Source organism: Bufo bufo, chromosome 5, assembly GCF_905171765.1.
Source record: "Bufo bufo chromosome 5, aBufBuf1.1, whole genome shotgun sequence".
NCBI classification, from domain to species: domain Eukaryota; kingdom Metazoa; phylum Chordata; class Amphibia; order Anura; family Bufonidae; genus Bufo; species Bufo bufo.
The window spans coordinates 369,064,288-369,170,292 of NC_053393.1; the positions used below are offsets into that span (position 1 = coordinate 369,064,288).

Sequence of the window (106,005 nt, forward strand, 5' to 3'; positions counted from 1 at the left end):
ACTTGATTGAGCTATTGAAGTTTGTTCTCAAACATAACTTCTTTACGTTTAACGGCTCCTTCTACCTGCAGCTCCAGGGCACAGCTACGGGGGTGGCTTGTGCGCCCTCATATGCTAATCTGTTCCTGGGGCTATGAGAGAGGGAGCTGTTCATGTTAGATCATAATGTGTCGATGGACCGGGTCATTTTTTTGGGCCCGGTACATCGACAAATTTTTTTTGATCTGGCATGGCACTTTACAATCTTTGGAATACTTTATGTTGGAACTCAATACCAATCCATACAATATTAAGTTGAGGTTTAAAGCAGATTTGAAGAGAATTGAATTTCTTGATGTGGTGATTAAACGGGATGATTTTGGATTATTGCAGACGGATGTCTACAGAAAAGAAACATCGGTTAATGCACTTCTGCATGCGTCTTCCTCCCATCCTCTACAAACGATCAGAGGTATACCTACTGGCCAGTTTATTAGGATAAAAAGGATCTGTTCAACAACTGAAGATTTTGAATGCCAGGCGAACATTCTGAGGAGACGTTTTTTGGAAAGAGGTTATAGTAAAAAATCTATCAAGAAAGCCTACAATCGAGCAAAATATACACCACGTAAATACCTAATGTATCCACGCCCAAACAAATCTACCGACAATACGGTAAGATATATTACCAACTACCATTCACAATGGCAACATATGCGAAAAACCTTGGAAAGGTTCTGGCAAATTTTAAAAGCAGATCCAACTTTGGACAACATTTTACCATCATATCCATCTATAGTGGCCAGATGTGCCAAAAAGTTTGGGTGACCACCTGGTTAAATCTTATTATTCTCCCACAAAACCAGGGGGAATCTTTGGCTCGAAAGGACCAGAGTGGGGCTGTATTCCCTGTGGGAAATGTATTGCATGCCCCAACATCTTGAGAGCAACCCACTTTACTGATTCGACACAGTCCAAGACATACCATATTACCCACCATATTTCCTGTACGACTACAGCCGTTGTGTACTATGCTACCTGTCCCTGCCCTAAGATTTACATCGGTCTAACGACCAGAGAATTGAAAGTGCGTTTGAGGGAACACGTACGAGATATTGATAAATCTAAAGGTGCTGAGGATTCAATATCTTTAAAACCCATTCCTAAACATTTTAAATTACATCATGATAGCAATTCCTCTTTATTGAAGGTTCGAGGAATTGACCATGTGGATCTTGGCATGCGCGGCGGTAACACCTCAAAACGCCTTGCTCAATGTGAAAGCAAATGGATATGGACATTGAACCCAATGCAGCCACAAGGCCTCAATGATGTTCTGACTTTCGCTTCTTTTCTATAATTTTATACACATTTTTTAATTCTTTTTTTGTATTTGTTGAGTGGTTCTCCCTATTTTTGTTATTAATTTGTTATTAATTTCATTTATCTATTTTATTTTATTTCAGTTTTCATTCCCACCGCTCTTGGACATCCTGTTGGACTATCTGAATGAAATGCCACTGGAGCACTTCACTATGCTATTTGACATTTTTTTGTTTTATTTTAGTTGTGTTATGCACGGTATGTGCATGCACTTCAACATACACATACCACTTATTGCATTTCATTGTGTTTTGTGCAAATAATAAGTGAGTGGGAACATTTCTCCAAGTGGTGAAGACGGCCACACAAAGGCCATCTACTGTCTGGAACTGTTGTCCATTTTTGTAAACTTCCCTTGCCATCCATCCCCAAAGATTCTCAATTGGATTTAGATCAGGGGAATACGCAGGATGGGCCAAAAGAGTGATGTTATTCTCCTGGAAGAAGTCTCTTGTCCTGCGGGCATTGTGTACTGTAGCGTTGTCCTGTTGAAAAACCCGGTCATTACCACACAGACGAGGGCCCTCAGTCATGAGGAATGCTCTCTGCAACATCTGGACATAGCCAGCGGCCGTTTTGCGCCCCTGCACTTCCTGAAGCTCCATTGTTCCACTGAAGGAAAAAGCACCCTAGACCATTATGGCGCCCCCTCCACTGTGGCGCGTAGAAAACATCTCAGGTGGGATCTGCTTGTCATGCCAGTAAGGTTGGAAACCATCAGGACCATCAAGGTAAAAAAAATTCTCATCAGAGAATAAAACTTTCTTCCACCTTTGAATGTCCCATTTTTGGTGCTCTCTTGCAAAGTCCAAACTAGCAGTTCTGTGGCGTTCAAGGAGATGAGGTCTTTGAAGACGTTTTTTGTTTCTGAAGCCCTTTAGTCTCAGATGCCGTCTGATGGTTATGGGGCTGCAGTCAGCACCAGTAAGGGCCTTCATTTGGGTCGAGGATCGGCCAGTGTCTTGACGGACAGCCAACTGGATCCTCCGGCTCAGTGCTGATGACATTTTTTTGGGTCTTCCACTTGACTTTTTTGTTCCATAACCCTCAGGATCATTTAAGAAATTCCAAATGACTGTCTTACTGCGTCCCACCTCAGCAGAGATGGCGCGCTGTGAGAGACCCTGCTTATGCAGTTCAACAACCCGACCACGTTCAAAAAGGGAGAGTTTTTTGCCTTTGCCATCACAACGTGTGACTACCTGACAGAAAATGACAATGAATCCACATCTTTGCACAGATTTGGCCTTTTAAAGGCATGTGGTCCTAAACCTTTGATCAGCCGAAAAACAGCCTGTTTCAGTTTATTCGTTGTTTTCATTAAATTGAATGCTCAAAAAATGTTTTGTCTCACTCCCATTTCTTCTTGTTGCATGTTGAAGCTCTACTTGGAACCTTGTTAAGATCCAGCCATGCTAAATATGATTTTTTGCCATTTTTCAAGTGGTCTTAAACTTTTGATCAGGACTGTATGTTATTTGATAGTTTTTGCACCTGATTTTAGTCGCACGTGCACGATATGTATATGTACTATACGTATACACACTATTAATTTTAGTGATTTTTACATTAAAAATAACCTCTCATCCACCTCACCGCAGTTCACACTATGCGTTTCTTCTCTTTAACTTTACAGGTTTCCTCACTTCACCCTCACACTTCACCATTCACACATGTGACTTCCTCCCTCTTTCTTTGACAGCACCTACTGTACCACCCATTATTGTTTATTCAGTGCACTGCTATATTTGGCATTCTTATTCCCCCTCTGGATTATGTTTTGTTTTGTTATGCACTGGCTGGGGTGCACCGCGGGTCACATGACTGGCCATCATGTGGCCGGGCGGTGTCTCCGTCCACATGACGTAGTGTTGTTATCTCTCCAAGCAAGGGGAGGTGTGTGCGCTAACCCACGTGACTGGCCATCACGTGGTGCGGCGCCCGGCCTTTCCTTCTTTCCAAGCAACGGGAAGTGTATGCACCGACCCGCGTGACTGGCCATCACATGATGCGGCGCTCGGCTTCTCCTGTTTATGACGGGCATATGGGGACGGACATTTGCCCTCGTGACTGGCCATCACGTGGTGCGGCGTTCGGCCCCTCCTCTATGCCCTATATCTATAAACTATTGTCACGACCATGGTTATGGTCGTGACTCCTTATCCGCATGCAGTTGCCTGCGGTTTTGGTTTTGTTGTCAACCACATGGTGAGGGCTGCTTGTATGTTGCCTCACGTGTGGTTGCCACTGGCAACATGTTTGTATTTGGCAGCATAGCAGCCTGAGCTGTTGCTAGGCAGCTTGCTGTCAGGTGCATGCGGGTACACCTGGCAACCTGTCTTTATAGGTGTGCCTTTTATACATGTGGTGGCAGTGTCCCGGCCTCCTGGCTGGTTCCCAGGACATGGTTGCCACGCATGTCGTTGCCGGCGGTAACAGCTGCACTTTAATTGTTGTTTGTACACTTCCCCTTTAAGTGGCAGTCTTCCCTTGCCTGGTATAGGAAGGGTTAACTCCCTTCTTTGTGTGTGAACACTGGGTGTGTCTGTGTGTGGGTGTGGCCACTTGGGGCTATTTAGCTCCGGCTGGATTCCGGTACTCTGAGGGGTACTTCAGCCATGGTTAGCTGGAGTCATCCTCCTGGTTATATACCATCTGCCAGTGAGGGCCACCCTTGTGGTCATAAGTTTATGCATGATGTTATGAAGATGTTTCTGTGGTCTCTTTGTTTATTGCAGCTATGGTTTCCTGTGTGATGTGTGGTGTGTGCTGTGTCCGTTTGTGTTGTAGTGGACAGCAGCACTTGTACATGGGATCCAGGCTGTGTGTCTGTGGCAGGTAGGTGTTGTACTTGTTTCATTTACCTGCCATTGCCATATGCTGTTTATGTTCCCCTTCCTTTGCAGTCTGGCCAGTGAGACTCCTGTTCGTCCGTGTCTTGGAGGAACAGGTCGTCTTACCCTGCTCCTAGTCCAGGGCCACCCTGAGGGCTAGTAGGGATTATAGGTTCCAGAGTATGACCCCTCCCACCATCAGGGTTGGCTCATACGGCTAGGAGACAGGGTCAGAATTAGGGACGTATTAGGAGGTGACCTGCTCCCTGATTCCTGTCCTGGACTAGCAGCGACCAGCATCTTCTGTGGGTTTTTCCCATCCTCAGCCGTGACAGTATGAATAAACAAAGAGACCACAGAAATATCTTCATAACATCATACATAAACTTATGACCACAAGGGTGGCCCTCACTGGCAGATGGAATATAACCAGGAGGATGACTCCAGCTAACCATGGCTGAAGTACCCCTCGGAATACTGGCATCCAGAGATGTATTCTTTGTTTTAGGTTACTTATGCTATTATTAATTCAATATTGCATACTCAAAAATATTAATACACTGTGCACACCAGTATTCCTTTTATATACGTGAGATCCTCACTATTGCATTAGTTCTTTTCCAACAGGTTTACATTGATCTTTGATGTCTGGAATTGTGAAGTATGGTATACTTTGATATTCTATCCAATTAAAAAGGTTGTCCTTCAATAACAAATATGGGTCTACAAAAGAGAAGCTGGTACAGCACTTGGCTATCTCCGATATCTATAGAGTTTAATGGAGTGGCAGCATATATATGAGATTTGGGAGAAATGAATAACAAATTGACATAGCAATCATTTCTGGTAATAAGCTGGAAACCTAATTACAACAACGCCCTGAATGTGTACAGTACACTCATCTCTTATTTATAACATATAAGTACACTTCTCATTAAGTTCAGTCAGAGTAGCTATCTTAAAGAATGATCAGATTCAGCAGACTGACATTGGGGTAAAATCTGCAGCATGCTGTGATTTTTGTGTGGAATTTTTCTACTACATGTGGAAAGCGTTTTGAAAATACTATCCACTTGTATTGTACTGTAAACTGTTGAGGATTTATGCATAGTAAATCTGCAGCCTTTGAACATGGCATTATGTTTAACCCCCTAACAGTTTTGCTGGAGCTCTGCCAGTGCTTTGGGAAAAAAAAGGACCTAGCAATTCAGTCCAAACAGAGCTTAGACAGCAGGGTGAGGGAGGAGGCCTGCTTTTAAACCTTTATATCCTGGGCTCTGCAGAAAATATATGGGTCTTATTTGAAAGCTGGTAATCTAATCTTTAATAAAGACCAGAATCACAGCATCAGGAGATACAGCTTTTTTTAATCGGGTAGGGAGTGACAGCAGCTGAAAGTGAAAGTAGGTTTCAGCGGCTTTCACTCCTGACCCAATTCCTAAAGGCTATATCTCCTGATGTAGAGGGGATAACGCTGTAATTCTGAGTTGAGTTTTAAAGTTTTGGCAGCTTTCAAAGACCATGCCCACCTCTCTTGCTTCTATAGAGCCCAAAATATGTTCTCTGATATCAGCCAGCTTGGAGGAGGAGAAGATGGCAGTGGGAGAGCTGAAAGACTGCAGTATAGGAGAGAAAAAATATCCTCTTATGGTAACAATTATCACTAGAAAGGAGTCTAATATATTAACAAAGTATGAAGCAGACTTCGGATTCCTGTTTTAAAATGTTTTTAAAGTTGTAGAATCAAAGGCCAAAGTTATTCACCGAAGTCCTAGTTTTTATTCTGCAAGTACAGGTGAAACTCAAAAAATTTGAATATCGTGCAAAAGTCCATTTATTTCAGTAATGCAAATTAAAAGGAATTGCATTAATGCAGCTTAAAGTTAGAATTTTGTGAAAAGGTTCAATATTCTAGGCTCAAAGTGTCACACTCTAGTCAGCTAATTAATCCATACCCCCCTGAGCAAAGGGTACCTGAGATTGTGACTTTGGGGTTTTAGAAGCTGTAAGCCAAAATCATCCAAATTATAACAAATAAAGGCTTGAAATATCTCGCCTTGCCTGTAATGAGTCTAGCTCATATGTTAGTTTCACCTTTTAAGTTGCATTACTGAAATAAATGAACTTTGCACAATATTCAAATTTTTCGAGTTTCACCTGTACACTCCTCAACATTGAAATTGCAACACCAAGAAGGAAAAGTCATGGAATTATGGAAATTACATGATTGTTAGACATGATAATGATATGCAAATTATAAAAAATGGAAACAAAATATTCAAAACATCTCGATATATTTAGTATTGAGTATAAGCATCATGTACAGAAATACACACTTACATGCCTTGACATGCTATCAATGAGGTTATTAATAGTTGTCTGACAAATCTTCTGCCATGCTGAATGTACTTGAGCATGCCAATCATTAAGATCTGCAAAATCGCTATATTTCCCTTATGGTGTTAGGATGTGGTGTTTTATTCAATAACTCAAACAAATGTCCAATAGGACTAACTTACACCTATTATCCTACACCTCCTAGATCCTAAAACATAACTTTTAATAGTTGATCTTTAATATCATCTATAATAATTTATTAAAATGATCAGCGGTCACTCAGTCTTATATTATACTAGTACTAGCCTCCTGCCTATAATATCTATCTGGAGTGAGACTGGTTGGCTTAACTGGCTGCGCGCTGCCAGTATTGGTATAAGCACAATGTGATATATCTTCCTATATAAATAGGCTAGGTGACCTCACTGCTTAAAACTAAATGTCCACACTGCCCCCCGACATGTTTCGCCGTGCTCCGGCGTCTTCAGGGGTTTGGGCAGAGTGTGACTCTGCCCAAACCCCTGAAGACGCCGGAGCACGGCGAAACATGTCGGGGGGCAGTGTGGACATTTAGTTTTAAGCAGTGAGGTCACCTAGCCTATTTATATAGGAAGATATATCACATTGTGCTTATACCAATACTGGCAGCGCGCAGCCAGTTAAGCCAACCAGTCTCACTCCAGATAGATATTATAGGCAGGAGGCTAGTACTAGTATAATATAAGACTGAGTGACCGCTGATCATTTTAATAAATTATTATAGATGATATTAAAGATCAACTATTAAAAGTTATGTTTTAGGATCTAGGAGGTGTAGGATAATAGGTGTAAGTTAGTCCTATTGGACATTTGTTTGAGTTAATCATTAAGATCCACTGCTGGCAGCTGCCTTTGCAATAGTCAACCAATGACACCCCTAGATGTCCTCAATGGGGGACAAATCAAAAGATGCTGCAGTTCAAGGTAGCACATTCTGGCCATGCAGGCTGCTCACAGTAGCATGAGCCTGAGTCTGGGACTCTTTGGTGTAATGCTCTCACTATTTCCACGACCAAATCAAAGTAACGCTGAGCTGTTAGTGTGCCTGAAATGAGGACTAGAGTGGTCTGGCTATTTTTTAAATTATACATCCCACAACATAATCCTCGGAGTAGGACTGGTATGAAGATCCATAGTGAAGGCCTCTTCATGGCATTGCTGACGTGGTCTCCAGACCAATCTCCAACTATCAGTGCATCCAAGACAAAAGGGGGACTCATCGTTGAGGAGGACAGACCTCTATTGCCGTCTTGCTGTGCACCATGATAGCCATTGAAAGTGGTTGCATGAGGTCAGTGGAACACTTGTAGCTGGACATCTGGCTCATAGCCCAGTGTTGTGTAAATGTCTTCTGATGGTTTGTGTAGACACTGTGCTGCCTAAGGGCTCTTTCACATGAGCGAGTTTTCCGTCCTGATGCAATGCAGACTGGACACATAGCATCCGGACTGAATCCTGACCCACTCATTTCAATAGGCCTGTGTATAGGAGTGTCGTTCTTCACACATCTTTGCATTCAGAAAAAACACAGCATGTTCTATATTGTGACTCCATAGACGTGAATGTGGCTTGTGTGAAAAACGGATTGCATCCGGATGCAATGTGTTTTTCACTGATGCTTGCTAGAAGTACATTGTTCTTCAGTTTTTCTTCACGCGCGTGAAAACTGATTGCATCTGCGTGGAAAAAACTGAAACACTGAACGCAATCGCAGACAAAGCTGATTGAACTTGCGTGCAAAACCATATATTCTTTCATGAACAGATCCTGACACAATCCATATCGCTCGTGTGAAAGAGTCCTTAGGCTTTGAATATGATGTCTAATTTCCCTTGCAGTACAGAATGGATCACTACGCACCATTTTTCTAATCAGCTTATCTGTCCATGCTGAGGCTCACCTCTGGGCACCTCTTGTTGTCACTCCAGTTTGTTGTTGTTCTTGCAATCACTGGGACACGCAACAGTATACAGTGATGACATCTCTGCCTAGGTGCATAGCCATCTGCCGGAGTGATAAACCAAGGTCTCTCAGTTCTGTCTATCTCAGTTTGCAACAAGTGCTGATAACTGACACATTGACGAACAGGAGGCATAGCACAATCATCCCACACAACTTGATCCAATTTTTGAGGTTTCATGTGGCTAAAATATTTTGTTTGTTTCTATTTGGCTTTTTTGCCCCTCTCAGATGCCACAGATTGGAGCTAGGTGCTTTAAAAATTGATCATCTGCAGATTTTACCTATTTCCTCAATTTGCATAACTCTATGGCTTGTCCCTCTAGGTGATGCAAGTTCAACGTTGAGGAGTGTATTATAACATAATAAAAACTATATACATTTGGCATCATCGTATGGACCCACAGAATAAAGTTACCATGTTATTTATACCATATAGTGAGTGCTGTAAAAATAAATTCCACAAAATAATATTACATTTCCTGTTTTTTTTAATCCTCCCAAAAATAATAAAATAAGTTATTTAATATACTATATGTACCACAAAATAGTTCCTAAAGAAACTACAACTCAGTCTGCAAAATTCAAGATCTCATATAGCTAAATTGAAGAAAACAGGTGGAGGGGGCAATGTTACTGATCTTTAAAGAGCCTCCTTCAGCATTATCAGCCTTATTAAAACAAGCAATCTGCCTGTTAGGGCTGATCTTGCTGATAAAAATGATACCTTCATTATGACTACCTATGGCCCTGTTGCTTAGAAAAATGAATTTTTATTCATACATAAATGATCTAACTGGAGCACCAAGAAGCTGGCCAGAACCCACAGAGCACCACTTTGATACACCCTTAAGCTCCAGTCCCTCTCCTCTTCCCCTGGATTGACAGGGCTAGACATCTCATCTAGCCCAGTCTTCTTGTGCCTGCTGCCCTCCAAGCGCCGAGACATGTCATCTTATGTCTCAGCACTTGCTTAGCGTATCTCCTGCTGCACTCCAAGCAAACTTTAAATGGGCCAAGATCTGTCATTTCGTGCCTGTGCTGTGTCTCCCGAGTGGGGGATTTTAAAGCCAGGCATCCTCACTGCTCCGATGCCTGGCCCTAAAATCTCCCACTCGGGAGACACAGCGCAGACACTGGGAGAGGGAGTGGCAACATGGAGAGGTGAAGCGATGCTCCAAGGGGTCAGCCCCTCGGTGCTCCGGGCACCTAATAATAATTTCTCTACATCGGTAATACTGATTGCAGAGAGAAAGGACTCATTTTAATCATCATGATCAACCCTACCATACAGTATGCCTGATTAAATAGGGTTGATCAGGGTGAAAGATGCGCTTTAACCCCTTAAGGACACATGACGTACCGGTACGGCATGTTTCCCGAGTCCTTAAGGACACATGACGTACCGGTACGTCATGTGTTGTTCCGATCACTGCGCGGGGGGGGTCGGCGATCGCAACAAACCGCAGGTCAATTCAGACCTGCGGTTTGCTGCGCTTTCTGCAGTTTCTGATCCCCACGGTCCCTGACCGTGGGGATCAGAAACATTAATATGCCTAAAATAAGATTTTTCACCCCCCCTGCACCCCTGAATAATTTTGTGCCGGCGGGTGGTGCAGGGGGGGGTTGCAGGCGGTGCGGCAGGCGGGATCGCGATCCCCCGCCCACCTCCTCTTGAAAATTCATTGGTGTCCAGTGGTTATACCAGAGTGTCAGCACATTGCTGACACTTTGGTATAAACGGCTGACATCTGTGCAGATGTCAGCCGTTTAACCCTTTCCATACCGTGGTCCGTACGGACCGCTGTATGGAAAAGGTTAACAGTCAGGGTCAGGGAGCTCCCTCCCTCTCCCATCGGGGGGCTGCTGTGCCTTTGCAGCCCCCAGACAGGATGGTGTGACAGAGGGAGGGAGCCCCCCTCCTTACCCTTCTGCTCAGTTGTGGCAGACGGGGAAGGTTCCCATGGCATCCTGCTGTCCATGGTGCTGAACAGATCTGTGCTAAAGGCATAGATCTGTTCAGACAAAGTGTAAGTAAAATACAGTACAATACACTATATAGTGTACTGTACTGTATTATACAGACATCAGACCCACTGGATCTTCAAGAACCAAGTGGGTCTGGGTCAAAAAAATGTAAAAACCGGAATTAGACTTACCGGTAATTCAGTTTCCATGAAATCACCATGACGGCCACAAGGAGATTGACCCATGACCTCTGTGGGGGCAGGAAACAGAGAAGAGGTTAAATTGCCCCCTCCCACCACCACACCTCAGTGTTCCAAAGATATCAAGTGCCAGAAGTGTATTAGTATTTCCCAGTATTACATCATACCAGAAAAATACCGGTGAAAGAACTTCAAACAAAAGAAAGGGAGGGAATATATGGGCCGTCATGGTGATTTCATGGAAACTGAAATACCGGTAAGTCTAATTCCGGTTTTCCCATATCATCACCATGACGGCCACAAGGAGAGTTATAAAATTATTTTTTATGGGTGGGGGCAACCGCTTGAAGAACCTTCCGACCAAAGGAGAGGCCAAAGGTTCCAGATAAATCTAAACGGTAATGCTTCACAAATGTGTGAATACTAGACCAGGAGGCGGCCCTGCATATATCATCCAGGGAGGCCCCTGCTCTTTCAGCGAAAGTAGTGGAGACAGCTCTGGTAGAATGTGCCCTAATATTGGAAGGAGGATCCAAATTTTGATTCTTATAGCATAGGGTAATAGTGTCCTTTATCCATCTTGCAATGGAGGATTTTGAGACCCTGGATCCCTTATTTTTTCCAGAAAATTGGACAAGTAGGCTGTCAGACTTCCTGAAGTCCTTAGTGGCTTCTAAGTATCTAAGGACTGTACGCCTAACATCAAGGGAATGAAATTTCTCCTCTTCCTGATCCTTAGGATTGTTGAAAAAGGATAGAAGGAAGCTCTCTTGGCCTCTGTTGCGGTCTGAGGCTACCTTTGGCAGGGAACCTGGGTCTAATTTAAGCACAATCTTATCATCAGTGATGGCAAGGTATGGTTCCCGAATAGAGAGGGCTTGGATCTCTCCTAATCTTTTAGCAGAGGTGATTGCTATAAGAAAAGCGGTCTTGAATGAAAGTAATTTAATTGAACAGTTCTCCAACGGCTCTTGTCCGACAGGCCTTGAGATTTTAAGAGGGAGACCTCAGGATTTAAGCCGTGAGCTTCAGGAACTCCGGATGAGGATGAAGCAAAGGACCCTGGTATAGGATGTCCCTTCTGAGTGGGAGTCTCACTGGTTCGTCTATTGCCAGTTTTAGGAGCGGAGCGAACCAACTCCTTTTTGGCCAGAACGGGGTGATCAATATTACTGTGGTTCTTCCTTCCAGAATCTTCTGAATGACCCTCGGGATGAGAGGCAATGGAGGGAATGCGTACACTAGATCCCAACACCATCTTAGAGAGAAGGCATCTATTCTCCAGGGATGATCTCCCGCATTTAGGGAGCAGAATGTTTGTACCTTCGTATTCCTTTTTGATGCAAACAGGTCTATTGTAGGAAGCCCCCATTTCTGGGTTAGCATATTGAAGACCTCTAGATTCAGAGCCCACTCTGTATGATCTATTACCTGTCTGCTTAAAAAGTCAGCTTCTAGATTTTGGGATCCCTTCAGGTGCATTGCTGAGATGGATCTTAGCTCTTTCTCTGCAAAGGAGAAAATTTCCTCTGAGATGTTCTGGAGTCTCCTTGATCGAGTACCTCCCTGGTGTTTCAAGTAGGAGACCACGGTCGTGTTGTCTGATAGGATATTCACGTGCTGTTTCCTTATCAGCTGTTTGGCTGAAAGTAGAGCTTCCCTTACCGCATACAGCTCCCTGAAGTTTGAAGATTGGACAGCTATGAGATGCTTCCAAGTTCCCTGGAAATAAGCTCTGTCGATTTTTGCTCCCCATCCAGATCTGCTGGCATCCGTGAAGATCGTAATTGAAGGCGATTTTATCCATGGAACCCCCTGGGAAAGATTCTTCTCCTTTGTCCACCATGAGAGAGATATCTTTACTGACCCTGGAATCCAAAGCTTGGAGTCCAGAGAGCCCTTCTTCTTGTTCCAGTGGGACAATAGCCAGTTCTGTATTACTCGACAGTGAGCCTGCGCCCACTTGACAGAAGGTATACAGGAGGTTAGGAGGCCGAGAAGGCTCATTGCTTCCCTCATTGAGCATTTCTTCCGGTGTTGGAAGTGTCTCCCCTTGTTTACCAGGGACTGGATCTTGATCTGTGGTAGGAAGGTCGACTGTGTTAGGGAGTCTAGTGTAACCCCTAGGAACCTCACCTTCGTGGATGGTACTAACATTGACTTGGGTTCGTTCACTATCCAACAGGCGGGATAAAAATATTTCCAAGTCCGACAGTAGGAGCTCTTTTGAGTCTGCTATAATAAAAAAGTCGTCCAGGTACGGCACTATATTTAACCCTTCCTGTCTGAGTGGGGCTATCATTTCTCTCACCAGTTTGGTGAACAGCCTTGGTGCGGCTGAAATCCCGAAGGGTAACGCTAGGAATTGGAAGTGGAGAATCCGATTGGAAGGGTCTAGGATCACAAACCTTAGGTATTTCTGGTGATCTGGGTGAATGGGGACATGCAGATAAGCGTCTTTCAGCTTTATTAAAGGTACTATGGATTTCAGAGACTTCATCTTGAACTTCCTGTAAAGAATAAACTTGTTCAGTTGCTTCAGGTTTATAATAGTCCGAAAGTCTCCTTCCTTCTTTCTTACTAAAAATAGGGTTGAATAGTACCCTCGACCTCTTTGAGACGTGGGAACTGGGATTACTGCTTCCTTCTTCACCAGGTCCTGGACCCCCTGGAAAATATTCATGTTGGAGGATCTGGCAGGCATCCTTGTGACGGCAAATCTTGGAGGGGGGAGAGAGGTGAATTCGATCTTGTAACCTTGCCGAATGATATCCAAGGCCCAGGGATTTTTTGATGTTAGTGCCCATGGACCTAGGAAATCTTTCAGTCTCCCCCCTACAATGGCGTCATTGTTTATCTTCAAATTTAGATTGGGGCTTAAGAAGGAAACCTCTTCCTCTACCCCCCTTGGGATAGGCCCAGCGGCCTGACCTGCCTTTCCCCCGAACAGCCTTATTCTGTCCACCGTATGACCGAAAGGACTGGTTCCTTCTAAAGGACTTTTCCTCAGGGAATCCTTTTTTCTTATCAGCCGCTTTCTCAAGTATCTTGTCCAGGACCGGCCCGAATACATACTCTCCTGAAAAGGGGATAGATACTAACTTCTGTTTAGAAATTCTATCACCCGACCATGACTTCATCCATAAAGCCCGACGAGCCGCATTGGAAAGTCCAGCCTCCTTAGCACAGAATCTAATAGATTCAGCCGAGGCGTCTGCCAGGAATCCTGTAGCTGACTTAAGTAGCGGGATGGACTGCAGGATTTCTTCCCTAGAAGTCTTACTACTTAGGTGGTCTTCAAGCTCTCCTAACCATAAGTATATAGACCTAACAACAGATGTTGCTGCAATGTTGGTCTTAATGTTATACATTGAGGCCTCCCAAGATTTTCTCAAAAGAGCATCTGCCTTTCGCTCCATAGCATCTCTCAATTGAGCGGCATCCTCAAACGGCAGGGCAGTTTTTTTGTTGACTTTCGCCACCTGCACGTCTATCTTAGGGGTCTCGTCGAACAATTTAGACTGAGAAGGGTCGAACAATAGTCGATTTTTAAATTCCTTGGATACTCAAAGTAGTTTTTCTGGTTCTGACCACTCTTCCAAGATCATCTCTCTTATGTATTCGTTTATGGGGAAGACCTTGGATTTCTTCACCCTGAGTCCCCCGAACATTTCATCCTGAATAGATAAGGACCTAGGGGCTTCTTCAATCCCCATTGTCGCTCTGACTGCTTTTAATAAGTCACCCATTTCTTCTGAGGAAAAATAAAATTTCGTATTACTTTCATGGATTTCTCCTTCAGAGAGAGAGAGAGAGAGAGAGAGAGAGAGATCATCTTCCCACTGCATGGAAGTGGAAGCTTTGTCGTCAGCGTCATCAGATCCTGAGGTAATGATCTTAGGACGCGGACGCTTGCGAGAGGGCTCGCCCTGGGAATCTGATGGAGCAGCTCTGGCGGCCCTAATTTCTTACTGGACCACAGATCTGATATTATCCATAAAAGAGGATTGTTCCTGCTGGATCACATCAGAAATACATTCCTTACAAAGCTTCTTTCCATATTCCTCAGGCAATCTTTTAGCACAAGAGATGCAGCGAGGAGGTTTTTAACCTTTTTTTGAGCCTCTTTAGCCTGAAAAATATGGAATAAGGGCATCAGAAGATATGCCTAGCAGGAAGTTCAGTACTATAAATAAGCGGACCCCCAGAGGGATACTTACAGGAGGCAGCATCAGGCTCCATAACAGTTTTCAATTCGGGACCTGACATATTCTGGAAGTAGAACCGCATACACAGTACTTACAGACCTCAGATCAGCGTTCCATGGCCGTCCCGCCTTTTATTCAAACTGCTCTGCCTTCTGCGCTTTACTTCCGGGTTGCGTCACATGACCTGAACCCGGAAGTGACCTCACCGACGTCGGCGTGTGTACACGCCGGCCGCTACCGGCCCGACCCACTGGGGAGGAGGAGGAGGAAATTTGCGGCCCGGGAGCAGGCTCCAGACCAGCCAGAGCGAGCCCTCCTGATACCCCCCAGCCCAGCATAGGCACGCGGCCGCCGGCGGACTGGGGGAGCTCCGATGAGCTTCAGGTAACCAGGAGACCGTCCTCGGACCCTCCTGGAGAAGGGAAAAAAAAAAAAAAGGATGTAGCCGATTTCCCATCTTCATCTCCCTGACCGCGCAGGGAGACTCTTCTCTGACCCTGGCCACAGTGGGGACAGGAACACTGAGGTGTGGTGGTGGGAGGGGGCAATTTAACCTCTTCTCTGTTTCCTGCCCCCACAGAGGTCATGGATCAATCTCCTTGTGGCCGTCATGGTGATGATATGGGAAAAAAAAGTAAAGGAAAAAAAAAATACACTACACATATTAGGTATCGCCGCGTCCGTAACGACCTGATCTATAAAACGGTCATGTTACTTTCCCCGCACGATGAACGCCATAAAAATAAAAAAATAAAAACTATGAGGAAATTTAAATTTTGCCCACCTTACTTCCCAAAAAAGGTAATAAAAGTGATCAAAAAAGTCGCATGTACGCCAAAATAGTACCAATCAAACAGTCATCTCATTCCGCAAAAATCATACCCTACCTAAGATAATCGCCCAAAAACTGAAAAAACTATGGCTCTTAAACTATGGAAACACTAAAACATGATTTTTTTTTGTTTAAAAAATTAAATCATTGTGTAAAACTTACATAAATAAAACAAAAGTATACATATTATTTGGTATCGCCGCGTCCGTATCGATCGGCTCTATAAAAATATCACATGACCTAACCCCTCAGGTGACCACCGTAAAAAATAAAAACGGTGTAAAAAAAGCCATTTTTTGTCATCTTACGTCACAAAAAGTGTAATAGCAAGCGATCAAAAAGTCATATGCACCCTAAAATAGTGCCAATCAAACCGTCATCTCATCCCACAAAAAATGAGACCCTACCTAAGATAATCGCCCAAAAACTGAAAAAACTATGGCTCTCAGACTATGGAGACACTAAAACATGTTTTTTTTTTTTTTTTTTTTATGAAATCATTGTGTAAAACATACATAAATAAAAAAATTGTATACATATTATTAGGTATCGCCACGTCCGTGACAACCTGCTCTATAAGAATACCACACGATCTAACCTGTCAGATGAATGTTGTAAATAACAAAAAAAAAAAACTGTGCCAAAAAAGCTATTTCTTGTTACCTTGCCTCACAAAAAGTGTAATATAGAGCAACCAAAAACCATATGTACCCTAAACTAGTACCAACAAAACTGCCACCCTATCCCGTAGTTTCTAAAATGGGGTCACTTTTTTGGAGTTTCTACTCTAGGGGTGCATCAGGGGCTCTTCAAATGGGACATGGTGTCAAAAAAACCAGTCCAGCAAAATCTGCCTTCCAAAAACCGTATGGCATTCCTTTCCCTCTGCGCACTGCCGTGTGCCCGTACAGCAGTTTACGACCACATATGGGGTGTTTCTGTAAACTACAGAATCAGAGCCATAAATATTGAGTTTTGTTTGGCTGTTAACCCTTGCTTTGTAACTGGAATAAAAATATTAAAATGGAAAATCTGTCAAAAAAGTGAAATTTTGAAATTGTATCTCTATTTTCTATTAAATCTTGTGCAACACCTAAAGGGTTAACAAAGTTTGTAAAATCAGTTTTGAATACCTTGAGGGGTGTAGTTCCTTAGATGGGGTCACTTTTATGGAGTTTCTACTCTAGGGGTGCATCAGGGGAGCTTCAAATGGGACATGGTGTCAAAAAAACCAGTCCAGCAAAATCTGCCTTCCAAAAACCATACGGCGCACCTTTCCCTCTACGCCCTACTGTGTGCCAGTACAGTAGTTTATGGCCACATATGGGGTGTTTTTGCAAACTACAGAATCGAGGCAATAAATATAGCATTTTGTTTGGCTGTTAACCCTTGCTTTGTTACTGGAAAAAATTTATAAAAATTGAAAATTTGCCCAAAAATCTAAATTCTGAAATTTTATCACCATTTGCCATTAACTCTTGTGGAACACCTAAAGGGTTAACAACGTTTGTAAAATCAGTTTTGAATACCTGGAGGGGTGTAGTTTCTAGAATGGGGTAATTTTTGGGTGGTTTCTATTATGTAAGCCTCACAAAGTGACTTCAGACCTGAACTGGTCCCTAAAAAGTGGGTTTTTGAAAATTTCTGAAAAATTTCAAGATCTGCTTCTAAACTTCTAAGCCTTGTAACATCCCCCAAAAATAAAATATAATTCCCAAATTGATCCAAACATGAAGTAGACATATGGGGAATGTAAAGTAATAACTATTTTTGTAGGTATTACTATGTATTATAGAAGTAGAGAAATTGAAACTTGGAAATTTGCAATTCTTTACAAATTTTTGGTAAATTTGGTATTTTTTTATAAATAAAAATGAATTTTTTTTACTTCATTTTACCAGTGTCATGAAATACAATATGTGACGAAAAAAAACAATCTTAGAATGGCCTGGATAAGTCAAAGTGTTTTAAAGTTATCAGCACTTAAAGTGACACTGGTCAGATTTGCAAAAAATGGCCGGGTCCTTAAGGTGAAATAAGGCTGTGTCCTTAAGGGGTTAAATAAATGTACCCATATATCAATAGAAAAAAGCAAAAAAACTTTGTAATAAGAGTGGTTCTGGGACAATCATTGTAAGTTATAAATACTGCACCTCTATGTAATGTAATGGAAAACTAGACGTTGGTTCCGAAGCCCCCGAAATGTATTCTAAAAATAAGGAAAAAAATTAAAGAGCAGTGTAAACATAGCGTGAGTGATGGTAAAGTAGGCTGGAAGACCAAGAATTCAAGGATTTACTCCATCAGCACATCAAATGCCCAGGAGGTGGGTTCCCTGAAGTGCAGGGCTCTGGGCTTTCTGCATTGAATGCTTCTCCAAACCTTCCCCTCTGTCTATGACTCTAGCAGTCTCCTATTTGGATGCTGTATCTCTCACTCACAGCACAGGGGAAGGGCTGAGGAATGTTCAGTGCAGAAAGCCAAGGCATTGCACTTGAGGGGACCACCCCCTGGCACTTGTGATTGATGCCTATATAGTGCTGTAAACAAAGTGGCCAAAACCGACAAACTCCTTTTATGAAGAACAAAACTAGATAATAATGAATACTGATAAGCAAGTCAGAAAACATTTTTTTCAATTTCATCTTTTTCTCCTATAAGTTACCTCTTAGAGATTTACCTTGAGCAAAAGGGAGAAAGAAAGGGAAGAAAACCACCAAACAACAGTTCATCTTTAGCAAAGGACCAAACACATTTTAATCATTAGTGGTGATATTTTATTGTTATTTACTCTTTTTATGTAAAAAAAAATAGGGTTGGTTTCCGTAAATTACAAACATTGTAACAAAAGCTGCTTGGAAGCGGATTCTTTGCTTGTGTAACGTAAGTCTTCTGTGCAGACAAGAACAATATCTATCAGGTTTAGGCTTATGGGCAGGTTAATGTAATGTTAAGTGGGTAGAATAGCTATTTAGAGAACTTTTTCTTGTACTTCTGAAAACATCTTTACAGCCCAATCACACAGATCTGCTGGCATCCTGTTAAAAAAAAATAAAAAATACACAAAGTTATGACTTTTTGCATATATTTGGTGCAATTCTAGATGCAACTTTTTAAACTACTGTATGCAATCTCCATCAAAATTAAGAGTAAATTGTGACCCAGTCGGGGAGATTTATCAAAACTGGCAACCAATCAGATCCTACCTTTTATTTCTCAAAACAGCTCTGAAAAATGAAAGGTGGAATCTGATGGGTTGCTCTGGGCAACTAAGTCAGTTTTCCTTGATACCCGTTTTGATAAATCTCCCCCACTGTGTCTAAATTGATCTAAACAATGAGGCAAATATACTAATATATGCACCTAGACCTGGTCTTAAAATGCACCAAAGTTTGGCACATAATAATATAATGCATCACATTGTAGACCTATTTATGGAGCAAATGAGCCCAAAAATAATCCAATGCGCCTACAGTGCCTGTGTGACCGCTGTAGCATCTCAGCAGGAGACCACTACAGCTATCACTCAGAGCAGCGGGAAGGCGACATTTTTTGGTCACCTTGCACCAAAAAAGTATAATATTGAACAATCAAAAAATCATATGTACCCAAAAATAGTAAAAGAAAAAAGACTATTCTCACAAAGAATTGGGTACTACACAAGACGTTCGGCAGAAAAACAAAAAAATATATGGCTTTCAAAAACGCTTTATTATGTAAAACAAAATATTGAGGTTTGTTTAGCTGTTAACACTTGTGTTGCAGGAAATATTTATTAAAATGGAAAATCTGCAACAAAAAAAAAGTTAAATTATAAAATTGAATCTCCATTTTCCTTTAATTCTTGTGTAACACCTTAAGGGTTAACAGTGTTTATAAAATCAGTTTTGAAAAACTTGAGGGTGTAGTTTCTAAAATGGGGTCATTTATAGGTTGTTTCTATTATGTAAGCCCCACAAAGTGATTTCATAACTGAACTGGTCCTTAAAAAAAGTGGGTTTTGGAAATTCTTCTAAAATTCTAAGCCCTGTTGCGTCCTAAAAAAATAAAACGACATTTAAAAAAATTATGCAAACATAAATTAGACATATGGGAAATGTAAAGTAATAACTATTTTATGAGGTATCACTTTCTGCCTTAAAAGCAGAGAAATTCTAATTTCATCAACTGCGAATTTTTCCAACTTTTTTGTAAATGTAGTTTTTTTCACACATTGACTCAAATTTATCATCAACATGAAGTACAATGCGACATGAGAAAACAATCTCAGAATGGCTTGGATAAGTAAAATCATTCCAGAGTTATTATCACATAAAGTGACACGTCAGATTTGCAAAAATTGGCCTGGGATTTAAGTTGAAAAGTGGCTCGGTGCTGAAGGGGTTAAAGTTATAGCAGGGAGGTGTTTTTAAATAGAAGGGGAGAATGTGAGAAAAGGGGGGCACAATCTGAAATTAGTTCAGTGGAAGATCAGATGTAATGTCACAAAGTATTATTCTAATGGAGGAGTAGTAGATGCTTGGTGCAAACTTTCTTCAGAAGTGGCAGGAGATGCTAAAGTTAATGAATGTGAAGTAATAAACGGGCAGACTAGATGGGCCATGTGGTCTTTTCTCGCATCAAGTTTCAAAAATAAAAACAACATCTAAAAGATGACTGGAGGGAATTTACCAATAGACTGATGAAACTTGCAGACAGCAAAAATGGCACAAATTGTACAAAAGTGGAGCATGTTCTATCATATACAGGTGAAACTTAGAATATCGTGCAAAGTTCATTTATTTCAGTAATGCAACTTAAAAGGTGAAACTAACATATGAGATAGACTCATTACATGCAAAGTGAGATATTTCAAGCCTTTGTTATAATCTGAATGATTATGGCTTACAGCTTATGAAACCCCAAAGTCACAATCTCAGGTACCCTTTGCTCAGGGGGTATGGATTAATTAGCTGACTAGAGTGTGACTCTTTGATCCTAGAATATTGAACCTTTTCACAAAATTCTAATTTTAAGCTGCATTAATGCAATTCCTTTTCCTTTGCATTAGGCCTCATGCACACGACCGTGGTGTGTTTTGCGGTCCTCAATCGCACATCCGCAAAACACGGATGGCGTCCGTGCGCGTTCCGCAATTTGAGAAACGGCATGGACAGCTTTCAATATAAATGCAAAGCGCAGACAAGAATAGGACATGTTATATATTTTTAGCGGGGCCACGGAACGGAGCAATGGATGCGGACAGCACACGGAGTGCCGTCCGCATCTTTTGCAGCCCCATTGAAGTGAATGGGTCCGCATCCGAGCCGCCAAAACGGCGGCTCGGATGCGGACCAAAACAACGGCCGTGTGCATGAGGCCTTACTGAAATCAAGGGACTTTTGCACGATATTCTAATTTTTCGAGTTTTGCCTGTATTTGCTGCAACTCTATAGGCACATTGTGGATGTGGTACATACGTTATACAGTGAGGAAGAAAAGTATTTCAACACCCTGCGATTTTGCAAGTTCTCCCACTTAGAAATCATGGAGGGGTCTGAAATTCACATTGTGGGTGCATTCCCACTCTTAAAGACAGAATAAATAAAAAAAATTAAGGAAATCACATTGTTTGATTTTTAAAGAATTTATTTGTCTTGCACTGCTGAACATAAGTATTTGAACACCTGAGAAAATCAGTGTTAATATTTGGTACAGAAGCCTTTGTTTGCAATTACAGAGATCAAATGTTTCCTGTAGTTCTTGACCAGGTTTGCACACACTGCAACAGGGATTTTGGTCCACTTCTTCACACAGATCTCCTCTAGATCTGTCAGGTTTCGGGGCTGTTGCTGAGCAACACTGAGTTCCAGCTCCCTCCAAAGATGTTCTATTGGATTTAGGTCTGGATATGCTTCTTACGGAGCGACTCCTTGGTTATCCTGGCTGTGTGCTTCGGGTCGTTGTCATGTTGGAAGACCCAGCCACAACTCATCTTCAATGCTCTGACTGAGGGAAGGAGGTTGTTGCTCAAAATCTCACAATAAATGGCCCCATTCATCCTCTCCTTAATACAGTGCAGTCGTCCTGTCCCCTTCGCAGAAAAGCACCCCCAAAGCATGATGTTACCACCCCCATGCTTCACAGTAGGGATGGTGTTCTTGTGATGCAACTCATCCTTCTTTTTCCTCCAAACACGACGAGTGAAGTTTAGACCAAAAAGTTCTACTTTAGTCTCATCTGACCACATGACTTTCTCCCATGCCTCCTCTGGATCATCCAGATGGTCATTGGCAAACTTCAGACGGGCCTGGACATGTGATGACTTGAGCAGGGGAACCTTCCGTGCAATGCATGATTTGAAACCATGATGGCGTAGTGTTCTACCGACAGTGACCTTTGAAACGATGGTCCCAGCCCTCTTCATGTCATTGACCAGCTCCTCCCTTGTAGTTCTGGGCTGATTTCTCACCTTTCTTATCAGTGATACCCCACGAGGTGAGATCTTGCATGGAACCCCAGTCTGAGGGAAACTGACAGTCGTCTTTAGCCTCTTCCATTTTCTAACAATTGCTCCAACAGTTGATCTATTTTCACCAAGCTGCTTGGCAATTGCCCCGTAGCCCTTTCCAGCCTTGTGGAGGTCCACAATTTTGTCTCTGGTGTCTTTTGACAGCTCTTTGGTCTTGCCCATGGTAGTAGTTAGCGTCTGACTGTGGGTTGGACAGGTGTCTTTAAAGAGCTCAGACAGGTGCTACTAATTAAGATTAATGAGTGGAGTAGAGGTGGACTTTTTAAAGGCACAGTAACAGGTCTTTGAGAGCCAGAATTCTTGCTGTTTCTCAGGTGTTCAAATACTTACCGTATTTTTCGCTTTATAAGACGCACTTTTTCCCGCCCAAAAGTGGGAGGAAAATGGCAGTGCGTCTTTTAAAGCGAACACTGCCATGTTTACTTTGGTGACGCTGATACATCGCAAGCCACGATGTATCAGAGGGGTGGGAGGAGGGGACGGAGGCTGGCAACACTCGCGGCGGGGCCCGATGCAGTCACTGTACTGTAATACATCGGGCCCCGCTCACGGCAATTTTCACATGTACAGTCTATAAACTTCAAGCAGTATCTCTGCTTTAAACTAGGGCAATTCTCTGTAGTAGTACAAGTCACTATGAAAGCGGCAGGCAGGGGGCGGCAGCGTAACCTCGCGATGCTCACTCATTCACACTCCTCCCACTTCCTTCATGAATGAAGTGGGAGGAGCGTGAATGAGTGAGCATCGCAAGGTTACGCTGCCGCCCTGCCTGCCGCTTTCATAGTGAGTTGTACTACTACAGAGAATTGCCCTAGTTTAAAGCAGAGATACTGCTTGAAGATTATAGACTTTACATATGAAAAATGCTTCATTACAATCTGCTTTCTTCTATAACAGTACTCACTATGAAAGCAGCGGTCCAGCCGGCGCGTGACATCACTCACTCGGTCATGCTCCTCCCACTTCATTAATGAAGCTGGCAGGAGCGTGACTGACTGACTGAGTGACGTCACGTACTGGCCGGACTGCTGCTTTTATAGTGAGTACTGGTATAGAAGAAAGCAGAGCCATTAAAAGATTTTACATATAAAGTCTACTGTGTGCCCTGTGGTGTAATGGGGGTCACTATTCGCACAGGGACAATATACTGTGACACATATGATACTGTGACCAGCATAAGATCATCTTATGCTGGTCACAGTATCATATATGTCACAGTATATTGTCCCTGTGTGAATAGTGACCCCCATTACATAAGGTGCTATATATGATGCTACATCCCCCGTAGTAGTGTATCATCCACACATCCCCCTCATAACAGTGCGTCATCCACAGATCCCCATAACTAGGGGTGCACCGAAATTCCGGCGGCCGAAAATATCGGCCGAAAATGGGCCTAATCCATTTCGGCCGATATTGGTACATATCGGCAGAAAATATGGGGTTTGGGATTTGTGGGATTTGTCACCCGCGCCGGGCGGGCGGTTTACTTTAAGTCACTGCATCTTTATTTTACCTTACAATCGTGACGCTCCAGTTACAACTCTGCAGGCAGAGCGGAGGGCGACGTAACGTCACTTACTCACGTGACGCGCCTGCTCCGCCTCCTTCATTCATAAAGTGGGCGGAGCAGGTGCGTCACGTGAGTAAGTGACGTTACGCCGCCCTCCGCTCTGCCTGCAGAGTTGTTACTGGAGCGTCACGATTGTAAGGTAAAATAAAGATGCAGTGACTTAAAGTAAACCGCCCGCCCGGCGCGGGTGACAAATCCCACAAATCCCAAACCCCATATTTTCTGACGATTGTAAGGTAAAATAAAGATGCAGTGAGTGATTAGTCTGCTGTGAGCAGCAGGGCCGGGGCTGTTATGGGTAGGGGGATCGGTCTATGGCACTGCTATGGGGAGGGGGGATCTGTGCACTGTTATGGGGAAAGGGATCTGTGCACTGTTATGCCCATAACAGTGCACATATCCCCCCCTCCATAACAGCGCTATCCACAGATGAATTTCATTCATGAAAAATAATTATTAATAAAATCATTAAAAAAAAGTATTTTAAAAGTATTTGGGCAAAAAGGCAGTTTCGGTTTTCGGTCAAGGGCATCCTGAATTTTCGGTTTCGGACCAGAATTTTCATTTCGGTGCACCCCTACCCATAACAGTGCGTCATCCACAGGTCCCCCCATAACAGTGTCATCCCCAGGTCCCCCCATAACAGTGCGTCATCCACAGTTCCCCCATAACAGTGCGTCATCCACAGACCACCATTAGTTCTAAACCCACCAAAAGCACACCTTTTGGTTCAATTATTTTTTTCTTATTTTCCTCCTCAAAAATCTCGGTGCGTCTTATCATCAGATGCGTCTTATAAAGCGAAAAATACAGTATGTTCAGCAGTGCAAGACAAATACATTCTTTAAAAATCATACAATGTGATTTCCTGATTTATTTATTTTTATTCTGTCTCTCAGAGTGGGAATGCACCTACAATGTGAATTTCAGACCCCTCCATGATTTCTAAGTGGGAGAACGTGCAAAATCGCAGGGTGTTCAAATACTTCTGGTCCTCACTGTATACCAATAGCTTCTGCCTAAAAATAGTGCACGACTATAATGAAATACGCCTCTTTCTCTCAACACTTTGAAACTGACAAGCTAGGTGTTATATAGCGTCAGAACACATAATTAATTTTTGTCACATTTTACTAAATCTCCTGCACTGTGTAAACACCACATTAGTGATACAAATGTACAAAACATTATTTTTATGGGTCCATTAAAAATAATTTTGTATCCTACTATAATTTTTTATTTTTTTAACATGATGAATATATAGATTTAGTACCTTAAAAACATATTCATGACATAAAGGCAATAGTAAAAAAATAAAAAATAAAAGACATAACTGAAAAATAGCTGAAGCGTTGTGTGAACAGAATCTAAACGCTACTGATTGGTTGATCTGGTTTAGGGTATGTTCACATCTCTGGCATCCAGTAGGCTGTTCCCACAGAGAACTCTGTATCCAGCATAGCCAGATAGTGCCGAATAGGATCCCAACACTTTCTGCGTGCAACGTTTTTTGTGTGGCCAAAAGCCGGCATTTCCTGGGAAGAGGTCGGATCCCATTATAGTCAATGGGGTCCGGTGGTACGCAGCACTATCTGGCTATGCTGGATCTGGAGTTCTGGATGGTGCAGATGTGAATTTACCTTAACATGTATGGGTAATATCTTTGAATCGTTAATCCAAACCAAATCACAACATCTTTATTCTGGCATCGGACAAGATATTATGATAATCTGCCACTGAATTTTGAAAAGATTGAACTGACTATAACCAATTAGGAGACTTTAACAAAGAAAAAAAGCAATTTCAAAAGTAAGTACATTACAGTTTGCAATTTGGATCCTGCTGGGGGTCATTTTTAAAGGTTTGATTATTATTTATTTTGAGGAAACATCCTGGTTACCCTCACAAATATTTTTATATGTTTTCTATAACGGTCTGATAATCCAGAATATATTATAATTAGGCATGAGCAAACTTGGGTTTTAAGTTCGGTGTACAAGGTTCGGGTTAGAAGTTATGGTCCGTGGTAGTGGAATCTAGAGCGGAATTCTTAGATAACCCGAACCTTGTACGCCGAACTGGAAAACACAAGTCCGCTCAATACTAAATATAATCTAGCAAAAATGAAAGGGGTTGGGTTGTTCAAAAGTAATTAAGCCCTTAATGACCAATGATGTACTGTTAGTTAGTTAATATACTTGTGGTGACACCGGCATCTAAACAGGTGTCACGGACAGCTGAGCTGTTCGGGCACCCGGCAGTGAACCATTCAGTGTGGTGCCTGCCTTTGGATCACTTTAAATGGTCAGTCGGATTTGACTGACCAATCGCAGCATTGAGCAGCAGGCTCAAGTCCTACAGCGCAGCTCCGATCTTCTCAGTGAGTGTTGATATCAGGGCTGCGCTGTTAGGAAGTCCATGTAGCCCCTATCCCCCTCAAGTCAGGATGGCTCTTCCAAGCATCTCTGTTCCAGCGCTGACCGCCTGGTCCCTGTTGTTTTCAGTCCCCTGTGGACCGGAAGTGTGACGTCCTGTCCTTTGTCCTGTGCGATAATGCAGTCATTCACTTGTCCCCAAGTGACACATGACTACTGAGGACAGTGAAGTATGATGACGGACCGAGCATCACACTTCTGGTCCACAGGGGACCAGAAGAAAAGTTAGGGGTCGAACAACTCCTTTATGTGGGCAGAAAATCACCAGCAGAATACGATAAATTGCTTTTATGGAGAAGCTGCTACTGCTGATTTGAAGTGGAGACATGTAGCGTTGCATCCAATTATCAAAAGCAGCAAGATATTTTTCTGGTTAGATTTTAAGAAGAGAAAAATAATTCCCCACTGGGTCTGCTTATTATCCTGCCATATGCATGAGTGGTGGAACATTATGGTGACGTCTGTGTTCTTGATGCTTAACTGTTATGTGGTTATAGCAGGTGGTGTCACCTGTTTTTATATGGTACATGTGTCTCAAGCTTATATTGTAGATTTATACATTATTCACACATAACTTACTGTATAGCGTTCACACAGGCACAGAGCTCTTCAGAAGGAGGCTTGTACTTATACTGAAAGGGCGTTCCATCACGGTGGGCCTGTGAAAAAGGAATACAATCATTACCCACCGTATATTTGCTAATATTACAATATAACTTTTTTTTTTTTGTTAGCTCCACAAGGTGGTGGCTCCTTATTACTTATATATTTATGAAGGCAAAAGTTCCCTTTTCATGTTTCAATGTATAACTAATCGCAGTGAGCTTAATTCAGGTTTTTGCCATTGAAATGCTGTTAGAATGTCAAAGTGCTAAAACTGAGCAGGAGTGAGGAAGTCAAATTCCCTGTGGCTGCTTTTTCTGCCACTTCCATCAGAATCGGTTTGGCTAAAAGGTATATTTTAGAAACCTGTTGTAAATAAGGTGAAAATTTCACTCTGATTACTATTTCAGATAGATTGACAGCGGTATGTCCACTAGGGATGATGGTTGGTACCTTGGAACTGAACCCGAGTTTGGGAAATGTTTTTTTACTGTACAAATAAAATTTATGAAGTTATTGCGCGAAGTCTCGTGAGAAAGTTTTATGCAAATCGACTTCAGGTGTTTCATCTGAAGTCGATTTTCTCATCCCTAATGTCCACACGTTCAGGTTTTTTGAGGTAGTGTTTTAGGTCAAAACCAGTTGCATCTTCATACTTGCTCTCCGTTCATGAGGTATACCTGATTTTGGCTTCAAGAAACCTGAACGTGTGGCCATACAAGAGTTTTCAAGGGGTTTTATTATTTTGCTCACTTATATAGCGCTGACATATTCTGCGGCACTTTACAGACATTATTATCATTTGATGTCCCCATGGAGTTCACAATCTAAGGTCCCTATCAGTATGTCTTTGGAGTGTGGGAGGGAACAGGAGTACCCGGAGGAAACCCATGCAAATTTGAACCTAAGACCCCAGTGCTGTAAGGCTGCAGTGCTAACCACTGAGCCACCATACGGCCCCCGCTGTCCACAATACAAACTTATCACCTATCTGTAAAAGCCCTGGAGGTCCATGCTGATAAATATGTATTTGCAAATCCTGCTATAAGGCATGACGTTTCTGTGAACTGAAAGCCAGTACATGAAAGATTCATTATTAACATTAGAAACCCTTTGATGACCTGGTTAGAAAACATCAATGTACAGTCGTGGCCAAAAGTTTTGAGAATGACACAAATATTCGTTTTCACAAAGTTTGCTTTGTTTCAGTTGTTTCTGTGATGTAGTGAAATATAATTACACGCACTTCATACGTTTTAAAGGCTTTTATCGACAATTACATGACATTTATGCAAAGAGTCAGTATTTGCAGTGTTGGCCCTTCTTTTTCAGGACCTCTGCAATTCGACTGGGCATGCTCTCAATCAACTTCTGGGCCAATTCCTGACTGATAGCAACCCATTCTTTCATAATCACTTCTTGGAGTTTGTCAGAATTAGTGGGTTTTTGTTTGTCCACCCACCTCTTGAGGATTGACCACAAATTCTCAATGGGATTAAGATCTGGGGAGTTTCCAGGCCATGGACCCAAAATGTCAACGTTTTGGTCCCCGAGCCACTTAGTTATCACTTTTTCCTTATGTCACGGTGCTCCATCGTGCTGGAAAATGCATTGTTCTTCACCAAACTGTTGTTGGATTATTGGAAGAAGTTGCTGTTGGAGGGTGTTTTGGTACCATTCTTTATTCATGGCTGTGTTTTTGGGCAAAATTGTGAGTGAGCCCACTCCCTTGGATGAGAAGCAACCCCACACATGAATGGTCTCAGGATGCTTTACTGTTGGCATGACACAGGACTGATGGTAGCGCTCACCTTTTCTTCTCCGGACAAGCCTTTTTCCAGATGCCCCAAACAATCGGAAAGAGGCTTCATCGGAGAATATGACTTTGCCCCAGTCCTCAGCATTCCATTCACCATACTTTCTGCAGAAGATCAATCTGTCCCTGATAGTTTTTTTTGGAGAGAAGTGGCTCTTTACTGCCCTTCTTGACACCAGACCATATTCCAAAAGTCTTCGCCTCACTGTGCGTGCAGATGCGCTCACACCTGCCTGCTGCCATTCCTGAGCAAGCTCTGCACTGGTGGCACTCCGATCCCGCAGCTGAATCCTCTTTAGGAGACGATCCTGGCACTTGCTGGACTTTCTTGGACGCCCTGAAGCCTTCTTAACAAGAATTTAACCTCTTTCCTTGAAGTTCTTGATGATCCTATAAATTGTTGATTGAGGTGCAATCTTAGTAGCCACAATATCCTTGCCTGTGAAGCCATTTTTATGCAACGCAATGATGGCTGCACGCGTTTCTTTGCAGGTCACCATGGTTAACAATGGAAGAACAATGATTTCAAGCATCACCCTCCTTTTAACATGTCAAGTCTGCCATTTTAACCCAATCAGCCTGACATAATGATCTCCAGCCTTGTGCTCGTCAACATTCTCACCTGTGTTAACAATACGATTACTGAAATGATCTCAGCAGGTCCTTTAATGACAGCAATGAAATGCTGTGGAAAGTATTTTTTGGGATTAAGTTTATTTTCATGGCAAAGAAGGACTATGCAATTCATCTGATCACTCTTCATAACATTCTGGAGTATATGCAATTTGCTATTATAAAAACTTAAGCAGCAACTTTTCCAATTTCCAATATTTATGTAATTCTCAAAACTTTTGGCCACGACTGTAGATCATTCAAGATAAAAGTTACCGAATACAAGATCTAGAAAGAAATGTCTAGTGGGAGAGACAGACCTGCTTAGACTAGATTTAAAGAAGGCAGTCATCCAAGTAAAAAAAAAAAAAAAGTGCTACCCAGTCCTGGATGCAGACACACAAGGTCCCAAAGGCTTGTATATGACTTAACACTTTCTTAAAAGGGGTTGTCTCATCTTAGACATTGGTGGCATATCAATGTCAGCTAACTGCGGGTCCCACTATTGGGACCCACAGATACCTCCGAAAGTGAAGTAGAGCGAACTGCCACACTTGCACGGGTGCTATCCATTATTCTATGGGAGTTCCAAAAATAGTCGCGCAAGCTTCGAAGTCCCATAGAATTTAATGGAGAGTGCACCGTGCAAGTGTGGCCATTGCTCCATTTACTTCAAGTACCGCATCAGTCACTAAAACCATTGTAAGTCAATGGGTGCTGTATCCGGTTATTTTATGTCCAAAAAAAACCTGGATCCATCATCATTGACTTGCATGGTTTTTGGTGCTGGATCAAGCATATTCAGTTTCTCATGCTGCACACAAAAACGCTGCTTGCAGCGGTTTTATGTCCAGCATGGGAACACAACAAACTGGAACGGAATGCATTCTGGTGTACTATGTTATAGTTTGTTCAGTTTTTTGCCCATTGACCATGAATGGGGACAAAACTCAAGAGTTTTCCTCCGGTTTTGAGATCCTCTGCCGGATCTCAAAACCGGAAGGGAAAATGCAGATGTGAAAGTAGCCTAAGATGAGACAACCCCTTTAAGTCTCAACCTATAAATGCATTTTTGAGGTGTAACCATACCCTTCTGTTGAAACCCAGAAAACATGTTTATAGTATGAAAGGTTCTTCTGATTGCATACAAACAATATACAATGCATCACTTTGTCAGATCGTGCCATATGGTATACAGACTTTTAAAGGGGTATTTCCATCTGAGACAATGGGGGCATATTGCTAGGATATGCCCCAACTGTCTAATAGGTGCGGGTCCCACCTCTGGGACCCGCACAGACACCGAGAACAGAGCGGGGAAGGAGGTGGCCACCACCAAGCGCTCTCCCCTTAGTAGTAAATGGGAGCGCACCGCACTAGCGATATGCCCCCATTGTCTGAGATGGGAAAACCCCTTTAAGGTATCTTAAAGGCTAAGCTTTATGGGCAATATTTGAAAATGCCTGTCAAGATATTAATTAAGATAATACTAATTAAAGGGATTATACTTGTAGCTGCGGACACATCTTATACCTACCTCATGTAACGCATAACATTTGTTACAAAAAAGTTATCCGATGCCAGACAAACCCATTTATTTCACATCTGACCATCTTATACAATATACAGTTCCTTTGGAATTACCTCTGTGTTAATGATTTCTCCAAGAGCTAATTGGCAAAAGGTGTTTGAGTTAAGAAGATGAAATTGGAAGTGTGGGTTTCATAGGTGTTTTTTTAAGGCCTTGGGAGGCAACTGATTCCCTTTAGCAGAACACCCACTCCTAGGGAGAGGAGCAACAGTGCTGACTTTTCTCCATTTATAGGTAATTGGTGGCTTAATGTGCACCCATGTCTTTATAAGACATCTTCTGAAAGTTGTTTACATCGAGGCACGGTTCTCACTGACCAATCATTCCTGTGAGGAACAGATTTGTCTCTGTGAGATGCATTTTATACAGCAAGACAATGATCCAAAGCACACAAGCAAGTCCATCTCTGAATGGCTCAAAAGAAACAAAAAGGTTTTGGAGCAGCCATGTCAAAGACTTGACTTGAATCTCATTGAAATACTGAGGCAAGACCTTAAACGGGCAGACTATGCATCAAAATCCTTCAATTGGCCGAATTAAAACAATTCTGCAAAAACTTTCTCCACAGTGATGTAGAAGACTCATCACAAGTTATCTCAAACATTTGATTGCAGTTGTTACTGCCAAGGATGTGTCACACCTGTGACAAGTATTAGAAGGTCTGAAAGACTGACTGCACATTAGTGATCTGACAGCCTCTTTTGGTTTCACTTTGTGTGTGTTGCTGGTATGTCCACACCTCCTGTTCAGGTGTGGATCATGTGACCTTTACCCCCCCCCCTATTTAGTCTGACTTTACCCATCACCCCTTGCTCTGGATAGCTTCAGTTGGTCTTGGAAGAGCTGGAGTGTGGAGCTCATTGAAGTCCTGTTCATCCATCATCCTTATAAGTGTTCCGCTTGTTGTGTTTTGTCTTCTCCCCCTGGTTGTTGTTTACTAGGCCTCAGCGAGACGCTGGCTCCTTCACCTGGGAAGGAACGGGTTGTCTCTGCCCTGTCATTACCTTTAGGGCATTAGAGGGTCTTCAGGGTTTTCTAGGTTCCAGTGTATTGGCATCTCTACCATCGAGGGGTGCCCATACGGATAGGAGTTAGGGCCAGGAACAGGGTTTTATAGGTAGTGACCCTTTTCCTTCCCTAGCGGTTCGGCCTAGTGTCTTTCCCCTTTCGTCTTGTTGCCTTATTGGTGTTTCTCCCCTACTTCCTCCGTGACAGGATGGCCAGCCGGGCATTAGGCTTAGGGGGTCAATAACTTTTTCACATGGGTAATATAGGTTTCGAATAAGAACTCGTGCCCCACTTCAATGGGGCCGCAAAAGATGTGGACAGCACTCCGTGTGCTGTCTGCATCCATACTCGGTTCCACAGCCCTGCTACAAAAATAAAAGGCATACTATTCTTGGCCATATCAAGGACAAGAATAGGACTGCTGAGGGCCAGACCTTCCGTTCCGCAAACTGCAGAACGTACAGAGCTGGCCATCTCTTTAAATGGGTCCATTCAAGTCCTTGTAGTACTATATTACTGTCATAAATTTTCCCTTCCCACAATGTACCCAAGATGCCAGTGCACATGACATACCAAGTGCTCACGAGCGCTTAGGTGGTTTAGCCAAGGATGATGACGCAGTGACGTCAGCAGTTGCCAGGAGGTTCTCTTCCTGGCTTTGTGCCCTCACCAGTGCTGGATTCACGGCAAGGGGGCGGAAGAGCCCCTATGCAACATGTGGTGATTGGTCATCAGCCACCTAATGAATCCTCATTAGCATTAATTGTTCACGTGACCAAAATACTGCCGGTTTATTGGCGGATCCTTCCTTTATTATTCAGGACCCATCATAGCATAGCCTACCCTCCTGACGAAGCAGTCACACACGAAACGCGTGTTGAGGCTGGGGGCTGTTACTTCATAAGGATAAGATTTATCAGCATCATTTCATGTTTTTTTGCTTACTTTTGGCAACTTTATGTAGTGTAGAGAGGTCACAGCTCTAATAACATTTATTAGCCACCACATATAGTGCTGTATTTCTGATTAGTAGTGCCATGTACTGTGACATGGGGGTCCCATATAGGCTACATTCACACAAACGTATTTTGTTTCCGTGTCCGTTCCGGATAGGATGCGGACCCATTCATTTCAATGGGTCCGCAAAAATGTGGACAGCACACCGTGTGCTATCCGCATCTGTATGTCCGTTCTGCAGCCCCGCAAAAAAAAAAAAAAAGAACACGTCCTATTCTTGTCCATTTGCTGACAAGCATAGGCATTGTTACCATAGATCCACAAAAAAAAAAATATGGATGACATACGGAACATCATCCGTTTTTTTTTTTTTTCTGGCGGATCTCATGCAGGGCATCTTTTGTTATCCTTGTATGATTCAGCTCCATTTTATTGCATCCTGCTTCCATTCATGATTTTTGTGGGAAATATTGTTTTTATTTTTAATCATTAATAAAAAATGTATTTTATGGGGCAGTTAAATAGCTCTTTAGTTTTTTTTTTTCTTGTTTCGTATGGTACTTCAGGCTGTACAGACTCCTTAGGGGCTAAGTAAGCATGGGATGAGGGGATCACTTTGTTATCGCATCTTACAGATGCCTTGTAGGGTGCCAGGTACATTTACGAAAACTCTCTCATCTGATTCAACAATGAAAGTGAGAAATCCTTTTCAATGTGACAATGCTGGCGCCGAGATCTTGGGAACAATTATCGATATGTGCATTCTTACAACACAGTGCGTAGACACTATGCATTCATTACAGACAACATGAGCAGCAGGAGATCATGTTCAGTTATGGACAACTACGACGTCTTAGTTCCTAAGTGCATTTATGAGATAAGTGAATGGGAGTCTGTCAGCAGTTTTGACCCCAAAAAACTGCTGAAAGAGTCATATATGTGACAGGGGAAGCATACATGGGGTGATGGTCCTGCAGGTTGCATGGATAAGAATGCAATTTTTAATCCCACAGTGCTGTGATTGCAAGTACCATAGAGGGCCTAGCCTCTAGGTAACGGTTCTAGACGTCTCCTGATTGGAAACTACAGTTGTAAACAGCAAAGAGAGATGCAGAGAGCCGAGGGCACTGAACACTAAGGGACCACATCCATAGCACTTGCGATTGCGGTCACAGAAGGAATAAAAGTTGGATTGGAATTTGCATGACCATCACTCCAGGTATGTATAAACTGCTTTCCCCGTCACTTACACAGATCTGTCCTTACTTACCTTTTCTCTTTTCTTTATATATATGTTCTTCCTTACCTTTCCTCTAAGTTCAAGTGGCACAAAATGACGAGCTTGGGGGGGGGGGAGATGCTTAATTCTAATGGAAGTTACAAGTATTACCAAGGTTTTTCTTTTCAGTTTTTTTTACTTGCAGCACTCATCTGGATACCTCGTACTAAGGGAAAGGCAAGGAAGGACACATGTAGAGGAAATAGGAAAGACACATCTAATGACCACCGTTGTCTGACTTCAGTAAGTGGCATTTATCATGTAGAGAAAGTGAATACAAGGTACTAATGTATTGTGATTGTCCATATTGCCTCCTTTGTTGGCTGGATCCATTTGTACATCACATTATACACTGCTCGTTCCCATGGTTACAGACCACTCTGCAATCCATCAGCGGTGGTTGTGCTTGCACACTATAGGAAAAAGCATCAGTCTCTCTGGTGGCGGGGACCATGGGAGCGCACATAGGCTAGTGCTTTTTCCTATAGTGTGCAAGCAAGACCATCACTTATGGATTGCAGGGTGGTCTGTAACCATGAAAACGAGCAGGGTATAGTGTGATGGAAAAATGAATCCAGCCAGCAAAGGAGGCAATATGGATAATAACAATACATTAGTAAGTGCCTTGTATTAACTTTCTCTACATGATAAACGCGTTCCTTCCCGACAATCTGCTGTAATATTGTCCCGTGTAAAGGGACTCTAACTGCTTTGCAAAAATCTTGCACTGAACAGCGTCAACATAGAGCTGTTCAAGAGTCTCCATACTTATGAGGACCCAGCTCTCCGCCTCACCCCAACATACTACTTTTCCCACTAACAATCAGTGGTCAGCTAGATCCTCATGGAGAATAGGACTCATCAGCTCGCTGTGTATTGAACATCTCCAGTGCTAGAACTGTGCAAGAGAACATTTTTGTAAAACGGCTAGGTCAATTAAAGAGAGTGACCCAGGCTTTTGCTGAAGGTACCTGTCACTATTTTATGCTGCCCTTAGTTAGGGCAGCAAAAAAACAAAAACAAACTAGTAACAAATTCCCTTTTAGTATCACATAGCAATAATCACAATGATCAGCTCTATTCCTCACCAGTTTAGTGGTTCCTACTTCCACGGTGTCTACTATGATCTTTTCTTTGGCCTGGAAAGGCAGAGACTGTCCATGCCTTTCCTTAGAGGGTGCTTCCTGTATGCAGACTTTACTGGTCTTAAGCCCCTTTGAAGTTAACTGATCATTTGCAGAGTCTTTAGTTGCAAGGATGTTTGTATTGCACACAAACTGTAAGATAGGTTTATGTCTTTTTATTCTCTTTTTGCTGGATTTATGATTTTTTTGGACACCTGAAACAGGCCCTGCTGCTTCTCTTTTCCCTATTTGCTTACTTATTGCGGTCTGAACACCATTATCAGACACTTTGTCAATTTCTCCACCAGAACGCAAAGTAGTAGTCAAACAATCTGGCCTGTCTACATACTCCGGCTCCTGCTGCTCCAGGTCCGAGAGAGTGCTCTCCAGATCCTCCAAAGTTTGCTTCCTCTTTGAGGCTTTCCTTGTTCTCGGAGAAGAGAATTTCTCTCTATCAATGTCATCACTTAGAGAAAAAATACCTGTTTTACTTCCAGGGTTGCCTTCCATTTCTGATGTATAAGACTTCATTGGACTTACATGAACTTTACTTTCCACTGACAAACGTCTCTGTGGTAAGTCTTTTACTGAGTCTTGAGTAAGATGTGTTAGACTGACAGAGGCAATACTGGTATTTAAGTTTCCTTGTCTGCAGTGAGGGTTAGGCTCACTACTGGCATGGTTAGTCTGGGTTTCACTTGTACTAGGCTGTTGTGTGTTGGAAACATGTCCCGTAAACAGCAAAGGGAAAATCTCTATCTTGTCATTACAGGAGTCATCCATAGATATATCTGCAAGACTTGTGAATATATCAGGAGTGCTACTGTCTTGATCCGAGTCAACCTCATTTTCGCTTCTCTTTTGGGCACCAGAATGTGAACACTTTGGCTGGGAATCTAAAATGCAAGAACAGAAATGAAAACAACAATAAAATAGGTGCATAATTACCCAGTATATACAATGTAGATTGAAGAACAGATAGCATATTGTTTTTACATTGTATATTTCAGTTAAACTACCTATAGCTCTGTATTAAAAGACTTGCATGAAGAAATTGTGGGGGCATTACATATTGTATGCATCTCTGGGGCTATATGTTAATATTTTCTATACAAGTGAGGGGTTAATACGAGCTAATTGCAATGCATCCTACTTAACTATATTCTGTGGGTCAGCATGAATTCATACAGTTATTGCTATGTTCTACCATTTTCTTTTACAAAATATTTTTCACCCTATATAGATTTCAGAGGAGGAAAATAAGATTTTTTTTTTCATCAGACCTCAGATCAGACCCCCAATGTTAATTAGGCCTCTGCTCAGACCGCCAGTCAGACTACAGATAAGACCAATGTTAATTACACCCCCAAAAATCAACTCACCTCTCCTGTTCTGGACGCCGCCACCGCTCCTGAGATACAATGCTCTTCCTGCCCCACAGGGAATCAACGTTGCACAGTGTGAGGTCACAGAGCGTGCCTACGTCCTCACTCTCTGCACACATCTCAGCACAGCCGAGCCATGAGGAGGAAAGGACTGCCTGTAGAGCTCAGAGACAGGAATTTTGTGGAGGCACAGGTCGGAAGAAGGGTACAAAAAATTTCTGCTGCACTGAAAGTTGCCAAGAGCACAGTGGCCTACATAATTCTTAAATGGAAGTCATTTAAAACAAACAGGAATCTTCCTAGAGCTGGCAACCCCACCAAACTAAGTAATCACTCTGGCTGAGCTCCAAAGAGCCTGTGTGCAAATGGTAGAAACTGCCAGAAGAGCAATCATCACTGCAGCCTATCATCTAGGGCAGACCTGGGCAAACTACGGCCCGCGGGCCGTATACGGCCCGGCGGACCTTTTAATCCGGCCCCCGGCATTTTTGTTGCCGCCGCCGCCGCCGGCCCTGTAACAGCACGGAGTCACTGTCCGGAGTGAGGAGGGGGCGGGGCCCGCGGCCGCTCTGCGCTCCGCTCTGCTGCCTGGCCTGCCTGTCTCTTTAACAGAGCAGACCAGTGGCTGCTGGAGCGTGATGCAGCTGCCGCACAGGCAGAAAGAGGAAGGAGGCGGAGCCCCAGCCAGCAGCCACAGCCAAAGCCAAGCAACTAACAGAACTTACAGGTATTTGGTGGGGGTGGGGGGGGCTCATATAGGACAGGGGGACAGTGTGTGCTTTCCTGCCTGCTACTACATCACCCCCCCCCCCCCAGGGATTGTGGGGGTCATTAAGGGTTGGACTTGCTGCTGATGTTGAGTGTGCCAGTGTGTGTGTGTCCGTCCCTGTGTGTGTGTGTCTGTCCCTTTGTGTGTGTGTGTGTGTGTGTGTCCGTCCCTGTGTGTGTGTCTGTCCCTTTGTGTGTGTGTGTCTGTCCCTTTGTGTGTGTGTGTCTATCCCTGTGTGTGTGTGTTTGTCCCTTTGTGTGTGTGTGTGTCCATCCCTGTGTGTGTGTGTTTGTCCCTTTGTGTGTGTGTCCCCGTCCCTGTGTGTGTCCGTCCGTGTGTGTCTGTCCCTTTGTGTGTGTGTGAGTGTGTCTGTCCCTTTGTGTGTGTCCCCGTCCCTGTGTGTATGTCTCTCCCTGTGTGTATCACCTTGCCCACAGTGTTCCTATGTCTTGACGCAGCTGCTTCAGAACGTTCTGTGCGGGGAAGAAGATGGAAGAGGAGGCAGCGCCAGCATGGAGTCTGTGCGATAGACACAGGGAGGCACACTAAGGACGAAGGTAACACTTCCACATGATCTACACTAGTGTTATCTGTGGTTTTACATAGGACTGCAGGTAACACTACTACATTATTTAGCACTAGTGTTATCTGTGGTTTTACATAGGACTGCAGGTAACACTACCACAAGGTTAGCTCACACAGGGCGCCTGAACACCTAAGGCCGGCCCTGGCTGCGCACCCCAGCGCCAAGGGATGACTGATGTAATATGCCTCTTATATGTGGAGAGCGGTGATGTCACAGATGTAATATATTACTTATAAGTGATATATTACATCAGTGACATCACCACTCTCCACACATAAGTAATATATTACATCAGTGACATCACTGCTGTCCACATATACCGGTAAGTAATACATTACATCAGTGACATCACCGCTCATCACATATATGTGGAGAGCGGTGATGTCACTGATGTAATATATCGCCTATATGTGGACAGCGGTGATGTCACTGATGTAATATAACATTATATGTGGAGAGCGGTGATGTCACTGATGTAAAATATCACTTATATGTGGAGAGCGGTGATGTCACTGATGTAATATAACATTCTATGTGGAGAGTGTTCATGTCACTGATGCAATACAGCGCTCCAGATGGCGACCAAAATGGTCGCCAATGCGCCTTAAAATTTGCAGATGGCGACAAGACTTGTCATAGGCTACAGGCCTGAGGTCTATTTGGTAGTGAAATCCCAGCGCAGGCAGGCATGATGATGTCATCACGCCCGCCTGTGCCAGGACGCGGTGATTTTATGCAGTATTGAGTTTAGCCTTTTGGCCCGGCCCTCCAAAATATTTTCAGTTTCTCATGTGGCCCCATCGAAAAAATAATTGCCCACCCCTGATCTAGGGTTTATGGCAGAGTGGCCAGAAAGAAGCCAAAAAAGTACCTAAAGGACTATCAGACTGTGAGAAACAAGATTCTCTGGTCTAATGAAACCAAGATTGAACTTTTTGGACTAATCGTCATGTCTGGAGGAAAACAGGCACTGCTCATTCAGTGCCCAATACAATCCCTACAATGAAGCATGGTGGTGGCGGCAACATCATGCTGTAGGGGCGTCTTTCAGTGGTTGGGACAGAAAGACTGGTCAGGGAGTAGGGAAAACTGAATGGAGTAAAGTACAGACATATTCTTTTTTTATTTTAGCACAAGGCATACTGATAGGGAACTTACATTGTGAGCTCCACTGGAGACAGCAAGCAATGATAATGTCTGTAAAGCGCTGCGGAATATGTCAGCGCTATATAAGTGATTAAAATCTGTGGATGACACTGTTAAGGGAGCGGAGTGCTGTGGAGGTCACAGTTAAGGGGACAGGTAGGGTGGCCATTCAGGCCACCCTCAAAAGATGGACTTAAAAACCCAGCCTCCAGTTCCCGCTAAGCCATGCCCCTGATCCGGTTAGGCCACGCCCCCCCTCACACTCCACAGTCGACAGAGATTGAAAAAATGAAGGTAAAAATCAACTTCTGTCAGCTGCAGGGGTGGGAGGGAGGGTGACTGAGAGTGAGCTGTTCAAAGAACATCCCTGTGTCCGTCCAGGCCCTGCACCAGACAAGGAGTCTGAAAGCTGGACTGTCCGGCCTAAAATCGGACCTCTGGCCACCCTAGGGGCGGGCTGCTGTTGAGGTCACAGTTAAGGGGACGGTCCGTTATGGAGGTCAGTGTGAAGGGGCAGATTGCTGTAGAGGCTACTGTTAAGGGGACGGGGTGTTGTGGAAATCACTGTTAAGGAGATGGGGTACTGTGGAGGTCACTAATAAAGGGGCGGCCGCTGTGGAGGTCACTGTTAAGGGGCGGGATGCTGTGGAGATCACTGATAGGGGGCGGGATGCTGTGGAGGTCAATGGCGACAGGGAACTGTGGAGGTCACAGTTAAGGGAACAGTCCGCTATGGAGGTCAGTGTTAAGGGGTGGGGTACTGTAGATATCACTGTTATAGTGGATGAAGTAACAAGGTTAGGGGGCACACCAAATAATATACGGAGTGCAGGGGGCGGTGAAGACAAGCATGAGACAATAAAATCTAACCCAAGAGAGGGTCATAAGAACCACCCCATAAATGCACATCCGACAATAGGTCAGTATCAAAAATATATAAAGTTTATTAGACACACCAACAGACACATTAAAAAATTGTATACAATTAGAACAAAGTGCGGTATGCAGTCAATATTATGTAACCAGCACAAACAGGTCCACTGAGTTGCCCCACCATAGGCACATATAATAACCAGCGTATAACAATATCAATATGGAACATAAAGAAAATGTAGCATAAGGTAAAGCCTCTGAAAATACAAACAGACCTAAATAGGGTCAAAATGAAAGAGCCAAACCTACATGGACAGCTGGTACAGTGGACCTGGAAAAGTGAGTGGACCTGACCTCTCCTTAACATCTTTCACTTCAAACTTCCCTAATTCAGGCTACAGTACGACTAGAGCTGTGTTCTTGGTCTTGTTTTAAAGCCAACGTATTTGAAAACAAGACAAAGATTGCGCTGTAGTTCTATGCTAGCTTGAGAAATAGCCCTCTGAAGAGTCCCCTTCCTACCTGCAGCCACACAGCCCTATTAGGAGTCATCCAAAACAGTATTGCCCTTTTCTGCTTGACCAAACCCTGCTCAGGATGATGTGTGTGTGTGGGGGGGTTTGTAAGGCCCTGCCAGTCCCACTGATTTGATCCTCATGGGGCTTGCAGCAGTGATGTGTCGCACATCATCCCCGTGACCGATGCAGCCAATCCCTGCCCTCAGCAGTCACGTGCCATTCATGCACATGTGACCATTGAGGCAAATGTTTGGGTACTGCTGTCATGGAAACAATAAATGTGACATTGCTACTGGTTCGGTGGGGTTCGGAGCAGCAGCGTGGGACAGGCAGGACATTTTAAAGAGGACCTGATACCACTCCAGACATGCCTGTTTTAGTAAATAATTGTATTCCACAGGAAATAATTTTGGAACATCTTTTCCGTTGTGCTGTTCCTCTGTTATTTATAATAAAAGTTTTTAAATAAATTGACAGCTGGTCGTGACCAGATTGGGGGGGGGTGTACCTGCACAGTGTGTCCAGGGACAGACTGTGTAGGGACTAAACCACCAGAAGGAATACACACAGTTCGCAATTTATTCAGAATTTTTATTTCATGGGTAATGCAAGAAGAGGTGACAGGCCCTCTTTGAGGTAAGTAAGGTTTTTATCTTCATTTTGCAAAACCCCCTGATCCATGCCAAATTTTAACAAACCTTGGAGAACCCCTTTAATTGTTTACACAGGCACATTTGCTTGTTTATACAATTATTGCAATTATTGTTCACATAACATAAAAAACAGGTATTTGCAGCTCACTTGTCAGCTGTTATGTTCAGCAGGTGCAAACCTGCTGTCCCACGAGACCAACTCCTTTAGAGGGCGAGGTCTAAGTACAACCCTCGTTCTTTACAATACCTCTGATGGTGAGGATAGACTTTTCCAAGGGGTGGACCAGGTGCTACCTCTGAGGGGGGTTGGGACATAACGGAACTGGGACCTAGGTGTGGACCCACTGGACTGACCTCTAGGTGGTACGGTACACCCAGAGGGTGCTGGGAAGCCAGAGGCTGATCATACTGAAGCATAGTCAGGGTATGAAGGTCAAAGCGGGCAGCAACGAGGCAAAGTCTGTTTAATCAAGAAGCAGGATCCGGTACACAGTAAAGCAGAATCACACTAAACACCTTCACACAGGGCTAGACAAGCTCTTGCAGAAGGGTGGCGGCTTTAAATACGTCCTGCAGACCAGCCATAGGATGGGAAGATAGGAGGCGTATGCATGCTGCCTCACATAAGGAGGAGAGACATGCCCGCACACACCCTATATACACACAAGCAACTCTGAGCTAAAGCGCAAACTCAACTCAGAGCCAGGAGGGGAATGCCGGCGGCAGGAATGCAGACCGCAGCTAAGAACCCCGCTGCACGCAGCAGTGGGGAAGAGTGAGGAAGTTCGGCGCCCGTGAATAAGTGTGGGGACAGAATCGCAGGCACGGGGTACCAGGTTAACATCCGCATAGTTGTTGCCAAAACAACCATATGACGTATCACGCACAGAGACTATTCTAATTACTAGGCCCTGTGGAACATACTCACTGGGTTTTATATGGTTGTCCCACAACTGTACTGTTCAACATCCAATAATGTATCAATGCCCAATGTCAAATTAGGTGAAAGATCCTTATTAGAGGGTCACTTCAATCCTTTCCGGACCTCCGCCATACATGTACGTTGGAAGTCCAGTCTTTAAAAAGTACAACTTGTTCCGCAAAAATCAAACCATCATACGGCTATGTTAACGGTGAAATAAAAAAATTAGAGCTCTATGAAGGCAGGGAGTAAAAAAACTAAAACGCAAAAATGGAAAATCACAAGGTCCTGAAGGGGTTAAAGCAAACATGTCAGGTTATTTCTGCTGCCTTATCTGAGAGCAGGATATCCTGTAACGGAGACAAAGTGAGCTCAGAGATATATATAGAGATTTATCTGATTTAGAGCAGGATTTCTAAGAAAAAAAATCGGAATAAATCCTGACAGGACTCCTGGGAGAGCCAGTGAGAGTTCTGATTACTCCACCTACACAGGAAGATTTACAGCTCTCCCTGGATCACTGTGGAAATAGAAGGCTGTGTAAATCACTGTGTGTGTAGGCAGGGATCAGGACTCTCATTGTCCCTACAAGGAGTCCTGTCAGGAGTTATTCTGCTTTTTACTCAGAAATCCTACTTTTCTGGAGTAAGAAACTTGCAAACCTTGCGCTGGCGACTTTTTAAACACCAGTTGTGACAAATTTCTGAAAAGGGGCGTGACAAGGGCGGGGCCAACGGATCCGCCACATTTATCTCCAATTGCGCCTGTTATCAGTTGCAAATGACGTCAGAAATCTATGGCGGCTCACAGCTGCTGTACATTTTATTCTGGTGCACGGACTGCTGGAGGATGCACCTAATTTATGAGGAGGCCTGCACCTTTGGATACGTAGAACTACAGGTAACAGCACTCTGCTAGTCAATTGCGCAAAGATATAAGCAAACACTAAAAGAATAAATGCTTGGGGGTCATACTTACTGCAAATGCAGCTAGAAGCTTTTTGCGAATATAATTGATCAAAAATATTTCGGGCCCATCTACCGGTCGTCAAGGTCGCTTCTAATCAGATGGGTCCTACTCTGACATGCCTCTCCTGGGCTTACAGCCTACAATCTGGGCAAAGTAGTACCAAGCTGCATCCTACACATGCCTCTCCCAGGTTGTGAGCCTGCAGTATGGGCTGGGTAGAATACAGCTGTACAAGCTATCTAATTAAAAGCACATGGTAAATGGGCTGGTGGTGCACGGTTCAATCTCACCACCAGGGGGAGCCACTCCCCTAGTGGCAGTGACAATGGGGAAAAAATAAACGAACCAGCACCTCCACAATAAGTGAATATAAGAACGCAGGTGCACGCTACCTTGGCTAAAACACACTTGGATACGTAGAACTACAGGTAACAGCACTCTGCTAGTCAATTGCGCAAAGATATAAGCAAACACTAAAAGAATAAATGCTTGGGGGTCATACTTACTGCATAAATGAGTGGCATCCTGTAGGAGAGTTCAAAGACAATAAGTCTTCCTCTTTATGTCATATCTTTATTGTACTTTGCTTACCACTGAGATATATTTTCAATAAGAACATGTTAAAAAGGGTATCCTTGCAATCTGCTGTTTCATGTTTGAGTTTATCTACTTCTGGATCTAAAGACTCTTTCCCCCTCTGTCCTACTCACCCAAACTTGGAGGAACACTGATAGAAAGGGACTTTAGCTTGTTCCAGGGATTTCCAGATTGACTGCTTGGCCCGACATCAATGGTCTCCTCCGAAAGAGTAGACAACGCTGTACTGTATGGCTGTGCTGGACACATTAGGGTATCAATGGGGAGAAAAAAAAAAAAATCAGCTAATCTTGAAAGGATACACATAACAGATGGACAGACACAGAACTTTGACTTGTGAGACCTCTGGTAATTTTAAAATGACAGTGACCATTTAGAACAGTAGACAAAATCAAACAAAATACCAAATTCCCAAAATAAAAAGTACATTATGTACCGCATATGTCTGGGTACAAGCAGAGGTTCTATTACTTAGATACAGAAAAATATAGACACACAGCTTATAAATATGGCAGTCTCAAAGGTAGAAGAGGATCCCCAGGGATTAGTGTTCTGTAAAGTGTTTTCCAAAGTAGAAGACAAACAAATCTTGATTACACAAGTCTGCAAATAAAAGGGTGATGGAAGGTTACAGGGCAGAAAATCCGGTATATCTCCCCTTACCGCTATAGGCATCAAATGAAACCAAGATATACAGTTGTTGTTCTGTACATTACCACAATGGATTTTGAACCAAACAATTCAGATGCAGTTGTAGTTCAGACTTTCAGCTTTCAGGAACTAAAGCATTTTTTTAAACTCAATCCCTTTATTTCAGGGGCTCAAAAGTAATTGGACAAATTACATAATTGTAAATAAAATGTTAAGTTGAAAACCCTTTGTTGGTAATGACTGCCTGAAGTCTTGAACTCATGGACATCACCCGACGCTGTGTTTCCTCCTTTTTAATGCTCTGCCAGGCCTTTACTGCAGCGGTTTTCAGTTGCCGTTTGTGGGCCTTTCTGTCTGAAGTTTAGTCTTTAACACGTGAAATGCATGCTCTATTGGGTTCAGATCAGATGACTGACTTGGCCATTCAAGAATATTCCACTTCTTTGCTTTAATAAACTCCTGGGTTGCTTTGGCTTTATGTTTTGGGTCTATCTGTATTAAGAAATGCTGACCAATCAGTTTGGCTGCATTTGAGCACACAGTATGTCTCTGAAAACCCCAGAATTCATCCGGCTGCTTCTGTCCTGTGTCATATCATCAATATACACTAGGGACCCAGTGCCATTGACAGCCATGCAAGGCCAAGCCATCACACTGCCTCCGCTGTGTTTTACAGATGATGCCAAGGCCAATAAGATAATGGGTTGCATCAAAAGCTGCATAGATACCCGTGATAAGAACATAGTCCTACCACTTTACAAATCGCTAGTCAGACCACACATGGAGTACTGTGTACAGTTCTGGGCTCCTGTGAACAAGGCAGACATAGCAGAGCTGGAGAGGGTTCAGAGGAGGGCAACTAAGGTAATAACTGGAATGGGGCAACTACAGTACCCTGAAAGATTATCAAAATTAGGGTTATTCACTTTAGAAAAAAGACGACTGAGGGGATATCTAATAACTATGTATAAATATATCAGGGGTCAGTACAAAGATCTATGTACACAAACATAAAAGAGGATTCTTTACGGTAAGAGCAGTGAGACTATGGAACTCTCTGCCTGAGGAGGTGGTGATGGTGAGTTCACTAAAAGAGTTCAAGAGGGGCCTGGATGTATTTCTGGAGTGTAATAATATTACAGGCTATAGCTACTAGAGAGGGGTCGTTGATCCAGGGAGTTACTGATTGGAGCCGGGAGTGGAGAAAATTGGCTTCTACCTCTTAGGCCCCTTTCACACGGGCGTTGCAGGAAAATGTGCGGGTGCGTTGCGGGAACACCCGCGCATGTTTGGTACCCGAACTTCTGTGAAGGATCGGTGTTCTGTAGATTGTATTATTTTCCCTTATAACATGGTTATAAGGGAAAATAATAGCATTCTCAATACAGAATGCAAAGTAAAACAGCGCTGGAGAGGTTAAAAAAAATAAAAATAAATTTAACTCACCTTAGTCCACTTGATCGCGGCCCGGCATCTCCTTCTGTCTCCTTTGTTGAATAGGACCTGTGGTGAGCATTAAATACAGTTACAGGACCTTTGATGACGTCACTCCGGTCATCACATGATCCATCACCATGGTAAAAGATCATGTGACGTACCATGTGATGACCGGAGTGACGTCATCAAAGGTCCTGTAACTGTACTTAAAGAGGACCTTTCACCAGAATAAAGTATCTAAACTGACTATACAGACGTGTAGAGCGGCGCCCAGGGATCCCCCTGCACTTACTGTTATCCCCGGGCACCGCTCCGTTCTCCGGTTATAGCCTCCGGTATGTTCATAGTTAGGCTCCACCCAGGGGAACCTGCCGGCGTCTCTTTCTCCTATGCTGTAGCGCTGGCCAATCGCAGCGCTCAGCTCATAGCCAGGCTATGAGCTGAGCGCTGCGATTGGCCAGCGCTACAGCAGGTCACCACAGGTCCTATTCAACAAAGGAGACAGAAGGAGATGCCGGCTACGCGATCAAGTGGACTAAGGTGAGTTAAATTATTATTATTATTTTTTTAACCCCTCCAGCGCTAGTTTACTATGCATTCTGTATTCAGAATGCTATTATTTTCCCTTATAACCATGTTATAAGGGAAAATAATAATGATCGGGTCTCCATCCCGATCGTCTCCTAGCAACCGTGCGTGAAAATCGCACTGCATCCGCACTTGCTTGCGGATGCTTGCGATTTTCACGCAACCCCATTCACTTCTATGGGGCCTGCGTTGCGTGAAAAACGCTGAATATAGAGCATGCTGCGATTTTCACGCAACGCATAAGTGATGCGTGAAAATCACAGCTCATGTGAACAGCCCCATAGAAATGAATGGGTCGGTATTCAGTGCGGGTGGAATGCGTTCACCTCACGCATCGCATCCGCGCGGAATACTCGCCCGTGTGAAAAGGGCCATAGTTTTTTTTTTTGCCTTCCTCTGGATCAACTTGTAGGATTAACAGGCCGAACTAGATGGACAGATGTCTTTTTTCGGCCTTATAAACTACGTTACTATGTTATGTGGTATGCTTTGGATCATGAGCTGTACCTTGCCTTCACCATACTTTTTTCTTTCCATCATTCTAGTAGAGGATGATCTTGGTTTTATCTGTCCAAATAATGTTTTTCCAGAAGTGGGCTGTTTTTTTAAGATGTTTTGTAGCAAAGTCCAATCTAGCCTTCATATTCTTGAGGCTTGCACCGTGCAGTGACCCCTCTGTAATTACTTTCATGCAGTCTTCTCTTTATGGTAGATTTGGATATTGATACACCTATATCCTGGAGAGAGTTGTTCACTTGGTTGGCTGTTGTGAAGGGTTTTCCGTTCACCACGGTAATTATTCTGCGATCATCCACCACGGTTGTCTTCTGTGGGTGTCCAGGTCTTTTTGCATTGTTGAGGTCACCAGTGCTTTCTTTCTTTCTCAGGATGGACCAAACTGTAGATTTTGTCACTCCTAATAGTGTAGCAATTTCTCAGATGGGTTTTTTCTGTTTTCGCAGATGAAGGATGGCTTGTTTCACCTGGATGGAGAGCTCCTTTGACCGCATGTTTACTTCTCAGCAAAATCTTCAAAATGCAAGCACCACACCTCAAATCAACTCCAGGCCTTTTATGTGCTTAATTGAGAATGAAATAATGAAGGAATTGCCCACACCTGCCCATGAAACTGCAAAAAAATGGCACGGTCGGGTGAACGAGCCCTTATTCAGTGGAAGTACTGGCACTGGGTCTGGATCCGTTTGCGGAATCCACACGGATGTTGCCTGTGCATTGGGGACCGCAAATTGCGGTCCCCAATACACGGAATGGCTGAGCAATGGGCGTGTGCATGAGCCCTTCTTCCTATTAATAGTATTATTTTACATATAAAAGTCATTTTCAATAAACAATGGAATGATCACTACTCTTTAAAGTGGTTGTCTTATCTGAACAACCCCTGACCACTAACCCTAATCGATCATAGACTGGTCCTCATACACAGACCTGAGGACTCAATATGGCCTGCATTTTTATTTTACCCCCTAGCCACCTCAATGTGAAAACCTGTGTGCTTGATAAATATTCTAGCGCCATGCAGATAGCAATGAATGTAATGTGAAGAGAGCCGTCATGTAATTGTGTATGTTGTCAGCATAAACACTGTAATTAGCCTCCTGAGCACAGCACACGAGAGGTACACCAAATTAGAACATGAGTCCTTGGACATTTGACACTTACAAGAATTATCTTCTTCAGAAGATTCTGCAACTTCACTGGGGCACTGACCTTCATACCTGAACTCTGGGAAAAAAAGTCTAATTAGTTACTCGACCATCAAGACCTAAAACATATATATATATATATATATATATATATATATATATAACACACCATATGTCTGCTCAACTGCCAAAGTTTAAGACTAAAAGCTCCCATACACAACAGTCTTTTGTAGACCAAACCCGCTGAGAACGGAGGGTTCGGCCAACACTCTTATGACTTTCCCCCTACAGTGATGTCCAAGGAAAGCAGTATCAGGAGAAATGAATATTTTTGCCCAATCCTTTTGTAGAATACCAGAGGTGTCTGGCAGCTGCTTTCCCCGTAGAATACACATATACCTACTGCTGGGACCCCCACCGAACACAACAACGGGGGCTCCGTACCCCCTGCAGCTGCCGTGAAAAGAACGGAGCAGGTCAGTGGTAGGACCCTCCACCGATCATGTAGATAGGGGACAACTTTAACCAACCAGAATACCCCTTTAAGTTGTGTCCAGCCAGTTTTGTTTTTATCTGGAGTCGGACACAACTGATGTATTTATTCTTTGGTGCACCAGTGTAGCATCCATGGCCTGAAAGCACCAATCTGAAAAATGCTGCTTGCTATCTTTTTTTGTCCAGCGTTAGGGGACAATCAGCATTAAAACTGAGGCACTTCATGCTATGAACGATCTCAAAGAAAACTATGGGATCAGTCCTGGCATCAGTTGGTACAGAAATGCTGGAGGGAAACCAAAATGAATGGCCAGGAATATGTGATCTCGGTCGTATAAAGACTATACTATACCTAGAAAAATGCTATGTTACACAAACTGTTAGATTTAAAAGGTCTACTATCTGATCACTTAGAAGGGAATGTGTCACCACCCTAGTCTGTTCTTACCTGTTTGTATGGCATTGTAGCTCTGCTATAGTCATCAGTAAGTATACTTTTATGTAAAAATCTATGTTCTCTATCCCCAAAAACTATGTTTTTCTAAATATGCTAATTAGGTTGAAAAGAGCCCAAGGGGCTGTACTTATCCATGCTGGAGCCCACTCACGCCCATCAGCAGTGATCCCTGCTTCCTTCTCCTCTTCTTCTCTCCACCTCCTAGCTGTGGCAATGTCATCGTGCTGGCGCTCCAAATCTCGCTGGCGCATGCCAGACTGAGCGGGTGCACACAGAAAGGGAATGTGCGCCTGCACAAGATTTGGAGCGGCAGCATGATGTCACTGCAGCTCGGAAGTAGAGAGAAGAAGAGGAGGGGAGGAGCAGGGATCACTGCTGATGGGCGCAGGTGGGCTCCAGCATGGATAAGTACAGCCCCTTGGACTCTTTTCAGCTCAATTAGCATATTTATAAAAACATGTTTTTTTGAGGGAAGAGAACATTGATTTGGACAAAGATATATTTACAAATGATGGACACACCGATGCAGGACTGCTTACCGTACAGTTATCAGAGCTATCTTTTATAACGTGCCATGCACCAGTGTGTCCATTACATGACCAGCGATCAATAAAGGTTCCTAGATCTTAAAAACTGTGAGAAATTGATGCAGAAAGTATACTGGATAAATATGTATATTTTTATCATAAAGAAAGTATTTCCTGAGCCATAACTATATACAGTACAAGTATGTAATATACCAGCAGGAACAAACCCTTCTTCCCAGTATTGAGCTAATATTTCTCGGACCACTAACCACTTGGCGCACCATGACGTACTGGGAGTTCTGTTAGGAAATTGTGAAAACAGCAATTTACATTATTATTAATATGATTGCTGTTGTCATCAGTGGGAAATAAAAATGGGCAGCCTATAGTAAAACAGTCTATAGCTCTACCACAGGCTGGCTGCATTGACTGCTCCCCTACTAGTGTGTATTATTCCCAATACAATGATCCCTCAAGACACAATGGCTTCAGGATACAATATTTTTAACATACAATGGTCTTTTCTGACCCATCGTAAGTTGAAACCAGACTCAACATACAATGCCTCAGACCAATCAAGGCTGGATTAGTTGCTAGTTAGCAGCTATTCTTGACTGTTATATGTAAGGACTTGTTTGAGCTGCTTATTTTTTCTTAAATCTTCATTTTCTCTTATCCTGGATGACATTTTGGGGTTTTGGAACGAATTACTCAACTTACAATGGTTTCAACATACAATGGTTTTCCTGGAACCAATTAATACTGTAACTTGAGGGACCACTGTATATAAGAGGACTGCTCTGTCAGGTGCCTTGAAGGCAGAGGTACACTTTAAAAAGGTAACAATGCTGCAAACATTCCGTACCTGCCATCTCTTCCAGAACTGCTTCCTCATGTGGAGGAATAAGAAGCAAATCTACAGGGATAACGAATCTTTCTGTAGTCTCCTGAAAAAAAAGAAACGTTTCATGCTTATGACAAAAATGTGTGAAAGTTGCTTTTATGGACTGTTCTACTAGGGGGTCCAATGCATATTTAGTTGCTTTCAGCTTCTATTCAAGCCAATGAAATAGTGACCAGCTACATATGGATCAAAGGTGGGGACGCAAAGACAATTTCTCAGTATAAGGCCTCATGCACACGACAGTATTTTTTCACAGTCTGCAAAACAGGGTTCCGTTGTTCCGTGATCCATTTCCATTTTTGTTTCCGTGTGTCTTCCTTGATTTTTGGAGGATCACCAGACATGAAAAGTGGAAAAAAAATCTAAGTCAAGTTTGCCTTGCAAATGATAGGAAAAAAACGGACACGGATCACGGACGCGGATGACAATCTTGTGTGCCTCCGTGTTTTTTTTCACGGACCCATTGACTTGAATGGGTCCGCGAACCGTTGTCCGTGAAAAAAATAGGACAAGTCCTATTTTTTTGACGGACTGGAAACACGGATCACGGACGCGGGTGACAAACGGTGCATTTTCCGAGTTTTCAACGGACCCATTAAAAGTCAATGGGTCCGCAGAAAATCACGGAAAACGGAACAACGGACACGGAACACAACAACGGTCGTGTGCATGAGGCCTTAGGTTGCTATTTCATGTAGCATGCGGAGAAACAAAAATTTGTCAATTTGCAGGAAAACCACATTGTGCAGCACACCTGTGCCCTATGGCCGCTACATGTAATAGCACTCATTACACTTTTTATAGAGTAATCTAAACCTCAATGTGCAATGTTTAAGAAGCTTTCAAGCAATTTTCTTATTACATTTTCAAATGTGCCTGGAAATCCACGCATGTAGCTGACAAAAAAAATGAAATCACTAGAGATTTTGAGAGATTAGAAATGTTTCTATGGAAAGCGATTTCTGAATATTTTTTTAGTGAAAGATATAAAAAAAAAATTCTAGCTATAGCCCTAGCCTAACCTATAACTATACATATGTTAACCCTTAGAGGACCTTGGTTTTTCTATTTCTGTGTTTTCTTTTTTCACTCCCTGCCTTCCCAGAGCCATAACTTTTTTATTTTTCGGTTCACAAAGCCTTATGAGAGCTTGTTTTTTGCTGGACAAGTTGCACTTTCTAATTCCATTATTTAATATTACATATAATATAGTGGGGAGCAGTGGGGAACAGTTTTATGGGTTTTGTTTTTACAGCGTTCCCTATGCGGTAGAACTGACCTGTTACTTTCATTCTGCAGGTCAGTACGAATACTGAGATACCACATATGTATAGTTTTTCTTGCGTTTTAAAACTTGCGGCATATTCTGACCCCTATAACTTTTCTGTAGTTATGTGCACAGAGCTGTGATCTGTACTTTTCATTGATACTATTTTGGGGTGTGTACGACTTTTTGATCACTTTTTATTAAAAGATTTTGTGGGACGTGAAGAGACCAAAAAGCGGTGAATGGGCCATTTTGATATTTATTTTCCATTTTACCGTTTGCGATAAATATTGTTATATTGTTGTTGTTATTTGTAATATTTTAATAGTCTCCTTGAGGCACCAGGTTATCACTGTAATATAACAGGTTCCCCGATCTCAGCCATGCGCTCCAGCTTCTTCAGATGGTGTGGTCACATTTGACCATGGCATCTGAGGGATTGAATATATGCGATCAGCCTTAGGGCTGATCGTGTACATCCGCCCCACGTCTCTGTTTGAAAAAGCAGTAACCCAGTGACACGAGCAGGCACCATCTTTAAAGTGGTGACATCCGCCATACATGTACAGTGGTCATCAAGGGATTACAGTCTAATGTAAAAGTTTGAACAAAGAAGCACAGCAATTATGCAATCATAACTGTGAAGGGATATGTATATTTGGGCTTTCCTAATATCTTTTTCAGTCTAATTATTCCCCTCTTTAGCTGCACAGATAGATGCATTTCTCTCAGACGCAGGGAGCATCTCCCTTCTGTTGAATCTGCCAGCACCTATAATTATTATTATAGGAGTTTCACACCAATGTTCTTTGTGCTGAATATGGTTGCTTAGAAGAGTCCAAGTCTCTCTTTAACTTCATGTCATGAGGCACAGACTCTTGGCATGTCTATGCTACAATATCCGAAAAACGGAAGAGAATGCAAGGACACACTTGGATTATGAATATTGGCAAGCCCATCACCATCACCACCTACAATATATAAATGAAACTAGAAGTACAGTGTGCTGGTGAAGATTTAGATTAGGTGTGTAATGGAAAAGAACATTTTAACCACAATTATTATTTTTACGTTATGGAAAGTATTGATAAAATATAGGAAAATGACATAGCAAGATTAAGTGTACCTTGCTTCTTGTTCTCTCTATACTCCAAAAAGTTCGGAGCTGTGGTGGATTATCTTGAGTAGCCAATGGGTCAAGCTCAAGACACTTTTCAGCGATGGATTTCAAAGTGTGAAATTTCTCTTCACTTGCAACCATCAGTAACTGGGTAAGAGACACGTCTAACAAAATGAAAGGCAAATTAGTCCAAACTGAGCACATTCATATAACAAAGTGGGATGGGGCCGAAAGTAAATGTACACAGTCAAAAACTATATCATATATACTATACTTACTATGCTATAATGGCCTGCACTGCACTACAAAGAAATATTAAGTGTAAAAAAATGCATAACTCAAGCTTAGTGTTCTCCAATATACACGATTCATAAATAAAAATGTAACCCTGCGTAAATCCTATACGTTATTTACAAGAAGGAAACGAAAGTGATGAGCTGAACATCATGACTGTTTTACATCGCCCCTAAGAAACTGTGAGTTTCCTTCCAATGTCAAATTCCTAAAGTAAAGTCTGACTGGGAGAAGGAAAACTTAATGCGCTGCTTGTACCTGTGAAGAGGAGTAAAATATAATATAGAGGTGTGGAGGTTTATACTTCTTTATTTGATACCAGAATAACGAGTTTCGGGTCCAAACAGGTATTGATGTGAAACTGACGAAGGAGGCTGCTTGGCCCCGAAATGCGTTATTCTTGCATCAAATAATGAATTATAAACCTGCACACCTCTATATTACTCTTCTTCACTGGTACAAGCAGCTTGCAAAGTTTTTCTTCTCCCTCTCCGGATTATGTAAGTAATAGAGATCTGCCTGGGTAAACACTGCAGAAAAATACTGACCAGATAAGTTCATATCGGTTAAATTCTCATTCATTTCAAGCTCTGTCATGTAGTTCCTGCAAGAAAAAGTAAAAATGTACTAAGCTACAGATTTACAATAACAATTCAGATAAGTCGGCAATAAAATACATTGGATTTGTAAATGGGAATACGAACCCCATTACAATTGTGGCTGACAAGCATGATGTGGGATGAAAATTGAACGAGAAGGTGTGGTTAGGTCCGAGTAGTTACCTACCATAACATGTGAAGACATGGCAGTGCCAGTAACATCAGCACAGAAACATGTAGTAGTCTAAACTCCTCATTACCAATATACCTGTATATGTTAACTGGCAGAATTAGCTGGCTTTGCACGGGTCTATTTAGTTTGTTGTCTGTGTGTGTGGTTAAAAGATATCCACAGTGCCCCCCATAACAGTGTCATTTACAGTGACATCTTATAATAGTGACATCCATAGTGCTCCCATAACAGTGACATCCTCACTCATTAGCGTGACATCCACAGAGCCTGCTATAACAGTGACATCCACAGTGGCCCATAACAGTAGTGATAACAGTGATATCCACAGTATTACATAACAGTGCCACCCAGAGTGGTCACATAAAGTCACATCCACAGTGCCCATACAACATTGGCGTCCAAAGCGCCCCCATAACAGTAACATCCACAGTGCCCCATAACAGTTAACAGTGCAGTCATAACAGTGACATCTACCGTGCCGCCATGATGTTCACATTGGCCCTACTGCAGTGAAGAAAAATGGTTGGGTTTTTATGGAAACCTGATGTACAACTGTGTGTAAATCAGTGATACTTAGAATGAAGAACCTGCAAGCTACAACTGGCCAAATAGGGGTCCTGTGATCTGTGTTTTTGTCAGTAAGTCTAAGAATGAAGGACCTACGAGCTTGCATTGGCTAATACAGGTCATGTCATGGTGTCATAATTGCTTTTTTGTAAATATATCATGAAAAGGTTGGTAGGTCCTAGAGAGCTGAAACCTGATGTACCTATATGCGAAATTTGGTGCAGATTACTCCAGTTGTTCGGCCGTGCATAAAGAAAAGACAGAAATCCATGCACCACTTGGCAAACCTGTCAGACTGAAACAAGCTAAATAAAAAATGAGGCAGAGGGCAAAATCGAATAATACCCGCTGTGACAGTGTGTAGAGAAATGAGCACAAATTGGAGGTGGTCACCTGGTGTTCAGCTACAACAACTACATTAGTACAGATCAGCAGCAAGGGTCTTACAGTCCACGTCACTTGGAGTAAAGGTGCCACCTCTCCAGACGGGCAATCAATTGTATTAAAGAAAAAAAATTGCTTGTACAAGCGATTTTTTTTAATCTTCTTTTCTTTAATAAAAGAGTGAGGCCTTATGCACACAAATGTATTTTCTTTCCGTGTCCGTTTCAGTCCCCCACTGACTTTCAATGGAGTTCATGACGGATCCGTATTGGCTACGTTAAAGATAATACAACAGGATCTGTTCATAACGGATATAGATGGTTGTATTATCAGAACGGAAGCGTTTTTGCTGAACCATGAAGGATCCAGCAAAAACGCTGGTGTGAAAGTAGCCTTAACTGCATGTTGGGAACATTTTATATCTTACGCTCCTAAGTTATATATAAAATTACCAAATATCATGTATGTTGTTACTTACCTCATAGCACCCAATGTTTTACTAAATAGCTAAAATTACGCAGTTACCAGATGTACATGACTGTGACCACTGACTCTGCATATAAAAAATGTATGTACAGTTTCCCTATCTGCAGGGGTGTGTACCCAGAACATTATTAACAGTTTAAATGGTGAGTCCAAGGTCCATCTAATATGTCCAGTGCTGGTGGGCATAAATGACGTGTAGCTAATTTTTATGTCCTTTTACCAGTACTGAACATGACATTCTGAGAGGGAATTAAATGAACACAAATGGGTGTCATAACAAGTATGTAACAGCAATATCTAAACAGAGGGGCGATTTTTCAAAATAAGTCCAATAGGAAACTCTGTAGTCTTTCACACTGGTAATCTAACCCACGGCAAGCACTAGCAGCATCAAAACAACAGTGCAGAACAGAGCTGGGGAAGGCAATGAAAAAATGAAACTTACTGCCACAATTCCTTGATCTTCTTCTGCACTCCTGGCTCCATGTTACTAAAGGAACATAGTAAATAACTATTAATTTACAGAATATCATAGTACATAAATGTCATCCAACAGAAAATAATCGGCGATCTCATGATGATAATAATATTAGGCTGCCTGCACATATTGCCGATTATGCATGTTTTTTTTCAGCGCAGATACTTGTGCAGAAAAAACACAGCATAATACACTACCAGCAAAGTGTATGAGACTAGACAAATCTCATGTACACTCTGCTTTTAGTTCCGTGTGGAAATACTCCGACCATGTGGATTTTGAAATCTGCAGCATGTAAATTTTTGTGCGGATTTCACCCTACTGAATGCAAGGGGGAGATCTGTGGCAAAACACATGCGTTTTTTTGGTGTGGAAACGCACCAAAATCATCACAGAAATTTGACAGCCTGCACCTGTGTGCAGGTAGCCTTATAGTGAATAAAAGGGGTTGTCTCATCAATGACATTAGTAGCATATTGCTAGGAATAAGTCATCAATTGACAGGGGGGTTGGATCACTGTTACCCCTACTGGCTGCTAGAATACAGTGGCAGTAGTGGTTCGTGTGCTCATGCACATGAACGTTGTTTTTGTCTGCATCCGATCCACTTCAATGGGGCCGCAAAAGATGTGGACAGCACACTGTGTGCTGTCCGCTTTAGTATATCTGTTCCATTCCAGCCGCAAAAATATAGCACATGTCTAGTGCTGAGCGAAGTGAGCTTCGGAAGCTTCATCCGAAGTCGCTTTGTTCAAAACATTGGAATAATACTGTACGGAGATCCGTCTCCGTACAGTATAAGAATGTACGGGCTCCAACGAGCCGAAGTAAGTTATTCACACAGACGCGCAACACTTCGTTGTATAACTTTGGCAGTTGATTTTTATAGTGGAAAACCACTTTAAAACTTAAACTGAACTCAGCTTTGGTTCCGAGGTACTAGTCGGAACTGAAGCAGAGTTCGCTTTCAGGTTTTAAAGTGGTTTTCCACTTTAAGAATCAACTACCGAAGTTGTTCAAAGAAGTCAAGCGCAACCTTGTGAATAACTTACTTCGGCTCATCAGAGCCCATACATTCTAATACTGTACGGAGACGAATCTCCGTACAGTATTATTCTGAAGTTTTGAACGAAGCGACTTCGGAAGAAGCATCCGAAGCTTGCTTCGCTCAACACTAAACATGTCCTATTCTTGTTCACATGACAGACAAGGATAGGACTGTTCTAGCATTTTGCAGATCTGCAATTTGCGCACTGCAAAACAGGCTACGGTCGTGTTCATGAGTTGCTTTATCCTTTTGCAGCCAATAGCCGACATTACAACTGCCCAGAAACAGCAAAGAGTACCTGACTGCACATGAAGTTGAACAACACTTCCCTAGTGTCGTTGCCATTTTTTTCTTGGTCATGTGTCAGACCACTGATGATCAGATATCTGTTGTATAAGCTAACAATTTGCTACAAATGTCTGTGACAAGGTAACCCCTTTAAATAAATACAGAGTAGGACTGACTACTTACCAGTTTAGTATGTCCACTGTGTTTGTCTCCATGGGCAGTACGCTAAAATGCTCAACGGTTAGGTAAAATTCACACCTTCTCTAAAAACAAATAGATGGAAAAGCACAAATGAAAAAATGAATAGTAGAGTGGTGTGCACATAGTAGTAGAGCACAATGAGGTGAAACAAAACAAAAAATCCCACCCTCAAGGACAACCCCAGCAACATGTCTCCCCATTTCAGAATCCACCTCTCCCAATGTATCTGAATAATGTTCCCTTCATTACAATATTATCTTTTTAAGAATATGCATTTACACATGTTAACTGGTCTAGTTCCACGAGAGACGTTTTCTGGATACACAGATTAAACACACTGACACCTAGTGGATTGAATTAAAATGCTTTTTGGGTTAACTATATAATATATAAAATAAAAAATAAAGTATAGGTTATAAAAAAGCAATAATTAGTAAATATAATATGTGCTAGGTTTTTATGAAGAGAAGGTGGCGTATGCTGATGGTGAATTAGTGTGCAATAGCTAACATATATGCAAGAGCTGAGAGGAAAATAAAGGGGCGATTCCAACATTGGCCACTAGGTGGCATTGAGTATTGCTAGAAAAGTGAGCATTGATATTGGTTAAGTCGTATCACATGATCGGACGTTGGGTTATATATGGGTTTTTGTTGGGGGGAGTATTAAAAAAGAAAAGTGGAAGATTCTGTAAATACAAATGTTGATGGAGGAGAATTTGGGATGGGGATTGTATTGAGAAAGATTTTGGAATAATAAAAAAACTGGAGTGGTTCGGCAGTGGAAATGTAAATGTGGTGTATCGGTATATCTGGAACCATGACATAAAAAGCTTAAGACATAAAATCCTGATACTGGGAAAATATGGAATGGATTTCTTATCAAATATTGGACTATGTGGAACTAAGCGGATAGTGAAGATTTTTATGTAGTGGCTGTATTAATAGGTAACTGAAAGTGGCTATTTAGAGACTGACATGCGGCACGCCTTGTATGCTCCAGAAAAAGCAGCGAAGGCGAAACCCAATGTCAGGCAGGACCTTAGCGTGCCGCGATTTTTTAATATGTGCAATGAGCTTAAAGATTTTGGGGCACATTTATTAAAACCGGCATTTTATATGCTGGTCTTAATAAAGCCCTGCGCTGGCGACGAATCCGCCAAAGTTATGTAGAGGCTGCATAACTTTAGCAGATCCACTGCCTCTTCTAAATGAAAGACAGCTTCCTCGCTGTCTTACGTTTAGACTATTTTCTACGCCTAAAACAGGCAAAGAAAATGGTAAATGAGAAGGGTCTGCCGGCCCGTCCCCTGCCCCCCAACGACACGCTCACTTTTTTAGACCTGGCGTGAGCGGGAAAAGTCACAGATTGTGCCATAAAGGGCCTTTGCGCCATAATCACGCTTAATTTAGGTGAATTTCTATTTAATAATAGAAAATGACCCCCTTTATACTTTTGTGCTCCCTGTCTCCTGTGTATAGAATCATGCTGCAGCATTTCTCATTCGTTCATACAACACAAAGAAGTTACATATGCAGTGCTGTAATATATCCTATATAATCCTAATATCTGCATTCATCATATCCCTCCTACCAGGATTAAAACCAATTTTCCTCCCTACTAAGCTCTGCCTCCACTTATAGCGTGCAGTTGAGGATATTATTTCTTCCTTTTCTGTTACACCGAAGTGAAGAAATACAGTGGGTGAGTCCATAAAATGATAAGCTGGAGAGTATAAGACTTCCCTGACTCGCTCTGTCTGTACTACTTTGCCTGCTGTGTGCAGAATCTCCAGTGTATTTCTATGAAATAATGCTCAAAGGGAACCTGTCACACTGAATTTGGTGTCTAAGCTGCAGTCAGTATGTTATACAGCAGGTGAAGCTGAGCAGATTGATAAATAAATGTGGGAAAATTCAGTAAAACTTGTATTTCATGCATTTAAATTTCTGCTCATTCTGGGCTTTGTAGTCAAGGTTATGACAGTGCATACAGACATAGCTGTCAGTCACTGATAGGACCGCCTCCTTGACTTCAAAGCCCAGAATGAGCAGGAATTTAAATTAATGAAAGAGATGTTAAACTGAATCTTTTCCACAAAACTGTGAATCTGCTCAGCTTCTTCTGTTCTGTAAGATGTTGCTGGCAGATTACACTGCATTTTTGTGGTGACAGCTTCCGTTTAAAGTTGCCTTCACAGCTTTTTTTCTGCCGTTTTTCTGCACTTTTGCATTTTGTTGCTGTAAAACCGCCAGCTCCAGGTGTTCGCTGAAGGTCTATGGGAAATATAAAAAACCAGGACGCACAAGTGTTTTTTTTTTTGCTATTTCTATTTATGTTCATTAGGTGGCGATTTTTTGTCCTTTTTGTTTCTTTTCAAAAACCCAGCATGCTGCAGCTTTTGGCATTTTTCTGGGCTTTTTAACAAACCTTCTCTATAGTGAAAAACATAAAAAAACGCTAGTGCTAAGACACACTGGGGGATATGCCAGTCTTGCTCTCCCTACACTAGCGTGAGATGCGCCTAATTTAAGAGGAGCCAGATGCACCAGAAATGGAAATCTACACTAGCTACAGGCTGGCGCAGACTTCAGCTATACCTTCCAACACATTCTGGTGAAAGTTAGAGTAAATCGGGCGAACCAGGCAAGCCCCAACCCTTCTTCCCTCAGCACTTTGGAAAAGTGCCTAGAAGCTTGAAAAGTCACAAATTATGGCGCACATATGGGATGCGCTGTAATCTGCAACTTTTTTACAACACTATTGTGGAGTAAAAACATTGATGTTCCCCACTGTAGGCAAAAAAGTCAGAAAAAATGCCACAAAAACTGCACGTGGCAAAAAAGAACACCTGCAGAGGTATTCTGGTGCTTTTTTATTGGTAAAAACTGACAGAGCCAAATTTATATATGTAAGGACCCTAATATTGCTCTGCCATCTTCTACATGTGACTGACAGATTTCCCCTTGCATAGTCATAGAGAGATAGCAGTCAGTCACTGATAGGACCTCCCAACTGACCCGTAAGCACAGAAGGAGCAGATGTTCAAATGAATGAAACACAAGTTATATTGATTCTTTGCCCATAGAATTATATATCAATCTGTTCGGCTCCTCCTGCTTCATGACATGCTACCTGCAGATCAAGCATCATACTCAACATAACATATTCTTTAACCCCTTCCCGACCAGCGGCGTAATAGTACGGCGCTGGCCGGGTCTTTAAAGATGGCACACGCTCCTGAGCGCTGCGGGTGCCATAGACGCGGGTGGCCGCCTGCTTCTTATAGCAAACACCTGCGGCTCATGTCCGCAACCGGCAGTAATGACGATCACTGACATTTAACCCCTCAGATGCCATGGTCATTCCTGACCATGGCATCTGAGTGCGCTGAAAACCGAAAGTTTTTAAAAATAAAACAAAAAACAAAATTCAAATCAACCCCTTTTCCCAAAATAAAAAAAACGCCCATAGTATAAAAATATATTCCCCATACCGCAAACAGCAAAACGGAAAAAAAAGCGTCCAAATGGCTGATTCGCCGTTTTTGGTCGCTTCATTTTCTACAAAAAATTTCAATAAAAAGTGATCAAAAAGTCATACACAACCCAGAATGGTATCAATGAAAAGTTCAGATCGCCCCGCAATAAAATGAGTCCCCATACAGCTTTGTACACATAATTACAAAAAAGTTAGAGGGGTCAAAATATGGCAACAAAAAATAAGGCCTCCTGCACACAAACGTGTGCGCTCCATGGCACGGATGCGGACCCATTCACTTCAATGGGCCCCCAAATCCAGAGTTGCGGAATGGTGCGGAACGAAACCCTACGGAGGCACTTACGGAGTGCTTCCGTGTGGTTTCGTCCCGTACTGTCCTATCTTTTTGCGGAACGGCCGGATCGCGGACCCATTCACTTTAATGGGTCCGCAATGCGGCTGCCCCACTGACGGTGTTCGTGCATTGTGGCCCATAATTTGCGAGCCGCAGCACGACCACGGGGCACACAAGTTTGTGTGCAGGAGGCCGAAAACTGATATTTTCACACTTTAATTTTTTTTTATCACTATCAAAACGCAAGAAAAACTATACATATAAAGGTATCGCCGGATTCGTACTGACCTGTAGAATAAAAGAGTAACCGGTCAGTTTTATAGTACATCGAACGTCATAAATTTAAAAAAAACCGTAAAACTGTGGTGGAATTGCTTTTTTTTTTTTTGCAATTTCACCCCATTTGGAATTTTTTTCCCTCTTCCCACTACATCATATGCAATATTAAATGGTGGTGTTGAAAAGTACAACTTGTCCTGCAGAAATCAAGCCCTCATTTGACTATGTGAACAGACAAATAAAAAAGGTTATGGCTCTGGGAAGGCAGGGAGCGCAAAACGAAAAAGCAGAAATATATCACTCTGTTCAGCTCCTCCTGCTCCATGACATGCTACCTGCAGATCAGGCGTAATACTCAACATGACAGGTTCTCTTTAAATAGGAAGTTTACGGATAAAGATACCAGTGAAAGAAAATATGGTTGTTTATCTTAAAAACAGAAAGATAAGTATTTCTCAAAAAAGGAATGAAAGATATCTAAATGGCAAAGCATTTTTAGTAAACAGATTTAGATGATGCTGTACACATTCTAGTGCGTCAAGGTGGCCATACACATTTGATAAGGCTTGGTGAAACCTGCAGATTTTAACTGGACCAGTTGACCCACTAATGTCAAGGGAAAGAAGGATTGGACATGTTGGATGTCCTGTAGCAGCTCATCTCCCTCTGGCCATTGAGCATGCAGGTGTATGGGGTGTTGGGAGAAATAGCTGTTGGCCAAAAGAGTATTTTGCTGACAGCTATTGAAGGTTAATGGCCACCTTAACATAACTAAAACCAAAACTTACCAGATCTTCAACTGCAGTGAAACACACTGAGAAGTTTTTCAAAATGATAATCTTGTTCTTGATATCCACTAATGTAAAGTGTTCATCTTCACTACAAAAAAAAATATTGGTTAATTGGTCAGTTATTTTGAGGCTACAGAAAATAAAAATCAATAGTTTGGCTTACTTAAATCACTTCAAGGATATGTACAGTCGTGGCCAAAAGTTTTGAGAATTGCATAAATATTGGAAATTGGAAAAGTTGCTGCTTAAGTTTTTTTTAATAGCAATTTGCATATACTCCAGAATGTTATGAAGAGTGATCAGATGAATTGCATAGTCCTTCTTTGCCATGAATATTAACTTAATCCCAAAAAAAACTTTCCACTGCATTTCATAGCTGTCATTAAAGGACCTGCTGAGATAATTTCAGTAATCGTCTTGTTAACTCAGGTGAGAATGTTGACGAGCACAAGGCTGGAGATCATTATGTCAGGCTGATTGGGTTAAAATGGCAGACTTGACATGTTAAAAGGAGGGTGATGCTTGAAATCATTGTTCTTCCATTGTTAACCATGGTGACCTGCAAAGAAACGCGTGCAGCCATCATTGCATTGCATAAAAATGGCTTCACAGGCAAGGATATTGTGGCTACTAAGATTGCACTTCAATCAACAATTTATAGGATCATCAAGAACTTCAAGGAAAGAGGTTCAATTCTTGTTAGGAAGGCTTCAGGGCGTCCAAGAAAGTCCAGCAAGCGCCAGAATCGTCTCCTAAAGAGGATTCAGCTGTGGGATCGGAGTGCCACCATTGCAGAGCTTGCTCAGGAATGGCAGCAGGCAGGTGTGAGCGCATCTGCACGCACAGTGAGGCGAAGACTTTTGGAAGATGGCCTGGTGTCAAGAAGGGCAGCAAAGAAGCCACTTCTCTCCAAAAAAAACATCAGGGACAGATTTATCTTCTGCAGAAAGTATGGTGAATGGACTGCTGAGGACTGGGGCAAAGTCATATTCTCTGATGAAGCCTCTTTCCGATTGTTTAGGGCATCTGGAAAAAAAGGCTTGTCCGGAGAAGAAAAGGTGAGCGCTACCATCAGTCCTGTGTCATGCCAACAGTAAAGCATCCTGAGACCATTCATGTGTGGGGTTGCTTCTCATCCAAGGGAGTGGGCTCACTCACAATTTTGCCCAAAAACACAGCCATGAATAAAGAATGGTACCAAAACACCCTCCAACAGCAACTTCTTCCAACAATCCAACAACAGTTTGGTGAAGAACAATGCATTTCCCAGCACGATGGAGCACCGTGCCATAAGGTAAAAGTGATAACTAAGTGGCTCGGGGACCAAAACGTTGACATTTTGGGTCCATGGCCTGGAAACTCCCCAGATCTTAATCCCATTGAGAACTTGTGGTCAATCCTCAAGAGGCGGGTGGACAAACAAAAACCCACTAATTCTGACAAACTCCAAGAAGTGATTATGAAAGAATGGGTTGCTATCAGTCAGGAATTGGCCCAGAAGTTGATTGAGAGCATGCCCAGTCGAATTGCAGAGGTCCTGAAAAAGAAGGGCCAACACTGCAAATACTGACTCTTTGCATAAATGTCATGTAATTGTCGATAAAAGCCTTTGAAACGTACGAAGTGCATGTAATTATATTTCACTACATCACAGAAACAACTGAAACAAAGATCTAAAAGCAGTTTAGTAGCAAACTTTGTGAAAACTAAGATTTGTGTCATTCTCAAAACTTTTGGCCACGACTGTACACATTTGCAACCATTTTTTTACTATAAAGTATCTAAAATAAAATAAAATAAAATAAAAATAAAGCAACTGTACAAATAGCCCTACTCAGGGTTTGTTTGTAGTCTAACCATGTAGAATGGAGATACAAGGAGCACAAAACAGCTAAGACCATTAGTAGGACCTGTCACCACAAAATGCAGTACAACCTGCAGGCAGCATGTTATAGAGCAGGAAGAGCTGAATAGACTAATATATATTTTTTGTGGGGAAAGATTCAGTAAGGCTACTTTCACACCAGCGTTTTGGCTTTCCGTTTGTGAGATTCGTTCAGAGCTTTCACAAGCGGTCCAAAACTAATCAGTTTTGCCCTAATGCATTCTGAATGGAAAAGGATCCGCTCAGAATGCATCAGTTTGCCTCCGTTTAATCACCATTCCGCTCTGGAGGCGGGAAACCAAAACGCTGCCTGCAGTAGTTTGCTGTCAGCCTGATGAAGAGGAACAAAACGGATCAATCCTGGCACACAATGTAAGTCAGTGGGGACGGATCCGTTTTTTCTGACGCAATCTGGCACAATAGAAAACGGATCCGACCCCCATTGACTTTCAATGGTGTTCAAGACAGATCCGTCATGGCTATAGAAGACATAATACAACCGGATCCGTTCATGACGGATGCATGCGGTTGTATTATTGTAACAAAAGCGTTTTTGCACATCCATGACGGATCCCCAAAAAACGCTAGTGTGAAAGTAGCCTTAAATGTGTAATTTATACATTTATATCTGATCTTTGTGACTTCAAATGTTCATAGTGTTATCAGTGATTGATAGCATTCTCTGTGTATGTGTGTATACAGAGATAGCTGTCAGTCACTGATAGTTGTACATAGGGTTGTCACGATACCAAATTTAATTCGATTTAGATACCATAAAAAAGTATTGTGATACTCGATACCATGCGAAAAAAATAAAACACCAAAAAAGAAGTGTGCAGTCTGCCAGCGTCTTTCCCTCACCGCACCTGCGCCTAATGCTGAAAAGTGCGAGATATCACCAGAGCACAGGGCTGGCAGACAGATGCGAGCGCTGCCTGGCCCTGTCAATCAGACTTGGAGGAAGGCAACAAAGGTGGGAGAACGGAGCCTCTAGGAGCAGGAACTACGCCCACCCTGCTCCTAGAGGCTAATTAGCATATTATAAAAGTTCGGTTTCTGGCGTAACGGGGGCATAGATAAAAGTAGGAATAGGCTAGTTAGGTTTAGCTGACATTAGCACATCACTAATGTCAGCTAGCTTAATAAGGTTAAATCTGGTGACAGAAACCCTTTAACAGTGAGTTTCCCAGTGGCCGCCCCTTTAACAGTGACTTTCACAGTGGCCGCCCCTTTAACAGTGACTTTCACGGTGGCTGCCCTTTTAACAGTGACTTTCACAGTCTTTTCATATGACTGAATATTTCAGGACCTGCAAACTGCTAAAACCTGTGATCAGTTGTTATGGCAACCTGGAGTACGACCTGCGAGCTTCTATTGGCTGATAAGGGACATGTGACCATGTGTATGGCAGTTAGGATTTAAGTGCAGCAGCACGGTGACTCAGTGGTAAGCACTAGTGCCTTGCAGCGCTGGGGTCCTAGGTTCGAATCCGACCAAGGACAACATCTGCATGGAGTTTGTATGTTCTCTCCGTGTTTGCGTGGGTTTCCTCCAGGTTCTCAGTTTCCTCCCACACTCCAAAGACATACTGATAGGGACCTTAGATTGCGAGCTCCATTGGGGACTGTAGGATGCTAATGTCCATAAAGCGCTGCGAAATATAGTAGCGCTATATAAGTGCATCAAATAAATAAATAAGTGAAAGGCTGGCAGGCTTGTATTGGCTAATGCAGGTAATTTTTTGGGAATATCTCGGGAATGGATGGTTGCGTTTTTGAGTTTTCGTGGAACATACATACATACATATAAACGTGGAACACATACATATAAACGTCCTTTTTTATATACAGTACAGACCAAAAGTTTGGACACACCTTCTCATTCAAAGAGTTTTCTTTATTTTCATGACTATGAAGGCATCAAAACTATGAATTAACAGATGTGGAATTATATACATAACAAACAAGTGTGAAACAACTGAAAATATGTCATATTCTAGGTACTCTTGGCATTCTCTTGATGAGCTTCAACAGGTAGTCCCCTGAAATGGTCTTCCAACAGTCTTGAAGGAGTTCCCAGAGATGCTTAGCACTTTTTGGCCCTTTTGCCTTCACTCTGCGGTCCAGCTCACCCCAAACCATCTCGATTGGGTTCAGGTCCGGTGACTGTGGAGGCCAGGTCATCTGGCGCAGCACCCCATCACTCTTCTTCATGGTCAAATAGCCCTTACTTTCAAAGTTTTCCCAATTTTTCGGCTGACTGACTGACCTTCATTTCTTAAAGTAATGATGGCACTCGTTTTTCTTTACTTAGCTGCTTTTTTCTTGCCATAATACAAATTCTAACAGTCTATTCAGTAGGACTATCAGCTGTGTATCCACCTGACTTCTCCTCAACGCAACTGATGGTCCCAACCCCATTTATAAGGCAAGAAATCCCACTTATTAAACCTGACAGGGCACACCTGTGAAGTGAAAACCATTTCAGGGGACTACCTCTTGAAGCTCATCAAGAGAATGCCAAGAGTGCGCAAAGCAGTAATCAAAGCAAAAGGTGGCTACTTTGAAGAACCTAGAATATGACATATTTTCAGTTGTTTCACACTTGTTTGTTATGTATATAATTCCACATGTGTTAATTCATAGTTTTGATGACTTCATAGTCATGAAAATAAAGAAAACTCTTTGAATGAGAAGGTGTGTCCAAACTTTTGGTCTGTACTGTACATATAGAAAATCATTTTCCCCCCTTAAGGGCTAGAACCCTTGTCCTATTCCCCCTAATAGAGCTCTATCAGGGTGAATGGGACTTCACATGCTGTCCTGTGCATAGTGCGCACCGCAGCAGAGAGCTTACCATGGCAGCCAGGGCTTCAGTAGCGTCCTGGCTGCCATGGTAACTGATCAAAGCCCCAGGATTACACTGCTGGGGCTCCGATCACAACTGCCACTGCCACCAATAAAGAGGAGGAGAGGGGACCCTGTGGCCACTGCCACCAGTGATTTAATACTGGGGGGGTTGGGGGCGCACTGCGCCACTAATGATTCAATACTGGGGGGCTTGGGCGCACTACACCACCAATGTTTTTAAACCATTAATACAAATACAGGAGGCGGGTGCCCGAGGCAGAAACACATAGTCGGCACCCGACCTCTATGACAGGGTGCTGGGTGCGGAACCTAAGGGGTGAACTGCCACTGATTGCAGCTCCCTGTCATAGAGGTAGGGTGGCGGCTATGTGTTTCTGCTGCCGGCACCCACCTCCTGTATTTGTATTAATGGGTTACTTATATTCATTGGTGGCGCAGTGACCACAGCCCCTCCCCTCCTCCACCCCTCTCTCTTTTCATTGGTGGCAGCGGCAGCACAGGGGGGAGGGAGAGAGTGACTCCTTCTCCCCTGTGCTGCTGAGGGAACATGGCACGTGCCGATAGCAGCGCGCTCCATGTTCTCTGATACTAGGCTGCACAGTAGCGCAGCCTAGTATCGGTAAATGGCAAATCCCGGTATCGAATCGATACTGGTACAAAAGTATCGATTGGGTATCTATAATTCAATACCCGGTGCAACCCTAGTTGTACATGGGGGAGGTGTTATGAGTGATTGATAGCATTCTCTGTGTAAGTGTGTATACATAGATAGCTGTCAGTCACTGATAGCTGCACATAGGGGAGGTGTTATCAGTGATTGATAGCATTCCCTGTGTAAGTGTGTATACGGAGATAGCTTTCACTAATAACTGTACATGGCAGCCTTAAGTATAGAAAGAGCACAGGTTTAAATGTATAAATTACATGTTTCACTGAATTCTTTACCAAAACTATATATCAATCTGCACAGCTCCTTCTGCTCTATAACAAGCTGTTCACAGATTGCACTGCATTTCATGGTGACAGGTTTTCTTTAACCACCTCCCGTCTGCCCGTTGACTATAAACGTCCCGGAGGTGGATCTCTATCTCTGAATGGAAGTTTGTGAACGTCCATTCAGAGATGGCAGCTGCACGCTAATCATGCAGCTGTAGAGCGGGGGGGCCCGCTGTCAGTGACAGCAGGGCAACCCAGAGAGAAGGCAGGGACAGTTCCCAGGTGTCCCTGCTTTCTAGATCGCTGTATACACAGCGCTCAACGAGCGCTGTGTGTACAGATCAGGAAGCGATATGCGCTTCCTGTCCCGGCCCGGCGGTCATGTGACCGCCGGGGCCGGGAGAGTGCAGGAGCTGTCGGGTCTTCTGCAGACCTCGATCAGCCCTGCACTGAGGCTGTACAGCGTTGTATAGTGCTGTACAGCCTCTCTGGGGGTGTATTTCTCCTGTAACTGGGGCTACTATGTCAGCCCCAGTTACAGGAGAAATCAATAGTGGGAAAAAAAGTGTTAAATGTCCCCCAGAGTTCTTGTATGACCTTATGGGGGACACAAAGTGTAAAATAAAAAATAAGGAATAAAAAAAGGTTTCACATGTAAAAAAAATAAAAATAAGGAATAAAAAATAAAAATAGAAAAAAATATATAAAATAGACATATTTGGTATTGCCGCGTCTGTGACTGTCGGCTCTATAAATATATTACATCACAAAAAGTGCAACACCAAGTGATCAAAAAAGCGTATGTCCCAAAAAATTGTACCAATAAAACAGTCACCTCATCCCGCAAAAAATTAGTCCCTACATAAGAAAAATCGCTCAAAAAATTAAAAACTATAGCTCTCAGAACATGGACACACTAAAACATAATTTTTTTCTTTCAAAAATGCTATTATTGTGTTAAAGTGAAATAAAAAAATAAAAGTATACATATTAGGTATCGCTGCGTGCGTAACAACCAGCTCTATAGAAATATCACATGACCTAACCCCTCGGGTGAACACCGTAAAAATAAAAAACTGTGCCAAAAAAGGAATTTTTTGTCACCAAACATCACATAAAGTGCAACACCAAACGATCAAAAAAGGCAAATGCACCCCAAAATAGTACCAATCAAACTGTCACCTCATCCCGCTAAAAATGAGACCCTAATTAAGACAATCGGTCAAAAAAATAAAAACTATGGAGACACTAAAACATTATTTCTTTGGTTTTAAAAATGCTATTATTGTGTAAAACTTAAAGGGACACTGACAGGCCCGATAAACATATTTAGTTATTCCTATGCAGTCATAGGTCTATTAAAGTGTATTACAATCACATAAGAGTACCCCCTATCCGCATTTTAAACCATGTAAAAACAACTTTATAATCATCTGTCAATCACCTGCCTTTATGCCCAAGGGGCGGTTTTTCACATCTCTTTATGCCCAAGGGGCGTTTTTACTCCTATCTTCGTGCCCAGCCGCGCCTCAACTGTCGCTTCCTAGCGCCGCCCAGTTCATTATTATTCACTGGCTGGGCGGCTTTTACAGTCCCCGATCCTCCCGAGCCGACGCAGGCGCAGCAGGAGACGCTGGCATTGAATAAGGGACGCAGGCGCACTGCGAGTGAGGGTGCCGGGCAAGTTATCCGGCGCACGCGCAGAAGGTACAAGTGAGTTCAATGCAGCAGGAGACCCTGGCATTGAACTCGCTTGTACCTTCTGCGCGTGCGCCGGATAACTTGCCCGGCACCCTCACTTGCAGTGCGCCTGCGTCCCTTATTCAATGCCAGCTTCTCCTGCTGCGCCTGCGTCTGCTCGGGAGGATCAGGGACTGTAAAAGCCGCCCAGCCAGTGAATAATAATGAGCTGGGCGGTGCTAGGAAGCGACAGTTGGGCATAAAGAAATGTGAAAAACCGCCCCTTGGGCATAAAGGAAGGTGATTGACAGATGATTATAAAGTTGTTTTTACATGGTTTACAATGCAGACAGGGGGTACTCTTATATGATTGTAATACACTTTAATAGACCTATGACTGCATAGGAATAACTAAATATGTTTATCGGGCCTGTCAGTGTCCCTTTAAATAATAAAAAGTATACATATTAGGTATTGCCACGTCCGTAACGATCTGCTCTATAAAAATGTCACATGACCTAACCCCTCAGGTGAACGCTGTAAAAATAAATAAATTTTAAAACAACAAATTTTTTGGTCACTTTGCCCCATAAAGTGTTAAAATGAATGATCAAAAAATCAAATGTATCCAAAAATGGTACCAATAAAAACGTCAACTCTTCCTGCAAAAAACTAGCCCCTGCACAAGACAATCGGCATAAAAATAAAAAAAATATGGGGCCAGATTTATCATTAGCTCAAGTCAGAATAATGGAGTGAAAAAGTCGCAAAAAAATGCGCAAACGCTAAAACTGCGCACAAATTTGTGACTTTTTTCTGCTCTGCACTATGCTCGCCAATTTTCTGAAAGTGGGTGTGTTTTCTTGTGTAAATGAATCTCTAGACAGATTTACTATTGGGACTATTTAAAAAGTCGCAAAAAAGTCGCAAAAAAATGCGCAATTTCACTCCAGTGAGGACCATGCTTATCTTATGAGACTTTTTAATAGAACATGCGACTTTTTCGTAAGGATGTGCGACTTTTGTAAAGCTGCTTACTGACGGATAAACTGCTACCGTCAAACCACATTTATTACAGTCTTAAAGGGCCGATCATAAATCTGACTTGGCTAAAACTGACTTTAGCCATATGTGAAAGTGGAGTGAGCTGTCAGAGTAATGATAAATCTGGCCCATGGTGTTCAGAAAATGGAGACACAAAAACATAATTTCTTTTCAAAAATACTTTATTATGTAAAAATGAAACAAACAAAGAAAGTAGACATATTTGATATCATTGCGTCCGTAACAACCTGCTCTATAAAAATAGCACATGATGTATCTTGTCAGATGAATGTTGCAAAAAAATAATAAAATAGAAAACAATGCCAAAACAGTCATTTTTTGGTTACCTTGCCTCACAAAAAACTTAATATAGAGCAATTAAAAATCATATGTACCCCAAAATAGGACCAATAAAACTGGCACCTTATCCCCTAGTTTCCAAAATGGGTTCACTTTTTGGGAGATTCTACTGTAAGGGTGCATAATGGGGGCTTCAAATAGGACATGGCATCTAAAAACCAGTTCAGCAAAATCTGCATTCCAAAAACCATATGGCACTCCTTTTCTTCTGCTCCCTGCCGTGTGCCCTTACATCAGTTTACAACCACATGTGGGGTGTTTCTGTAAATCACAGAATCAGGGTAATAAATATAGAGTTTTGTTTGGCTGTTAACCCTCAATGTGTTAAAGAAAAGAATTGATTAAAATGGGAAATCTGCAAAAAAAGTGAAATTTAAAAATTTGATCTCCATTTTCCTTTAACTCTTGTTGAACACCTAAAGGGTTAACAAAGTTTGTAAAATCAGTTTTAAATAACTTGAGGGGTGTAGTTTCGACAATGGGGTCATTTATGGGGGGTTTCCACTATGTAAGCCCGACAAAGTGATTTCAAAACTGAACTGGTTCTTAAAAAGTGGGTTTTGGCAATTTTCTTAAAACTTTTAAGAATTGCTTCTAAAATTATAAGCCTAACGTCCTAAAAAAATAAAATTACATTTACAAAATGATGCCAACATAAAGTAGACATATAGGGAATGTTAAAGGGGTTCTGGATAGATCATCAGCATCTGATCGGCGGGGGTCCGAAACCCGGGACCCCCGCCGATCAGCTGTTTGAGAAGGCAGCGGCACCCCAGCAGCGCCGCGGCCTTCTCACTGTTTACCGCTGGCCCAGTGACGTCACGACTAGCATCTACTGGCCTGGGCGGGGCTAAGCGCCATTCAAGTGAACAGAGCTTAGCCCCGCCCAGGCCATTGATACTAGTCATGATGTCACTGGGCCTGCGGTAAACAGTGAGACGGCCGCGGCGCTGCTGGAGCGCCGCTGCCTTCTCAAACAGCTGATCGGCGGGGGTCCCGGGGGTCGGACCCCCGCCGATCAGATGCTGATGATCTATCCAGAGGATAGATCATCAGTTTAAACAAACTGCAGAACCCCTTTAAGTAATAAATATTTTATGAGGAATCACTTTCGGTTTTAGAAGCAGAGAAATTAAAATCTTGAAAATTGCAAATTTCAATTCATTTCTGGTAATTTTGGGATTTTTTCATAAATAAAAGGTGAAATATATTGACTCAAATTTATGACTATCATGAAGTACAATGTGTCACAAGAAAACAATCTCTGAATGGCTTGGATAAGTAAAAGCGTTCCAAAGTTTTTACCACATAAAAAAGTGACTTTTTAGTCAGATTTGCAAAATTAGGCCTGTTCAGGAAGGGGGGCAAATAGCCCGGACCTGTCAGGAGCTTAATACTGCTAAATCACAGGCAGCATGAAGTCCTGACAGGCTCCTTGGTGACAGACAGTTATGTTCTGCTGTGCTGCCGTGTTTCAGAGAGAACACAGTTAAAGGGGTTATCCCATCTTAGACAATGGGGGCATATCCGGGGTCCGTCCACCACCAGGCTCCCCGCCTCTCCCATTGAAGTGAATAGGAGCGCACCGCGCATGCGCGGCCACCGATCCCATTCATTTCTATGGAAGCGGCTCCATAGAAATGAATGGAGGGTGGCTGCGCATGCGCAGTGCGCCCTCCTCAACTTTCTCCGCTCCGTTCTCCCATTGTCTAAGATGGGATAACCCCTTTAAAAACTAACTCGGAACAGACAGAGGAGTCATGGGGGGGGGAGCTGTCCTGTGATTTTGTTTGTAATCAGGAAGCCTCCGCCCGGCAGTGTGTTATTGTAAATAAGAGAGCCCTTGCCCTGCGCGATCCAGCGCAGGGCAAAGGAGAGCATCGGAGCATGAAATTCTCCGATGCTAACATCAGGGGGGCTGCCTGGGTGAAAGTTGTTCTTGTAGACCTTGGGATAGGCTATCAATGTTTGATCAACGGGGAAATGACCATTGGGACCCCTACCAATCAGCATTATAAAGAGGCCACACAGCTCCAGAAACCACCACATCCCCTTCAGTGTTTAGACAAGGACTTGAATGGGGCAAGTTTAAATTTGGAGGCGGAAAACTCACCCTAACCATGCCTTGCTCAAACAGGTTTTACTGGGTTGTCTCAGTAAGGCGACCCCTGTCTATTAGAGCATAAAACTGTCACAAAGGAGGTCCCTTGCTCGGGACCCCTTTGTGACAGGTTGATCCAGAAGTGACCTCCCCAATGAGAACAGCTGATCAACAATGGTTAAAGAAGCGGATTGCTGCACCAGTTTACATTCAAAAAGTGATTATCTTTAGGAAAAACCTCTTTAATGGGGAAAATGACAATCCAGACCTTTCAAGTATCTGCTCAGCCTTCTTGGTGATGACTGCTCTGATGTAGTACTTCTGATCAGAAATATTGATGACAGCTTCTGGATACTGACAATCTGGCATCCTCAGAAACTAAAAGAAATGACAGTGAAATATAACAAATTAATAAAGGGATGTTTGCAATAAATAGATCAGTAACGTTTTAGATATGCTAATATATAAATGTTAAAGGGAACCTGTCACCTCCAAAAGTGATATAAAACTGCCAGCATTCCCTTATAGCAGCCCCCAGTCTGTTATTGATCATGTGTGTGAGCCAGAAATTCAATAATCCATACTTGAGAAAAACGCTTTTTTTAATCTCCATGAGCGCTCTGATTCCTGTGAGCTTGAAGTCAAGGGGGTAGCGGCCTCCTTGCTGCAAATCAAGCAAAGCCCGCCTCTTACCCATCCCCTCTTGACTGTGATTTACATATTTCCTATTCCTTGGGATCGCGCAAGTCTGGCAACTGCGCGGTGCGCCCCTTGTGACTACATGATCCCGCCTCGGGCTCCCGCAGTCAGCCGGGCATAATTTTCTCACTGCGCATGCGCCGGCAAGAATCAGAGTGCGCGCTCGCGCCGGCGAGGTACAGTCCTGATCAAAAGTTTACATTGTTGGATCTTAACAAGGTACCAAGTGGAGCTTCAACATGCAACAAGAAGAAATGAGAGTGAGACAAAACCTTTTTTAAGCATTCAATTAATTGAAAATAATGATTAAACTGAAACAGGCTGTTTTTCAGCTGATCCAAATTTTAGGACCACATGCCTTTACAAGGCCAAATCTGTGCAAAGATGTGGATTCATTGTCATTTTCGGTCAGGTAGTCACACGTTGTGATGGCAAAGGCAAAAAAACTCTCCCTTTTTGAACGTGGTCGGGTTGTTGAACTGCATAAGCAGGGTCTCTCACAGCGCGCCATCACTGCTGAGGTCGGACGCAGTAAGACAGTCATTTGTAATTTCTTAAATGATCTTGAGGGTTATGGAACAAAAAAAGTCAAGTGGAAGACCCAAAAAAATTTAATCAGCACTGAGCCGGAGGATCCAATTAGCTGTCCGTCAAGGCACTGGACGATCCTCGACCCAAATTAAGGCCCTTACTGGTGCTGACTGCAGCCCGATAACCTTCAGACGGCATCTGAGACTGAAGGGCTTCAAAAACAAAAAACATCTTCAAAGACCTCGTCTCCTTGAACGCCACAGAACTGCTCAATTGGACTTTGCAAGAGAGCACCAAACATGGGACATTCAAAGGTGGAAGAAAGTTTTATTCTCTGATGAGAAAAAATTTAACCTTGATGGTCCTGATGGTTTCCAACGTTACTGGCATGACAAGCAGATCCCACCTGAGATGTTTTCTACGCGCCACAGTGGAGGGGGCGCCATAATGGTCTAGGGTGCTTTTTCCTTCAGTGGAACAATGGAGCTTCAGGAAGTGCAGGGGCGTCAAACGGCCGCTGGCTATGTCCAGATGTTGCAGAGAGCATTCCTCATGACTGAGGGCCCTCGTCTGTGTGGTAACGACTGGATTTTTCAACAGGACAACGCTACAGTACACAATGCCCGCAGGACAAGGGACTTCTTCCAGGAGAATAACATCACTCTTTTGGCCCATCCTGCGTGTTCCCCTGATCTAAATCCAATTGAGAACCTTTGGGGATGGATGGCAAGGGAAGTTTACAAAAATGGACAACAGTTCCAGACAGTAGATGGCCTTCGTGCGGCCGTCTAAATGTTCCCACTCACCTCATGGAAACGCTTGCATCAAGCATGCTGAAACTAATTTTGGAAGTGATAAACAATAACTGCGGAGCTACTCATTACTGAGTTCATGTTTGGAAGTTGGATTTCTGTTCTTTTGATCAGCTGAAAAACAGCCTGTTTCAGTTTATTCGTTGTTTTCATTAAATTGAAAGCTCAAAAAATGTTTTGTCTCCCTCCCATTTCTTCTTGTTGCATGTTGAAGCTCTACTTGGAACCTTGTTAAGATCCAGCCATGCTAAATATGATTTTTTGCCATTTTTCAAGTGGTCCTAAACTTTTGATCAGGACTGTATATTCACAGCGCGAGCGTGATCACTTGATCGCTTGAGTTCTCCTGCTCCTGCAGCCAGTGATAACACTCGCGCTGTAAATATACCTATAAATCTAACCGGCACATGCGCAGTGAGAAAATTATGCCCAGCTGACTGCGGGAGCCCGAGACGGGATCGTGCAGTCACAAGGGGCGCACCGCGCAGGTGCCAGACTTGCTCGATCCCAAGGAATAGAAAAATATGTAAATCACAGTCAAGAGGGGACGGGTAAGAGGAGGGCTTTGCTTGATTTGCAGCAAGGAGGCCGCTACCCCCTTGACTTCAAGCTCACAGGAAACAGAGCGCTCATGGAGATCAAAAAAAGCGTTTTTCTCAAGTATGGATTATTGAATTTCTGGCTCACACACATGATCAATAACAGACTGGGGGCTGCTATAAGGTAATGCTGGCAGTTTTATATCACTTTTGGAGGTGACAGGTTCCCTTTAATGTACACCAGTCATCTGTAGGTATACTGTACGGACATGGAAGTCCACATTAAAAGGGGTTGTTTCACTTCAGCAAATAGCATCAGTGTATAATGTGATGGAAAATGTATCTAACCAGCAAAGGAGGCAATATGGACAATCGAAATACATTAGTAAGTGCCTTGTATTAACTTTCTCTACATGATAAATGCCATTTGCTGAAGTGAGACAACCCCTTTAAAAGTTTGTGAGATCTTTGGGGTCAGTTTTATACAGATACTTTATCACGCTACATATGATTCCATTGGACACAGCACCATGGAGGAGGGTCAAGTGATGACACACACTTTATAAAACGTGTGGTCGTGTCACCAGACTGAGAGGTGGTTTTTCAAAACTGGGCCACTGGACATATACAAACTATAATGTGATTGCAATACTGTAGTCTTAGGCTACTTTCACACTCGCATTTTGGGCGGATCCGTCATGGATCTGCAAAAACTGATCCGTTACAATAATTCAACTGCATGCATCCGTCATGAACGGATCCGTTTGTATTATCTGTAATATAGCCAAGACGGATCAGTCAATGGGAGACGGATACATTTTCTATTGTGCCAGATTGTGTCAGAGAAAACGGATCCGTCCCCATTGACTTACATTGTGTGCCAGGACGGATCCGTTTGGCTCAGTTTCATCAAGCGGACACCAAAACGCTGCATAGTGGAATGGAGACTGATTGGAGGCAAACTGATGCATGCTGAGCGGATCCTTATCCATTCAGAATGCATTAGGGCAAAACTGATCCGTTTTGGACCGCTTGTGAGAGCCCTGAACGGATCTCACAAACAGAAACCAAAACACGAGTGTGAAAGTAGCCTTAAATGGAGGAGGTCTGGTTCTCTCAAAAAAGTGGCGTTCTGAGGTTTCGCTGTATAAATTACAAAAAAGTTTTGGGCATTAACAGCACAAAGTGTGACATGTTGCGTAATGGATTTGGAAAGTCTTTTATATTGTGGCCTTGTGCTAAAGTGAAAAAAAAAAATCAAGTTTTACCTATCAATCTCCACTCAATACCCTAGAATAAGAAAGTGAAAATAGTGACTTTTATAAAATTTTAGCAATTTTTTTTTACAAAAAAACAAAAATTTAGCATGGACCTAAGTATTCAGACCCTTGGCAATGACACTTAAAAATTTAGCTCTGGGGGCCTCCCACTTCTCTTGATCTTCTTTGAGATGTTTTTACACCTATATTGGAGTCCCCCTGTGGTAAATTCAGCTGATTGGACCCGAGTAGCAAAAACCCATACCTTTATAAATAAGGTCTCACAGCTGACAACTGACCAAGCCATGAGGAGGAAAGAACTGACTGTAGAGCTCAGAGACAGGATTGTGTGGAGGGACAGTTCTAGAGAATGGTACAACAATTTCTGCTGCACTAAAAGTTCCCAAGAGCACAGTGGCCTCCATAATTCTTAAATTAAAGAAGATTGGAACAACCAGGACTCTTCCTAGAGCTGTGTGCCTCACCAAACTAAGTAATCAGAGAAGAAAGACCTTGGTAACAAAGATGATCAAGATCCCAATGGTCACTCTGGCTGAGCTCCAAAGATCCCGTGTGGAGATGGAAGAAACTTCCAGAAGGTCAACTATCCTAGCAGAACTCTACCAATATGGACTTTATGGCAGAGTGGCCAGAAAGAAGCCTCTCCTCAGTAAAAGACACATTAAAGCCCACCTGCAGTTTGCCAAAAAGCACCGAATGGACTCTCAGACTGTGAGAAACAAGATTCTCTGGTCTGAAGAAACCAAGATTGAACCTTTTGTACGCAATTATAATCGTCATGTCTGGAGGAAACCAGGTACTGCTCATCACCTGCCCAATACCATCCATACAGTGAAGCAAGGTGGTGGCAGCAGCATGCTGTGGGAATGTTTTTCAGTGGCTGGGACAAAGAGACTGGCCGGGGAGAGGGAAAGTTGAATGGAGCAAAGTAAAGAGATATTCTTAATGAAAACCTGCTCTGGATCTCAGACTGGGCTGAAGATTTACCTTCCAAGAAGACAATGACCCTAAGCACACAGCAAAGACAACACAGGAGTGGCTTAGGGACAACTCTGTGAATGTCCTTGAGTGGCCCAGCCAAAGCCCTGACTTGAACCTAATTGAACATCTCTGGATAGACCTGAAAATGACTGTCCACTGACGGTCCCCATCCAACCTACCAGAACTTGAGAGGATGTGCAGAAGACAATAGCAGAAAATCCCCAAATCGAGATATGCAAAACTTGTGGCATCATACCCAAGAAGACTGGAGGCTGTAGTCGCTGCCAAAGGTGCTTCAACTAAGTCGGAAGTACTGTAAAAGGTCTGAATATTTAATTTAATGCAATATTTTAGTTTTTCTTTTTCAATAAATTAGCAAGATTTCGAACATTCTGTTTTCACTTTGTCATTATGAGGTAAGGTCACTAAGGGGCTTTAGGCTGGGAGCGGAGAGCGGGGGCTCAGCTTGGCAAGCACGGCCACCGCTGCTGGATTACAGGATGGTCAAAATCCCTGGTGTATAATGCGACTGAAAAATGAATCAAGCCAGCAGAGGAGGCAATATGGACAATCACAATACATTAGTAAGTGCCTTGTATTAACTTTCTCTACATGATAAATGCCATTTGCTGAAGTGAGACAACCCCTTTAAGTTTTTGCAAACAATGCAACAATCTCAAATGTCTGAATGTGCTTAACAGGGTTGTCCAGCCTTTACAAAGTGATGGGCTAGTGTCAAGATAAGGCTACTTTCACACCTGCGTTAGGTGCGGATCCGTCTGGTATCTGCACAGACGGATCCGCACCTATAATGCAAACGCTTGTATCCGTTCAGAACGGATCCGTTTGCATTGTTCTTTAAAAAAAAAAAGTCCAAGTCAAAATGGATCCGTCCTGACTGACATTGAAAGTCAATGGGGGACGGATCAGTTTTCAACTGCACCATATTGTGTCAGTCAAAACGGATCCGTCCACATTGACTTACATTGTAACTCAGGATGGATCCGTTTGGCTCCGCATCGCCAGGCGGACACCAAAACGCTGCAAGCAGCGTTTTGGTGTCCGCCTCCAGAGCGGAATGGAGGCGGAACGGAGCCAAACTGATGCATTCTGAACGGATCCTTATCCATTCAGAATGCATTGGGGCTGAACTGATCCGTTTTGAACCGTTTGTGAGAGCCCTGAACGGATCTCACAAACGGAATTCAAAACGCCAGTGTGAAAGTAGCCTAAGCCACCACTAGCTGATCCTCGGGGGTCCGATAACCCTGACCCGTGCAATAGGCAATAGGCCTTTACTTAATAAAGACTGGACAACCCCTTTATCTGAAGAAGTGAACATATGGGATATTTCATAGTGATAACTGCCAACTAAATAATCTTTGTCTAATGTCTATTCAGATGCAGCCTTGAAGGTCTTGACCATGAAATCATACCCAACGTACCTCGACCACCTGACCAGGGACAGGTTTTTGTCTAGCAGCAGCACTGTCGTATTTAGAAAGGTAGTCAATGATCCAGGGGTAACCAATATAAGAATGATATCCAGCCATATTTGCTGTTCAATGACCTATATAGGAAGAAACACACAAAAAAATATAAAAAAATTACCAGCTGTAACAGGAAATAACATTCAATAATTCTTAAGGGGAGAGCCCATCCCGTCAGCCTATTATTGGATCCTGCAATAATAACACCTTTTCCTGCCTGTTGCAGGGGCCCACATGTTCACCAGCATGTTATAGTGCAGGGGCCCACATGTTCACCAGCATGTTATAGTGCAGGGGCCCACATGTTCACCAGCATGTTATAGTGCAGGGATGGCCAACCTGCGGCTCTCCAGCTGTTGCAAAACTACAAACCGGATTCCAAAAAAGTGGGGACACTATACAAATCGTGAATAAAAACTGAATGGAATGATGTGGAGGTGCCAACTTCTAATATTTTATTCAGAATAGAACATAAATCACGGGAAAAAAAAGTTTAAACTGAGAAAATGTACCATTTTAAGGGAAAAATATGTTGAATCAGAATTTCATGATGTCAACAAATCCCCAAAAAGTTGGGACAAGGCCATTTTCACCACTGTGTGGCATCTCCCCTTCTTCTTACAACACTCAACAGACGTCTGGGGACCGAGGAGACCAGTTTCTCAAGTTTAGAAATAGGAATGCTCTCCCATTCTTGTCTAATACAGGCCTCTAACTGTTCAATCGTCTTGGGCCTTCTTTGTTGCACCTTCCTCTTTATGATGCGCCAAATGTTCTCTATAGGTGAAAGATCTGGACTGCAGACTGGCCATTTCAGTACCCGGATCCTTCTCCTATGCAGCCATGATGCTGTGATTGATGCAGAATGTGGTCTGGCATTATCTTGTTGAAAAATGCAGGGTCTTCCCTGAAAGAGATGACGTCTGGATGGGAGCATATGTTGTTCTAGAACCTGAATATATTTTTCTGCATTGATGGTGCCTTTCCAGACATGCAAGCTGCCCATGCCACACGCACTCATGCAACCCCATACCATCAGAGATGCAGGCTTCTGAACTGAGCGTTGATAACAACTTGGGTTGTCCTTGTCCTTGTTGGTCCGGATGACATGGCGTCCCAGATTTCCAAAAAGAACTTTGAATCGTGACTCGTCTGACCACAGAACAGTCTTCCATTTTGCCACACTCCATTTTAAATGATCCCTGGCCCAGTGAAAACGCCTGAGCTTGTGGATCTTGCTTAGAAATGGCTTCTTCTTTGCACTGTAGAGCTGTTCAGCTGGCAACGGCGGATGGCACGGTGGATTGTGTTCACTGACAATGGTTTCTGGAAGTATACCTGAGCCCATTCTGTGATTTCCTTTACAGTAGCATTCCTGTTTGTGGTGCAGTGTCGTTCAAGGGCCCGGAGATCACGGGCATCCAGTATGGTTTTACGGCCTTGACCCTTACGCACAGAGATTGTTCCAGATTCTCTGAATCTTCGGATGATGTTATGCACAGTTGATGATGATAGATGCAAAGTCTTTACAATTTTTCGCTGGGTAACACCTTTCTGATATTGCTCCACTATCTTTCTGCGCAACATTGTGGGAATTGGTGATCCTCTACCCATCTTGGCTTCTGAGAGACACTGCCACTCTGAGAAGCTCTTTTTATACCCAATCATGTTGCCAATTGACCTAATTAGTGTTAATTGGTCTTCCAGCTCTTCGTTATGCTCAAATTTACTTTTTCCAGCCTCTTATTGCTACTTGTCCCAACTTTTTTGGGATTTGTTGACACCGTGAAAATTGGAATCAACGTATTTTTCCTTTAAAATGATACATTTACTCGGATTAAACGTTTGATCTGTCATCTACGTTGGATTACAAATAAAATACTGACATTTGCCATCTCCACATCATTGCATTCAGTTTTTATTCACAATTTGTTTAGTGTCCCAACTTTTTTGGAATCCGGTTTGTACAACTCCCAGCATGCAAAGACTGCCTACAGCTATCAGCCTACAGCAGGGCATGGTGGGAATTGTAGTTTTACAACAGCTAGAGAGATGCAGATTGGCCATCCCTGTTATAGTGTCATGAATCGCCCAGTTCTAAATAAGGGCTCATGCACACGACTGTATATCCGTTTCTCAAAAGAAAAAACATTCTTGCCTGACAAAATGTAGACCACCGATCTACTGAAGTGAATGTGTCCGCTCCAACGGCAAGCAGGTAAACAGTGAAGAGAACACAGCGCCGCTAGCAGCTCAAATAGCTGATTGGCGAAGGTGTCCGGAGTTGGACCCCCCTGCCGATCTGATATTGACCTACCCTGAGAAAACCGGCCAACCCCTTTAAAGGGGTTATCCGACCCCTGAAATGCCCCCCATATGCCCAGGCCCTTCACACACAATGTACTTACCTCGCTCCCCGGCACCCGCGTCGCTTCTGAAGCCTGCACGGCCGCCGCTGCTTCTCCTCGTGCGCAGATGAAAACATCCAGTGTCCGGGGGGAAGGGGGGTAGCTAATGGCAGGCAGCGACGGGAATGAGCCTCCGGGTTACGGTACGGAGGCTCAACCCCATCGTCGCCTGCCATTGACTGCCCCCCGAATCTTTTCATCCGCACACGGGGAGAACCCCTAAGGCTCCAATCACACGACCATATTTTTAGGTCCGCATCTGATCTGCATGTTTTGCGGATTGGATGCGGACCCATTGATGTCATGCGGACAGCACACTGTGCACTGTCCGCATCCCTATGTCCGTTCCGGAGTCCCGCTAAAAAAAAATAGAACATGTCTTATTCTTGTCTGTTTTGTGGACAAGAATAGGCATTGTTACAATGGGCCCACAAAAAAATGGATGCAACATGGACGTCATCCTTATTTTTTTGCGGATCGCAAAATACATACGGTCATGTAAATGCAACCTTAATCTTTTGCTTGCTCCCTAGCACTGCCTGGCCAGCCTAGTATATGCAGCAAGCCAAGTGACCAAGTGCTTGTACCATGTGGAATTCTACTTCTATAGCTCTCAAACATGAAGACTGGACTGGGCATTGGGCGCTGCCAGGGTCCCTGCTGCCCGTAACACACCTTGTGGTCGGGAAGGTTTGTGTTCTATCGGGACAGAGACATAAGGACACACAGACCTCTGCTGTCCGCGGCCCAACTGCTGCTTCTCTCACGCTCAGTCATTCACTAGAGCAGCTGTTGTGAAACTACAATTCCCAGCATGCTCCATTCATTTCTACAAGAGTTCTGAGCAGAGCAAGTATGCATGCTGGGAGTTGTAGTTTCACAACACCTGGAGTGCCGGGGGGTTGCCAACCCCTGTGACTGGCTGAATGGGATGATGCAAGGTATTCACTTAGGGCTCATGCACACGACCGTATGGCTTTTTCGGTATTTTGCGGTCCGTTTTTTACGGATCCGCTGTTTCGTTTTTTGTTTCCGTTTTTCCGTATGCCATATACAGTATACAGTAATTACATAGAAAAAAATGTGCTGGGCATAACATTTTCAATAGATGGTTCCGCAAAAACGGAACGGATATGGAAGACATACGGATGCATTTCCGTATGTGTTCCGTTTTTGTACCGTATATGTACCACAAAAAACGGCCAGTATACTGAACGCAAAATACTGTCATGTGTATGAGCCCTTACCGCTGGATTGGCTCAGCAGTGAGTCACTGCAGTCACAGAGCGGGATGTCATGCCGGCCAGCTCTAGTGACTGACTGAGCACACGAGCCAGTCCTAATCAGTGTGTGGCTGCAGCACACGCTTACACAGTGCTGCTCTCTGAGTGCGCCAGGCCACAAAAAAGGAGGACTTCCAGGTGTCTGTTCCAGATGGTGGACCGGGAGCCAGGGAGCCAGACATCTGGCCAGCCTCCTAAAGAGGAACATTTTATATATTTCTGACAGATGGGTCATTAACCCGTAGGATACCAGTGCCGTAGATGTAGGTTTGGGTTAGGTTTTGTGTAGATTTTATTATTTTCCCTTATAACATGGTTATAAGGGAAAATAATAGCATTCTTAATACAGAATGCATAGTACAATAGGGCTGGAGGGGTTAAAAAAATAAATAAAAATAATATAACTCACCTTAATCTACTTGATCGCGCAGCCCGGCTTCTCTTCTGTCTTCTTCTTTGCTGTGCACAGGAAAAGGACCTTTGATGACGTCTCTGCGATCATCACATGGTCCGTCACATGATCCATCACCATGGTAAAAGATCATGTGATGGACCATGTGATCAGCGCAGTGACATCATCAAAGGTCCTATTCCTCAAAAAAGAAGACAGAAGAGAAGCCGGGCTGCGCGATCAAGTGGATTAAGGTGAGTTAAATTTTATTTTATTTATTTTTTAACCCCTCCAGTCCTATTGTACTATGCATTCTGTATTCAGAATGCTATTATTTTCCCTTATAACCATGTTATAAGGGAAAATAATAATGATCGGGTCTCCATCCCGATCGTCTCCTAGCAACCGTGCGTGAAAATCGCACCGCATCCGCACTTGCTTGCGATTTTCACTCAGCCCCATTCACTTCTATGGGGCCTGCGTTGCGTGAAAAACGCAGAATATAGAACATGCTGCGATTTTCACACAACGCACAAGTGATGCGTGAAAATCACCGCTCTTGTGCACAGCCCTATAGAAATGAATGGGTCCGGATTCAGTGCGGGTGCAATGCGTTCACGTCACGCATTGCACCCTCGTGGAAAACTCGCTCGTGTGAAAGGGGCCTAACCCTTTGTATGAAGCGGTCAACACTGACCGCGGCATGCACGGGGTTTGCAGTGGATATGGGCACCCTCCCCCACCCCATCTGGTTCCCACGCTGCGATGACGGGGACCCAATGGCTGGAACGGCAGCCCGATGCCTTACATAGGCTACAGTGCTTGCCTCTTACGTAAGCCTATGAGATCCAGCTCCCTGGCTGGAGTGTATTACACTGACAGTCCATGCATTACAACACAGGATGTAGTGTAATGCATTGTACAGGGGATCAGACCCCCAAAAGTTGAGGTCCCAGAGTGGGACAAAAATAAAAAGTAAAAAAAATAAATCTTGCTTTTATGTTGTTATTTTCTGAAAGCCATATTTTTTTTATTTTTCTGCCAATTGTCTTTAGAGATGAGCGAATCGACTTCGGTTGAAACATCCGAACTCGATTCGCATAAAACTTTGTTTCAATACTGTACGGAGCGAGTGCTCCGTACAGTATTAGAATGTATTGGCTCCGATGTACCACTTGGAACCGAACCCGATTTCGGGAAATGTTTTTTTACAGTATAAATCAATTTCTAAAGTTATTATGCGAAGTCTTGTGAGACTTCGGCTCATCGGAGCCAATACATTCTAATACTGTACGGAGCGCTCGCTCCGTACAGTATTGAAACAAAGTTTTATGCGAATCAACTTCGGATGTTTCATCCCAAGTCGATTCGCCCATCCCTAATTGTCTTATGTAGGGGCTCTTTTTTTAAGGGATGAGGTGACCTGTACCATTTTGGGGTATATACGACTTTTTGATTGCTTGGTATTATATTTTTTGTGAGGCGAGGTGACCAAAAAATGGCTGTTTCGGCAGTTTTTTGGGTTTTTTTTTGCGGCGTTGACCTGACTGGGTGGATCACTTTATATTTTTATAGAGTCGGCCATTACGGATGTGGCGATACCCAATATGTCTGTTTTCTTTTTTTCCCCTATTTGTTTACAATTTTATATATCTTTGTTTTGGGAAAGGGTATTTTTTATTATGCAAAACACTTTTTTTTCTTTTCAAAAATTCTGTGCTGGCATCAGCCTCAGGGAAGGAACTGCGCATGCGCGAGCTCGCAGCAATCTATCTGTGACGAAAGGAGGAGATTTGGAGGACATAGGCGGTGCTGGGCACCAGGAAGGTTCGTACAGCCCCTTGGGCACCTTACAAGACTCATTTACATATCTCTAAAATCATTTCTTAAACAAAATAAAAGCACACAGCCCTATAGGACCGGTATATTGCGGACATGCTAGCGGCGATCTAGGCCTTAGGCTACATGCACACGACCGTATGTGTTTTGCGGTCCGCCAAAAAACGGATGACATTCCGCATGGCATCCGTTTTTTTTGCGGATCCATTGTAATAATGCCTATCCTTGTCCGCAAACTAGAAAAAAATAGGACATGCACAATTTTTTTGCGGAGCAACGGAACGGACATACTGATGCGGACAGCACACGGTGTGCCGTCCGCGTTTTTTGCGGGCTCATTGAAATTAATGGGTCCGCATCCTATCCTCAAAAAAAAAAAACGGATCGGACACGGAAACAAAATACAGTGTGTGCATGAGGCCTTAGGCACAGACTACGCATGCTTCAGCAGCTCTGCACTGGAACTCCGCAGGCAGCGCCTTATGGGCGGCTCAAACACCTCCAGCCAATCACAGCCGACCTCTTTCCTCTTAGTGCAGTTTTAACAGCAATTACATTAAAAGGGGAGCTCTGACTGGTTGTTGCGGCCAACGGGTCACATTACACTACTGACGAGATATTTCTGTAGTCATGGCGGGCTACTGATACAGTAAAAAGCTTGGCGCCATTTTCGCACACTCCATACCTGAGCTCTATACCAAACCGGGAACTTCCTTAGCGGCCATGTTTGTTTGGGGAGCCAGGGTCTCACACACGGGGAAGTGGCGAGCCGATGACGTCACCGGAAGTCGGGCACCGTCAGAGGGGGACGCATGGAAACCATGGAGCTGTCACATCGGTCCATCACTATACACAACTTCAGCGAGAAGATCAGTGACAGGCTCGTCCACTTCCACGTCATGAGCCTACAGGACTGCTTCTTCCTGTGGGTCGGCTACTCCGCGACGCTGTGTAATCTGGCCGTGGCCATGTGTAGCAGATTTGTGAGTGTGCAGCTGCTATACTTTCACTTTCTGTTAGTAGCAGTAGTACCTGTTCTGTATATGAGTGCGGGATTGTGCATAGAAGGGAAATTGTGTCATGCCCCGCCCACTCTCAGCTTGCAAGGGCATGCCATAAATGTCTAAGTTGAGAATGCCTCTTTAAAACTCCACACCACCATCATTTGTATAGTAGTCATCACTGTGGTCTCCACCAGCATGCTTACCATCGTAAGCCTATTTTCACACTTGCGTTATCGTTTTCCGGTATTGAGATCCTGCAAAGGATCTCAATACCGGAAAAAAAAAGTTTCCGCTTGGTCCTCATGCACTCTGAATGGAGAGCGATCGCATCAGGATGTCCTCCATTCCCGCCTCATTCCGTTTTGTGACTGGACACCTAACCGCTTCAAGCTGCAGTTTTGTGTCCGGTCATAAAAACGGGAAAAAACTGATCCGGCGCTGAAAACAATGTAAGTCAATGGTGACCCATTGACTTTCAATGCATTTAGTGACAGATCCGTTTTTTTTTTTTGCTGTCTTGATTTCGCACAACTGCATCCTAACGGAACGGATACATCCTGATGTGCAAAATCAAAACGGATCCGTTTCATTCCGGTACTGCCGTCCCTTGGAGGGGGGCAGGGTTTATGTTAGACCCGTCCATTTTCAGCCCGTAATGGCCCAAATTTGCCAAGACTGTCTGAAAATAAGGCCCCTTTCACACGAGCGAGTTTTCCGCGCGGGGGCGCAATGCGTAATGCGAACGCATTGCGCCCGCACTGAATCCAGACCCATTCATTTCAATGGGTCTGTGTACATGAGCGTTGTTATTCACGCATCAGTTCTGCAAAATTCGCAGCATTTTCTATAGTCTGCGTTTTTCACGCAGCCCTGGCCCCATAGAAGTGAAAGGGGCAAGCAAGTGCGGATGTGATGCATTTTTCACTGATGGTTGCTAAGAGATCTTGTTTGTAAACCTTCAGTTTTTTATCACGCGCATGAAAAACGCATCAAAATGCATTGCACCCGTGCGGGAAAAAACTGAACGCAATCGCAGACAAAACTGACTGAACTTGCTTGCGAAATGGTGCGAGTTTCACTGAACGCACTCTGAACGCATCCGGACCTAATCCGTCACGCTCGTGTGAAAGGGGCCTAGGGGACAGTCCCGGCAAATTCTGGATAGTTAGCGACTTTGCACAGGGGAGTACTGATCTGGAGCGATCCACACTAGTGTCAGCGCCTGGTGTTAGGCAGACAGCTGAACTCAGACAGTCCTAGCCCACCGTCATTTTCAAGGTGATTTTTTTTTTAAAGGGACACTTCCATCAGAAAGAGGTACAGTTTTAAACTCTTTTTCAGTTTGGCAGTACTATACAATTGAGGATTCTATAGAAATCACTGTCCCTCTATAGTAGTGAGCACAGAGAGAGAAAACTTATAGATAGGGAACCCAATGTTAGTTTACTGCTGCTGTGAGGGGAAGGTGTTATCTTATAGTGTAATAGTAGATTAGTAGAATTGGGATGGGCCTGGATAAGATCCCCACAGAAGAGTTGGGGGCTCTAATTGAGTCACTCAACCCTCTTCCCTCGTTGGGACTGAATGATCTCACTGAGGAAGTCAAGCAAGGCGTTAAGCCGTGCTAAAAGTCCAAACAGAGGAGGAAGTGGAATACGTGGAGTGACTTCAAAAACTTCTATATCCAGAAAACCATCCCAAAAATACATTGAATATTCATATATGATGGACGTGTCCCTTTTCAGGGGGATTATCACCTCAGCAAGTGATTGGGAAAGAAAGTGGCTCCCTTTGGGTTTCTAGTGCCCTTAACTGCCCTGATACGTTTACATGGCGGCATAGTGCGGGCACAGATGTGCACAGTGTGGACCCATGTGCAGACATGGTTATTATAGACGTCCTCTAAATATTGGGGTGAAAACCGTTTTACACTTGTGGAATAATCCCTTTAAAGGAGTTTTCCAAGATCCTGACATTGATCGACTATGCTCAGGATAGGTCATCAATATTAGATTGGCCAGGGGTCCGACACTCGGGACCCCCGCGATCTGCTGTTTCAGGAGTCTGCGGGGCTCTGGTGAGCGTCACTGCGTCCTCACAGCTTACCTAGCACAGCGCCATCCACTGGATAGCAGCCATGCTTGGTATTGCAACTCACTTGTATGGGGCTGAGCTGCGCCTAGGTCATGTGACGATGAATGTGATGTCACTGGCCTAGGAAAAGGCCATGGCGCCCATGGAGTGCCACTGGCTCTTCAAACAGCTGATTGGCGGCAGTGCCGGGAGTCAGACCCCTGCCAATCTGATAATGATGACCTGTCCTGAGAATAAGCCATCAATATCAAATTCTTGGACAATCCCTTTAAAGGGAACCTGCCATCTTCTTTATGCTGCCCATACTAACAGCAGTATAAAGTAGACACAGGTGAGTTGATTTCAGCGGTCTGTCATTTATAAGGTAAAAGTAAGTGGTTGCCAAGAACCAATCATTGCAGACTGGGCATGGAGAAGAGTCACAGCCACCTGAGAAGAGTCCTGGTTATCCATGAATTCCTGCTCTCCCGCCCACCTGCTGATGACTGACAGTCCTCTACCTAGTTTTCTCCCTTTCTCTCTTGACTCTTTTCCAGGCCTGTGCTGCAGTGATTATGATGCTGGTTCTCGGCAACCACTTACTTCTAGCTCATGAGTGACACACCACTGACATCAGCATTTCTGTCACTATTTTATGCTGCCCTCAGTGAGGTTAGCATAAAGTTGAGGACAGGTTCCCTTTAAAGCAGTGTCATATTCTTCATATTAGAAATTGCCCCCACTTTAATTGTACAGTGGCAGAGATCTCCACAGTTACTGCCAGAAAACCACATGTAAGTACATGCTGTAGTGCTGCAGTATTACCCAGTATTTCTGTGGGGCTAGGCCATCTCTCTGTGTCTGTGATACAGTCTTTAAAGGGATTCTGTCACCAGGTTTCACCCCTGTCAGCTAAACATATGCTGATGTTCAGGGCGTCTTCACGATTCCTAATGTGGGCTTATAAATGTGATCCGTAGCCTTATTTTGCTAAAAAACAGCTTTTACTAACCTGTCAGTCAAAGAAATAAGGTGCCCAAGGGGATGTGAAGCGATGCCAGGTGCCGGCCGCACCCGCCGCCGTTCGTGCCCAGCGCCGCCTTTCCAGACTTCTGTGCCGCCTCCTAATCCTCTGTGCCGCCTCTCGCTCTCCCTCCCTCCCCCCTCCTCCTGCTGTAAGATATCGCGCCTGCGCACAGGGCTCTGAGAGGCTGGCGCCAGGTGCAGGTCATACAGGGGGTTGAGCGAAGTGCATGCGCACGCGCACTTCGCTGTAAGAAGGCAAATGGAGAAGTCCGCACGGGCGCATCAGGCAGAGCCCTGTGCGCACGTGCGATATCTTACAGCAGGAGGAGGGGGGAGGGAGGGAGAGCGAGAGGCGGCACAGAGGATTAGGAGGCGGCGCAGAAGTCTGGAAAGGCGGCGCTGGGCACGAACGGCGGCGGGTGCGGCCGGCACCTGGCATCGCTTCACATCCCCTTGGGCACCTTATTTCTTTGAGTGACGGGTTAGTAAACGCAGTTTTTTAGCAAAATAAGGCTACGGATCACATTTAGAAGCCCAATATAAGGAATCCTGATGAGGCCCTGAACATCAGCATATGTTTAGCTGACAGGGGTGAAACCTGGTGACAGAATCCCTTTAAAAGGGACTTAAACCCGGAATGTCCCTTTAAGATGGATATAGGCATATGATATATCCTAAACCCCGCTGAGCTACCAGGCAGTTATAGCTTTACCATCTGAGGTCTAACATGTCTATGTTTTGACTGTACAGTAGGTATTTTTGTTTCTGTACTACTTTACTGTACATGTTATATTGAAAGCAGAAATTCTAAGGACATGAAGGTAAAGAAAATACACTGCTCAAAAAAATAAAGGGAACACTTAAACAACACAATGTAACTCCAAGTCAATCACACTTCTGTGAAATCAAACTGTCCACTTAGGAAGCAACACTGAGTGACAATCAATTTCACATGCTGTTGTGCAAATGGGATAGACAACAGGTGGAAATTATAGGCAATTAGCAAGACACCCCCAATAAAGGAGTGGTTCTGCAGGTGGTGACCACAGACCACTTCTCAGTTCCTATGCTTCCTGGCTGATGTTTTGGTCACTTTTGAATGCTGGCGGTGCTTTCACTCTAGTGGTAGCATGAGACGGAGTCTACAACCCACACAAGTGGCTCAGGTAGTGCAGCTTATCCAGGATGGCACATCAATGCGAGCTGTGGCAAAAAGGTTTGCTGTGTCTGTCAGCGTAGTGTCCAGAGCATGGAGGCGCTACCAGGAGACAGGCCAGTACATCAGGAGACGTGGAGGAGGCCGTAGGAGGGCAACAACCCAGCAGCAGGACTGCTACCTCCGCCTTTGTGCAAGGAGGAACAGGAGGAGCACTGCCAGAGCCCTGTAAAATGACCTCTAGCAGGCCACAAATGTGCATGTGTCTGCTCAAACGGTCAGAAACAGACTCTATGAGGGTGATATGAGGGCCCGACGTCCACAGGTGGGGGTTGTGCTTAAAGCCCAACACCGTGCAGGACGTTTGGCATTTGCCAGAGAACACCAAGATTGGCAAATTCGCCACTGGCGCCCTGTGCTCGTCACAGATGAAAGCAGGTTCACACTGAGCACATGTGACAGACGTGACAGAGTCTGGAGACGCTGTAGAGAACGTTCTGCTGCCTGCAACATCCTCCAGCATGACCGGTTTGGCATTGGGTCAGTAATGGTGTGGGGTAGCATTTCTTTGGAGGGCCGCACACCCCTCCATGTGCTCGCCAGAGGTAGCCTGACTGCCATTAGGTACCGAGATGAGATCCTCAGACCCCTTGTGAGACCATATGCTGGTGCGGTTGGCCCTGGGTTCCTCCTAATGCAAGACAATGCTAGATATCATGTGGCTGGAGTGTGTCAGCAGTTCCTGCAAGACGAAGGCATTGATGCTATGGACTGGCCCGCCCGTTCCCCAGACCTGAATCCAATTGAGCACATCTGGGACATCATGTCTCGCTCTATCGTTGCACCACAGACTGTCCAGGAGTTGGCAGATGCTTTAGTCCAGGTCTGGGAGGAGATCCCTCAGGAGACCGTCCGCCACCTCATCAGGAGCATGCACAGGCGTTGTAGGGAGGTCATACAGGCACGTGGAGGCCACACACACTACTGAGCCTCATTTTGTCTTGTTTTAAGGACATTACATCAAAGTTGGATCAGCCTGTAGTGTGTTTTTCCGCTTTGATTTTGAGTGTGACTCCAAATCCAGACCTCCACGGGTTAAAAAATTTGATTTCCATTTTTTTATTTTTGTGTGATTTTGTTGTCAGCACATTCAACTATGTAAAGAACAAAGTATTTCAGAAGAATATTTAATTCATTCAGATCTAGGATGTGTTATTTTTGTGTTCCCTTTATTTTTTTGAGAAGTGTACAACAGCGCCACCTATGGGAGTGTGCTAAATAGTACACCTTATCACTATTCCAGCCAAGTTATTCAGCGTCTTGTATTGGTTGAGCTAATGGGTGCATCCTGGTACACGCCTTGCTCAGCATACAGATATTGGAGTGCACAAAATTTTGGAATAAATAAATATTTTATTACATTTTTTTAAAATTAAGATATTATCTTATCAAGACCAACCCCACTCATATGCCCGCTCAGGACCCCTCCACAGCTTGGCCTCAGTACAGTTTATCAGCAGTTGTGACCTCCTCTACCTACTTTTTGCCCTTGAACTCCTCGTCTACTTTGTGCCTCTGCTGTTGGACATCATCGAGATAAATGTTACCCCCGCGACTGTAAACGAGGACCTACGTAGAATAGAGATCAGAAGCCATCAACATTCACTTCCAGTGGATTCATTATGCTGTAATGTGATTGGGTTCCTGTGGTGTAGGCCTGTCTTTCATAGTTTTTCTTCTGTGCTTTCTTGGTAGGACTCGATGCCTTTATCCTCACAGATTCTCGGGGATCAATCCGATACAACATCGAGTTCTTTTGCCCAGAGACTAGGTGAGTATGTCCTGTCCCTTTGCTTTACACTGGTATTACGTCCAACATCTGCTTTGAATGTACGTATTTGGGTACCTTACCATTGATTTCGAAGAGAGCAACCCCCTAAATCCATCAAATGTGGGAACCCCACTGCTGATGGATTGTCAGACCTTCCAGATTCTTGTACACTCATAGAAAAATGTACTGATGACATCCGTGTTGCGTCCATTTTTTTTTGCGGATCCATTGTAACAATGCCTAGCCTTGTCCGCAAAACAGATAAGAATAGGACATGTTCTATATTTTTTGCAGGGCTACAGAACGGACATACGGATGTGGATAGCACACGGTGTGCTGTCTGCATTTTTTGCAGACCCATTGAAATGAATGGGTCCTTATCCAATCAGCAAAAAAAAGGGAACGGACACGGAAACAAAATATGTTCGTGTGAATGTAGCCTTAGGCTGTATTCACACTGCTTAAAGGGGTTGTCTCACTTCAGTAAGTGGCATTTCTCATGTAGAGAAAGATAATACAAGGCACTTACTAATGTACTGCGATTGCCCGTATTGCTTCCTTTGCTGGCTGGATTCATTTTTCCCATCACATTATACACTGCTCATGTCCATGGTTATGACCACACTAAAGGAAAAAGCGTCAGCCTCTCTGGTGGCAAGGACCATGGGAGCGCACATAGGCTAGTGCTTTTTCCTATATTGTGCAAGCACGGCCACCACTGATGGATTGCAGGGTGGTCTGTAACCATGGAAACGAGCAGTGTATAATGTGATGGAAAAATGAATCCAGCATGCAAAGGAAGCAATATGGACAAGCGCTGGTAGCTAAGGGGTTAAAAATGTTCAGCTGTTTCTGAGATAAAGGATTCAAAATCAGTCTGTTTGCAGGCTGTCAGTTTCTGTTTTCTTTGCATTCATGTGTGGCTCTTATCTCTGATCTCCTGACCTCATAAACACTTATTATAGCTCAATTTATGAAACTTATAAGAGTATGGCCTAAATAAGTGCCCCCAAAGGTGTACATATAGCCTTTAAAGGGTTAAATATGATATCATGACTTTCCATAGAACAATAGTGGCACAACAGAAAGAGAGGGGACCCCAGAGCCAAGATCAAAATGATTATAAGGGCTCATTCAGATGGCCGTATGCTGTCCGCAAAAATGTGGATCTGTTTTTTTTTTTTGCGGACAGTTCAGCATGTCCGCAAAAAAAAAAACACGGATTGCATTCCATTTTTTTGCTGATCCATAGACTATAAATAGGACAGGATAACAGGCTGAACTGGTCGGACAAATGTCTTTTTTCGGCCTTATGTACTATGTTACTATGTCCTGATTTTCACTGACAAGTATAGGACATGTTTCATTTTTTTGCTGAGCCGTGCAATGGAAGAAAAGGGCCCCATAGAACTGAATGGGACAGCATCTAATCCGCAAAAAAAACGGATCCACATTTTTGCGGACAGCATACGGCCGTCTGAATGAGCCCTTATGGTGCCTGTTTTGCAACCCAGAATAGAAGGGATTAGTGAATGTTTCCCCCTCCACTCCCATTCTGTTACTTTTAGTCCAATACCTCACCCCCTTGTTTGCTAGCCTTTTAGTACTTTTGAGACGGGAGTCCTGCACACCTTCTTGCCACCCTGTAGCAAAGGAATGGGACCAATAGGGGGGTCAGACCCCTCTCTCCAAGGGCTCATAGTAACTGCATAATCTGCCACTATAGTACTTACTTCCTGGCTCAGTTCAGAAAAGAAGTTCCATGACAGTCCCAGTAGAGCTGCAACGAGTACTCGACTAAATCAAAATCAAAATTTTTTTGCATCGAGGATTTGTTTGCGTCACGTGACCACGGAGTGGGCGTGAATCGCTTGCTATTACTCCCGCTCCGTGGTCTTCCATACTCGCCTTTCCAGCAGGGGGCCTCTGGACACTCCACAGCACGTCCATGGTCCCGCGCTGCACTAACCTCCTGGCGTACGCACGCAGTGACCTGACGCGCTGTGTGACCTCAGGCGCAGAGCAGCGCGGAACGATGGAGTGTCGGCGGCGCCCCTGCTGGAAAGATAAGTTGGTGCGACCAAGGCCGGGCGCCCGGAGTGCACTCCGGGTGTCAGGAAGAGCAGGGGGTAGCGCTGCTGGCCCAAGGTGGGGGGGGGGGGGGGGGGAGCACTGCTGGCTGGCCCAAGGGAGGGGGGGAGCGCTGCTGGCCCAAGGGAGGGGGGGGGGAGCGCTGCTGGCCCAAGGGAGGGGGGGGAGCGCTGCTGGCCCAAGGGAGGGGGCGGGAGCGCTGCTGGCCCAAGGGAGGGGGCGGGAGCGCTGCTGGCCCAAGGGAGGGGGCGGGAGCGCTGCTGGCCCAAGGGAGGGGGGGGGGAGCGCTGCTGGCCCAAGGGAGGGGGGGGAGCGCTGCTGGCCCAAGGGAGGGGGGGGGGGGAGCGCTGCTGGCCCAAGGGAGGGGGCGGGAGCGCTGCTGGCCCAAGGGAGGGGGCGGGAGCGCTGCTGGCCCAAGGGAGGGGGCGGGAGCGCTGCTGGCCCAAGGGAGGGGGCGGGAGCGCTGCTGGCCCAAGGGAGGGGGCGGGAGCGCTGCTGGCCCAAGGGAGGGGGCGGGAGCGCTGCTGGCCCAAGGGAGGGGGCGGGAGCGCTGCTGGCCCAAGGGGGGGGGGGGAGCGCTGCTGGCCCAAGGGTTGGGGGGGAGCGCTGCTGGCCCAAGGGGGGGGGCGGGAGCGCTGCTGGCCCAAGGGAGGGGGCGGGAGCGCTGCTGGCCCAAGGGAGGGGACGGGAGCGCTGCTGGCCCAAGGGAGGGGGGGGGGAGCGCTGCTGGCCCAAGGGAGGGGGGGGAGCGCTGCTGGCCCAAGGGAGGGGGGGGAGCGCTGCTGGCCCAAGGGAGGGGGGGGAGCGCTGCTGGCCCAAGGGAGGGGGGGGAGCGCTGCTGGCCCAAGGGAGGGGGAGGAGCTGCTGGCCCAAGGGAGGGGGGGGAGCTTCTGGCCCAGGGTGGGGGAGGGCTGATGGCACTGGGTTGGGGGATAGTGGAGCTGGTGGCACTGGGGGATAGTGGAGCTGATGGCACTGGGGGGAACGAAGGGTGTTGGGGACTGATGGCAGGGGTCTGATGAGTTTTTATAAAGGAAAACAGTCTATTAATTCATTTTTTCTTATTAGAATACTTGATTAATCGTAAAAAAAAAAAAATCTATGGAATACTCGATTTCTGAAATAATCGTCTACTGCAGCCCTAAGTCCCAGCTCTGCTTCATCTGTCATGTTTTCGACGTTAAAAGCAACTACATTGAGCAACTGTTACAAAAAAAAACGACTCGCTGTGCCCAATAATATTGATAATCAATAAATGGGGATAATTTATGTCACAGAAAAATGTATTTTTCTGACATGCGGACGTTGTAGATCAGATGCTGGTAAAGTCCCATATGAATCAAATTTTTTATTTTTTTTTAACTGACGCATTACAGCAAAGAAGACCAAGAAGCAAGTGTTTGCCAGCGTCAACATCCCAACCAACGACAGCCAGCTCATGCTGCTGGTAGAGAAACGAATCAAGGAAGAGATGGATTCCTTTCCAGAAAAGTTCTGAAGAGGACCCTTCTCTTGCTGATTGAGGACTAAGTCTGCTTGGGTTGGTTTCTGGATACCTGAGCTTCTATGCTCTCTAAAAAAAAAAAAAAATCTTGGCTTTACAGCTCACGGAGTCTAATGTGTTAAGAACGACAGCATAGCATTAGCCTCTTACAAGATTTATATGTATTAGAGGATTGAGGGGATAAGGCTCGCATACTTGTAAATGAGATTACTTTAAATTATCCATACCACAAAATTCAATCCACAGACTCTTGTTTGCGTTGCTGTTTTCAATCTCAAAATTAAAGTTTATTTTTCTTGTATAGTTCCAACATGTTTGTTATGGTGATATATGGTATAATTCATTTTTCTCTATGGCATTAATGCAGAAAATGTACACAGAAAATAAGCACTTTAACTCTTTCACCTGTACTCATAATGTTAAAACCCATAATGGGGCATTAATGTGAGTTAATAGAGCCTTTGCTTTGGACCACTATTCCTTAGAGCTCATGCACACGACGTTGTTTGGAGCTGCATTTTTTGCGGCTTGGATGCGGATCTTTTCACATCAATGAGGCCCCAAAAGACAGCACTCTGTTCCGTGGCCTCTGTTTTGCGGACCAGAATAGGCATTTTTATCATGGGCCGCTCATTCCATTCTGCAAATTGCAGAATGCACACGGCCATCATCCATGTTTTGCAGACCGTGTACATGAGCCCTTAGCTAGAGAGGATAACAGCTGCAGAGCATCTGATGAGGCCAGCATGTAATGCTTTATTTTCCCTGTGGTGGCGCTGCATTGAATTGAGCCCTTGCTGCCAGGTTTTATAGAAGAGTCACTGGGGGTCCCAGCAGCTTATTTCTCAGGAATCGTCCAGGAAAGCAAAGAAAAGCTCAACAAGAGGTACTAAATTTTTATCTGCTTTTTATTGTCAGTTGCATCAGAACCTGTAAAAGGTGCAGCTATGGAGGCATTTTCAGTGGGTGTGTGTTTAATATTATAGATCATAAAATAACTTGCTTTCGATGTAAAGACTTGGGAGATTTATCATCTCCCTTTCTCCAGAAAAGTGGCTTTAAAAAGTTGCAAGCTGTGTTTGTGACTTTTTAGATGCAACTTTTATTTTTTAGGAAAAATTTGCAAGTTACGCCGCCCTTGCCCGTTTTCCAAAAGGGGGCGTGGCCAACACCAGAGACAAATTCATCTTCATTTACACCAGTTTTCTGGCGTAAATGAAGCCAGAAGTCTACTGCAGCCCAGTGCTGTCATAGATTTCTGTTTAGGCACAAGGACTGACTGACCCCCTTAACATATACCTGATTTTTCATGAAAAGTTTGCATAATGTCAGTGCTTCTTTGTACAAACATAATTGTGAAGGAACAGTTATGTTTGGGTTTCCCTAAAGTCTATTTCAGCCACACAACTAGATACATTTCTCTCACAAGCAGTGGGTGATTTAGAAATAGGTTAGTTACACCTTACTATATTCAAGGGAACCTGTCACCTCAAAAACGCATATAAAACCCCCAGTCTGTTAATATGTTAATAATCATATGTTTGATCCGGTAGTCTGATGCTCCATAGCATTTTTTTTTACCTTTAGAGGACAAACCTCTCCTTCCCCATGGGACAATGTGCAAAGTGCAAATCGCCCAGAGATGTGGCGAAGTACATTATGTACTTTGTCCCAGGTGAAAGGAGAGGTTTGTGGCAGCTCTGTGTGAAAGGGCCCTAAGACCCCTGTGTGCCTGTCCTGTGTCACGCAATCCCTATACTAATAGTGTACCTGTGTGTGGAACTTGCGGAAACACTCCCCTATGCATAGGGCAGGCTAGTCAGGACAAAAAAAGGTGGTGTCACGCCTTATTCCACCCCTGCTACAGACACAACCTCTTTTTCTTGGGGAACGTTGATTTGGGGTACCAGGATAGACAGACAGGAAGTGTCTGCCATGTAGACGGCTCACTACATCAGGGACTTGGGGCACGGACCCTCCTGGATACAGGATTTCCGAAATGATCTCTTCCTGGAATTTTAGGAAGGATCCTGTTCTCCCAACCTTACTGTAGAGAACAAAACTATTATATATAGCCAATTGAATCAAATATACAGACACCTTCTTATACCAGCGTCTGGTGCGTCGGGAAACTAAATAGGGAGCCAACATCTGGTCATTGAAGTCCACCCCTCCCATGTGAAGTTTATAGTCGTGGACAGAGAGGGGTTTCACAATGACTCCAGTTGCCCTTTCAATTTGGACAGTCGTGTCTGCGTGAATGGTGGACAGAAAGTAAACGTCCCTCTTGTCCCTCCACTTCACCGTGAGCAGTTCTTGGTCACACAAGGCAGCCCTCTCCCCCCGTGCAAGTCAGGTACTAACGAGCCGTTGGGGGAAGCCCCGGCGACTAGGTCGCGCGGTGCCACAGCATTGAATTCCGACTAGATGTAAGTGCCGAAAGAGGGCCACGCTTGAGTAAAAATTGTCCACGTATAAGTGGTACCCCTTGTGGAGTAAGGGTGACACCAAGTCCCAGACAATCTTGCCACTGCTCCCCAGGTAGTCAGGACATCTGACCGGCTCCAGTTTTGAGTCTTTTCCCTCATAGACCCTAAAACGACCCTTTCACAGAGCTTATACAGTTTGACCCCATACCGGGCGCGCTTGCTGGGGATGTACTGTTTTATGCCAAGGAGCCCGATAAAATGTACTAGGGACTCGTCTATGCAGATGTTTTGATTAGGGGTATACGCATCTGCAAATCTGGATGACAAATGGTCTATGAGGGGCTGAATTTTGTTGAGCCGGTCATAAGCAGGGTGGCCTCTTGGATGACAGGTGTTATTGTCAGCGAAATGCATAAAGCACATGATGACCTCAAAACGTGCCCTGGACATTGCAGCAGAGAACATGGGCATGTAATGTATTGGGTCTTTAGACCAATATGACCGCAATACATTTTTTTTAGTTAGACCCATGCTGAGGATAAGGCCCAAAAAAATTTTCAACTCTGAAACTATGACTGGTTTCCACCGGTAAGGCTGGGCATAGAAGCTTTCCGGATTGGCGGTAATAAACTGTGTGGCGTAGCGGTTGGTTTCTGCCACAACTAGGTCATAGAGATCCGCGGTGAAGAACAGCTCAAAAAACTGAAGGGCCGATCCTCAATAAGCCGTCTCCACGTGAACTCCAGACTGGGCGGTGAAAGGGCAATAAGGGTGTGGCGGAAGCAGGGGAGTGCCAATTAGGATTTGCCAGCACCTCTGGGAGACTAAGGGTTCTACAGGCCTGTGAACGCGGTGGCTGCGACGGGGGAGGTATTGCACGTGCCACCGTACCAGCTTGAACTGCCCTTCTGGTGCTCGCCACTTCACCAGGGAATACGGCAGCTGGTAGAAGGTCCAGGATGTGCTGCGCTGCTGGTGTATGCCGCACCATAAAAAAGATCAGCGCTAGCACCAGCAGGGACCTCAACCTCGTCATCTTCGCTAGCGGTTAGAGTGCCACTGCTGTCTACAGGTTCATATTCTGAACCACTGGATTCAGCGGGTGAGGCGTCCCCATCGCTTTCATCCATCACGGACAGAATCCTGTAGGCCTCTTCAGCGGAATACCCCTTGTTTGACATTTTGGGTTCACTAAATGTAGGGGGTATTCCTCTGAGACTACCCAGGAAAAAGAGCAAACCTACCTAGTAAAAAGGAGTGCTTGCGAAGTAAAGCTGCGATCGCTAATAAAGATCCAAAAAGCTCAAAAGTGATCTTTATAGCGGCGCAGCGATTTTACTGTATTTTTGCAGTGATCAGAAAAAAAAAATTCTGTCACTGCGGTTGGGCGGACTGAACGCAAGTGTGGGCACAAGATCAGGCCTGATCGGGCGAACACTGCGTTTTTTGTAGAGCCTAAGGTGACCCTAATGTACATATATAGATCTGAATGCGATCAGTCTTGATCTCTTACAGATACTATATAGTACTAGTGCTGATTAGCGACAGCGATGACGCTAATCAGCGACTAATCAGTGACTGCGGTGGGCTGGGCGCTAACTACCTAGCAAGTAGCTAACTACCTGGCGGTGATGAGGGACCCTTACAGGGGGGTGATCAATGACAGGGGGGTGGACAAGGGGGTGATCAGGGAGTCTAATATGGGTGATCAGGTGCTAAATAAGGGGTTAATAAATGACAGGGTAATGTGTAGTGTGGTGATTTGGTGCTACTTACAGAGCTGCCTGTGTCCTCTGGTGGTCGATCCAAGCAAAAGGGACCACCAGAGGAGCAGGTAGCAGGTATATCAGACGCTATTTTCAAAATAGCGTCTGACATACCTCTTTGATTGGTCATTTCAAAAATCCAGAGCCTGCCAGCCAATGATCGCAGCCGGCAGGCTGCAAATGAACTTGTGAACTGCGCGATCCTGTGAACGCGCGTTCACAGGAAATCTCGGCTCACGCGAGATGATGCCGATCGGCGTTAGTGTGACCTGGCAGCGCCGTCGCAATCACGCCTTTCAGCGTTAGCGAGACGGGAGGTGGTTAAATAAAATAAAATTGTCCACACTGCTGACATAGAATCTATATTGGTACGCAAAGGGGGTGGAAGTTCTGTATGGGTACATCAAGGCCCATATTCATTTTCTATATATGAAGAGACATACGCACATATCTATTCTATATATGACTGACAGGGACAGACTTGATACTTTCAGGATGGACACACTGACATGGACAACACTGTGATTAACTTTACTATATTATTTCAGTAATCTATAATCTTTTATGACGACTGAAAATAAATCTCATTATTTTTTTCAATAAAAATCCCAGCGAGTCCTCCTGATATATTCCTAGCTCCAAATATCGCATACATTACATTTGGAGAGGATATCCAATTATATATTTTCCACAAATATTTTACAGTGTGTTTTCGCCAGGTGCACAGACTTTTCTCCACCTTTTCTTTGTTGTTAATTTATTGTTGTCTTCTGGGTTTCTCAGGAAAAGAAAAGAGAAAATTGTCATATTTTGAATTTGGCTGTGAACAATTGGTGAGGCCTAGGTGTCACCATGTTCTGGCAGGGGAGGCGCTAGAGGTTTAAGAGGCCAGGGGTGCAGAACCTGGCCACCACCTGAAATGCAATTCTATGCGGCTCCTAGTCATTGGAACACAGACATATTTGTCCAAGACATGGTTATCAAAAGAGAGATGCATCCTTCTGAGCAGGAAAACTGACAGCAGCTCCATTCTCTGTAGCCTGCACTAATAATAGATGCAGGACTCAAAAGATACACGTGAGTGCCCTCTGGTGGCTGCTTCCATGTATCTTTTGTCTCAGGAAGAAGAGGAGGGGCGAGTACTGACATTTGCAACTGCAATGGGAGAGACACTGTGTGGCAGTATGAGTTCTGTTGCAGGCAACTTAGGGCTCTTTCACACTTGCGTTCTTTTCTTCCGGCATAGAGTTCCGTCGTTGGGGCTCTATGCCGGAAGAATCCTGATCAGGATTATCCTAATGCATTCTGAATGGAGAGAAATCCGTTCAGGATGTCTTCAGTTCCGGACCGGAACGTTTTTTGGCCGGAGAAAATACTGCAGCATGCTGCGCTTTTTGCTCCGGCCAAAAATCCTGAACACTTGCCGCAAGGCCGGATCCGGAATTAATGCCCATTGGAAGGCATTGATCCGGATCCGGCCTTAAGCTAAACGTCGTTTCGGCGCATTGCCGGATCCGACGTTTAGCTTTTTCAGAGTGGTTACCATGGCTGCCAAGACGCTAAAGTCCTGTCTGCCATGGTAAAGTGTAGCGGGGAGCGGGGGAGCAGTATACTTACCGTCCGTGCGGCTCCCGGGGCGCTCCAGAGTGACGTCAGGGCGCCCCAAGCGCATGGATAACGTGTCGCATGGATCTTGTCATCCATGCGCATGGGGCGCCCTGACGTCATTCTGGAGCGCCCCGGGAGCCGCACGGACTGTAAGTATACTGCTCCCCCGCTCCCCACTACTACTATGGCAACCAGGACTTTAATAGCGTCCTGGGTGCCATAGTAACACTGAACGCATTTTGAAGACGGATCCGTCTTCAAATGCTTTCAGTTCACTTGCGTTTTTCCGGATCCGGCGTATAATTCCAGCAAATGGAGTACACGCTGGATCCGGACAACGCAAGTGTGAAACCAGCCTTAAAGGAGCAGTCCAGACAAAACTGCTTTTGTAATATACACTGCCTCGCAAAAGGTAACAATGTTTTGAACTTTTGACTTTCAGGCTCCATATCTCACCATCCACTACAGCTTTGAATGTGAGACTACCATCATTTTATAGATAATCATCTTGGCTATCTTATATATAAATTTGACTTGCAACTATTTTGCATATAATTAGTTATGCAGATTCTTGTCATGTAACTGCATTATAACTGTTTTGCTCCTAAAATTCTAAATTTAAATTTTTATTATTTTGTCTTTTAACACTGCCTGAATCCTTCTGGGCATGCTCTTGATCAGATTCAAGCATGTCTCGACTGAAATCTGTTCCCAGGTCTTTTCTACACTTTATACACTAGGTGCATACCCAGATCACCAAATGAAAAGCGACCACATGTAAGCAAAAATATATCCTTTATTAGAACAACACAATAAAAAAACATATATACTCGCCTAAAGAATTATTAGGAACACCTGTTCTATTTCTCATTAATGCAATTATCTAGTCAACCAATCACATGGCAGTTGCTTCAATGCATTTAGGGGGGTGCTCCTGGTCAAGACAATCTCCTGAACTCCAAACTGAATGTCAGAATATGAAAGAAAGGTGATTTAAGCAATTTTGAGCGTGGCATGGTTGTTGGTGCCAGACGGGCCCGTCTGAGTATTTCACAATCTGCTCAGTTAGGCCTCATGCACACGACCGTTTTTTTTTTTTTTTTTTTTTTTTTTTTTTTTAACTGTTTTTATTAAAGGGTTTCTATCACTTGGTATGACATAATTAGCTGTCAGACACTAGCGATCTGCTAGTGTCTGCTCTGGCCAACCATCCTACTATAATCACTTGTGGGGCAGCGGTTTTGCTAAAAAACTAACTTTTATAAATATGCTAATGAGCCTCTAGGTGCTATGTGGGCGTCATTAGCACCTAGAGGCTCCGTCTACCTTCATACACAGCCGCCGCCCAGCGCGTCCCTCCAGCCCGCCCATGTCCTCCTCCGTGTGACGCAGCGGACGAGTTCTCGCGCATGCGCCGTGCGCGGCTGTACTCGGCGCATTTGATATCTCAGCTCGGAGCGGTCAGACATTCAATGCGCATGCGCGGCTGTATTCGGCGCATGCGCATTGAATGTCTGACCGCTCCGAGCTGAGATCTCAAATGCGCCGAATACAGCCGCGCACGGCGCATGCGCGAGAACTCGTCCGCTGCGTCACACGGAGGAGGACATGGGCGGCGGCTGTGTATGAAGGTAGACGGAGCCTCTAGGTGCTAATGACGCCCACATAGCACCTAGAGGCTCATTAGCATATTTATAAAAGTTAGTTTTTTAGCAAAACTGCTGCCCCACAAGTGATTATAGTAGGATGGTTGGCCAGAGCAGACACTAGCAGATCGCTAGTGTCTGACAACTAATTATGTCATACGAAGTGATAGAAACCCTTTAAGTTTTCAAATATTTAAAGAATAAACATGCAAACAAAGGCAGTGTCGCACTGCCACCATTGGTATCCATTCTTACAAGTGCAAAGTAATTTACCAGTTGTAGTGTCCATGAACATACAGAGGCTGACAAAAACCCAACTAAGGCTACTTTCACACTAGCGTTCGGGGCTCCGCTTGTGAGTTCCGTTTGAAGGCTCTCACAAGCGGCCCCGAACGGATCCGTCCAGCCCTAATGCATTCTGAGTGGAGGCGGATCCGCTCAGAATGCATCAGTCTGGCACCGTTTGTCCTCCGCTCCGCTCAGCAGGCGGACACCTGAACGCAGCTTGCAGCGTTCAGGTGTCCGTGCGGAGGCAAACGGATCCGTCCAGACTTACAATGTAAGTCAATGAGGACGGATCCGTTTGAAGATGACACAGTATGGCTCAATTTTCAAACGGATCCGTCCCCCATTGACTTTCAATGTAAAGTCAAAACGGATCCGTTTGCATTATCATGAACAAAAAAAAAAAAATAATAATTTTTTTTAAATTTTTTTTTGTTCATGGTAATGCAAACGGATCCGTTCTGAACGGATCTAAGCGTTTGCATTATAGGTGCGGATCCGTCTGTGCAGATACCAGACGGATCTGCACCTAACGCAGGTGTGAAAGTAGCCTATACTGTCAGTATTAGCCGTCCGCCTCCGTGGGATACAATAGCAGCCATCCCCGAGAGAGCCTTAATATTATAGACTGATATGATCCCTAGTGGGCTCCCGGGGTAGATGCCCTGATATTGTCTTATTCCTATTGTACTTTGTAGTAGTGAATTAGAGAACAACACAGACAAATAAAGAAAAGACTAGAACAAAAACGGAGATGCTCGGGAGTGTTTGGGCTCAATGATTCCCCCCCCAATTCAGGATAGTAGAACCGGTTCTTCGCCAGCTGTCATCTGTTGCAGAAACCACGTGGTCCCCGAAAAGCATTCGTGTATGGCCTTACGGATATGTAACGGCAGTATATTAATAAAGCTTTCCCACACCTGAAAGAAATGTTCTACTTTTTTGTCTTTATGGTGTGACGCCTCCACCCAGTCCATGCGCATGATATAAGATAGTTTCTCCAAGAATAATTTAAAAGGGGGAATTTTGGGCTGTAACCAGACTTGCAAAATTGCCTTGGTGCCCGCCGCTGCCACAAAGTGTAGCAGTTTCCTACATCCCGGGGTGCAGTTGTATTTGTCCTTATCCAAATAACCGAACAGCGCCCAAAGTGGGTCGCGTGGGGTAAAATTGGATGACCGTTTTTTTTTTACGGTCCGCAAAAACGGGGTCCGTAGGTCTGTGATCCGTGACCGTTTTTTCGTCCGTGTGTCTTCCTTGATTTTTGGAGGATCCACGGACATGAAAAAAATGTCGTTTTGGTGTCCGCCAGGCCGTGCGGAGCCAAACGGATCCGTCCTGAATTACAATGCAAGTCAATGGGGACGGATCCGTTTGACGTTGACACAATATGGTGCAATTGCAAACGGATCCGTCCCCCATTGACTTTCAATGTAAAGTCAGGAGTCCCTTTTATACCATCGGATCGGAGTTTTCTCCAATCCGATGGTATATTTTAACTTGAAGCGTCCCCATCACCATGGGAACGCCTCTATGTTAGAATATACTGTCGGATATGAGTTAGATCGTGAAACTCAAATCCGACAGTATATTCTAACACAGAGGCGTTCCCATGGTGATGGGGACGCTTCAGGTTAGAATATACTAAAAGAACTGTGTACATGACTGCCCCCCCCCCCCTGTAGTTAACTCTTTGTTGTCCAGTGCGGCCGGCCCCCCTCCCTCCCCTGTAGTTAACTCTTTGTTGTCCAGTGCGGCCGGCCCCCCTCCCTCCCCTGTAGTTAACTCGTTGGTGGCCAGTGGGCCCTCCCTCCCCCTCCTAATTAAAATCTCCCCCCCTATCATTGGTGGCAGCGGAGAGTACCGAATCAGAGTCCCAGTTTAATCGCTGGGGCTCCGATCGGTAACCATGGCAACCAGGACGCTACTGCAGTCCCGGTTGCCATTGTTACTTAGCAATTTGTAGAAGCATTATACTTACCTGCGAGCTGCGATGTCTGTGTCCGGCCGGGAGCTCCTCCTACTGGTAAGTGACAGGTCTGTGTGGCGCATTGCTTAATGACCTGTCACTTACCAGTAGGAGGAGCTCCCGGCCGGACACAGACATCGCAACTCGCAGGTAAGTATAATGCTTCTACAAATTGCTAAGTAACCATGGCAACCGGGACTGCAGTAGCGTCCTGGTTGCCATGGTTACCGATCGGAGCCCCAGCGATTAAACTGGGACTCCGATCGGTA

At 44.0% G+C, this 106,005-nt stretch overlaps 2 protein-coding genes across 3 annotated transcripts; one reads left to right on the forward strand and one right to left on the reverse strand.

Annotated features, from left to right (window-relative positions):
• Positions 1-18,483: 18,483 nt before the first annotated feature.
• On the reverse strand, positions 18,484-86,163 carry ACD (ACD shelterin complex subunit and telomerase recruitment factor). Of its 2 annotated transcripts, XM_040431974.1 has the most exons (14): positions 86,034-86,163; positions 79,383-79,507; positions 73,364-73,473; positions 62,217-62,307; positions 57,297-57,376; positions 55,745-55,789; positions 53,619-53,674; positions 52,783-52,940; positions 50,351-50,432; positions 48,023-48,085; positions 43,780-43,905; positions 35,213-36,144; positions 26,838-26,917; positions 18,484-18,777 (listed from the first exon to the last, which is right to left on the reverse strand). In XM_040431974.1, exons 2-14 carry the CDS (start codon positions 79,488-79,490, stop codon positions 18,711-18,713), a joined length of 1,998 nt encoding a protein of 665 aa, XP_040287908.1. In that variant the 5' UTR covers positions 79,491-79,507; positions 86,034-86,163; the 3' UTR covers positions 18,484-18,710. The 2 variants fall into 2 exon arrangements, with proteins under 2 accessions (XP_040287908.1, XP_040287909.1); XM_040431975.1 differs by lacking the exons at positions 79,383-79,507; positions 86,034-86,163 and having other exon boundaries at positions 62,217-62,302.
• On the forward strand, positions 86,084-96,339 carry PSMG4 (proteasome assembly chaperone 4). Its single transcript, XM_040431977.1, has 3 exons — positions 86,084-86,331; positions 92,363-92,438; positions 95,906-96,339. The coding sequence occupies exons 1-3, from the start codon at positions 86,161-86,163 to the stop codon at positions 96,025-96,027; spliced, it is 369 nt and encodes a 122-aa protein (XP_040287911.1). The 5' UTR covers positions 86,084-86,160; the 3' UTR covers positions 96,028-96,339.
• Positions 96,340-106,005: the final 9,666 nt, after the last annotated feature.

Coding starts and splice junctions, on each gene's coding strand:
- PSMG4 (XM_040431977.1), top strand. CDS start 86,161: ATGGAAACCATGGAGCTGTCACATCGGTCCATCACTATACACAACTTC. Junction 86,332..92,362: donor TGGCCATGTGTAGCAGATTT/GTGAGTGTGCAG, acceptor CTTTCTTGGTAG/GACTCGATGCCTTTATCCTC. Junction 92,439..95,905: donor TTCTTTTGCCCAGAGACTAG/GTGAGTATGTCC, acceptor GACGCATTACAG/CAAAGAAGACCAAGAAGCAA.
- ACD (XM_040431974.1), bottom strand. CDS start 79,490: ATGGCTGGATATCATTCTTATATTGGTTACCCCTGGATCATTGACTAC. Junction 62,308..73,363: donor GCTGAGCAGATACTTGAAAG/GTCTGGATTGTC, acceptor TTTTTTTTGTAG/TGAAGATGAACACTTTACAT. Junction 36,145..43,779: donor CAGTGTTCCTCCAAGTTTGG/GTGAGTAGGACA, acceptor CTTGCATTTTAG/ATTCCCAGCCAAAGTGTTCA.